Genomic DNA, 143,068 nt, shown 5'->3' with positions numbered 1-143,068 from the left:
TGGTGCCCACATCTTGTTTGGGAAGCAGAAGCTCCTGGTGAGCTCACGTCCCTGTGTGTCTCCCATGGGACTGTCCTCTAGATCCCCACCTGTCACAGAGCCACAGCTTCAGGACCCCATCCTCACATGCTCCGGGAGGGGAGGCAGAGGAGCTGAGGGCCCCCAGATGTCTGCCTCGTCCTTTCTCACTGTCGGGACACCCTTGGGATGTCTTTCTCAAGTCGCACAAATTAGTCACATGTAGAATTGTGGACAGGAGACCCTTAAAGGAGGCAACTGGTGACGTGACAAAAGTCTTTTCTGGGACAACAATCAAATCATGTATTTGTATTTTTTTAAGTTTATGAATGAATTGTACAACAATGTAAAAATAAAGTTCATCCTAATATGATGTGCACATCTGGCTTAACAATGTCTCAGCACCCAGTGTAGAGCGGTCTTTCCAGCACACACTACATGCAGCAAGGGCCTCTTGTTTTCTTAACAGTGAACTGAAAAAGACAGCACATGTTTAAGCCCAATGCTAGGTGCTGACCCAGTGCCCCATAGGAAGCTCTGTCCCCACAGGTAAGCATGGACCTTAGTTTTCCTTATAAAATATCATCACCCTTCCTGCCTGCAAAGTGAGTAAGTTTGTTAAGTATTTTATGCAACAGCAGAAAGTGAAGTGAGCAGTGAAGTGGAGGTGCTGAGCCCCAGACAAGCGGGAGGAGGAACCTCTCCCCCACATGGACACCGCCTGGGCCACTCCTGTCTACAGTCACACCGACGGGGCACAGAGCGTGTGCCTCCTCTTGGGAGCTGCCATTTGCCTCCCCATTTTTTTTAAGGGTTAGAACGAGCAGCCCGGCCCCCACCATAACGATGGGAGGAAGAGTTTTTGTTTTATCTGCATTCTATTTGTGCATAGTAACAGACTCTGCTGGTGTAAACCCATGGCTGTGATCATGTGGAGAAATCAAATAAATCCTTTGAAACTCTCAGATTCTTACTTTTTGTGAAAAGTCCATCGGCCAGACAGCTCCTGTGTGACTCTGAGCACTCACTGTCCTTGAGGACACTGAGGTGGGATTAAAGATAAAAGGACAAATCACAACTCAGGGACTGACAGAATAATTCAAAGATATTTATAATTTCTTTCAACTTTCAACACATTTGGTACTGTCCTTGCGTTAGAGGAGGTAGATGCCATGATGCCCTGGGATGGACTAGGAATGATTTAGGGAAGTGACGAAACCAACGTGTGCCGGTGGCTGAGTCTCGGGACGCTTAAAGAGGGTTCCTCTGTGCGGGTCAGGGCTGCCCATATGTCTGTGTCAGCTAATGTTACTACAAAAGCTACAAAGTTGAGTCTGATTCTCCTGGAAGAGTCCTGTGAAAATGTGGCTGGCTCGCACTCTGTCTCCTGTGCTGGCCGCCATGGGCTCCTGAGACACCACCTCAAAGTTTCACTACATGTTAGGAAATGGATAAAATTGGTAGGTATAATTTGCAGAAGATAAAAAGGGTTAATTTTAGTGACCAACTTAGCCGTGGCCTACCCTTGGTGCAGAAGTGAATTCCGGTGGAAAGATGTTCTCAGACTGACGCCGGAGGCTGAGCCACTGCTGGTTCCTCCAGACAAACCGGGAAGACTGCAGTTGCCGTCAGCACGTCCTGTTTGTGCTTGGCATGATTCCTGTCTCGGTAGCCGGTTGTCCATCCTTTTTACAGGCCATTCAGGGCCTCTTCGAGAGACTGAAGCTGGTTAAGGAAGTTCTCTGAAATACCTAGTGGGACCTCAGGGCTGCACTCAGGCGTCACAGGTCTGCTGGAGGCAGGGGAGCTACAAGCCAGTGCCTCAGTGCCGTGATGGGGCTTTGTGCTTGTCCCCCCTCCCTGACATCATGAGCTCTGTGGCGGAGAAACAGCTGGGCCTGATCCACCTCTGTGTGTCCAGTAACCAGCCCAGAGCTGGGCTTGTCGAAATACTTCCAAAAATGCAACGATGGTTGGAAGGGTCAAGGGGCAGATCACAACAAAACCAGTGGCTGGTCATAGAGGGTGTAGGTCATTATCCTGCTCATCTGAAGTTCATGGAAACCTGGCTGGTCAGCCTCTGCCCCCTGGGACACGAGGCATCGGGGAGCCACCAACAAAGTCACCTCAGAGCATGACTTGTGCTCACTGACAGTTCCTTCTCCTGGGAATCCACGCCAACGAATTCTGGGGACATGTTTAGTCCCCCCTTCACTGATGCCTCAGCCACTGACACCCGTCCAGCTTCCTTCTCAAAACAGTATTTCCTGGGTGGCTCTGACCCCACAAGCCCTTCCTCTTTCTGGAGACCCCTCCTTATCTTTTGTGTAGGCCGGTCCTCCCCTGAGGAGCTCATGTGCAGTGCTGAGAGGGTCAAGCCCAAGTCCTCTCCTTCCCCTCTCTCCTGAGGCAATGTCCTGTGAGCACCCAGCTCCAGCCTCCCTTATCTGGGCCCCTGACTTCCACACCCCTGCTCTGAGCACCATGTTCCCTTGGGTTTTTGTTTTCATGACCAAATTCTTTGTGTGTGTGTGTGTGTGAGAGAGAGAGAGAGAGAGAGATTCTGAGAGCAGCCTCTGCTGCATTCCCAGTTTTGGCAAATGGCATCACCAGTGAGTTGTTCAGACCAAAACCTGGGGTTGTTCAGGGCGCCGCCCCTCCCCCCCCCACAGGCATTAGATGAAGGTGCTTGTCAAGGCAGCCTCTGTGATGGTTAATGTTAGGGTCAACTTGACTGGACTAAGAGATGCCCAGGTAGCTGCTAAAACACGACTGCTGGTGTTTCTGGAAGAGATCAGCACTTACCAGTAGACTGTCCAAAGATCACCCTCACCAGTATGTGCGACACCCTCCAGTCTGCTGAGGCCCTGGGTGGAACAGGCGGGAGGAGGAGAATTCATCCTGCTAGACCTGCAAGGCAGAGCTTGGCCCTGGCACAGGAGAACTCCAGGCTGTTGTGCATTTGGGCTCTATGCCTAGACCACTAAACTTCAGGTACTCAGGCCTTTGGCCTAGGGTGAGTAACTCCATCAGCCTGACCCTGACCCTTCAGCCTTTGGACTTAGATTGAATCCCACCACTGGCCTGCCCAGGCCTCCAGCATGTAGCTGGTGTATCTGGAACTTCTCAGCCTCCGGGATGGCATGAACAAATTCCCCTGGTGTGTGTGTACCCTATTCATTATGTTTTCTGGTGAACCCTGAATAATACAGGTCTAGAACAAAAATAAAGCCTTCCTAAATACAGAAGGAGAAAAAAAAAAACAGAAGGGTGGAACAGACCATAGACCTCAGTGTAAGAGGTACCAAGTACATACAATACCTGCAGTAAATTTGCATCAAACTGTATTACAGAATGAACAACAAACATACCAGTTCTACATATAAACATAAATGTATTTAACTCCACTGTTAAAGCAGCTTAAGATTGGCTCATAGACCAGTCAGCTATTGCCTCACTAATTCTGTGCGGCTACCCCAACCTCGGGCATTAGACCACTACGTATTTCTCAGTCTTGCCTCTGCACGTGGATAGGGTTCAGCTGGTCTAGACCAGGATCAGTCTGGGGGGCCTTGGTCTGCTCCTCCCTCTCTCATTCTGCTGGTCTCATGTCCCTGTCACAGCAAAAGGCTGGACTCCAAGGAAGTGGGCCTGGCCCTGCCAGCACACTGCAGAACTTGACACGCCATGCGCACAACCCGCTGCCCAAACTGATGCACACTCAGCCCCAAGGAGGCAGTTGTGGTGAGGGTCTGGAACAGTGCTGTCTACCCTGGACCAGCCAGCTCGTGTCGACAGAAGGGCTAAGCATGGGGCGGTGCCTGTGGCTCAGTGAGTAGGGCGCCGGCCCCATATGCCAAAGGTGGCGGGTTCAAACCCAGCCCCGGCCAAACTGCAACAAAAAAATAGCTGGGCGTTGTGGCGGGCGCCTATAGTCCCAGCTACTCGGGAGGCTGAGGCAGGAGAATCGCGTAAGCCCAAGAGTTAGAGGTTGCTGTGAGCTGTGTGACGCCACAGCACTCTACCGAGGGTGATACAGTGAGACTCTGTCTCTACAAAAAAAAAAAGAAGGGCTAAGCAAAGATGTGGGAAGACAGCTACAGGCACACGAAACCCTGTGTGCCTCCTCTTGCGGGGAGGACGAGAGTTACAATCCTGATGTCTGACAAAGTGAAAATCGGCCTTAAAAACAAGGTGCAGGATGAGGAGACTTGAGAATGCTAGACGCCGTAATCGCCAGCGAGGACTTTATGAAGACCCTGTGTACCACATACAACAGCAGCAGTCACCAGAAAGCACAGGTCGCCCGGCCTGGTGGCTCGTGCCTGTAATCCTAGCACTCTGGGAGGCCTAACAGGAGGATGGCTTGACATCAGGAGTTCAAGACCAGCCTGAGCCAAAGCAAGACCCCCGATTCTACTAAACCAACATTCTGAACCGAACCATAGCAAACATCTAATGGCATATTTCATATAAACTAATATACCTAGAAAAACATTACTTGAGCATGGTGGCAGGTGCCTGTAGTCTCAGACACTCAGGAAGCTGAGGCAGGAGGATTGAGTGAGCCCAGGAGTTGGAGGTTGCAATGAGCTGTGGTAATGCCACTATACTCTAGCCTGGGAGACAGAGTAAGACTCTGTCATAAATAAATAAATAAATAAACAAAAAAATAATTAAAAAGGCAATGCAAGAAGAAATAACATATATATATTTTTTTTTTTTTTTGAGACAGAGCCTCAAGCTGTCGCCCTGGGTAGAGTGCTGTGGCATCACAGCTCACAGCAACCTCCAACTCCTGGGCTCAAGTGATTCTCCTGCCTTCGCCTCCCAAGTAGCTGGGACTACAGGTGCCCGCCACAACGTCCGGCTATTTTTTTTTTTTTTTATTGCAGCCATCATTGTTGTTTGGTGGGCCCAGGCTGGATTCGAACTCACCAGCTCAGGTGTATGTGGCTGGTGCCTTAGCCGCTTAAGCCACAGGTGCTGAGCCAGAAATAACATGTTTGTAACAGGTTAAACATTCCACTCTGACTTCGAGACAGGTTAAGAGGACCGAAATGAAATGATACAAAAGCCATGGTCTCTTATGGATGTGATACCAAACTTTGTACTCCAATAAAAGAGAACACACTTTTTCAAGCACACATGGAACATTTATGAATAAGGCACAAAGGAAACATTGATAAATTCCATAAGGCAGAGAAAAGCCCATACCATAAGATTAACAGTAATCTAAAAAATCAAAAGATCCTTTCCTACTGGGAATGTTATTAGCCCTCTATTAAATTACTCTTGGGCCAACATGCAAATTAACACTACAGAGTTTGTTTAAAAATGATAACACCTCTTATCAGAATCCATGATACAATTAGAGCAATGATGCAAGAAAAATTATATCAAAAATGAAAGCACAAAAAGAAACATCAACCTCAAAATTAGGAAGAGAACAAAGTAAAGGAGAAACAAGTCTATAAAGAAAAGCAAAAATCAGTACACAGAAAGAGTAAAGCTTATCAATCAAAAAGCTTATTTTGAAAAAGAAAATAGACAAACCTGCAGCTAACTACATCAAGAGGAAAGAACAAGCAGAAAATTTAAGAAATGAAAAAAGAAAAATTGTAAAAGCAATGCTACTTTGAACAACTTCATCAAAATAAATCTGAAAACCTAAATGAAACAAATAGTTACCCCAAACTGACCCCAGAAACAGAGAAATTCTAAACAAATTCCCATAAGACAAACAGATGTAGCCAGCATGAGCCATTGAGCCCATTTTCACAGGGGAATCTTCCGGCCTACACAAGCCAGATAATCTCAATGCTGCTTCAAAGGAAGGAAAACTTCCAAAGCTTTTTATGAAGTGTCTTAACCTGATTATAGCTGCATAAATACAAAACTACATATCACCAATCCAACATTCTGAACCGAATCATAGCAAACATCTGATGGCATATTTTGTATAAACTAATTTTGTAATGACTAAATAGCAGTTTATTTCAGCAATGCAAGAACGATTCAGTATTCGAAAACCCATTACTATAATCCATTTCAATTGGAATGAAAAAAATCGTATCTCCATAAATGCCAAAGGGGCTTCAACAAAATCCAGAACCCGTTTCTGAAACATAAGACAACGAATGGATTATTTTATTAATAATAAAGTATCAATGTGTACAACAGAGTCCAGAGGATAGTGTTTAATTCCATGGAGAAACAGCAAATGCATACCATATAAACAAGGAAAAGGCATGATTACCTCACTCTTCATTTCCCGTCTCACTTTGTGCTGACAGTTTGAGCCAAGGTAACCAGGTGTAGAGACAGCAGAACCGGAAAGGGAACTCAGAGGCAAACCCAGGCCCACCACGTGGGGTAGGGGTGGGAAGGGTGCATAACAGGAGGTGCATGGTGGGTAAGGTGTGCATTGCCCCAGTGGTGGGTGCACTGAAGGCCTTATCTTCAGTACAATGAAGCATATCAAGGTAACAAAATTGCCCATTGTCCCCTATGAATATATACAATTTAAAAAAAGAAGAATTAGGCCGGTGGGCACAGTGGCTCGTGCCTGTAATCCTAGCACTCTGGGAGGTGGTGGGTCACTTAAGCTCAGGAGTTCCAGACCAGCCTGAGCAAGAGCAAGACCCCCATCTCTAAAAATAGCCAAGCACTGTGGCAGGCGCCTGTAGTCTGAGCTACTTGGGGAGCTGAGGCAAGAGAATCACTCAAGCCCAAGAGTTTGAGGATGCTGTGAGTTATGATGCCACCACGGCACTCTACCCAAGGCGACAGAGGGAGACTCTGTCTCAAAAAAAAAAAAAAAATGGAAAGGAAAAGGTGAATTACTTCTATTTATAGATGATATAACAACATTTCTGCAAACGCCAAGAAATCAATGAAAAAGCTCTAAGAATGAGGATTGGATCTCAAACTAATATATAGGAATCAATACACACATATTTTAAAAGAACAAAAAATTGGAAGAAAAGACTACATTGATAGTATAAATTTTTTAAAGAAGATATCTGGGCTCCGCACCTGTAGCTCAGTGGCTAGGGCGCCGGCCACATACCCCTGGGTTGGCAGGTTTGAACCCTAGTTTGCTAAACAACAATGACAACTATAACAAAAAAATAGCTGGGCATTGTGGTGGGTGCCTGTAGTCCCAGCTACTTGGGAGGCTGAGGCAAGAAAATTGCTTAAGCCCAAGAGTTTGAGGTTGCTATGAGCTGTGACGCCACGGCACTCTACCAAGGGCAACATAGTAAGACCCTGTCTCAAAAAAAAAAAAAAAAATGAAGATATATGTGAAGAAAAGAGTGATGCACTTTAAAAACAAAAAAACACCTCAAGGGAAGCCTGATGATGTGGGTCTGTAGTCCCCGCTGCTCAGGAGTCAGGTGCACACAGCAGGCTCTCTGGAGACCAGGAGTTCAAGTCTGCAGAGCACTGGGCTGGCACTGATTAATGGCCACTGCACTCAGCCTGGGCAGCACAGCAAGACCCTGTCAACAACAAAACCAAACAAAACAGACTTTAAAAAAAAAGCACATTCTGTGTTTAATAGCATAACTTAACATAAAGAGGTCAATACTTCCTAGTTTAAGAAAACTTGTAGCTACTCAAGATTATTTTGAATTCATATTTTTAAAAAGCAAGAATAGGGTGGCGCCCATGACTCAAAGGGGTAGGGTGCCAGCCCCATATGCCGGAGGTGGCGGATTCAAACCCAGCCCTGGCCAAAAACTGAAAAAAAAATTAAAAATAAAAATAAAAAGCAAGAATATTCAGGAAAATCCCTGCTATTTTTGTTTTTAGGATTAGTGGTAGGTATATCTAGATATTTAAGCATACTCCAAAGCATCTATAATTAAATACATGGTATCGAATATGTCAATATCAGACCAGGTTAACAGAAGTGAAAAGTCTAGAGCCAATTACATGGAAATTTAATTAAGATGTATCACAAATCACCAGACAAAACACAGACCTTTAAACTACCAGTGTGTCAGTGAGCTTTTGCTGCAACCCCAAATGCCCCAAAACGTCCTGGCTTAGGACCCTAACAATGCAATGTTTCTTATCAGGCTGTGGGGGCGCCAGCCATTCCTCTGGTCCGGAGGCTCAGTCTCATTGGAGAAGAGATGGCTGCAGGCACAGAGCCGATAGTGTTAAAGTCAAATACAAAAGTTAACTGCACAAGTGCTAAGTTTACAACAGTGGAATTTAGTCTCACCAAATACTTCAACCACTTCAAGGAGCTGGTGTCTTAGCATTCATACCAGAGCCCGGGCTGATGGCAGGGGAGCCACTGAGGGCTGATGGCAGGGGAGCCACTGAGGGCTGATGGCAGGGGAGCCACTGATCGCCAGCCTCATGCAGGTGAGGAAAGTTTCCCAGCAGCACTCTGACCTGTGGGGCCCCAGAACCCTGTCCCATGGCAGGCAGGAGATTCCAGGAAGCAGGTCTACCCAGGAGCCCCTGCCGTCTGCAACCCTCTAGCTGAGGCCATGGCCCAGCATCTGGAGTGCTCTTAAGAAATGCCAGCATGGGCGGTGCCTGTGGCTCAGTAAGTAGGGCTCCGGCCCCATATACCGAGAGTGGCGGGTTCAAACCCGGCCCCAACCAAACTGCAACAACAACAACAAAAAAAATAGCCTGGTGTTGTGGCAGGCGCCTGTGGTCCCATCTACTTGGGAGGCTGAGGCAAGAGAATCGCCTAAGCCCAAGAGCTGGAGGTTGCTGTGAGCTGTAATGCCACAGCACTCTACCAAGGGCAGCAGAATGACACTCTCTCTCTATAAAAAAGAAAGAAATGCCGGCATGTGTGGGAGGCAGAAGCCTTTAACTGGGAGCTGGGCCCCCGTGGCAGGTGGGGTCCCCACAGTGGCCTGGCCCAGCCTCAGATGCAGAGAGGGCGTCCTCCAGCGCCAGAAGACTAAGGCAGAAGACCCAGCCCACAGGAGGCAGAGCTTGGGCCTGGTCAGGGTCTGAAGGGACCATGTAGTGTCACTGTGAGGAGTGTGAAGTTTGCTGCCAGAGAACTCGGGTTCCAACCCAGCTCATTCACAGGTCTGCTGAGAGATCCTGGGCAAGTCACTTAACTACTCTAAGCCTTAGTTTTCTCATCTGTACGATGGGCCTATACATGGAACCTGCCTTAGTGGCCAGGAGACTCCTTAAAGTGCCTAAACCAGCACCTGGCACCTCCACGAAGTCGTCCTTGCCATCCTCATTATGACCACAGAGCAGGGGTCTGGGCCACAGTGATAGTCTGAGGGTCCTGTCTTGGAACCTGAGCCCCCACTGACTCTGTGGATGGGAGGGACTCAGGAGAGGGGCCTGAGAGCCAGAAGGGGTGGGTGGGACAGGTAGTGCTGCCAGAGGACTGGAGAGTGCTGGTGGGGGCCAGGGAGGGGCGGCCGCCTCTCCTCCAGGTGATGCTCTCCGTGTGGGGGACCCAGTGATCAGAGGCCACAGCTCCAGCCCCTGAGGCAGGGACGTAACAGACCTGATCACAGTAACTGGGCGTTCCTGTTCACCAGATGCCAGAAGGAAGGAGAGAAGACCAACCGTACGTGGCAGGAAGCCACCGGGACAAGCAGCAGGACTGGTCCAGCCTGCAGGACTCAGACAGGGCTCCCGGGCACCCACAGGGAAGGGAGAAGCAGGGACAGAGCCGCTGGGGCAGGCGTTTCTTAGCCAGGAGACAGGGACAGCCAGTGACCAGGAAAGGATGCTCAGCCTCCCCAGTCTGCAGGGAGATGCGCTCAGGACCCCAGGAGAAATGGTGAACCCCCTGCCTGAGGACGAGGGAGACGTCCAGCAGCACCCGGGGCTGGGCGTGGAGGGTGAATGGGATCCGGAGGGACAAGTGAGAGGAGAGTCCCTGGAGCCGCCACTGGGAAACATGTCTTGTTTTCTTGTCAGGTTGACACCTGCAGGTCAGCTCTGAGTCCTGCATGAGGCGTGCACAGCAAGGTCTCAGAGCGGCACCAACATCAGGACAGACTGGAAATGAACCGCACGTCCAATGACCGAACACAAAACGAAACCGTGGAAGATTCCCGTGACTCACCCCACGCCAGCGAAAGTGAACTACAGTCACACGCTGGTGTGGATGGAGCTGAGGGACAGCTGAGTGAAACAGATCTCAGAGCTTGACATGCTGCAGCCGCTTCCCCAGAGCAGGGCTGATGCCACACACTCCTCTGTGTAGACACACACCACAAAGTGCGAGCAGGAGAGTGACACACTCAGGGTCCAGACAGCTGGACCTTGGGGAGGACAAGTGCAAACACACAGATGCCAACGCCTGGGAGTGTTCTGGTTCTGGAGCTAGGGTTAAGGTTAGGGTTAGGGCACAGTGCAGGTGTGGATGGAGGCGGCATATGGATCCCTATCACAGGTGGCACTGCTTTTGCTACAGGTCACAACAGGAACCCAGAGGGCTGTGGCTTGGCCAGACGGGAGACAGAGACTTAGAACTGGGGTGGGACATTTCCCCCTCCTAGCCTCAGTTTCTCCATTTTCTGTATGAGGGGGAGAACCGTACTGGGGTGGCAGTTGCTGGCAGAGATCTGCAGGTCACCACTGCAGACCTGGCGAATGCGCACAGCCCCTCCCTCGCAGAGCACCCAGAGAGCCTCGATTCCTGCTCACCCTCCACTGCAGGCCACCAGGGCTGGTAGATCAGACGTGGGACACCAAATGACACCTATCACTGGCCCAGAGTGTCTACCCAGTCTCAGCCTGGCCCCTGGGTGGGCAGGCTCCCATCAGCCCGTGCTGCTGAGCTTCCCTGCACCTAAAAACAGCTTGACCAGCACAGAGGCCAGGCAGGCGCCCATCATCCCCCTCTAGTCTGGGGCACCCGGACTACAGCCCATTGTGCCATTGTGACCTTATGAGCCTGCTGCCCCCAGGAAGGCCCCCTCGTGCCAGGCAGGCAGGACTGACTGTGTTCTGTCCACTCCCTTGGCAGCCAGGCCTCCTGCCTGTGCCGCTGTGACCCCCTAGCTGGGCCCTCTCCTCCTCTCATGGCCTAGCTGAGAAGAATCCTCCCTGCACCTGCCCAGCAAACGGCCCCTCCTCTAGATGTCCACGACATAGAGCGCTGGTTCTCACAGGCTGTGCAAACACCACCCACCTCTTTCGTATACAAAGTCACTGAAACAAGAACACTCAGATTCTCAGAAATAAAGATGGAGACATGTCTTGAGGTCTGCTCCGCTCTGTGCTCAGGCTGACCGAGCCGGCTATATCTGGAACATTCCCTGCACCACGGCAGCAAGAACAGAACAGTGGTTCCCACAGAGCTGGTGCCACAGTGTAAGCCTGTGTCTCTCTCACTTGTCACACCAAGACAACTGAGACAAATGTTAAGCCAGGGAACATGTTCACATGATCAAACACTTTCTGAAAGTAGGTGTGTATAGCAAAGTATTTTGAGAGAGAGATAAACCACATTCACCTTTTATAACCCGAGATCCTTATAGTGAGTTTATTATTGCTAGTCCCCAACTGAACTTAATTGATGAAGTAGCCTCTATTATGGGTTGTTTGTTTAGACAAAATATAGTATATACTGTATAGGATTTGGTACTATGGTTTTAGGCATCTACTAAAGGTCTTGGAACTTGACCTCCAAGTGTAAGGGCAACTAAACTATGTCAGGCTGAGCAGGGTGCAGGCCCCATTTTGCTGATGGTCAAGCAGAAGCCCAGAGAAGGGAAGCGTTTCCCTGTAGGCTGCACATGAGAGGCAGAACGGGACGAAAGCAGCCTACAGACGACACAGCTCATTTAGTATGGAGGCTCCCTGGGTGATGCCCAGTACCCAGAGTGATGCCAGTTCTGACACTGCAGACAGGAATGTCCCTGAGGATGTGGGAGACATTCAGCTGCAGGGTGGCCTCTCAGGCCATGGTGGGCAGGCCCCATGGATCCCGCTGGCCCTCCCCTGCTGCTGTCCTCCCCATGTCCTGCTCCCTCACCAGCTTCCTTTCCTATCCTCTACGCATAAGGAGCTGAAGACTACAGTCTATAGGGCAAGTTGTGTCTGTTGCTTGTTTTTCAGGACCCTAAGAAGGGTTTTTACACTTTTAAATGTCTGGAGAAAAATACTATTTGGGGCCAGGCACTGTAGCTCATGCCTGTAATACTAGCACTTTAGGAAGCCAAAGTGGGAGGTTTGCTCGGGTCCACGAATTGGAGATCAGCTTGGACAACATAGCAAGACAGCATCTCAAAAAAAAATTTTTTTTTACTTTTAATTTCAGTTTGCTTGTTCATTCTTCTTCGTTTGAAGTATTTTTGTTTGTTTTCTTTCTTTTTTTTTTTTTAATGTTCTTCCTTTGGCGATTCTCTTTCCCATTGCCTCCCCAGTAGCTGGGATTACAGACACCCACCACAACGTAGGGCTGTTTTTGATGTTAGTAGAGATGGGGTCTTACTCTGGCTCACTGCTGCTCATTCTGGTCTCTAACCTCCAAGCTCAGGCAATCCACCTGCCTCGGCCTCCCACAGCGCTGGGACTACAGGTGTGAGCCACCACGCCCAGCCTCAAAAAAAAAAATTTTTTTTTAAGTAAAAATTAGCCAAGCACAATGATGCATATCTGTAGTCCAAGCTACTCAAGGGGGTGAGGTGGGAGGCTAGCTTGAGCACAGAGTTTGAGAATGCAATGAGCTATCATGCCACTGCACTCCTGGGCAATGGAACAAGACCTTGTCTCTTTTAAGAAAAAAAAAAGACAAGTAACATAAATAAAAATCATACATAATCCAGTCCCCATTAAGTGTTACTGGAGCACATTGAGGCCCAGTCATTACTGTGTGCTCAGTGGCTCTTTCTGAACAATGACAGAGCTGAGTCGTTGTGACAAAGACCGTATGACCCATAAGGCCCCAAATATTTACTCTCTGGCTATTTCAAATAGTTTCCCAACCCCTCCTCTGGGAACCCCAAGCTGGCTCCTACCTCAGGGGCCTGGGACCTGCTCCCCTGACGGCCACATGGCCCTTTCCTCACTCCCTCCTGGCCTCTGTACAAACGTCACCTCTTCGCAGGGCACTTCTCTGCCCACCTCCCACACACCTCAAAGCACATCCTCCATCCCATCACCCACTTCACCCTCTTCATCTGGATTCCCCCAATATGAAGTGTCTTCCCAGTTGGTCTGTCTGCTCCCGCCACAGCCTCCGCTCCTGGGGGACAGGAACGCATCAGTCATGCTGACCTCAGACCAGCAGCCCGGAAGCATAACCGGGCCCCGGCCCACGCAGGCTGTTTGGTGAACCTCGGGTGACTGAGTGACTGATGACAGCCGGGCAAGGAGCAGGCCCTGAGCTGGGAGGACCCGCCACCCGCCTTCAGACCGGAAGCCCCTGCTCCTCGGTGTGGGCGAACCGGGCTGGAAGCAGGCGGGAAGAGGGACACAGAAGCCAGCAGGGGTGGAGGACGTGAGCAGGCAATTGGGGCAGGCACACAGAGGACACGGGGACCAGCCCTGACCCTGCTCTCTCAGGCAACACAGCAGCGCCCGCCAGGGACAGGGAGCGCCTGTCAGGTTTCCTTACAGGTCCCGGATCATGTGACTACAGCCTGGCCAATCAGCAGAGCCCATCTTCCCCGGCCACAGTGATTGGCTCAGGTCTGGGCACGTGACTTATCAGGGACCAACGCCAGGGTTGCAACCTTGGGGGAAGACAGGGTCTGTTTCTGTTAGGAGGCTGGGGCTGTCGGTGCCATCTTGTCACCTTGAAGGAAAGCCTGCTTGGCGACGTCTCCTACACGGAGAGAAGACATCAGACCCGGAATCTGGGTGAATGGCTCCTGGTGACGCCTGGTGCAGCCCTGAAGATCATCCCTGAATTCTCCGAAAAACTCCAACCACGTTCCTTAGTATTTGTAGTTAGCAAAGCTGGTGTTGTTAGTATTCCTAGTTGGGGCAACCAGGACGTCACCATGCCACAGACCTGTGGCTGTAGGGTCTGCAGCCATGTCTGCTGATGAGGAGTAGTGAGGACAAGCTCCTCAGGGCCGTCGGGCAGAGCAGCTTCACCCAGGTGAACTTGGTCCAGCGCATTCTCACTGCGGCCCAGGTCGGCAGAGCTCGTCCACTCGTAGCCGTAACCTGAAAGCTGAAGTGGTACAGGACGTGAGTCTCCCCAGCGTCCCTAAGCGCTTTCACGTGATGGACACCAGAGACTCGCTGTCCTGGAGCATGCCAGCTGCAGAGAGCTATTTTACTGTGTCCCTGCACGTGGGTCCACCAAGGAGTATAAGACCTGAGGCATGTTCCAGTGAATACTATCTGCCCTACACCACTGTCATCAAGAAAAATTGCCCACCAGGACCTGAGACCCTGTAACATCCCTCTGGAGACTAATTATAAAAATAACTGATTTGATCTTGAGCACCAGATTTACCGCAGGTCAGAACCTGGATAGCCCTCGTGCAACTGGGACTCACACTGCCCTAGAAAAGTTCTAGGACCAAAAATAGGATGGCCCTCTGGTGGACATGTGGCGACTGAAGTCATTCTATACAGTATGGTGACTGTGACCTTGCCATTTCTGACAAACCTCTGTGAAGCTGAGGAAATAGATTGTATGTGGCAGAAGACCCCGATCTTCATTTCTTCAGAACTAGAAAGCCGCAGGAACAAATTTTGGTGCCTTCCAATGCAGGGAGAGGCTTACCTATGTCTGTCTCATAGATAGACATCATGGGATTAAACACTGGCCAGGAGACACTAAGGTTATACCGAGAGCCACTGCCCCTGATCAGGAGAACCAAGAAAAGACATACTTCATGGAGTCCTTGGGATCCAAGGCAGATCCCATCAAAAAATCCTTTTGGAGACAAAAATTTGCTGACACCATAACCTGGTACCTGATCCTGGGCTATAGGATACCTAAGGAAGAAGGCTGTGTCATCAGAGTGAACCCCTGTCTTCTGCAGATCCCACTGAGAGCTACAATCCAACCTCATCACCCACCCTGGAAAAAAAACAAAACTCACACATTAAATATTACGTTGAGAATATTGGGAAAAGGCGCACAGTTCTTCATTTGTTCTCACTTAGGAGTGTCCCAACTGTCTGTCTGGTCTAAATATTCTGTATCAATAGAAATTGTGAGGTATAATAAAGCCATGAGATCAGGAGGTGAGAACAACTGAAAAGACCATTTATTACTCAGAGTTTGCTGGAGGAGGGCACTGCACCACAGGCAGAGCCACAGGGGGGCAGCAGGCTTGGTTAGGAGGCAGAGAGGAGGAGGGGAGTAGGGCAGGAGGCTGTCCTCTGCTTCTTGCAGGGAGATGAGGGGTGGTTTGGGCCGGTGCAAGTAGTTCTAAGGTTGTGAGGCATAGGGCTGTCCACAGTGGTGTGGGTTCTGTGGTGCAGTGATTAGCACAGGGACCAGAGACCCCACTGGGATAGCTTACAGGGGAAAGAGTTGGGGTGTGGACACTGGATTGATTAGCTTATATTTTAAAAGTGCAGCCGGAGAGGAGGACTCCTCCAGAAGGCACTGGGGTGAGAGGGAAGCAGGATCCCAGGACAAGGTGCCTCGGCAATATCAGCTTGTCCAGAACAAGCACTGTCCAACATACATGGAAGATATTAAGCCTTTATGTTTACAGAAGCTAGAAACATGGTCAGTGCAATGGCTCAGATGTCACCTCAGGTTTCCCTCCCTATGCCATCTGTGGTGAAAGCCTCCCTTCCCCACATCTCCTTAGCCATTACCCACTACACAGCCTTCATGGCATTCCAAGCCTGTCCCCCTCTTGGCTTCCATATCATCCAGAGTAAGAGTCCTCACAGTGGCCCCCAAGGCCTTCCAGATCTGGGCTCCCGACCTCCCATTTCCCCTCTCCACTGCCACCCCATTCCCTAGCCCCCTCCCTGCCCTTCTGGGTCCCTTAGCCCTACTGCATTCTTCGTAGCACCTGCCTCTGCCAAACACACTGCCTGATATTCACCATTAGTCTCCTACCCAAAGCGTCAGTTCCAAGGAGCAAAAGACTTTTTGGTTTTTATTTTATTTTTTATTTTTTTAATTCTTTATTAAATCATAACTGTGTACACATATTTATGGTGTACAATGTGCTGATTTGATATACAATATGGAATGCTTACATCTAACTGATTAACATAACCATCCCCTTGCTTACTTCATTGTGGTAAAAACATAGTCTATTCTTGATTGTATAGAAATGTATCATTGCAGTATCCTCATTCACTGTTTTGTCTCTGGCGTAGGACAGGGCCAAGCACATACCAGAGGTCAATAATGAATGAGCAACTCTTATCACCACCTGACGTTTGTGTTGTCCAGTTTTCACTCGCTCAGCCCTTGTTCAATGAAGCCTGTAAGGAGCTGGGCCTGATCCAGACAATGAAGTATCCCAGGAGGTGAAGCAGGCAGACAGCTCCATTCTGATGGGCTAACACCCTCGTTGGGGAGAAAAAGAAAAATGAAGAAAACAACATGTAGTCAGGTGGTAAGATGTACCACAAAGAAAGATAAAGTCAGGGAGATAATATGAGAAAATGCCTAAAGGCATTTGAAGTACAAGCAATGCAGAGGGCAGAGCTAAAACTGAGGACAGCAAGGGCAAAGGCCCTGGGGTCATGGCAACAAGTTTCCAAGCCTGAGTGTTTACTCTAGATTTTTAGCTTCATCTCAAGTATATATCTTGTTTTTATTTGTAACCCTTCGCCTGTCGTTTTACAGAGCTATTTCGTGAGAGATGACATTGACCTGAAGCAAAGTAGTATCGGGAGACATGGCCGATTCGGAACATAACCTGAAAGTAGAGAACACAGGACTTACTGGGAGATTAGATGTGGACTAGGGAAATAAAAGAAGTGCAAGCTGACTCCACCTGTTTAGTTTCAACAAGTGAAACGCAGACTCATTCTCTAAGATAAAGGCTGATGGGAAAGGAGGACTGGATGGGGACCAGGAACTCAGATTTGCATAGGATAATTTCAAATGCCTGTTAAATCTCTAAATGGAGCTTTTAAATACAAAGGTAGAGTTATATAGAATCTGGAGTTAAGGGATAAATCTGACCTGGAGAAAGAAACTTGAGTCACCAGGATATTGATGGTATTTAAAGCCAGGATATTACATTAGGTCATCCAGGGGATATTTGTTTGAGACAGAGTCTTATTCTGTCACTCAGGCTAGAGTGCCCTGCCATCATTAAGCTCACAGCAACGCTCACAGGGATGGAGCGATCTTCCTGCTTTAGCCTCCTGAGTAGCTGGGGCTATCAGTGCCTCCCACAACCAGCTAATTTTTCTATCTTTAGTGGAAGTGGGGGTGGTCTTGCTGTTGCTCAAGCTGGTCTTGAACTCCTAAGCTCAAGGGATCCTCCCACCTTGGACTCCCAGAATGCCAGATGAGCTATCATACCTGGCCAATCCAAGGCATATTTTTATTTTTATTTATTTATTTTTTTGAGACCATCTCACTTTGTCACCTTCAGTAGAGTGCCATGGCATCACAGCTCACAGCAACCTCACACTCTTGGGCTCAAGCCATTCTCTTGCCTCAGCCTCCTGAGTAGCTGGGACTACAAGTGCCCACCACAGTGCCTATTTTTTGAGATGGGTTTCACTCTTGCTCAGGCTGGTCTTGAACTCCTGAGCTCAAGCGAACCGCCCACCTCAGCCTCCCAGAGTGCTAGTATTACACGGCATCTGGCCTTCCAAGGGATATTTTTAGAGGAAAAGAGCTACCCACAGGCTGAGCCTTAGAAAACTCCATCTCCAACTGAGTGAGTTTGGTACATTAGCCAATGATTAGCAGCTGAAAACCCCAGAAGGAGCCAGCAATGGACACAGAGGAGGACCAGCCAGTGACATATTTAGAAAATAAGAGAGTGGTGAGAACCGCACTTCAGGATCCAGGGAAGAAATTGTGTCAGATGCCACCGATGGATCCAGTAGGATGAGGACTGAGAACAGATCACCAGATGTGACAGCACAGAGGTCACTGCTCACTCTAGTGACTGGTCAGGAACAAAAGCCTGAAGGGTAGAAAGGAGAGAACACTGGATGCAGAGGAGAAAGGAGAAAAATCACCCTGAGTGGGTGACAAGGCCCAGGGTCTAACCAGGGGGATGAAATTGCCATGAGCAGACAGTACATCCCCAGTAGCAGAATGCAGATAAAGTGGGCACAGTGAGAGGAAGGCGTAACTATGGTGGCAGAAGGTCTCCTCTGCTGATTTTCTCAGTGACATGGGAAGTCAAGCCGACAGCTAAGAGTGAGGGTGGGGGAGGTGGTGCCACAGGGGCAAAGACAGAAACAGACACGAAAGACCCTGTTCTTTTTTTTCCTGTAGAGACAGAGTCTCACTTTATCACCCTCAATAGAGTGCTGTAGTGTCACAGCTCACAGCAACCTCCAACTCCTGGGCTCAGGCGATTCTCTTGTCTCAGCCTCCCGAGGAGCTGGGACTACAGGTGCCCACCACAACGCCCAGCTATTTTTTTGTTGCAGTTTGGCTGGGGCCAGGTTTGAACCTGCCACCCTGGGTATATGGGGCCGGCGCCCTGCCCACTGAGCCACAGGTGCTGCCCAAAAGACCCCTGTTTTTTCTTCACCACGTCTGGGAGGCAGGAGGTCCCAGGCCACAGCACCACCCAGCCGTCCTTTAAAACCCAATTCTGGGCTCAGCACCTGTGGCTCAAGCAGCTAAGGTGCCGGCCACATACACCTGAGCTGGCGGGTTCAAATCCAGCCCAGGCCCGGCAAACAACAATGACGGCTGCAACCAAAAAATAGCCGGGCGTTGTGGCGGGTGCCTGTAGTCCCATCTACTTGGGAGGTGGAGGCAGGAGAATTGCTTGAGCCCAGAAGTTGGAGGTTGCTGTGAGCTGTGATGCCATAGCACTCTATCCAGGGTGACAACTTGAGGCTCTGTCTCAAAAAAAAAAAAGAACAACTCTGTACTTCCCAGCAGGGCAAACAGCTCTTAGTCTGGATCTCACCTTGTACATCTTGAGCACTGCTATGGAGGGATCAGCCTGACAACCTCAGAGGAATTAAAACACACTACCAGAGAAAGTCATTCAACAAAATAAGACAGGAAGGGAGGGCAGGAGGGAACCATAGAACAACCAGAAATCAAATATCAACCTTACCAATCAGTAACAACTTTGAATGTGAATGGACTAAACGGTCTAATTGAAAGATATAAAGAGGGGTGGTGTCTGTGGCTCAGTGGGTAGGGTGCCGGCCCCATATATGGAGGGTGGCCAGTTCAAACCCAGCCCCGGCCAGCTCATATACTCAGTGTTTAAAATGTCCTCACTGAATATTTCAGAATGTCCTTGCTGTGAAGTACATCAGAACAGCTCTTTCCCTTACATAGCTGAACAACAATTAAACTGACACCCTTCCTTGGCCATGCGTTAGTGTTAATGTGCCAAAATGCTGGCCTTCGTCTGCCAGGCTCATCATCTGAGCAGAAAACTACTTCCAAATCCCTCAGCGTGAAATGTGCAAAATCGGGAGCTAATGGAGGCAGTTGCTTAGACTCAGAGAAATGGAAGGGATGGAGCAGTCTCCTGGTGCGAGGGCTCCATGATCGACAAGTGCGTATATGGGACGTAGTCTACCCAAGGTTCCCACTTCCAGGAGCTAATCCACTATATACTAATAAAAAGGCACATGCAGAAGCTGTGCAGGCATCATCCGCAGTTCCGTTCCTGCTGAGAGGGAAGCCAGCTGATTCTTCTCTGTCTAGTGATCAAATATCTGTATGGAGGGCGGCACCTGTGGCTCAAAGGGGTAGGGCGCCGGCCCCATATGCTGGAGGTGGCGGGTTCAAACCCAACCCCTGCCAAAAAAAAAAAAAGAAAAACAACAAATATCTGTATGGAGAGAGGTGTTCCTCAAAGAATAGCTTTGCCTTCTCAAAGACACAATTACAACAAACGTAGTTTAATTGGCATTTACGTGTGGTTCTAGAATCAGACAACACCTCATTCTTTACAATGGAATTGATGCCCCCGTGACCAGAGCAGAGTTGCTTAGCTCAATAGGTAGACAAGAGCTCAGGACAGCAGACGGGAAAGCATTTCTGACCTTTCAAGATTACTTTTCTTGTGACAGTTCAATACAGCAGAGGAGACCATGTTATCATGCTGGCTGGAACTAGCCTGTTTGGAGAGCTGGCTGTTATCTCTCTCCCAGTTGGTCGGGAGGTCAGATGACTTAGTTCTGGCTGGTGGCACAGAGCCTCAGCATCTGTGACCTCCCTGTTGGTTTGCTGGGCTGGGTCTAGTGCAGTAGGTCAGCCTGAACCCACAGCCTCCTATAAATCCTACTGAGTGTCCTCATGTCCTGCTGTCCTCTATTACTTCCTTCCCTTTTGGTATACAAGTAATTCCCAAGTGGGGCACGTGAATTATTATGGAAACAAGGGAGTCACTGACATATTGAAGCCACAAAGGTAATGGGGAGTTCTGTGTTGAACTGTCTCTCCAAAATTTATGTAAGGAAGTCTTCCACCCTCTGGACCTCAAAGTGAGATGGTGTTTAGAAACAGGGTCATTACAGACATAATAGGTTAAGATGAGGTCATTCGGGAGTAGGGTGTGCCCCCAACCCATTATGAGAGGTTAAGATGAGGTCATTCGGGAGTAGGGTGTGCCCCCAACCCATTATGAGAGGTTAAGATGAGGTCATTCGGGAGTAGGGTGTGCCCCCAACCCATTATGAGAGGTTAAGATGAGGTCATTCGGGAGTAGGGTGTGCCCCCAACCCAATGTGATTGCTGTCCTTATAGGAAGAGCAAATTTGGACACAGCCGTGCACACAGGAAGAATGTCACGTGAGGATGAAGGTAGGAATTGGAGTGATGCATCTGTGAGCCAAGGACCACCCACACTCAGCAGCAAACCATCAGAAGGTAGTAGAGAGGCCTGGCCACACCCCCAGAGGGGCCCTGTCCTGCTGACATCCTGAACCCAGACCTCGTGTCTCCAGACCACACTGTTATGGCAGCCCTAGCAAACTAACCTGGCATGTTGTGGTTCTTGGCAGATAGTATTGTCAGAGATAAATAGGGCCTGGAACGGACCCCAGGATTGGGGCTGTGTCTTACAGCCCACACACCCAGTGCTCCTGCTATGGTTTGAAATCCACAGTCTCCTGATGAGGCGTCCCCACAGTTAGACAATGTGGGAGAGCCCCTTAGGTGTGATACCCCAGTCTGTGGCCTCAGTAGAGGAAAGACTGGGATGGAGGAACAAGGCCAAGGCTATGAGTCATGAAAACATGGTCCTAATTCTGCCACCTGTGAGCTGAGTGACTCTAGGCCAGCGCCCTCACTTCTGAGCCACTACTGCGCCATCTATGACCTGAGTTGAGGCCCCAGCCATGTCCTTCTCTGTCCAGCTGGGTCTCTGGGGGCAGGCGGGCCAGGGTCAGGGCCGTGGCACTGGGAGGGGACCCGGGTCAGGGATCCAGGGATGCCCCTCCTCCTCATACTCTCCCCACGATCCAGGCCCATTGAACACCCCCCAGCCATGTGGCCATCCCAAGACAGTATTTGTTTTTGTTTCAAGGCGACTGCCTGGTCCAGATGGAAACACAAGGTGAATCCTAACGTCCTTGGAGGTTTCCCTAATTTTATCAACACCAGATAATTCTTTCCAGGCTTCTCCCAGGGGAGGAAAACTGAAAACTCAAAACACCAGCCAGTTTGGTCAAAACTGGCCTTTCAAGGAAATCTTTTAAAGTTTTTTTCTTCCTCCTAAAGTAATGAGATGTGTGAGTGTTTCTCGCAGGGAGGTGTTTACCTGCAGTGCAGGGGAAGGAATAGTCTCTGGTGGGAGAGAATCTCCCTGAGAGGTGGGGACTCACCACTCCCAGTGCACAGAGGGGGAAACTGAGGCCTGGGATATTAAGGATCCCCTAGGAGGCAGCAGAGCACATGTCCTGGGTGTGGAGTTCCAGGGCCATCCCTTACCAGCAGTGTGACCACGGGCAGGTCATCGTCTGTACCAAGAGCAAAGCCAGGAAAGTGGCCTGTAAGACGGAGTCTGAGAAGGTGAGCTGAAGCAGTACAATGAACCTAGTCGTCGAGCTCACATGCTTCCCCACATCCTTTGCTATGACAATCTAGTTAAGGTTTCACTCTGACTGTGAGGATGTTTATCTCAGAAGACTCTGAGGAGGTCATCACACATAGACATAGGATTGTGATATCAGTAAAGGTTACTTTGACAATATGATGTTTTCTTTGACCATTTTCTTAGATATTTTGTTAAAGTGAAAATTGCCTTTTTGTTGTTGAAACATTTTGCATTGTTAAAATGGAGACTATTTTGGCTCAGCGCCCATAGCTCAGTGGGTAGGACGCCAGCCACATACACTGGTTTGAACACAGCCAGGCCCACCGAACAACAATGACAACTACAGCCAAAAAATAACTGGGTGTTGTGGTGGGCATCTGTAGGAGGCTGAGGCAAGAGAATCGCTTAAGCCCAAGAGTCTGAGGTTGCTGTGAGCTGTGACACCACGGCACTCTACCAAGGGTGACAAAGTATCAAAAATAAAAAAGAATAGAGACTATTTTGATGTTACTTCCTTTCTGATAAAGTTAACATTTTCTAGGTTTGTGTCTTGTGTCTCATTATAAACATTATTAGAATTATAACTGAGGCAGAATAGTTGGTGACTGCTCTCACTGTTCTCCAGGATCACTGGCCTCCTGATAATAAAGCTCGTTAGACCGAATCCCCGTCTCTATATGTGGCTGACAGTGACAGGAGGCTGGATCCTCTTCATCTGAAAATACGGGGGAAATCCCAGTTGAAGAGTTATCCTGTGAGGAAAGAAGAGAGTAATTGATATAAAGAATCTATCTGCTCTCTGTAAGCACCAGTCAGTAGGATCTTTGCTGTTCTCATTCCAAAAAGGTTTTGGAAAAACTCCAGGTGTGCTCTTCCTGTGCTCTCACGCCACATCAGCCATCAACACAGGCTTCTCGGACCAACTGTGGGGACATTTCCCCACACATTGAGCAGTAAACCACAAGCTGGGATCCTCTAATTCAATTCTGACATGATCCGACCAATGACAGTCTCAGATCCCCCAGGGTCGTTACCGAAAGTTCGGCGCTTGTCTTTGTGTGTTCTCTCAGGAAAACACAAGAGCAAGTGGTTTTTGAGAAGAAGGAAATGGAAATTTATTACTTTGCCAACAAAAGAGGAAAAATGACAGACTACTCATCTCAAAATACTGATTTCTCCTGGGCATAAGCCAAAACACAGCTTTTAAAATGGCCTCCGCCTCCCAACTTGTCATCAACTACAATTAATGTTCCCTCTCTGCCCACCTGGGAGGCCTTCCCTGAAGCTTGGACCTCTGTACCTGTGCCAGTCACCCAGGCACTGGCCTCCAGGTGCGTCCTCTGTAGCGTAAAAGAAGAAAAGACATTTCCCCACCCCTCTGACCACCACCAGAGACAGGGTACAGGTCTCAGTTTCCAGAAGAAGTTTTTAAAGGGACAGAAAACATGTCTTTTTTTTTTTTTTTTTGAGACAGAGTCTCACTCTGTCACCCTGGTGTTGAGTGCTGTGGCTCCCAGAATTAAGGAAAACATTTACTTACATCAACTGGTTTATCCCAAGGGATATTACCAAGGATCCAGAAAAGATCCACAAGGCAAGGTATGAAAGGAGGTATGCAGAACTTTGGTGCCCTCCCTGGGTGTCCTACCACTTTCCTTCTTGTTTATAAAAAATATCTAACAGCAAAATGGTATCATAATTTAGAGTACCCTCTGGGGGCCATTGTTCACCGGTGGAGAGTTGATACTGCGGCCAGGCCTGGGTGCAGAAGAAAACCAGACATTCTTTTTTCAGCATCTGGGGATCTACATGACCCAACATAGCCCAGCGGGGTGTTCCTGCAGCACAGGCCGAAATATCAGGTATCCGGGAGCCTGGTCCCACCTGATAACAGCTCTCTTGGCAAGAGAATGTTACTTGGGTGTTCTCAGAGAGAGAACATTACCCATCTGTGGGAAAGAACAAACGTCCAGTGTCTTAATCAATCCCACCCTGTAATCCTGGGCTGTCAAAGCATCTTCTGACTAACCCAAGAAGCCTTACAGCCAAACAAAAGGAAGAGTCCTTCCAATGCTTGGGGAAGAATCCCTGAGGAGAGTGGCCTCCTCAGCCCCGGAGCTTGTCTGCAATTAGCCACTCTTACCAGTGTGGCGCTTAGTGCCTGCTGGTTCTCCTGTGCTTGTTACTTGCCAGCAGCACAGCCCAAGAAATCGGGTATCAGGGAGCCTGGTCCCACCTGATGCCCCTTTCTATGCCTGCCCCAGAGTATTAAAGTGGGGATGGCCCCATCCTGGAGAAAACAGCTCTGTGGTGTTTGCACATTTAACCTTTTATTATTTCTACAAGCTTCTTCTAAATTCCCAGTAACAAAGGAAAATAGGCTTTTTATCATGAGCAGGTCTTAAATACTATGCTTTCCACTCTCCTTTATTCCCCCCAAACATTAGCAAGGTAACAATAATTAAACTGAGGGTTGAGAGACACTCTAAAATTTTTGCGTTATAACCAGCTACAACTAGGCTAAGTCTTAGAGAAACCCAAAATGTCTCTGAACTCTTCCATTTATGCCAATAGACTAGAAAAAAAAAAATCAAATAGCCGGGGTCATTTTTCCTGCCTTTCTTCATTTTCAAGAGACTGGACCGTAGCTGAGGGTTTAGGGCCAGTCTTGCCTTGAGGAGTTGCCCCCAGGCTTCCATTCATAGGTCCTGGTCACTCAGAGAAGCCATAAAGAGGAATTACTTTGCTCTTTGTTTGGAGCCAGCTTCTTGGCCTCTAACTGTTAACATAATTCAGCTTTTTCTCAAATATACAGAGAGCCAATTGAATTTAATTCTGCAATGAAAGGCAGCAAGACCTTCTGACACACCTACAGCATCCAAAGCACACTTATAACATCTGGAAAATACCAGAACGAGCCTGTACAAACTTAACTGGTATATAAAGCAATCCTTTACCAACGTTCAAACCAAGCATGTAAACTACAAGGAGAGAGAGAGAGAGAAAAGCAACAGAGGGTTTGTAGAGACTAGTAGACCATGGAAGACATGAGAGGCTAGCAAAAGAGCTGGGAGAGCACGTTTTTCAGAAGGCCCTCCAGTGCTCTGGGGTCAGAACGGAGTGAACACAGAACAGTTTCAAAAGTCTTCTAACATTCCCTTCTGCTCCTTTCTGGAGCCCAGGGGAATTAGCAAGTTCTTTCCCCAACAGCCTCTCGCCTGTGATCTGGAGGTCAGCAGTCACACTATGCACACTTAGCGGCCGATGGGCATCAAAATTATTAGTCTCCATTATTATAGCTATAGAGAAAATCAGGATAGAGGTGAGTGGTCCCATTGCTTACCACAAATCTTCAATCCCAGACGAGCCCCCAAATGTGATACTGGAATTTCACTCTTCAGTAGGCTCTTGGTCTCAGGGATTTGAAGAATGAACCCACGCACCACAGATCAGTGGGAAGATAGGATTTTTATTAGAAATTAGAAAAGAATACAGAAGAAGTAAAAAGCACCAGAGCTTCTGGAAGGGGGAAAGCACTGAACTGAGGAGTCTCTACATGGGCTCTTTATCTAGGGGTATTAGGTCTAGAGAATTACACGTGGCCAGGAGTTTGTAGGTGGAAAAACATCTCTTCAGAGTTAGTGAGCATATTAACAAATGAATGAATGTAGTTCCTCCTCCATGAGGGTGAGGTTATCAGGTCCTTTACAGTCTTTATCTCTGGGGAGGGATTAGGGTGTGTGCTCCCACTCAAGGTGGAACCACCCAAGAAACCATCTCAGGCTGCTTTGTTCATGATCTTATCAGAGCCCAGAGGGTGTGTTCCAAAAAAGGCAGTCTGCTTGTGCCTGGAAATGGGGGGTTGATCTCTGAGCTCACCTGGGCCTAGAGAATAGGTGGCTGCCTGTCTAGCCCTCAGTGATGGAATCCTGTATCAATACTGCCAGTCATCAAATGGGTGGACCCCCACATATTGGTCTCCCTGTATAGTGAATCACATTTCTGTCCTTGGGCCACCCCAAGCACATAAACAGTGAGTTGTAAATGGGGTTCTCTCAAATGATATCCCACGAAAATCCACCACAGCGTCATGGTCACAATGTGTGTATTTATGCAGGTGTTTCATAAGAGGCTGAACCAAACCTTTGGGTAGGAGAGAAGTCTATGAGAATTCCATTTCCATGTAGCTGTGCCATCCCAAGTGTCAGAGCCGCAATCTTCAATTTTACTTAGGATCTAAACCTAGGTGTGTTGAGCCATGAACTTTACTTTATAGATATATATTTGTCTGTCTTTCTTTCTTTCTTTCTTTCTTTCTTTCCTTCTTTCTTTCTTGTTTTAGAGACAGAGTCTCATTTTATCGCCCTCGGTAGGGTGCTGTACCGTCACGGCTCACAGCAACCTCCAACTCCTGGGTGTAAGTGATTCTCTTGCCTCAGCCTCCCAAGTAGCTGGGACTACAGGCGCCCGCCACAACGCTCGGTTATTTTTTGTTGCAGTTTGGCAGGGGCCGGGTTCAGACCCGGCATCCTCGGTATATGGGGCCAGCATCATATTTCTGATTAACATGAGGGTACAGATGATTAGGTTACAATGTTTGCATTTGTTAGGGAAGGTCCCTGTGTTAGTCATATCCTGCACCCAGGACGTGTGCCATCACCCTTACATTGTGTCCATTAGGTGGGAGCACAATGGTTCCCCTCTCTCCTCCTTCTCTCCCCTCTCTACTCCCTCTCCCAAACTTGAATTAAATTGGAAGCTTTTTTATTGCCTCTTCAATTTCAGTGCTTGATATTGATCTGTTCAAGAGATCTATTTCTTCCTGGTTAAGTCTAGGGAGATGGTGTGATTCCAGGTATTGGCCCATTTCCTCCACAGTGTAAAATTTCTGGGCATAGAGTTTTTTGTAGTACTCAGAGATAATCTCTTGTATCTCTGTGGGATCTGTTGTTATTTCTCTTTTGTTGTTTCTGATTGAGGTGACTACAGATCTTACTTTTCTGTTTCTAGTTAATGTGGCCAATGGTTTATTGATTTTGTTTATCTTTTTGAAGACCAACTTTTTGTTTCATCAATTTTCTGAATGATTCTTTTGTTTTCAATTTAATTTATTTCTGATTTACTGTTGGTTATTTCTTTCCTTCTACTAGGTTTGGGATAGGATTGGTCTTCCTTTTCCATTTCCTTGAGATGCATCTTTGAGTTGTCGATGTGTTCTAATTCTGTTTTTATGGATGAAGGCATCTAATGCAATTAATTTCCCCGTTAGGACTGCTTTTGCAGTGTCCCACAGGTTTTGGTAGCTTGTGTCTTCATTGTCATTATGTTCTAGGAATTTAATAATTTCTTGGGTTTTTTTTTTGCAATTTTTGGCTGGGGCTGGGTTTGAACTCGCCACCTCTGGCCTATGGGGCTGACACCCTACTCTTTTGAGCCACAGGCACCACCCCAGGAATTTAATAATTTCTTCCTTTACCTCCTCCTTGACCCAGCTGTAAATCAGCATAAGGTTGTTTAGTTTCCATGCCTCTGGGCGGGGATGAAAATTTTTGTTGGAGTTGAAACCTTTTTTGCCTTGTGGTTTGAAATGATACAAGGTATCATTTCAATTCTTTTAATTTTGTTGAGGTTTGATTTGCACCCTAGAATGTGGTCTATTTTGGGGTATGATCCATGTCAGATGGGTACTAAATTCCCCAGCTATTATTGGGTTGTAGAATCTGGGACATTTAAGTTGGGTGCATATACATTACATTTGAAATGTTCTTGTTGTATTGACCAATAGGAAATGACCATCTTTGTCTTTCTTAACTTTACTTAGTTCCACTTGTATCCGAAAATAAGATTGAGAACCCTTCTTTCTTCTGATTTCCATTTGCCTGAAATATTGTCTTCCAACCCTTCACCCTAAGTCTTATTTTGTTTTTTGTTTTTTGTTTTTTTCACTTTGTCACCCTTGGTAGAGTGCCATGGCATCACAGCTCACAGCAACCTCCAGCTCTTGGGCTTAGGTGATTCTCTTGCCTCAGCCTCCCAAGTAGCTGGGACCACAGGCGCCCACCACAACACCCGGCTATTTTTTTGTTGCAGTTTGGCCAGGGCCAGGTTTGAACCCGCCACCCTCGGTATATGGGGCCAGCGCCCTACCCACTGAGCCACAGGCCCTGCCCCTGTTTTGTCTTTCAAGGTTAGGTGTGTTTCCTCAAGACAGCATATACATGGCTTGTGCTTTTTTTAATCCAATAATCCAGTTTGTGCCTCTTTAATGGAGAATTCAAGCCATTTACTTTTATTGAAAGAATTGATAAGTATGGTGGAATTCTAGTCATCTTATTTTGTGAAGGTGCAATGCTTAGTTTTATCCCTTGTGCCATTGTGGAAGTTAGGTTTTTGTCTTTTAGTTTCTGAGTACCTACTTTGCTGGAGGTCCATCGTGATAGTCAGTGTAATGAAGAAGTCTGAGTGTTTTCTGCAGAGCTGGTCTTTTTGTAACAAATTTCCTCAGTGTTTTCATGTCAGTAAACGATTTGATTTCTTCCTCAAATTCAAAGCTTAGTTTAGCAGGATACAGAATCCTGGACTGAAAATTGTTTAGTTTAAGAAGGTTAAAAGTAGGTGACCACCTTCTTCTGGCTTGAAAAGTTTTAGCTGAAATGTCCACTGTCTCCCCGATGGATCTGTCCCTGTAAGTCAATTGGTGCTTACTCTTGGCTGGTTGCAGAATTTTCTCTTTAATTTTGACCTTTGCTAGGTTCATTAGAATGTGTCTAAGAGATGCTTTGTTTGTGTTGAGATGAACCAGAATTCCATATATGTCTAAAAGGAGTGTGTCAATATTTTTGGTGATGCTTAGGAAAAAATTTTCCTTTATGATATCCTCCAGTAGGGCTTCAGTTCCTCTGGATTATTCTTCTTCACCTTCAGTGATATCTATAATTTGTATGTTTGAATGCTTCATGAAGTCCCATAATTCTCTAAGCAATTGCTCTGCTTTGACTCCCTTCTTCTCTGCCTATTGAAATGCCTGAGTTAGCTCAAGAGCCTCATGCTGCAGCTCTGAGATTCTTTCTTCTCCATGGTCTAATCTGTTATTGACACTTTCTTTTTTTTTTTCAAAGGGTATATTCTATTTTTTACTCTTTTTTTATTTTTATTTATTTATTTTTTTTTTTTGTAGAGACAGAGTCTCACTTTATGGCCCTCTGTAGAGTGCCGTGGCCTCACACAGCTCACAGCAACCTCCAACTCCTGGGCTTAGGCGATTCTCCTGCCTCAGCCTCCCGAGCAGCTGGGACTACAGGCGCCCGCCACAACGCCCGGCTATTTTTTGGTTGCAGTTTGGTCAGGGCCGGGTCCGAACCCGCCACCCTTGGTATATGGGGCCGGCGCCCTACCGACTGAGCCACAGGTGCCGCCCGACACTTTCTACTACATCTTTAAGTTCCCTGAGTGAGTTCTTCATTTCCTGAAGCTCCAGTGTATCCTTCCTAATTTCTTCACATCTTTTATTCATTTCTTCAGTCAATTTTTGTTTTTCCTTTTGGTTGTTTTTCACTTTTCCTTAATTTCCTCATGATTTTTGCCATCCTTACTCTAACTTCCCTTTCTGTCATTTCCATCATTTCTTTATAGGTAGGATCCTCTACGGAAGCTACCTCATGATCCCTTGGGGATGGGGGTTTTGATCTGTTCTGGTTTTTCATGTTGCCAGAATTTTTTTTTTTTTTTGTGGCTTTTGGCCGTGGCTGGGTTTGAACCCGCCATCTCCAGCATATGGGACCGGTGCCCTACTCCTTGAGCCACAGGTGCCACCTGCCAGAATTTTTTGTTGGTTGCTCCTCATGAGGAACGAACTCCTGTTCACTTCCCTCCTCTAATTTTTCCTCTCACTTCCTCCTTCTTAAATTTCCTTGTCTTTGTGCTTAGGTGCTGGAGTGACTTTTTGGTATAGGGACAAAACAAAGAGAAGAATAAAGAGCAATAAGGAAGAAAAGAAAGAAAAAGAAAAAAGGGTGAAAGTAAAAAAATGAAAAAAGGAAAGAAAAGGACAGAACGAGAAAGACAGTCACAATAATGGTGTTTGGCAGGGCACATCAGAAGCTCCTTACCAGCCTGAGCAAAAGCAAGGCTCAGCCTCTGCCAAATATAGAAGAAAATCATCACAGTGGGGGGACTTAGCAATGCAGTCCTTCAGAATGCCAAAACTTGAAGGACACCCTAGTCAGAGGGCTCAAGGCCTCTTTAGGCCTCCTTGAGTCAGGCCAATGCTGTGGCACCCCAGCCCAGGCCTCAGAGCAAGTATCTGACTCATACACAAAATACAGAATGAAATAGGACAAAACAGAGCAGAAAAAATGAAGATACATAAAGAAAATAAAAATAAAATTATAAAATATAATAAATAAAAGAGGGATATCTTGGTTTTTATTTGAGATATTTATGAGGAAAAGATGAGAAAAGTCAAAAAATATCTTCAAAAAGAAAGAAAAGAGGAAATAGAGGCGAAAAAAGAGAAAAGGAGCAGAAAAATTGTAACAAAGATGAAAATTTTGATATTGAAGAAAGTAAAAGTAAAAAACAAAGACAATAAAACAAAAATTACCCAAAAAAGAAGGGAAAAAAATTAAACAAACAAATAAATACATTGCAAAATATTGCCTGGTCTCCAGGTGCTGCTCTGGGAAGACTGAACAAAAAAGAAAAAAATACGTATAATGCAATATATTGCCTGGACACCGGGTGGCAATCTGGAGTTAGAAAACACAGAACACAGCGCCTGATTCTGTGGTATAAGTTGGAGGGTGAGAGAAGCCTCTATTTAGTTGCTGTAGAGACATGGTCTTCCTGATTTATTTGCCCTCATTCAGGGTGTGGTTGCTTCACTAGCATTCAGTCCCCATAAGGTTGGGAGCATGAAGCTCTCACTAGACTTCTTGGGAGACATGCTCCTACCTTCCAAACAGTGCCCTTGACTACAAAGGGACTGGCCCTGGGATGCAGAAACCACCTAACTCACCCCACAGTGGCTGCCCAAGCTCAGCAGGCATGCCAGAGTCGGTCATGTGCTGGGACCATGAGGGCTGTTCCTCTCCAGGGACCCCCCCCACATTGGCAGTGCCCTGCTAGCTGCCTAGCCATCCCAGAGTTGCACCCTGCCCAGTGGTTCAATCCCAGCTTCCAGGCACCATTCAAACTCAGTCACTCACTCTGGTCCTCCTAAGGCAGCTCCAGGGAGCACCCATGTCCAAAAAATCTGCAGGACAGGGCTTCCCTGTCTCCAGCCCTCTCTGCAGGCATACAGGCACCCACCTTCAGTGCCAGTCTTCCACAGTTCCTGACCTCCTCCTAGGCTCTTGGAGGCCCCCACTGTCTGGCTGCGCCCCTGGAATGAAGTTTCTGGGGCGGACAATCCAGCCAGAGGCTGGAGTCCATTTTCCTTGATCTCCCCAAGAGCTGCCAGTGCAGAGCTGTCTCTAGTCTGCCTTCTTGGGCCATCACACATTGAGACCTGAACTTTAAAAAGAACTGCTCCGCTATGGCAATCTCCTGCATGCTTCACTAGGCCCTGGTATTCGTTCACCAAGAGCTTAGCAGTGTCCTCACAGGTGAGTTTCTGTCACTTTGGGAACAGCTGGTGGTGTTCTCATTACTTGCCTAGGTCTGCCCCCTGTGCCTGCTGCCTGCTGATGACTGCCTTACAGCTACCTGGCTTGCAGAGTGCTATGTACAGCTGGTGCCAGGGGCTGGGCCATGGCAGGAAAGTGGAGGGCTCTCCTACCAACTGCTTCTGCCCAGGCAGCTTGGCACCAATTGAATGCCCATTGTCAATTTCCATCTGGGGCTTTGGTAGAGACTGGGCCCTGGGCTCCTTCCATTCATAAAAGTTCACTAACTGGGTCCCTATTGTAAATTTGTATCCAGGACATCTATGGGGATATCCTGGATTTGAAGGAACTATTTGCTTTCCTGAGGGTTTTTTGTTACCTGGAGCCCTTTGCAATTTTGGGCAAGGTTCTTTCCAATATCCTTTTGTCCGAAAAACTTGCTGACTGTACCCCACTCTATGGAGTGGCTTTGCTGTTTGACTCAAAGGATCTTTAGCTGGCCTAGCTATCATAATGTGCATAATTTTTAGTTTACTTCTAAGACCATATTAACCAGGTCTGAAGGATTCATGCTAATTGCCTTGCCCTGGCTATGAGTGCCCTCTGAACAAATTGAACTCCCATTTGGGAAAGGAGAGACCAATCCCAACCCCTAGTCCGACCCTAATACTTGTGGAATTGGAGAATTTGTTTAGGCAGCACCATCCCCAGCCCTTCCCATGGTGCCAAGATGGTGACAGTGGTAGGTGTTCCTTCCCCTTGCTATGTGCCACTCGGTCACAGTCGACATGCGCTGGTCTTCCCTCCCACTGGGGCTGCTCCTGGCTGTGGCCCCTCCTAGCACCTTGCCCCAGTCAGCTGAAGGGTTCTGACAGTGGTGGGAGGATCTCATTTATCAAAAACACAAACACACATCATTTTGTCTACCATACACAATGAGTTTATCTCATGCAGAGTGCTTGAGACTCAGCATTTTGACTCTGTATCAGAAGGTCAACCATTTTAGCTCTGAATTTTCCTTGATATAATTTGTCCTTTAGTAAGAACTTATGCACAAGAATTGGCAATAGTAGAAAACCTGTAATGGCTTTGAATCTGGTAACAGATACTTGCAAGTAGAGGGAGCATAAACCAACTGGGGGTTGGGTGGCGCATGTGGCTCAGTGAGTAGGGCGCCAGCCCCATATACCGAGGGTGGCGGGTTCAAACCCAGCCCCGGCCGAACTGCCAGGCGTTGTGACGGCACCTGTAGTCCCAGCTGCTCATGAGGCTGAAGCTGGAGATTCACGGAAGCCCAAGAGCTGGAGGTTGCTATGAGTCCTGTGATGCCATGGCACTCTACCAAGGGTGTGGTAAAGTGAGACTCTGTCTCTACAAAAGAAAAAAAAAAAAAACAACTGGGAGTTATTTTTTGAAACTTACCTTTCTACAAATAAGACAGTTGAATTTCCTCTTTCACAAAAGCACAGAAAGGCCAATTTAGATTAATTTTGAGAGGAAGAGGCAATGGAGAAGACCCTTTAGAACAGGCGTCCTCAAACTTTTTAAACAGGGGGCCAATTCACTGTCCATCAGACGGTTGGAGGGCTGGACTATAGTTTAAAAAAAAACCCTACGAACAAATTCCTATGCACACTGCACATATCGTATTTTGAAGTAAAAAAAACAAAACGGGAACAAATACAATCACACTGCCTCATGTGGCCCGCGGGCCGCAGTTTGAGGACCCCTGCTTTAGAATGTACTCCCAAATCAAAATTGGGATCTAAAGAGCAAATTCTTGGGAATAAACCAAGGGCTATCAACCACTTTTCCTCACAGTCCGGGCAGGTATTATAACAATAATCTTTAGACATAGGTACAAAAACTCTCCAGACAGAAACTGGCAATCAAACACAAATAATATAGGGAAGTCCCATCAATCTAAAATGCCATAGCCAGACCTGGTGCAGTGGCTCACGACTGTAATCCTAACACTCTGGGAGGCTGAAGTGGGTGGACTGGCTGAGCTCAGGAGTTCAAGACCACCCCGAACAAAAGCGAGACCTCTGTCTCTACAAAAATAGCTCAGTATTGTGGTTCCACACTACCTGGGAGGCTGAGGCAAGAGAATCACTTGAGCTCAAGAGTTTGAGGTTACTGTGAGCTATGACACCATGGCACTCAACCCCAGGGCAACTGATTAAAAAGTAGGCAAAGATGTGAACAGAAACTTTCCAAATGAAGATACACTAATGGCCAACAAATTCATGAAAAATGCTCAATGTCTCCAATCATTGGGGAAATGTAAATTGAAACCACGATGAGATACCACCTACCTCCAATGAGAATGGCTCATGTTAAAAAGTCCCAAAACAACAGATGCTGGTGTGGATGTGGAGAGAAAGGAGTACACTGTGGTAGGACTGCAAACTGATGCAACCTCTATGGAAAATTGTATAAAGATACCTCAAAGAACTTAAAGAAGTCCTAGACCTACTATTCAATCCAGCAATCCTGCTGCTGGGTATATACCCGGAGGGAAAAAGGTCATTTTATAAAAAGGACACTGGAACTCCAATTCACAATTGGAAAGATGTGGAAACAACCCAAGGGCCTATCAATACATAAATGGATTAATAAAATGTGGCATAGGCATAATATGTAGTTCTACTCAGCCATGAAAAATAAAAATGGTGATCTAGTATCTTTTGTGACAACCTGGATGCAACTGGAAACCATTCTTCTAAGTAAAACATTGCAAGAATGTACATGTATTGAAACATGTACTCAACACCAAACTGGAACGAATCGATCAACACTTCAGTGCACATATGGAAGCAAATGAAAATCAAACTGGGTGAGGAGGAGGGAGGGGGTACATCTACACTTATTGGGTACAGTGCACACTATCTGTGTGAAGGGAACACTTATAACTTTGACTCAATCTGTATAAAAACAAAGCATGTAAACAAAACGTATGTACCCCCTAAGATTCTGAAATCTTAAAAAATAAATAAAAATTTAAAAATAATAAAAGATTTACCTAAATGATATCAACTGAAAGGCATTTGAGTTAGTCTACTTTTCTAATAAAATAATAGACCAGACGCAGCGGCTCATGCGTGTAATCCCAACACTCTGGGAGGCTGAAGCAGGTGGATTGCCTGAACTCACAGGTTGAGACCAGCCTGAGCAAGAGAGAGACCCGTCTCTGAAAGTAGCCCAGTGTTGTGGCTGGCGCCTGTAGTTCCAGCTACTTGGGAGGCTGAGGCAAGAGAATCTCCTGAGCCCAGGAGTCTGAGGCTGCTGTGAGCTATGATGCCATGGCACTCTACAAAGGGCAACAAAGCGAGACTCTGTCTTAAAAATAAATAAAAATATTGGCGGCACCTGTGGCTCAGTGAGTAGGGCGCCGGCCCCATATACCGTGGGTGGTGGTTCAAACCCGGCCCTGGCCACACTGCAACAAAAATAGCCAGGTGTTGTGGCAGGCACCTGTAGTCCCAGCTACTCAGGAGGCTGAGGCAAGAGAGTCGCCTAAGCCCAAGAGCTGGAGGTTGCTGTGAGCTGTGACACCATGGTACTCTACCGAGGGCAACAAAGTGAGACTCTGTCTCTAAAAAATAAATAAATAGGTGCTTACTTTTTCTCAAGGTCAATAGATTAGTGATCTTTCATATATTTTGGTAGTGAAACATCACATACACATTGATAGAATCAGATTACTGACCCACCCAGGAAGGATGAGGGGCATGTACCACCCAGGAAATAATGAATGTACCAATCCCGGCCTCCCTGATCCTTTAAATCCCCATCCGCCATAGCCCACGTGTGGAATTCTTTCCTGGTTGGGGATTTCACAGCACCTGCACCCAGGTGGAATAAAAGCTACATTGATCACACAGAATTGGGACTCCATTTTCCTTTCATTTCTTGCCTTGGAAGAATCTTTCATTTTTGGGTCCACAACCTATTATACACGACATTTATAAACATATTGAACACACATACAGAAGCATAATTTAAAGCTTTTTTTCCTTTTCACAGGGTAAAGCCTGTCCATTTATAGGTCTCTTCCCTGTCTCGCCCATCCGTCCGTCCACCTATGTGTATATATCTGTATATTTCTATGGAATAATTTAAAGCTTTTATAAAGAATTTCCATTTGTCAGCTTTTAAATTAGAAGAGATTGGGAAATTTCTTTTCCCCAGTTGAGACTATCAATCTTCTGATTATCTATTTCATTGCCCTAAGTAATTGTTAGCTAGGATGCATTAAGTCCTCCCCCAAACATCCCCAACTCTCATTAAAAGTGGGGATGGTGGTCTGTCTTTTGAAATTGCTTCTGGATGGACAGGGTCACAGCTGTCCTCAGTGGGATGAGTTGGTTGTTGGTAGGGCTGTGTGGGTTTGGAGTACCTTGCAAGAGGGTTTGGGAGTGGCAGAAATTGGGTGGCAATTGTGGCTGACATCTTTTTTATCCTGTCTTGAATAAATGAGGACAGGAATTGGCTGACATAAAGGGCAATGATTAATAACAGGAGGACTGCAGTGAGGGGGCCCAAGAGGGATAAGTATCCTCCCAGGCTGTCAAACCAGGATTCCTCATTCTGAGATCAAAGGTGGGTGGCTTGTTCCTGCAGCCAGGTGATGCTCTCTCAGACTAGACCAGACCAGACTTGGTGTAGAAACAGCCAGACCAGAACAAATGTGGTGGTCTGGAAACAGCATGACTCCTGTAAGAAAGTGCAAAGGCCCCCTTCCCTCTGCCGTGATCAGATCTAAGTCTCAGATGAGCAAGATAACTTTATCTTCTAGAGAACTGAGAAACCGTGGAATATATAAAGGGGGGCTGTATTTTATTTTTTATTTTAATTATGGAGATAGGAGAGAGAAATAAAGGTCTTTAAAATTTAGGAAGAGTAGAGCACGTGGCTTTGGTATTATTAGAATTAATGTGCTTACCTGTGTCAGAGAGTAAGTTACTTAAGGTCATCCTGGTGAGACAAAGTTGAGCCCACTTTCAAGTCAACATGTCTATCAAACTGAAAGCCATTTCCATGGGTCCGTGGGTGTGGAAATCACCGGTTCCAGAAGCCAAATGTCATCTCCTGTTCTAAGGAGATTATACTCTTCCTTCCAATGCCTTTCTCCTTTGCTGAGAGAACACAGTTCCAGAGTTTTAGTGAAAGATGCCTCTTGGGGCATTTTATTTTAGGGACCCAGAGTCTCTGGGGGGGGCAGGTCTCTATAATTGGGGTCTTCTTGCTTGGGGCTTTTGAGTAACTATCTCTGGACAGAGGAGAGACCGATGGGAGAGAAAGGGGTGACACTTAGACCCCAGGGCCACCCTTAGTCTGAATGTGCGCCCACTGTTGCTTATTAGCTTAATCTTTGTGTCTCTCACCTTCATTCTTTTATTTATTTTTTTTGAGACAGTCTCACTTTCTTGCCCTCAGTAGAGTGCCGTAACGTCACAGCTCACAGCAACCTCCAGCTCTCGGGCTTAGGCGATTCTCCTGCCTCAGCCTCCCATGTAGCTGGGACTACAGGCGCCCGCCACAACGCCTGGCTATTTTCTTGTTGTTGTTGCCGTCAGGCTGAGGCTGGGTTCGAACCTGCCATCCTTGGTATATGGGGCCGGCGCCCTACTCACTGAGCCGCAGGCGCCACCCCTTCACTTTCGGTTGTGAGGAGACAGGAACTGAGATATTCACATCGACCACCAGTATAATTCATTAGTCCTGGTTTAGAAAAAAAATTGGTCTGTGTTTTTGCAATCTCTGTAGTTTTATTCTAATTCTGTGGGTCCGATTGTTCCCTCTATTGCAAATTTAAATATGTGCCCCCCCTTTTTTTCTGAGAGAAGGAAATGTGTGCCTTGTGGAATTCCAAAACTCTGCCTAAGAGGTGTACAGGAGCCCAGAAATAAACAGAAAAGGATGAGTTCAGGGCAGGAGGAGGAGGATCGGGAGGCAAAAGCGAGGAAGCCTTGGCAAGGGCTGTACTGTGTCTTCCTTGTGAGCAGGTGCCTGTGAGTGCTCTCTTTCCAGGCCAGCTCTGCCACTTGGCTATCTTGAAATAAGCTTTAGGTTTACTGACTTGAGAGCAGACAGACAGAGACGACTCCAGTGACTTAATGTGATTGGTTGGCTCTTATATCAGTTTCACTGGGAATTCTGCCAGTTCCAAGGCATCTTTTGTGTTATTTGTGCTCTTTTCATAGTCTAATAGTGGGAGCAACGTGCTGTAGAATGTAGATATTGGGCTACGTTGTTGTTTGAGACATCAGGGAAATTCAAAGTTTTTGTTCCTATTGTTAATGCCGTGACTATATCAGTTCTCCTGATACTTTTGAGGAACGTCTTTAGTAGAACCACGACTAAGCTGAAATACCCCCATTTTTAGACTTTTTCTTCTTGTATGTAGCTGGATTGCTAAAGTCTGAAACTTAGGGTGAGTAGAATGGAAGAATTCAATATTAGTTAACTCAATCTTCATGACAAATCTATACTTTGCAATGATTTCATCATTTGACAGGTGGGTATATTTTGCAATGATTTCATCATTTGACAGGTGGGTATATTTTGCAATGATTTCATCATTTGACAGGTGGGTATATTTTGCAATGATTTCATCATTTGACAGGTGGGTATATTTTGCAATGATTTCATCATTTGACAGGTGGGTATATTTTGCAATGATTTCATCATTTGACAGGTGGGTATACTGAAATACTAGGGAGTGACTTGCTCAAGGAGCAGGGGTCGGGGAATAGAACAGACAAAATTAATGTGTCTTGTCTGAAATACATGGCTGGTAAGTACGACCGGTTGGACCGGCACACAACACCCACAGTGACACACTTAAGAAAGTGTGAGCAAGCACCCTGAGAACACTGCCCGTGCTGAGTGCCCACTCAGTGCCTGCTGTGACCCTACCTGCAGGCTAGCATCACCTTTGGTTTACAGATGAGCAGGCTGAGATCTGACACAGCTCCTGACCTAAGGTTATTAAGCCATTGAGCACATTTCAGGTCAGACAATATGGGAAATGAGAACAGAGAAGAGGAACAGAAGGGCAGGTGTCTGAGTCTTCATTTGCCTGAGCCATCTGGTCCACCTGCAGGAAGGCGCTATAGTGCGGGATGTAAGAACACTGAGGCTCAGCAGCCAGGCCCATGGGGTCCAGAGCCTGGCTTTGCCCCTGCTGGCAGTGTGACCTCAGTCTCATCACTTCTAAAATGAAAATAAGGTAACAACACTGAATTCACAGGCTTGCTTGGAGGATCGAGAGGCGGCATATTTAGGGGTAGAAAGCAGTGCCCAGCGTAAGAAGCACTCCTTAAACACAAGCTGCTGGGATCCTCCGCTTTGAGGGCACTAGCTCCCAGACCAGGACGGGCTCACTGATACAATGTAGTTCTTGGGGCTCAGTTAATCTGCCCGATGGACGTGCCTACTCCTAGGAAGGATGACTGTATTTACACTGTACTGTACATATGTTTCAGTGAAGCTGGGAAGACATTTAACAAGTTAACACTGGATATTGTAAAAAATAAACCCCCCAATACCAGTGGCTTAATACATATCTCCCGCTCCCATAACCATTCCGTGTGGGTATCCCTGTTTTACGTGGCTTTCCTGCAGACAGTTGGTGCTCACGACTAGGCTCCTTCCACCCAGCACTGCCAGCCCCTGGGGCCTAGAGTCCGATGCTTCCAGCTGATGGAAAAGGAAGCAGCAAAAAAGAACCCCCACCTCTTACAAACTGGACAGAAGTCACACATTACTGCCATTTACATTCCCTTTTTGAGACTGTCATCTGGAGGCTGAGCTATCTCACAATAACAACAGCATGCTGTGAATATAGGCACAGGGATTTGGGGGCTGTCAGCTGCCTTTGCCACAGCACTGCCAACAAGTCATAGGCAATGCAGTGGGGGGCTCACAGATGAGCACACTGCCCAGGGTCACCAGCTCATAGGTGCTGCACAATTGCCTTGTAGCCTTGGCCTTCTTCTTCCATTCTGCTCTCTCTTCTACTGATGCTACAGGCTGGGGTGTCACACCTAAGGGGCTCTCCCACCATGTCTAACTGCGGGGACGCCTCATCAGGAGACTGTGGATTCCAAACCATAGCAGGAGCACTGGGTGTGTGGGCTGTAAGACATAGCCCCAATCCTGGGGTCCCACCAGGCCCTATTTATCTCTGACAACACTACCTGCCAAGAACCACAACATGCTGGGTTACTTTGCTAGGGCTGCCATATCAAAGTAGGGTCTGGAGGCAAGAGGTCTGGGTTCAGGATGTCGGCAGGACAGGGGCCCTCTGAGGGTGTGGCCAGGCCTCTATCCTACCTTCCAGTGGTTTGCTGGCAAGTGTTGGTGATTCTTGGCTTGTAGATGTGTCACTCCAATCCCTGCCTCAGCTTAATAGTGAGGGATCTAGAAGTGGTTTTCTACATCAACCTTCTGGCACACTAACGGTATGGCTCGGTAAGAGTGTTAGTTTTTGGTCAGCTATAATGTGAAAAGGTTTATTGATGGGATCAAACAGGAAGGACATTTAGAAGTACGATGAGGAAGGTAATAGTACTTCACAACAACTTACTAAAAAGATTCATTCTGTAAAGTTTGCAGTCAAAAGGCCATAATCAAGGATCCAGAAGGCCTCATGAAGCTCCAAGGCCACAGGTTCCCCACCCTAACAGTGAATATAGGAACCTCTATGATTTAAGGAAACTGTTAAGACAATACACATATATCTCAAAGACTAATACTCAGGTATAAGATGGAATTCTCACAGTGCTACCATTTTTCACTTTTTTCTAATTTCTAAATGTAAGAGTAATAAAGGGTACACATGATTAGGTTACAACGTTTGCCTTTGTTAAGGTAAGCCCAAGCTGCAGTTGTCTACTTCACCTAGGAAGTGTGCCCCATATCCATGCTTTGTACCCTTTGGGTGGGAACTTACAAACTTTCTCCACTCTCCCCTTTTCTGTAATTTAATTGAGTTTTTCTCTCAGTGAGCATACAGTTATTAATTCATTAGTTTCAACTTAGTATTGCACACATGTGATGCTTGTTTTTCTGTTCCTGCAACACTTGGGTGAGTGTTCTCCAAATCCATCCACGTTGTTACTAAACAAAATCTCCCTCTTTTACGGCTGAATAGTATTCTGTACTAATACCACAGTTTATGAATCCATTCATGTGTTGAAGGACATTTGGGCAGTGTCCACATCTTTACAGTTGTGAATTGGGCTGTTTTAAACATTCACGGGCAAATGTTCTTATAGTAAAATGACTTTTTATTCTTTTGGGATTATTCTTAATGGGATTAATGGGATTGCAAAATCTAATGGAAGGTCTACTTTTAGTTATTTGAGGACTCTCCATACTTCTTTCCATAAAATCTGTACTAATTTGCAGTTCTATAAACAGTGTGGGTGCAGAAAGAAAAGAACACTCAGGTACTATTTTTCATTTTTATAGCATTACAGGAAGAACAATTTTTGATTGTGCTAGGTATTTTCATAAGGATTATTTTCACTTAAACATCGCAAAAGTCTGGTTTCTCTTCAGAGCAGATAAATCTTTCACCTTTTACAAAAGTTTTGTGCAATAAATGGCATTACACTCATTTTTAAAGAAACTGAATCTAGAAACTGATAAACAAGTGGAATGCCAGAACTCTTTTGCTATACTTTACTGGAGTAATTAGAAATTATGCCTTAAAATTTTGCTATTTTTTGGGCAAAATTTGTGCCAGTGGATTTTTCACTTGGTGACTTAGGGTGACCTGTGTTCACTAAACAGGATTTGACACATCACCAGATTACTTGACTGATCTGACTACATCTGTTCTGGCAAAAATGTACAGCAGGACAAACTTCAAACTGTTTTTGCATGCCATTTTCTTTCTTTCTTTAAGTTATCAAGGTAATTTACAAAGGCAGTTGTTTCCAAATGCCTTCTTCTGAAGCTGAATGCTAACATAGGCAAATATTGACCACGGCTGAGGAAACCAGGTAACAAACTTTTAACAGACAAAATAGATACCACAGACCATGAAAGATGCTTGCTGATATTTTGCAACGAAGAAAGTTTTTGAGCTCGGTTTTCTTGATGGTGTGTCAGCAATTCAATCTTTTATTGGGCTGTGCTTAACACGCTGAGATGAATAGGATTTTGTGCGGTTTCAAAGAGTTAAGACAACAGAGGCGGGAAGCCTTTTCCAACACTTTGGTCAATGCTAAGGTCAGCTTACATGCACAACAAGAGAATAAACAAAAGAGAGACATTCTTCCTGTAGGAGTTTAAGATCCTTGGAGAAATTCGATCTGCCACGTTCAGGGTGTGGCTGAGTTGTGCGATGCCCTGACAAGCGGGGCCTCCCACTTGGGCTCCTATTACCGGTCCTGTACCGTCCCACCCAATAGTTCACATCCCTTCTCTGTTCCCTCTGTAGATTCCCTTCTTCTGCCCTCCTTATAGCGTTATTGTTTCCCTAAAATTTTATCCAGACCTCTCTCTGGCAGAACGTATCTTTTCTTTTTCTCTTCAAAAAAAAAAAAAAAAAGGGTGTCCCAAAAGTCGCTACAAATAGGAAAAACTAAACTCATATTTTATATTTCTAATATTTATATGTCAATACATGGAGAAACAGTTTGTGATATTTTGTAATTAAAGGTACATTTGAAGGAGAAATCAATCTTTTTTTTTTTTTTTTGTAGAGACAGAGTCTCACTTTACTGCCCTCGGTAGAGTTGAAAGAGAAATAAATCTTATACTTCTTAGTGATCCTGAGACAGCAGCAGGGAGCTGCAGAAGAACACCTCCTCTAAAGATAAGAACTTTACACTAATCTAAAGTAACTTTGAAAAAAAGCTATGTAACAAATAACAGCATCCTGGTTTCTTAAGAAATATAATCATTAACTCCTTGTACCCCTTGTAACCGTAACTATGCAGCTGATACTGACCTGAAGAAAAAAGTGTAAGTGTTTGGAGAAAGCTGTTTCCTTGGAACTCAGCATTTCAGGCCTGAGGCACGTGAGCACCGGCAGGCAATTAAAAGTTCCTTCCTCTATACTGTTGGCGTAAGTGTCTGTTTTAATTCGCCCTTGTCCTGCGACACATTTAGCTACAACTTCCCATTTTCCCTACGTATGTATGGCGACCTTTCCTTTGCCTCTCACACGTATGTATGTCACATATACGAAGCAATACAATACGAATCTCAAGAACCCACCATCCGGTAAAAAAAAATGAAACAACTGCACTGTGAGTCTCCTGCAGAGACACGAACACCGCCAATGTCCCCACACTCCCTTACATTCTCGCCGCCAGAGGCATGTAGAGGAAGCTGGGCCATACTTTAGGTTTTTGCACACCTGCAAAGCGTCCCAGGGCTAGCATCCACTGAAATAAGCGCTTACGCATGAAAAACCGAACGCCCTCCGCCCCCAACACGCCCCCACCTATTCGCGTGACAACGGCAGCCGGAACTTAACACAGCTCGGGTACCCGGAGCCCCCGATCGCCTTTGGCTTGAGGATGTGCAAGCACCGAGAGGCTGGCGAAAAGCCGAGACTAGTGGCGTCATCAGCCGGCGCGGTCACGGGCACGTGGTTAAGCAGTCTGGGACGGGGTTAGCGGTCTTGGTCTCACCCTTCTGGCTGGCCGCGCGCTGCGCAAGCGCAGTGCGGACCGTGTGGCGTCGCAGGCCGCTGACGTCATTGAGACCGCCCAGACCGTGTGAGAGGCGCTGAGAGGCGCTAAGAGGCGGCTGTGGAGGTCCAACGGCTGGAGACGGCATGAGTGGCTGCGTGTTCTTCCTGCGCGCTGCGGCCGCGCGCGCTTGCCAGCCTCTGGTGGCTTTCCGCGCGAGTCGGCGGGCTTTGCGCACTAGCCCACCGATACGAGCTTTCGCCAAAGAGCTTTTCCTGGGCAACATCGAGACGGTAACGCGCCCCTGGGCGGACCCTTGCTGTCTGGCTCCTGTTTCTCGCCCTTTCCAGGCAAAGCTGGGGTCGAACTTTGTCAGAGTCCTCAAGCCTGCCAGAGAATGACACCCTAGGGGCTTGGCGTGTTAACACTCTGGGTGCTTGGATTCCACTGGACCCTTCCCACGGAAAGGATGGGACATTTCCAAGGCAGGGCCCTCTTGAGAAATATGGTGTTGCCAGTGTTCCAGCTAATTTTTGTCAGGGGAATTCGGGGAACCCTAGGCAAGGTGATCACTAAACAAGCATTCCCACCCAGCTGTTCTGGCCTCGAAATGTGAGTGGCTTGCTTTCTTACTCCTAAACACAGCTGAGACCGTGCCACTCTTCTTTCACCTTCCAGCGGCCCCAGGGCGGCCTTCCCCTGCCACTGAGGTTCCACAGAAATTTGGCTGTAAGGCGAATTCCGCAGTCACACGACCCAGCCGGTAGTAATTGTTTATTAAGAACCCACTTTCCTCTTAGAGTTGAAAGACTTGGGTTTGATCATGGCTCTCGGACTTTGCGATTCTTTCAGCCTTAAAGTGGTGCTTAGCGATGTCTTCCCTCAAAGATTGTGTTGTAGGGCCCTAGTGAGATACGTAGTGCATGGAGGTCAAAGTGTTACGAACTGGGCAGCGGAAGAGATAGTTAGCGCTGGCTTGAATACTTACTAGTCCTGTGACCTTGGGCTAAGTGGTTCACCTTAACCGTGCCTTAGTGGGCTCATCTACTAAATGGGAGCAAACAAGGTACTCGCCCCTCCTAGAGGTGCTGTGCTTTGAGCTTGGCAGAACGTTGGCTGATCCTGTATCAGAGAAGCAGTTATTCTGTAGCTCTCCTTAGAACATTCCTAAGGTTGTCAGGCTGATCCCTCCATAGCAGTGCTCCAGATGTACAAGGTGAGATCCAGACTAAGAGCTGTTTGCTCTGCTGGAAATTGCAGAGCTGGGTCTTTCAGGGATGGCTGGGTGGTGCAGTGGCCTGGGATCTCCTGCCTCCCAGTGTAGTGAAGAAAGAACAGGGGTCTTTCACGTCTGTTTCTGTGTTCGTCCCTGTGGTACCACCTCCCCCACCCTCACTCTTAGCTGTCGGCTTGACTTCCCATGTCACTGAGAAAATCAGCAGAGGAGACCTTCTGCCACCATAGTTACGCCTTCCTCTCACTGTGCCCACTTTATCTGCATTCTGCTACTGGGGATGTACTGTCTGCTCATGGCAATTTCATCCCCCTGGTTAGACCCTGGGCCTTGTCACCCACTCAGGGTGATTTTCTCCTTTCTCTTCTGCATCCAGTGTTCTCTCCTTTCTACCATTCAGGCTTTTGTTCCTGACCAGTCACTAGAGTGAGCAGTGACCTCTGTGCTGTCACATCTAGTGATCTGTTCTCAGTCCTTATCCTACTGGATCCATCAGTGGCATCTGACACAGTTTATGCCTCCTCCCTCTTTGATACATTTTCTTCTCCAGCTCCTTAAACACAATTCTTACCATTCTCTGAATTTTCTAAATGTATCACTGGCTGGTACTTCTTGGCCCTTAAGTGCTAAACAAGGGTTATTGTTTCTGACTAATCTAGTTGGAGTTACTAAGTTTAGTTGGAGCCTTAATTACTAAGGGTCAGTGTGTGGACATTTCTTTTCTTTCTTTTTTTTTTTTTGAGACAATCTCACTGTGTTGTCTTTGGTAGAGTGCTGTGGTGTCACAGCTCACAGCAACCTCCAACTCTTAGGCTTAAGTATTCTTTTGCCTCAGCCTCCCAAGTAGTGGGACTACAGGCACCTGCCACAGCACCTGGCTAATTTTGGGTTGTAGTTGTCATTGTTGTTTAGGAGGCCGGGGCCAGGTTCGAGCCCACCAGCCCTGATGTATGTGGCCGGTGCCCCAACCACTGAGCTATGGGCGCCAAGTCATATCTTTTCATCTACAACCATTCCCTAGATGACCTACTGTCCTGACTTCAAATGCTATCAAGATCCTGTTGACCCTGATTTCTTTCTCCAGCTTGGATTTCTCCCTGAAATCCAAGTTTTTTGTTTTGTTTTGTTTTTTAATCTACCTTTGTACTCAAAAACACCCACATGTCTGATGGGAATCTGATATTAGCAACATATAAATCTGAGTTCCTGGTCCCCACCCAATCCTGTTTTTCCCACCAGGCTTTCTTATCAAGGTAATGGTGACTGTTCCACTTGTTCAGACCAAGCACATGGAGTCACCTTTGACTCCTCCTGTTCCCCTAGTCCACATCTGCTCCCACAGCAAATCCTGTGTTCTCTGCCTTCAGGCTGTATTCACATGTGATTGCTTTTTGGCCTTTCTACCGTTAATACCTTAGGTCAGGCTAACGTCCTCTCCAATAGCATTACTGGGATTTGAGCAGGAACATGGCAGTGATGCTTAGGCTCTCAAAATAGGAAGAGACCCTTCAGATTATCTAGGCTGTTGATTGTTACTGCCCTCAGTTGGGCCAGAGCTCTTCTTGGAGTGCCTGTGGAACTTCTGTAGGGATGAGTGGGAAGTCGTGTGAGTGGGATGTGGGTAACTGTTGTCCCCAACAGCAGCCTTAGTCAGAGCTGCTTAGCTTTTATCTGTTTTGTACATTTGGTTTCTACACTAGAGTTATTTGAATAACAGGTTCTGCTGCTTTTGAAAATTTCAAAACTGTACATTGCAACTAAACTCCCCTTCCATGAGATATTTGATCATTGTTGAATTGTTTCCTTGATGTCCCTAGGTGTGTTTCTGTCTCTGTAGCATTTACCCTGTGATTGTACCTGTAGGCCAACTAGTTACCGGGCTGCCTCTCTTTCCTCATCTGGTCTGCCCACTGTTCAGAATCATCTTCTCTACCACAGCCCATTGCACAAGGCCCAGGTGACAGTAAGCCTCCATGTATGTAGATGGAGACTGAGCTTTGATCTGAGAGGCTGCAGAGTGGTGAGATTCATCAGGTTGTTTGGTAGACCACCTTCAGGGTGGTTCAGGATGAATAGAGGCAGAGATTTCTTCAAGTCAGCTGTCTCTTTTGGTTAGGGACCTTCCTGTAAGTTAGTGGTCCTGACCACAGAGAAGAGAAAGCAGTTGGGAGCATATTGCTGAAGTGGACAAGTCAGGTGCTGATGAAATGTGCAAGAGCTGGGGGAGACTGAAGACTGTCTGGACACACGTGGTGAGGTCCCATGAAGAGAGGCGGGGCTCCTGGGCCTGCAGCTTGTGACCCAGGACATCACTGCTCAGCAGCCTTGGGCCCACATCCACACCTCATGTTGTGCTGGCAGCTGAGGGGGCAGCTGGAGCCCAAAAGGCCTGAAGGGCTCAGAATATGGCAGCATAATTTCAGGGTCAGGGTGGGTATCCTGGATGGTCAGAAGCATTGGCCAGTCACTGGTTTGAAACAAAGATTGAAAATTGCATTGTTTTCGGGCAGCGCCTGTGGCTCAGTGGGTAAGGTGCTGGCCTCATATACTGAGGGTGGCACGTTCAAACCTGGCCCCAGCCAAACTGCAACAAAAAAATAGCCAGGCATTGTGGTGGGCACTTATAGTCCCAGCTACTTGGGAGGCTAAGGCAAGAGAATTGCCTAAGCCCAGGAGTTGGAGGTTGCTGTGAACTGTGTGACGCCACAGCACTCTACCGAGGGCGATAAAGTAAGACTCTGTCTCTAAAAAAAAAAAAAGAAAGAAAATTGCGTCATTTTCTAGGCAGTGAGGTAGGGACATGAGCAAAACCAGGATGCAAGACCTTTTTTGAGACTCCCAGCCACCTTCTGAGATAAATAGGATTGTTATAAGAAGAGAAACTGACGCCGAGAAAGCCTGTGTGAGTTGCCCAAATCACACTTTCAGGGATGTGGCTGAGCCCGGGTAGATCTGGTTCCACAGCCTAGACTCACTTCCTTGCACAGACAGGGAGCAGGTGTTACTGAGCGGGAGGGACAGGGTGGGGGTGCTCAGTGTCAGACCTGGTAAACACAGTGTGTTCTTGTCAGTGCAGTGTCTGTAATTGATGTAGAATTTTATATTTCAGTAAGGAGCCTCTACATCCCCTATTTTCCTCAATTCTCACAAGGACCTTGAGTACATACTACCTGCACATTATGAGTGAGAAAGTGGAAGCTTAGAGAGCCACTTCGATTTGTTGAAGGCCAATGATTAATAAACCTGACCTCAAGGACTGGATCCCAGGGCTTCTAAATGTTGGTGAAAGGCTCCTTATTTCATTGGACAGTCATCACCAGTGTTACTGAGAAGGAAAGCTGATCAAAATCAGGAGTCAGCCTGCTTGAGCCAGGGAGAAAGGTGGTATCCTATCTCTTAAGAACTGGGAGTGGAAAAAAAAAAAAAGAAGTGGGGGAGGGGGGGGTTACTTTCTGATTCCTTCAGTGGGTAATGTCCTGCTGCTGGCCAGTGTGGAAATAAGCACATGCTTTCCCCACTTCCCCGCTTTTAATTGATGTAACCATTTTGGTAAATATTTGTTGTTTTTTTAGAAAGAAGTTTTCCCATTTCCAGAAGTTAGGCAAGATGAACTTAATGAAATCAATCAGTTCATAGGACCTGTGGAAAAATTCTTCACTGAAGAAGGTATGTATGGTTTTCTTCATTATTGCTTATTTTCATTATAAAGGTAGATAGGTGAGTATTTACATTAGAAGTGGCATACGTAGGGAAGTTCTCTTGAGCATCATTAATAAAGGAGAAATAGTTTCCACTCTTAATATTTTGCTTTAAGGATCATCTCAAATGCTGTTTAATGAAAAGTCATCTAGTTGCGTCTTTCTCCATGTGCCTGTGGTAAAGGAACACTTTTTTTTTTTTTTTTTTGTAGAGACAGAGTCTCACTTTATTGCCCTCGGTAGAGTGCCGTGGTGTCACACGGCTCACAGCAACCTCCAGCTCTTGGGCTTACATGATTCTCTTGCCTCAGCCTCCCGAGTAGCTGGGACTACAGGCGCCCACCACAACGCCCAGCTATTTTTTTGTTGTTGTTGCAGTTTGGCCGGGGCTGGGTTTGAACCCGCCACCCTTGGCATATGGGGCTGGCGCCCTACTCACTGAGCCACGGCGCCACCCCGTAAAGGAACACTTGTGAGCATTTCCAAATGCTTCCAACACTTCTGGGAGATGCAGTGAGAAGTCGCCCAGCTAGTTTTTCTATTTTTAGTAGACACAAGGCCTTGCTCTTGCTCAGGCTGATTTCAAACTCCTATCCCCTTGCCTTGGCCCCCAGAGTGCTGGGGTTATAGTTGTGAGCCACCTCGCCTGGTCTCCTTACACCCCTTTTATCCCTTCCCTGTCTATGGGTAACTGCTCATTTTGTTTCTCTTACTATGGATTACTTCATATTTTCTGGAATTTTATTTAAATGCAATCATACATCACATTTTTGTCCGGCCTCTTTCTGCATAATTTGGAGTTTCATCCATATGTCAGTAGTTCCTTTTTATGCTGAGTAGTATCTCTTTGTGTAGATCAACCAAGATTTGTTTATCCATTCAACTATCTACTGTGACGTATGGCACGAGTCCAGATTTTAGCTATAGCAAAACACATTTCTGTCTGTATTCTTGTATGAGTCTGTGTGTAGGTATCTGCTTGCATTTCTCTTGAACGACACTAAGGCGTCTCAATCACATGGTAAGTGTATGATTAACTGTCTAAGAACCTCAACTCTTGGGCCCATGTGATCCTCGTGCCTCAGCCTCCTGAGTAGCTGGCACCACGGGCCCCTGCCATGACGCCCAGCTAGTTTTTTTCTATTTTTAGTAGAGACAGGATCTCATTCTTGCTCAGGGTGGTCTCAAATTTCTGAGCACAAGCAATCCACCCACCTCATTCTCGCAGAGTGCTAGGATTATAGGTGTGAGCCACCGTGCTTGCCCCAAAGTGGTTGCTTTTTGTTCCTACCACAGTGCATGGACGTTCTAGTTGCTCTACAGTCTCATCAGCACTTGGTATGGTTGGTCGTTTTTGTGTGTGTTTATTTGGGATTTATTGAGGGCACAAAGAATTAGGTTACATGGTTGGTATTTTTAATGTATCTGATTAATATCTCTTAGTGTCTCATTTTGGTTATAATTTGCATTTCTCTAATGACTAGGCATTTTTTCAAACGCTTATTTGCCACCTGAGAGCTTTTGTTTGGGTTTTATCTACCAATATGTGTCTTGGAAATTAACACAGAGGAATTTAAAATGTACTGTGTTTATTTATTTAATTTTTTTTTACAGTGCTCAATGAATTTTATTCTCTAGGTACAGCAAAGGAGTTACATAACCGTACAAATAGAAAGCTATGATTTTTCCTATAACTGCATCTTCAATCCTGCTTCTCAGGCCTGGAGTGCTTTCTTTCTTTTTTTTTTTTTTATTATTAAATCATAGCTGTGTACATTAATGTGATCATGGGGCACCACACACTGGTTTCATAGACCGTTTGACACATTTTCATCACACTGGTTAACATAGACTGTGTTCATTTATGACTACATTTACACCTTTATTTCTTTCCAATATTTTACCCATTTTTAAAAAATTAGTTTGTCTTCTAATTGAGTTGTAAGATACATGTTTTGTAAAAATTTTCTCCCACTTTGTGGCTCGCCCTTTCCTTTTCTTAGGTGCCTCTTAGAGAGGAGAAGTCTGTAATGTGAAGTACGTTCTTTTCTCTTGTGCTTTGTGCATTTTGTATTAGATATGGGAAATCTTCCAAATCTAAGGCCATGATTTTTGTCTGTATTTTCTTTTAAAAGGCTTATAGTTTTAACTCTTTAACATTTGGACTGATGATCCATTCCAAGTTAATTTGGTATATGATGTGGGATAAAGTTTGAACATGATTGTTTTTGCGTATGACTATCTAGTTGTTATGGTTATCCAGAATAGGAAAATTATTATTTCCTTATTAAAAGTGCCTTTGTCAAAAATCAGTTGACCATTTATGTGTGGGGTTCTGTTTCCGAATTCTGTGTTCTGTTCCATTGATCTGTTCATCTATTTACATATAAATAGTACAGTGTCTTACTTACCGAGATTTGTGACAGGCTTGGGACCAGGTGTAGTCAGTCCTTCACCTTTAGGCTCTTTGCATTTGCTTATCCACTTCAGAACCAGCCTCTCAATGTCTGCAAAAAGGCATGCAGTTGTCTTTTTTTGAACTATGAATTTATTTTTAGAGCAGTTTTTAAAATAAAAAATTATTTATGGCTACTGATCTAATTACTGTCTCTAGGGATCTCCATTCTTTCCCGGGAAGGATTCCCTTTCATTCTTCATGAGGTGGGGCTTCCTTGGGGATGAATATTCTCCGAGAATTTCCCCTGGGGAGATTTCTGTGTTGACAGTGTTTTCCCTGAAGGCTTTTAGTGCTGCTGCTCCTCTCTCTGGCTTCATGAGAAGAATGACATGTCTCCGGCCCCGCTCATCTTCTTCCTTTGTACATGGTGTTTCTTTCTTCTTTGCCTATTTTTAAGTGGTTTTAGAGGAACGGGTTATCGTATGTGTTGATGTTAGTTTTTGCACATCTCTTTTGTTTGGAATTTTTTGAGCTTCTTGGTTATGTGTATTTATACTGTTAATCAAATCAAAGGATGAACAGTTGCATATCTATACAATAGAATATTGAACAATAAAAAGTAATGAAGTATTTATATGTGCAACAAACAGCGTAGATGAATCTCAAAATCATTAATCTGAATGAAGGAAGCCAGAGAATAGAAATACCTGCTTTGTGAATTCACTTATTTAAACTTGAAAATGCCAACTAATCTGCAGATGAAAAACGGATTTGTGGTTGCCTGAAGATGGAGGTGGATGGGACGATTGATCTCAAAGGGGCTCAGAGACTTGTGGTGGCAAAGAAAGTATTTTCATTTTGACTGTGCTGATGTCTTCAGGGGTGAGCGCAGGCCAGAACTCAACAAATTTTATAATGTAAATATATGCAGGTATTCTGTGCCAAAAATATATGTCAGTAAAGTTGTAAAAGCATAAGAAGTGAGGGATTTGGATTGCATTTTGGGGAATCCATGGTTCTCTTTAGTGACTCAGCTATACAGAAATTCCTAAGTATAGGCTCTGCGCCTGTAGCTCACGGGGTAGGGTGCTGGCAACATACGCCGAGGCTGGCCCGGGCCTACTGAACAACAATGACATGTTGGCTAGAGCGGTTCTCAAGCTGTGGGTTGCAACCTGAACAACCCTTTCACAGGGGTTGCCTGTTATCAGATATTTACATTATCTTTCCTTTCCTTTCTTTCTTTTTTTTTTTTAAGATAAGAGTCTCGCTCTTGCCACCTTGGTTACAGTGCCATGGTCTCAGAAATCACAGCAACCTCAATCTCTTGGACTTAAGCAAATCCTCTTACTTCAGTCTCCCCAGTAGCTGGGCCTACAGGCACCTGCCACAATGCCAGGCTAGTTTTTCTATTCTTAGTAGAGACAGTGTCTTGCTTGCTCAGGGTGGTCTTGAACTGCTGAGCTCAAGTGATCCGCCTGCTGTGGCCTCCCAGAGTGCTTGGATTACAAGTGAGAGCCACTACACCTGGCCTTTGGTACAGTTCTGAGAGTTGTGTATTAATTTTCTCATTTCCTAGAAGATACTGGCAAAAAAAAAAAAGAAAAAAGAGAAGTTTAGTTCACCCGTTGGAAAACTTAGATCTCGTCAGTTTATAATTTGTTGCTGTTGTGCACAGCGGAAGCACCTGTGTGATGAGCACCCAGAGGCAGGGCGCTGTCTACATCAGAAGCAGGAGTTCTGGCTGGGCAAGGTGGCTTGTTCCTGTAATCCCAGCACTCTGGGAGACTGAGGGGGAAAGATCGCTGAGGCCAGGAGTTCAGGACTAGCCTAGCAAGAATGAGACCCCATCTTTACTAAAAACAGAAAAATGATCCTGGTGTCATGGTGGGGACCTGTAGTCCCAGCTATTTGGGAGACTGAGGCAAAAGGATCGCTTGAACTCGGGAGTTTGAGGTTGGAGTGAGCTATGATCATAGCACTGCATTCTAGGCCAGGTGACAGAGCAAGACCTTGTCCAAAAAAAATTTTTTTTCTAAGTTTTTGACTGTGGGATTGTATATTACATAAAAACTGTTCTGTTTAATTTTATTTGTATAAAACTAGTTTACATTTGTTTAATCAAGATATTTCCTCTTGGCAGTGGACTCTCGAAAAATTGACCAGGAGGGAAAAATTCCAGACGAAACTTTAGAGAAATTGAAGAGCTTGGGGCTTTTTGGGCTTCAGGTCCCAGAAGAATATGGTAAGTCAAGGAAGTAGCCACCCAGCTGGTTCAGCTCTTTAAAAAGAGTTCTATATTTGTCCATAAAAGGGTTCTGTTCAGAGAGGTCGGTCTTTAAATCTTGCTGTGAAACTGCTGAAATAGATGATAGCATCTGTCAAGGGCTCAGTGGCGGGTGGTGTATATGGACTGAAGGACTGCAGGGAGGAAGAGCCGTGCAGCCCTGCGCTTCATCCTAGCTCAGAGGACTGAGGCCGGGTTGGGGTCAGGCTGGCTATGGGCTACAAGGCACACTGACTTGGCAGATTTGACCAGTGGAAACCCTCAGGCAGGGTTCTTTGTCCTTTGTCCGGTCCTCATAATTCTTGGAGCATCTTAGTGATGTTTTTTACCTCAAGTGAAAGGCCTTAACTTTCTCTCAGGATCTCAGTATCATTCTGCCTTGGTAGAGTTGGCCAGGTACCTAACTTTGCTTCCCTTTTCCTGTTCTCGAGTTGGTCATCTGAATTCTGGAGAGATTAAAGGGAGAGGGGATAGAAAATGTTTTAAAGGGATAGATCACACACACACACACACACACACATGCCATTTATTTTTACTGTCAGGCCCTTTTGACATGGATCTGTGGGCTCTGCAGCCTTTTCCCTGCAGGTCTTTACTGGGGCTGCCTCAGTCTGATCAGCTAGGGTCTTGAGGTTCAGGGGAGAGAGCAGTCAGTACTGCTTTAAGGGACAAGCATATTTCATGGTTGCAATCTGACCTTGGACATGTTCCCAGCTATGCTGTGAGTTAGGCTTTGCATGGCAAGCTGCAGCAGCCAGGAGCTTTTCTTCTGTTTCCCTGCCTGGTTTGTCTTCAGGGACTAGAGTTGGGCCCACCTTCCCAGGCAGCACAGGGTGGAGGGTCCTGGACCTCTGTAAAGTAGTTCCTACCTATACCCATCTTGGAGCTGGTCCCGTCTGAGATAAACAGTGAAAATTAAGGACAAATTAGTGTGATGCCTAATTTTCCTCTGTTCTGAGGCATATTTTAATCAGGTCAAATCTTTGTATATGTGTTTCTTGCAGTGTTTTGAGCTATTAAATGATGTATCTTTCTTGTCACACTATTCGACCCCCCCACCACACTTCTAAGTACAGTCACTTAACAGCAGATTTGTTCTCAGAAATGTGTTGTTAGGTGAATTCTTCCTTATGCAGACATCATAGAGTGTGCTTACACACACGGGGGCGGGGGGGAGGATAGCCTGCTATATGGTTGCTCTTAGAGCCCAGACCTGTACGCCGTGTTACTGTACTGAATACTGTGGACAGTCGTAACACAATGGTAAGTATTTGCATATCTAAACACAGAAAAGGTAGAGTAAAAGTATGGTGTAAAGAATTAAAAAATGGTACACTGTGTAGACACTTCCCATGAAGGGGCTTGCTGGAGTGGAAGTTACTCCAGGTGAGTCAGTAAGGGACGGGGAATGAGTGTGAAGGCCTCAGACACCACTGTGCACTGCTGCAGGCTGCACTGACCTTATTTAAGTTTTTTTTTTTTTTTTTGATAATCAATTTTAGCTTACTCTATTTTACTTCATAAACTTTTTCAATTTCTGATCTTTTTTTTTTTTTTTTTTTGAGACAGAGCCTCAAGCTGTCACCTGGGTAGAGTGCCATGGCATCTTAGCTCACAGAAACCTCCAACTCCTGGGCTTAAGCGATTCTCTTGCCTCAGCCTCCCAAGTAGCTGGGACTACAGGCCAATTTCTGATCTTTTTAATAAGATCTTATGATAACACTGCTTAGAACAAACACATTGTGCAACTGTACAAAGTTTTCTACTTAAAATATGTATTTTTTTACTTCTTAAAGTTTGTTTAAAACTAAGACACAAACCCACACAGTGTCCTAGGCCTACCCCGGGTCAGGATCGCTGTCTTGTTCCTCCACATCTTGTGCCACTGGAAGGTCCCCAGGTAACACACCCTCAGCTGCCATGTCCTATGATGACAATGCCTTCTGCAAGACCTCTGGAAGGACCTGCCTGAGAGGTTGTTTTATAGTTAACTTTTATTTTTTTTAAACAGAGCCTTGCTCTGTTGCCCCAGCTAGAAGTATAATGGCATCATCATAGCTCACTGCGTCCTCAAACTCCTGGGTTCAAGGGATGTCTCCTGAGGAGGCACCGCACCCCCACACCCAACTCATTTTTTCTGTTTATAGTAGAGAGGGGGGTCTCACTCTTGCTCAGGCTGGTCTCAAATTTTTGAGCTCAAGGGATCCTCCCACCTTGGTGTTCTAGTGTGCTAGGATTACAGGCATGAGCCACTGTACCTGACCCAGTTAACTTTTTTAATAGGTAGAAGAGTAGTCTCTAAAACAGCAATGAAAAGTATAGTATAGCAAATAGACAAACCAGTAACATGAGTGCATTGTGTACTATATGTAACTGCGTGTGCTAGACTTTTATACAGTAGGCAGTCAGTAGGTGCATACCATCATCACCACAGACAGGTGAGTAATGCGTTGTGCTACAGTGTTAGCGTGGATACTGTGATTTTGTAGCTCCTTTATAATTTATGGGACACTATTCTATATGCAGTCTGTTACGCTTTGCTTGACTGTGTGTAAAACAAATGACCTTGTCTTTGTGGAAACCCCGTTAATGCTGCTGCTGGCCTTGATGGTGGAGAGTGGTGGTTTAGACTTCTGCAGGGGACTCATACATCCTGTGTTTCTTAACAAAAATAGCCTCCATGTGAGGTGCTGGAGAGACCGAGTTCTCAGACATCTGAGACTTGTTGGTGTTGTAGGTCACAAGTGGCAGAGGCCTTGTCTGCCGTAACATGCAGGCCACAGTGAATATTAGAGTAGAAAGTAGGTGAGGCAGAGCTGGAGAGCAGTGGTTGGTCCGTTTGTCATCAGCTTAAACGAGTAAGTGCTTGGAGAACACAGACATAAAAGGAAAAAGCCACCAGACCTGGCCAGGGTGGTAATAAATGTCTGTGTCTCCTTCTTGATCGATGAGAAGTATTTAATCTTCACCAGAGTAATTCCTGTATGCAGCTGGGATGCGTCTTTCTTACCTCTGCTTGTCTCACCTGAGGCAGGTGTGATCTGCGTGTGTAGGGGTGAAACTGTACAGCTGTCCATCCTGTGTTCAGCGCTGTGTCCCACTATCTGCTCTGAAACTCTGAAAATGCTCTTTCATGAAATGATAATGGTCATTGTATGGAGTTTTGTCTTTTGCTGTTGTTTTTTTTTTTTTTTTTTTTTTGAGGGTGGGGGGTTTGGTTGTTTTTTGAGACATCATCTCTCTCTAGGGCAGAGTTAACCCTGCCCTGGCTGGAGTGCAGTGGTGTCATCATAGCTCACAGCAACCTCAAATTTTTGGGCTCAAATGATCTGCTTGCTTCAGCCTCCCAAGTAGCTGGGACTGTAAGTGCACACTAGCACGCCCAGCTGATTTTTCTGTTTTTAGTAAAGATGGGGTCTTACTCTTGCTCAGGCTGGTCTCGAGCTCCTGAGCTCAAGGGATCCTCTTGCTTCAGCCTCCCAGAGTGCTAGGACTACAGGTGTGAGTCACCACCCCTGGCATATTACTATTATTTTTTTTAATTCTTTTTTTTTGGGAAATTAAGGCAACAGCAACCCTATGTTCATGCCCAAAAGTTTTGGGAAGATTTCCCCAGCCTTGTGAGTTCTAGCGCCTGATTGGAAACCGCTGTGCTGGAGAACTGAGGCCTTTCTTTTTTCTCATGTTTTTTTTTTTTTTTTTGGCTGGGGCTGGGTTTGAACCCACCACCTCCGCATATGGGACCGGCACCCTACTCTTTGAGCCACAGGTGCCGCCCGAACTGAGGCCTTTCTGCTGACTGAGCCCAAGTTTCCTAACTTGGGCTCTCTGCCCATCGCCTGGGGCCTGCTGATGTTAGCTCCTCCCTCCCTCTCTTCTCTCTCCCACCTCAGGCTCCATCTGCCTTCTGTCCCTGTGTATTTGCCATCTCTGTCATGATTTTAGTCATCCTTTTCTGGGGAGCAAGTATTGGATTTCTTTTTCCAGTCAAAACTCGATTCCTGGGCAGCACCTGTGGCTCAGTGGGTAGGGTGCCAGCCCCATATACCAAGGGTGGTGGGTTCAAACCCGGCCCCTGCTGAATTGCAACAAAAAAATAGCCAGGAGTTGTGGCGGATGCCTGTAGTCCCAGCTGCTCGGGAGGCTGAGGCAAGAGAATCGCCTAAGCCCAAGAGCTGGAAGTTGCTGTGAGCCGTGTGACGTCATGGCACTCTACCAAGGGCGGTAAAGTGAGACTCTGTCTCTACAAAAAAAAAAACAACAACTCAATTCCTTCAAATATGAAGGGAGTAAGAGCAGAGTGTTTTGATTGGTACACAAAAGAAGTGGGGTACAGGTCAGGGTGGGGTGGGATTATTGCAGGGCCCTGGCCTCCCCTGAAGCACCAACACTGAGCCCGGGACCACAAGGACAGCCAGGACTGCTGTGCACCTGCGGGGACACCCTTCCCTGAGTCTGTCTGTGAGTGGTGCCCTCTACAGGTGGGCTCTGCACCGCACCCGCCTGCAGGGCCCTGCTGTGCTGTTGGTCAGCTTCATGAGAACCTTAGGCTTCAGGTCTGGAAGTTGAAGAATAGGTGCAAAATTCCTAAGTTCAGTGCATTTTGGGGTTTTTAAAAATTCTTTTGTATTTTTGATCCCTAGAGATGGATTCCCAATCAGGACTATTTGGCCCCTCAGAGGAGTTTTTGGCAACGTTTGGAGATGTTTCTGTTGTCAAAACTTTGGACATGAAGGGTGTTTGCTGCTGTTATTTTATGAGTAAAGGGCAGGGATGCTGCAGGGCACAGAACAGACCCCACAGCAGAGAGCAATCCATCCCAAAATGCTATGGTGCCGAGGCAGAGAAACCCTGTCCTGGAGTCCTTCAGCTGTTGGCATTTGTACAGATCTGCCTCTGTGATAGAGGATGCACACAGAATACTAAGACATTATGGACCTTCATAGCTGCCCGCCTCCTTCCCATGACCAAACACGCACCACATGTACTCTATGAAAGTTCCTTATGTTTTCCCATTTGTTAACACCTTCAGCTATTTCTTTTCTCAGAGTTTCATAATTCTCTTTATAGAGATCTTTCACATCCTCTGTTAGGTAAATTCCCAAATATTTCATCTTCTTTGGCACAACCCGAAAGGGAATAGAGTCCTTGACAGTTTTTTCAGCTTGACTATTATTGGTATATATAAAAGCTACTGATTTGTGAGTATTGATTTTGTATCCTGAGATGCCTGTATTCCTTGATCACTTCTAAGAGTTTTATGGTTGAGTCCCTGGGATTTTTCCAGGTATAAAATCATATCATCTGCGAAGAGTGAAAGTTTGATCTCTTCTGACCCTATTTGTATACCCTTGATCGCCTTCTCTTGCCTGTTTGCAATGGCTAAAACTTCCATTACAATGTTAAAAAGTAGTGGAGACAATGGGCAACCTTCCCTGGTTCCTGATCTGAGTGGAAATGTTTTCAATTTTACTCCATTCAATATGATATTGGTTGTGGGTTTGTGTAGATGGCCTCTGTCAGTTTAAGAAAAGTACCTTCTGGGCGGTGCCTGTGGCTCAAAGGGGTAGGGTGCCGGCCCCATATGCTGGAGGTGGAGGGTTCAAAACCAGCCCCAGCCAAAAAGTGCACTATACCTATTAAGTGTTCTGATCATGAAAGGATGCAGGATATTGTTAAAAGCTTTTTCTGCATCTATTGAGAGAATCATATGGTCTTTGTTTTTTAATTTGTTTATGTGATGTATTATATTTATAGATTTATGTATATTGAACCAACCTTGAGACCCTGGGATAAAACCCACTTGGTCATGGTGTATAATGCGTTTGATGTGTTGTTGGATTCTGTTTGCTAGGATCTTATTGAATATTTTTGCATCTATGTTCATTAAAGATAATGGTCTATAGTTTTCCTGGTTTGGGGATCAGGGTGATATTTGCTTCATAGAATGTATTGGGAAGTATTCTTTCTTTTTCAATGTTTTGGAAAAAGTTAAGTAATATAGGTACTAGTTCCTCTTTAAAGGTTTGGTAGAATTCTGATCTGATCAAACTAAAAAGCTTCTGCATAGCCAAGAAAGCAATAAGTAAAGCAAGCAGACAGCCCTCAAAATGGGAGAGGATATTTGCAAGTTATGCTTCTGACAAAGGTTTGATAACCAGAATCCACAGAGAACTCAAACTTATTAATAAAAAAAGAACACGTAATCCCATTTCATTGTGGGCAAGGGACTTGAACAGAAGCTTCTCCGAAGATGATAGGTGCATGGCCTACAGACAGATGAAAAAATGCTCATCATCTTTAAGCATCAGAGAAATGCAAATCAAAACTACTTTGAGATATCATCTAACTCCTGTAAGAGTGGCCCATGTAACAAAATCCCAAAACTACAGATGTTGGCATGGATGTGGAGAAAAGGGAACACTTCTACACTGCTGGTGGGAGTGCAAGCTAATACGTCCCTTTTGGAAAGAAGTATGGAGAATACTCAGGCATCTAAAAGTAGATCTGCTGTTTGATCCTGCAATTCCTCTACTAGGTGTATATCCAAAAGACCAAAAATCACTTTATAACAAAGATATTTGCACCAGATTGTTCATTGCAGCTCCATTCATAATAGCCAAGTCATGGAAGAAGCCCAAGTGCCCATCGACCCATGAATGGATTAATAAATTGTGGTATACATATACCATGGAATACTATGCAGCCTTAAAAAAAGATGGAGACTTTACCTCGTTTATGTTTACATGGATGGACCTGGAACATATCCTACTTAGTAAATTATCTAAAGAATGGAAGAAAAAATATCCAGTGTACTCAGTAATATTATGAAACCAATTTATAGTCACTCACACTTTCATATGAAGAATAGATCACAATTATCGTCTAGGATGAAGGAGGGATGAGAGGGGATGGAAGGGGAGAGGGGAGGTCAGTTTGAGGGAGGGTGAGTGGTGGATCACACCTGTGGTGCATAATGCAAGGGTACATGTCGGATCTATTAGTATAGAGTATAAATGTCTTTTTTATTATTAAATCATAGCTGTGTACGTTAATGCAATCATGGGGTACAGTGTGCTGATTTTATATAAGTATAAATGTCTTAATAAGTAAACGAGATGAGGTATGTATTAACCAGTGTGATGTAAGAGTTCCTAATTCTGTATGAAATCAGCACATTGTACCCCATAAATGCATTAATGTATACCTGATCTATGTGTTTATGATTTAATAAAAAAAAAAAAGTTCCTTCTGCTGACCAGCTCTGTGTGTTGACCAGTTGTTGCAGTCCCTTGGGCAGTCAGCGTATAGAGGTTCTGCTCTCTATATCTAGGAATGCTTGTGTGTCTAGAAAAAGTCTGAAAGGATATACCCAGAAATACTTTTTCTAAGTGGTAAGATGTGGGCAGAAAGAGTAGGTTTTCTTTATGCCTTCTGTATTAGATTTTTTTTATGGTGATTTGGCATTACTTTATTATCAGGGGAAAGCCAGGGCAGCCATTTGCCTTAATGGGCGGAATCTGGGGTGGGACTGAGATTCATGCACATGTGTCTCTCCTAGGTGGCCTGGGCCTCTCCAACACCATGTACGCGCGGCTAGGGGAGATCATTGGCCTGGATGGGTCCATCGCTGTGACCTTGGCAGCACACCAGACTATCGGTCTCAAGGTCAAGTGTCTGGTATTTCTGTTTGATCTTCTGGAGTCATGTAGTGGCTTGGCGGCTGAAGGCCTGCTCACTTTTAGGAGAAGTGAGTCAGGCCTGGTGGCTAATAAGCAGTCTTACCCTGTGTTCCTGTACTTCTGCCATACCTCGGGCACACAGTCCTGTGGCCCCCGTACACAGTGGCCCTTCAATCACACTGTCCCTTCCTTTTGAATCCTCCTCCTGTTCCCATATCACCTTTGACCCATCTTCAAAGCCCAGATCAGATGCAACTGCCTTCACCTTGGGCTGGAAGTGGGCATCTCCTCCTGAGTTCTGTCACTCGGGCCTGAGTGTGCCTCCTGTGCTGTTTGTGCACGTGCCGTCTCCCTCCCGTGGGGCTTGGAGCATGTTAGGGTGGGTCTGGGGTCACACAGGTCTTAGTAGCAGCCTCGTTGCTCAGGTTAGTGCTGCTTGATGTGGTCCTTAGAGAGCTGAACTCTCACCACGTTCAGCTCCCTGCCCCAGGGAGTACATGCATTCATGTAGATTCATAGGGAAAGGAGGGGCCTTATCCATACCGCACTGGCTGGGAGGAGGTGGGACAGCCCTGACACCAACTGTGCACCTTTGTCACATTGGGTGTGCTGCTGACACTCTTGTATTTTCACATCTCATCTCCTAGGCCACCCTGCTGGTGGGTGGGGTGGGAGTGTCTTCAGTTTTTGGATGATGAGCTGGAGGCTCAGAGAAGGGATGTTCATTGCCTATGGCCCCCGGGGTGAGAGATAGAAGAACTGTGGTACAAACCCTGGGCTCTGACTGCGCAGCTCTGCAGGTCCCACAGGTGCCTGGTACGGGTGCTCTCGGGCTCTTCAGCCGCCTGGCTCCTAGACTCTGCCTGTGGCCACCTGCTTGAGGCTCATACAGTCTTCTCGAATGAAGGAAATATTTTCTTCAGAAGGGGAATGAGCACTCCCCTCACTCTTCTCTGCTGAAAATAGTCTCTGTCTGTTTTCTGTAGGGAATCATCTTGGCTGGCACTGAAGAGCAGAAAGCCAAATACTTACCCAAACTGGCATCTGGGGAGCACATTGCAGCCTTCTGCCTCACGGAGCCAGCCAGGTCTGTCACCTCCATGAAGTGTCACCCACCAGCATCCTTGGCGTTTTGCAAGGTTCACTGGGACAAGGGGCTGTTGTTTTTGTTGAGTAACATGACTTTTATTTCTTCCCAAAAATCTTCTAAAGAATCAACTCAGCAATTGTTCTTTTATCTTGATCTTTTTTCTCTGTCCCAGTGAGAACCCAGAGGAGATAAAGTGCCTGACACCACCGTTAATAAATTTTTGTGGTCTGCAATGTACATAATGTGCAGTGATGCATTCAGGCTCCAAAGTGCCTTTCAGAGCATGTAGGGCAGGTGTACAGATTAGGAAGTGAAGTTCAGTGAGATTGTGTGATCAGCCTGAGGTCACAAAGCCGGGATGGAGCAGGGCTGGGGTAAGACTCAGGACTTCTGATGGCAAGTCCCTCTTAGACCACACCACATCCTGCTTTCCCTTGCTTAGGACCTGGGAACAGTCATCCCTCCTGAGGAGACTGAACTCATCTGCAGAGCCCTGCAAATGAGTCCATTTAGAGCACACTTTTCCGTTCAGACCTAAGCCTGAGTTGTTTTCACTGCCACCTTTTTACCTGATAGATCGAAGTAGAGTTTGGCCAATCCAGCCTGTCTCCTGTTTTTATAAATAAAATTTTATTGGAACATGCCCATCTTTTTGCAGATAATCTTTGACTGCTTTTATGTCCTAGGGGCAGCATTGAGGAGGTGAGAAAGACAACCTCTGTAGCTTGAAAAGCTGAATATATTTATTATCTGACTCTTCTCTGAAAAGCATTCTTATTTTTCCCAGTATTGTTGCATCTTTTTGTCTTCTGCAGTGGGAGTGATGCAGCTTCCGTCCGGAGCAGGGCCACATTAAGTGAAGACAAGAAGCACTATGTCCTTAACGGCTCCAAGGTAGGGCCCGTCCTCATGGCCTTGTCGGGTCTTAGTCACAACCTTTACATCACTGTGTGACCACTTCCCATGCCAGGAATTGGCAAGGGCACATGTGATCTCTCGACTTGTCGAGTGGTGCTATTCTCCTTTTTCCGAAGAAGAAACTGAGGCTCAAACATGTTAGGAGATTTGTCCCAGGTCCTGTGTCTCTTCAGTGGCAGAGCAGGTTGGACCAAGGCATTCTGGCTCTGGAGTCTGCATGCTTCTGTAGCACCAGCTACCTGCTCAAGCTGCTTTCATGTATTTGTTTTTTAATTTTTTGTTACAACATTTCAAACATACTTCCATGCCTGGCACCCAGCTTCAGCAGTTGCTGACATTTCTGTGTCTCTTCTGGAAGCACCACCATCTCTGAATCTCATCAGTGGCAATTTTTGCACATGTCTCTAAAAGATAGGACTATTTTAAAAGAAAAACGAAGCCATTATACCATTATCACATTTAAAAAAAATTGATAGGCCAGGCGTAGTGGTTCACAGCTATAATCCTAGCACTTAGGAAGCAGAGGCAGGAGGATCGCTTAAGGCCAAGAGTTCAACACCAGTCTGGGTAGTACAGTAAGACCCTGCCTCTACAAAAAGTAAGAAAAATTAGCCAGGCACGGTGGTGTGTGCCTCCAGTCCTACCTACTTGGAAGACTGAGACAGGGGGATTGCGTGGGTCCAGGAGTTGGAGACTACAGTAAACCGCAATTATACCATTGCACATCAGCCTAAGTGAAAGAATGAGGCACTGTCTCTAAAAAAATAAAATAATTTAAAAATTGGTAATACTTCCTTACTATCTGTCCAACATTCACAGTTTGCCTGATTGCTTCATACTTCTTTTCAACAGTTTTTGCTTGAATCAAGATCCTTGTAAGTTCCCACTGTACAGTTTGTTAAGCAGTCTCTTTTTTCTCCCTCTATCTACTTCTCTCCATTCCCTCTCCTTCCCTCCTTCCTTGCCTCCTTCTTATTTTGAGACAGTCTCCCTGGATGGAGTGCCATGGCATCATCACAGCTCACAGCAACTCAAACTCTTGGGCTTGAACAATTCTCTTATCTCAGCCTTGCAAGTAGCTGGGACTTAAGGCACCTGCCACAACGCCTGGCTAATTTTTCTGATTTTAGTGCAGGTGGGGTCCAACTCCCAAATTCAAGGAATTGACCCTTCCTTGACCTCCCAGAATGCTAGGATTACAGGTGTTTCTTTTTTAATTAATGAATAAATGTGTATATTTTTCTTACATGTACATGATGTTTTGATAAATGTGTCCCTTGTGAAATGCTAGAATGCCTACTTTGGTGGTAGAGCCTGAGTTGTTGTGGACCACTGGCTGTTCTCCCCCGTTCCCTCCCTGGCCATGTGTGTCTCTTGGGAAGACTGGGCTGGGCCCTGTTCTCTGTTCACACAGGCTTGACTTATGCAGAACCGAGGATTTTGCATGTCTGCTCGAAGTCTGACCAGCAGCTCAAGCTTAATGGGCAAAGCTGGAGCTGAGAAGAGTAACAAAGGAATTTGTTTTCTCCAAAGTCCTTCTTTCTTTCCTCAGGTCTGGATCACCAACGGAGGGCTGGCCAATATTTTTACTGTGTTTGCAAAGACTGAAGTTGCTGATTCTGATGGCTCAGTAAAAGACAGAATCACAGCATTCATAGTAGAAAGAGACTTTGGTGGAGTCATTAATGGGAAAGCTGAAGATAAATTAGGCATTCGGGGTTCCAACAGTAAGTAGCTTCTATGCACATGTGTGTGACAGTGAAAGAGAATGACCTTCTGTTCTGTCCAGTTATCAAGATGAAACGTAATTTAGGTCAGGCACAGTCACTCACACCTGTAATCTTAGTACTTGTGGAGGTGAAGAGCAGGTACTACTTGAGAACAGCCTGGACAACATAGCGAGACGCTGCCTGTACAAAAAATGGGAACAATTGGCTGGGCATGGTAGCATGTGGCTGTAGTCCTATCAAGAGGCTATGGCAGGAGGATTGCCAGAGCCTGGGAGTTTGAGGCTGCAGTGAGTTGTGATGATACTACTGCCTTGTAGCCTGGGCAACAGAGTGAAAACCTTGTCTTAAAAAATAACAATAATAAAATTCAAAATTAGCTTTTTTGCAAGTTCAAATTAAGAATACCACAAAAGATTCTTCTGTGGCGATTCTCTCCTTGACACTTACTGATTAGTTAAACAGACATAGTACACCTCTTGGTGCCTCCAGCCCTGGTGGTTTCAGGGTGAGGAAGGCTGTTAGAGCGCTCAGCCTCGTAGGAGAGGCGGTGGACACAGGAGTGGGGAGGTGGGTGTTTTAGGTAAACATACCATGTTAGGAAACCCCCGGAGCCCCTGGCTTTCCTGCCTTAGAACCTCTTTCCTGTCACTCTTCCTCCCACCTGTGCAGGCCCGTCTGTCGTCCCTGGTCAGCACAGGGTTCACTTGAGGCTCTGGTGTCCTGTGAGTTGTCCTTGGTCTGGCTGGTACTGCCACTGAGTTCTCCCAATGCCGTGGCTCTTGGGTCTTCTAGTTTCTGTGTGTCCCCTCACCTTTGGGGACCCTGCATTCTAGATGGTCATATTTGCTACACTGGCTGCTTGGGCTAGAAGGTCAGAGGCCTCTGGGTTCTACCCTGAGCCCCACCATTTAGAAGCTGTGTGGCTTTGAACAAGCTAGTTTACCTTTCTGCACTGTGGCTTCCTCAGCTAAAGGAAAAGAGTGATAACAGAAGCCCCTTGTGGAGGTGATGGGAGAACGGAGTGTTAAGAGTGTATGGAATGGTCTGTGTGTGTCGAAGCACAGCAGTGCCAGCGGCGCTCAGAGTGCTCCCCATGTGCCTGCAGAGGAAGGAGGGCACCCAGAGGCCTCGAGGTAATAAAGAGCCCGTTCAGCCGTGTCCCTGGGGGGGGAGGGAGCTGGCCTGCCTTTGAGCATACGGTAGAAGCCTGGTCCACTCGTCAGTCTGAGAGGGTGGCACCCAGTGGCGTGGTGCAGTGGCCTACGAGAGAGGATTGAATGGCAGAAGAAGAGGGAGGCAGGGTCTTGCCCACACCCACAGCCTGTGGGGGAACGAGCCTTTGTGAGGGGGGCTGTAGCCCACGTACTGCTAGCCTTGAATACAGCCCAACAGTCAGAGATGGCAAGGTCATCACCCTTCACAACCAAGCTGTTTGTCACAGTTGAAGGAAAGGTCAGAAGACCCAGGGTGCCCAGGCCAAGTTGGCTCCCCTCAAGCCATGACCACCAGTTCACTGGTGTAAATTGCCGGGAGCTATGCATGTTTGTGTAACAACATGCAAAAACATGTTGCTAGAGAAAATACGGCACAGACCTTCCCCAGCTTCTGCCCCCCTGCCACACCTCCTCCTCCCTGGCAGTCCTCACTCTAAGGCCCGCTGGCTATCCCTTGCTGCAGTAACCCTGTCTGACAGTACCTGGCTTATAGTTATCTCATACTCCGGGGGTGCCTGGGCAGCCTGCTGCAAGCTCTGGGTTGGCTTCAGGTGAGCCCATGTGTTTTCTTTACTATCCTGGAGCATGTTTCTGTAGCAGCTCACAAGTGCTCAAGAGCCAAACCGGACCCTTAAAGCACATTTAAGGCCTCTGGGCCTCAGCATGTGTTGGGCCAGTTGCATTCCATTGGCCACAGCAAGTCACATGGCCGCACCCAGCATCAGCAGGCGGGGAAAGCCAAGTGCATCCTGCCCACCCTGGGAGGGAATAGGGGTAACTTAAAGGGGGCAGCTGTGTTAAGAGTGAAGAATTGGGACCAGTAGCCCCAATACACACTGAGGCCTTAGGAAATGCTATTTCCTTTGTTCTCTCTGCCTTTTTATAGGACTGACTCTTTCTCATCCTTTAATCTTCTGTTAAATGTCACAGAAATGCCCAACATAGCCCTTACTATAAGAATGTTATTGTACACCCCCTCCGGCCTCCGTTTCTGTCACTGTGGCCTGTTTTTCTGACTGCAGTGAGCTCCACAGAGATGAGAGCTCGTTTCTGTACCCCCCTCCCAAATGCTGGACGAATGAGTCAGGAAGTGAATTGCGTGCCTGCAGGTCTGTTGCAGAGTGGTTTGGGTTTGTCAGATAAGGCCTTATGTTCACATTGCAGCCTGTGAAGTCCATTTTGAAAACACCAAGGTGCCAGCAGAAAATGTTCTTGGAGAAGTCGGAGGTGGGTTTAAGGTGAGTTGCAGCTGCAGCCCCTGGTGAGTAGAGTCTCACCATCTGCCTTGCTGGCCCCCAGCCTTTGTCCCACCTGTGCTTGGAGCAGACCATCCTGTCCTTGGCAGGTGACTTTGCATGGCTCTCCATTGGGAAATCAGCAAAATGGAGAGTGGGAAATTGGCTTACTCTTAGAGGAGGGAGTACGTGAGAAGCACTGGGAGTCCTCTTTTGTCACCCCACCCCCACCAGCAGGTGAGAGAAACCAGACTGGCCAGCTCTGGTGAAGCTCTGGGTCTGTACAACCCAGGGTCTTGAGCCTCTGTTCTAATTTTTTTTTTCTTTTTGGACTCAGATTTATTTTTTATTCAGAAATAATTTATATAACATAGAATTTACCATTGTAAAATGTAGACTTCATAGTTTCACCATGTTGTACAGCCATCACCTCTAATTCCAGAACACTTCCATCACCCCACAAAGAAACGCCGTGCCTCCCCGTGTGCCCTTACCCAGTTCCTCAGCACTCGCTATTTTGCTTTGTGTCTGTGTGGATTTGCACTTTGAAACATTCTGTGTGAATGGAGTCATACACACGGGGAGGCCTTCTGTGGCAGGAGTCTTGGGCATGGTGAAGTTTTGGTCCTCATCCATGCAGCGTGGCCGAGTGACACTCCTGTGTGTGGAGATCGCACATTGTGCTCCTCCCTTCACAGACGTGAATGGTAGACGTGTTGGTCTTTACCACTTCGGGGCTATTACCCGTAATGAACGTTTATCTTCAGGTTTCTGTGTGGAAAATATGTCTTCAGTTCTTTTGGGTTTATACCTAAAAGTGCAATTGGTAGGTCACATGGCGATTGTACATTTCAGGTTTGGAGGAACTGCTGTTTTCCATGTAGCTGTGCTATTCTATATTCCTACCAGCAGTGGAGAAAGGCTCCGTTTTTTCCCCACTTCCTCACCAAAAATAGACTTGTTATTGTGTATTTTTAAATTACAGCTATTCTAGTGGGTGAAGTGGCATTTCTGTAGGTCTAATTTACATTGCCATAATGATGTTCAGCATATTTCTGTGTGCTTTTTGGCAATTTGCACATTTTCTTTGGAGAAAGATTTTTCAAATCCTCTGCCCATTTTTAAGTTGGGAAAATTGTCTTTTTGTTGTTGCCCTGCCCTAATTTACTGAGTGACCTGAGTAAGAATCTTAATCTTGGGGAGCTCACACACCTTGGCTATAAATGAAGCAGATGGATCAAAGTAATCGCTCCCTCCCCTCCTGGGCTGTCATGGGAATCAGACAAGATGCCATTAGCCAAAGCTCTGGCCTGTGAGCCTCTCAGTGAATGGAGAACAGAGGGCTGGAGAGGTGGGAGGACTAACGGGGCAGGCTGTGTGCGGGCACAGGCTCGTCCAGTATCTGTGTACCCAGGTGCCTGCATACTAGAGGGTGTTGACAGACAAAGAGGAAATAATGGAATCCTGACCCATCCCTAAGAAAGCTGATACTATTTACATTTTTGGTGCTTCTCTTTCTAGCTCTTTGAAAATAATATACATTGCTTAAATATTGTGTGTTGTATTTTACAGCATATATTTTCACTTCTCGGTAAATCATGATAATCTTTTGTGTAGGAATTATGTATTAGTGACGTTTGGTGCTGCATATACCGCTTTGTAGCACGTTAAGTGTTATCACGTTAACACTTTGTTCGCTCCTTCCTGCTCAGAACCACATTGGGTGTCCTCGGACACATTCTTGCAAACTTGTCTAATTACTTCCTGAGTTTAAACACCACTGGTCAGAGGACGTGACCATTTTTAAGTTCTTGATCTATGTTGCCAAGCTGCTTGCTGGAAAGCTGGTGTGGTGCCTACCCCCTCCAGCAGCGGGTGAGAAGGGCCCCTTCTCAAGTCTTTTAAAATTTTTGCCCTTGTGGTAAGTGAAAAATGGTCACTGTTTTAATATGCAAAGGAAAATAGATTTTTGAAGGCTTCTTTTTTATTAGTGAGATTGCTTGCCAGTTAATCTAAATACTAAAATTATGATGCACTCCAGTGATTGTAGAGTGCATAAAATGGTAAAAGGCCATGTGAAAATAGAGCAGGCTGCTGTGAGATAAAATGAGGTCATTTTGCCTCTGGGTGGTCAGAAGAGTTTATCCATAGTCAGACCTTTTAAGACATATGCAGCTAGCAGGGGCTGTTGGAAGAATGGATTGAATATTGCTTTGGGGAAAATTGAGATCTAGAATGTACTTGTGGAAATTATAGAAGGGGTGGTGCCCGTAGCTCAGTTGGCAGGGCGCTGGCCACATACACCGAGGGTGGCAGGTTCGAACCCGGCCCTGGCCAAATAGCCAGGCGTTGTGGCAGGTGCCTGTGGTCCCAGCTACTTGGGAGGCTGAGGCAAGAGAATCACTTAAGCCCAAGAGTTAGAGGTTGCTGTGAGCTGTGATGCCACAGCACTCTACCGAGGGCAAGATAATGAGACTGTCTCAAAAAAAAAAAAAAAAAAAAAAGAAAATTATAGAAAGGAACTGTTTTGAGGTAGATGTGTGATAGGCGTTTGGGTGCTTGAGGAGGCTGGGGAAGGCCTGCACGGTTAAGCAGAAAGATACCTAAGCACTTGTGTCCCTCTTCAAATAGGGCTAAGCCTTTTATCCTCGGGAGTAAGTCCTGGGATCAAACCCTATTTTCCCTTTTTTAAAAAATCATTTAAATGAGGTTAACAAACTATGAAAGGGCTATAAATGGAATTTTATTCATAAAACTATAGGCTAGCTTTTGAAAGAGAGTGGGAATAGAGGTGGGAGAATTTAGTTCCCTGGTTAAAAGAGGCTGGTATCATCCCAAGCCCTGAGACACAGGAAACCTGGTTGGGGAGGTGAGGGGGATGGGGCCTCACCTGCTCAGACCCAAGGTCATAAAATGGTAAAAAGGCCTAGGGAACCCTTTCTAGGGGAGGGTTTGCATCTCACATTATCCTGTGACTTAACCAAGTCCCTTCCCCAGCCAGTGCTGGAGGCTAGGTTGGTGCCCAGGGACCTTGTCCCCGAGTGAGAATCAATCCATCTTTCCTAGCCCCTGAGGGCCTAGCGATTCCACCCACCCCACAAGGAGGTGTTGAGAGATTTTCCCATTCAAGTTGTTTAATAAGTTATCATAAATTCTATTACATGTTTTATTAATTCAAGTTACCCATAACCAAGCATTCAGCAAAAAGCAGGAATACCATTGAATTTGAGCTTTTAGGAAAAGTATCATGTTCACAACCTTCCTTTCTGTCCCCAGGCCCTGTCTTTGGGGATTCCCAGTTGTGCACTTAGGGCTTAGTGGTCAGAAACTGACCTTTAGGAGGCTGAAGCTGGTGTCCGGAGTGCCTACCCTTTCCTGGCTGCCCCACCTGGGTGTCTTGGGGAAGCCTTGGATGCTCGGTGTTCCCACTCCCCACACTATATGTCCTGGACTCACACACTCCCCTTCTGTGCCTTTTGCACCATTGACCACCTGCCATGGACCTATGTCTGTGCCCCTTTTGGTCTGTCAGCATGTGACACCAGGGCTGTGTGCTCATCTGTCATCTGCGGTGCTGACTCTCAAGTTTAGTAGGAAGACAGAGTGGGAGGGGGGAGGAGCTGACAGAGTTTTAAGGTTGTTAATATAGAAATTTGGCTGAGTTCCTTGGGTCATCTCAGCATGAGGGGAGAGGACAAGAGCTTTGACATCAGGCAGCCACTGGCTTTGGGACCTTTGGAGCTTCACTTCTCTACTCTGAACCTCAGGCTCTTCATCTGTGAAGTGAGGGTCCTGACCCTGCAGGATTGTTAGGAAGGTATAGATAGCTTCCAGTCTTAGTTTCTACTACCTTCTCCTGAGGACAGGAGATCTGGCATGTTTCTGTGGAATAGTATTGTTTGATGGCTTTCTCGAGTATGTGGGGTGTAAGGGAAGGTGACTCCAGGGATTCTGGTGAGAGCTGCCGCAGTGCCCGAATCTCCATGTTTGGAAGTGTCAGGACTGTGCTGTCTCTCAGCACAAAGGAGGGCAGGATGATTAGCTCAGCCTGGATGTTGGCACAGTTTTCCAGGATTTGCTTATTGTTTTCAGGAAAGCTTTGTTTTCAAAGAGCAGCCAGGCGCCATTGTCCTCTGCTCGCCTGCATCCCTCGTGCTTTGCTGCTCTCCTACAGGTGGCCATGAACATCCTCAACAGTGCGCGGTTCAGCATGGGCAGTGTCGTGGCCGGGATGCTCAAGAAACTGATTGGTAGGTAAGTCGGGGACAGGGCCCTTTGCGGCCACCTTGCCCCTGACTCCCCCACCTTAGCCCAGGGGGGCTCTGCCCTTCCCCAGGCCACCTGGACAGAGGTCACACTCAAGCCTAGCATCTGGGCTTTCATTTAGACCAAAGAATCTACCCAACCTGCCCCAGCGGTCAGTCTTCATCTTTCCAGGGGCCTGTTTTACCTACACACAGAGGGTAAGGGCAGGGGGAATAGATGTTCTGCCAGAGGTAGGAGGAGCTGCATAGAGAACCCCACAGCGCAAGCCAGGTACTGCGTGGACATCAGCTCTGACTCTCAGTGTCCCCATCCTGTAGGTGACTTGGTGCAGTGGGTGGGATCTCTTGGCTTCTGGATCCAGATCTCTTGGCTTCTGGATCTTTCCCATATTCCCTCATCAGGACACACAAAGCCTAAACTTCCCTTTGGTGGTGAACACAGAACAGCCCTGTAACTGTCTCGGCTGTGGGGAAGGGTCTGCAGCGAAATGGCGGTCGGGATGGACACTTCTGGGTCCTCTGGCGGGGCCTCTCAGAGTTCAGAGCAAAGAGCTCACATGAAGGCTTTGCTCTGTTCCTCACTCCGTTGTGTAGATGATACTGGTTTGCCCAGCCATGCATGCGGACTGAAAACTAAGTATGTCCGTTCAGGCTCAGGGCTCTTCTCACTCTGCTTCCCTGTCTGGAAAACTCAGTGCAAGAGGGTCAGGGGGGCTTTTATGGCCAGCCTGCCCCCCAAAGGATGAGATGCATATGGGGTCCTATCTGCCATCTTGGCCCATCACACCTGTGAAGGCATTTGGAGAACATGGGCTACAGGTTAGGGTGCTGGTGCCCAGGTGGGAGGCCACCATGTCACTCGGGCCCAGAGAGCTCAGCCTGTATTCACAACTGTATATCCTAAAGCCTCAGGCCTGAGTTTCCATGCCAGGTGCCCTACCTGCTTTGGTCAGGAACACTCATGCCCAGTGTGGCCTGCCCACCTCTGTCCGGTGCTCTGTGGGCTGGGCTTCATGAGTCCATCTGATTCGTCTTTGCAGTGACTGTAAGGTGGGCAGTGTTGCTCAGGGAGCTGAAGCCTTTGGTGCGAGGCCACCAGCTGGCATGGACAAGTTCCGGGTTCAAATCTGCGCCTGACTGAGCTCCATGTGCAGCCTGGGGTGGGGTGCTGGCTTACTGGGGGTTGCACTTAGGGAGACATGTCACTCATGGTTCCAGCCTGAGTGCCTTAGGAAATCATTTTGAACAACTAGAAATATTCTGATTCTTTCTAACAACTACTCTCCTTCAGAATTGACTGCTGAATATGCCTGTACGAGGAAACAGTTCAACAAGAGTCTCAGTGAATTTGGGTTAATTCAGGTACTGAAGGCCACAGTTGCCATATTTGTTGATTTTACTGTGTGGAGATAAAAAGTGTGTTCTTTTGGTTTCTCCATACTGGTGACCCAGGTAGTGATTTGGGAAGACTAGATAACTAGGCTTTATTTACCGCAGGTCCCTTTTATTAATGCCTGGGTTCATCCTTTCTGGACAGTGAAGGTTACCCTTTCTGACTTGAGGACCTTCTCTACTGGTTGGAAGATTAGGTCTTACTTAGCATATGCAAAATGCTTTTTGATTGTGTTTTTTTTTTTTTTTCCTGCACACTCCAGGAGAAATTTGCACTGATGGCTCAGAAAGCTTATGTAATGGAAAGCATGGCCTACCTCACTGCAGGGATGCTGGACCAACCGGGGTTTCCTGACTGCTCGATTGAGGCAGCCATGGTGAAGGTAACCCTGGTGTAAGCAGAGAGCTGGTGTTGGGGGCCTCAGCAAAGCTCTTTCCCCACAGTTTTTAGACCTACAGGATGCCTACCATCTCTCTCCCCTTGCTAGTTTAGAAGGCACTTTGTCATCAATCCAATATTGATGAACCAGCTCCGCATGTGCAGTGCTCCAGGGATAGGCAGGCCCCTGGTGTAGTTTGTGCCAGGTTTTCACTTGAAACTTCCAGTTGATCAGTATATTAAAGCAATTGGAGAAAATAGACCATTATGATAACTTCATATTAGTATAAAATTGCAGCTGGCTTTCATGAGAAGGACTATCTTTATTTCTGAGTTTATGGCCTTCCTACTTTCTGGTATCAAAACTTCTTTTTCATAGTGGAGGTAGATACTGGAGTTTTCTGTTAACTTTTCTTATATTTGGGGTGTGGCGGTATCCTTTCATAGCCATAATAAAAAAGATGTCTGCCCCACTTTGGGTAATCCTACTTTGGTTCCCCATAAATTGTTTTTAAACTGGTCTCTGGAACTGAACTCTTGAGAGAAATGGTGAGCAGTTTGCAGCCTGGTGTCAGCAGGAAACGTGCCTACAAGGTTGAGGACATGGTGGTTTTAATGCATCCTCTAGGCGTGGCCCTGTGCTGCGTGGTTTCCCTGCGTCTTCCCATCTCATCTGCTTGGCATGCCTCAACAAGAACAGCAGATACTAGATGGTGCCTGTGAGCCGACCCCTCTCCAGATGCTAAGCCTAAATATGACAGTACCTCTGTCCTCGAGGTGCTCACAGTCACTTGGGGCAGGCCATCAGGTCATCTGTTCAAGTGTGGAGAGGGAGTTCAGGGTGGGTCGGGCTTCCTGGAGAAGGTGTGATCTTAGGCGGGTTTTGAGGTGAGCCAGGTGGGAAGTGGTAGAAAAGCTCAGAGGCACAAGAGGTCATGGTGGGCTGGGGACCACAGCTCACCAGTGTGGTTGAGGAAGACACAGGACTTCCCTTGGTAGCCTGGTGAGGTCCTCCCTTTGGTGGGGGTCCAGAGGGACGCCCCTGCGCTGACTGCCCTGGGCCGTGGCAGGTGTTCAGCTCCGAGGCGGCTTGGCAGTGCGTGAGTGAGGCGCTGCAGATCCTCGGAGGCTCAGGCTACATGAAAGACTACCCATATGAGCGCATGCTGCGTGACACTCGCATCCTCCTCATCTTTGAGGTGAGTGGCCCTGTGGATCCCCCTTCCCAGGTCCCCTTCCTGTCCCTGACCCATTGCCCCAGGGCTGGTTGTGTGTTCTGTCACCAGATCCTCTTAATAACCCTGGACAGACTCCTTTTGCAGAGGGAGAAGTTGAGGCAAAGCAGCTTGCTCAGGGTCCCACTCCTGAGGACCCTTTCCATTGAGACCTGGTGACAAACTGTGGGTTTTCTTTGCCATATTCTGGCTGGGTATGAGGTACAAACAGGTCTTACAGGGGACCAGGGTCCAGCTCCAGCCCTTCCTTGCACGCAGGTCTTGGTGGGGGACCAGCATCCCACCGCAGCTCCAGTCCTTCCTTGCACACAGGTCTTGAGAGGGACTAGCATCCAACCCCAGCACCAGGCCTTCCTTGCATGCAGGTCTTGGGAGGGACCAGTGTCCAGCCCCAGTGCCAGCTCTGCCTTGCATGCAGGTCTTTGGGGGGACCAGCGTCCAGCCCCAGTGCCAGCTCTGCCTTGGATGCGTATCCTCTAGGTCTTGGTTCCTTCTCAGTGAATTGAGGCAGCTCAGCAGGGCCGTCTCTGAGGGTCTCCTAGCTGGACGTCTGTCACTCTCGCTATCTTCCATGAAGCCACAAGCCCTAAGAGTTAGTTCATTTAGTGCATGCCCAAGAGGAAGAGGTCTGGGGCCACAGAGACCCACTGGGCACACTGTATTCTGATCTGCAGCGTGGCTGAGTGGGGAGGAGGATGAGAAACAAGGAGGTAGGCATCTGGCAGGAGGGGCCTGGAGCCTCGTGGAGCACATGGCCTTTAGGGGCATGAAAGATGCTGACCAGGGAGAAGCAAGGGCAGAGGTGCTGACGAACAGGGAAATGGAGCGTGCCAGGCCCAGATGGGGGAGCCCTGCTAGCATGAGGTGAGGAGAGAGAGAGGAAGGGAGGCTTTCAGGAAGCAGTGGTCAGTCCTGCTAGGTGAGTAGAGGCAGGGAGTGGGCTGTGTGCAGAGGGAGGATGGGAGGCAGGCTTCAGCCAGAAAAGTCACTAGATGCCAGAGGACCTTGGTTAACTAGTAGAGGAATTTTGGAAGCCATAAAAAGCTTTCGATCAGGAAATGATTTGGTTGCATTTGTGTCCTGGGAAAATCCCCCTGGGACTACATGGAGGATGGAAGCCAGGGGTAAGACCAGAGGCCAGGTACACGGCTACAAGGACAGGCTCCACTTGGGATGCAGGCCCTGAGCTGAGGAGAGGCGAGGCTGAGAGCTGCTCCCAGTAGGAGGGTTTCCTCTACTGTGGTTTTGGGGTCTTGGCTCCTGGGCCATCTCAGGGGAAAGCTCTTTTCCCTTGGACAGATGGGGTGAGGGCCAGCCTGAGGGCTCTGGACACATCAGCCCTGCTACGGCCCCAGGACTGTTTCTCCAAAGGCCCCTCCCCCACCTGGGAGGGCCAGGCTCTGGCTGGGCAGTGTGGTCAGCAGGGGTTCAGGAGGCCCAAGGCCAGGGCCACAGAGTCTTCATTGTAGGACAGGCACTCCACTCCTCTGGAGACACTCAGGGCTGGAGTGGTTCTCCTCAGAGGCTTCCACTCCACAGTGGGTGTCTCGCTGTTCATGGTGCCAGTCTGGCTGTAGGGGACAGTCCTCAGTTCCCAGTGCTGGCTACGTGGCCTGGGCCCTTCCACCTTTCTGATGCAATGCCACTGTGCACAGTGGGTACCGGCCCCGCATGCCATTGGCCAGGATCACTGGGTAGAGTAGTGCACATGTGGACGGTGTCACAGGGGACTTCCAGTGGCTGCTGCCCAGCAGTTTGCAGCTCCCTGAGGAATCTGGCCTCAGCCTGGAGCCAGCAGACATCTGCCTGGCACTAGCTGTGCCATGGGCATCAGTGCCCTTACTTCACACCTTGGTTTCCATTTAAAAGAGGAGCTGGAGACTTCGTCATGGATTGCTGGTGGGTCCTTGCAGGAGGCCACAGCCATCTGGTTGGCTCCCCTACTCGTCACTGACCCCCGATCACAGCCCTGTGCATGGCACCTGTGGCTGCCTAATACTGGGTGGCCTTTGACCTCTACACTGCTGGCCATAGGGAACCAACGAGATTCTCCGGATGTACATCGCCCTGACAGGTCTACAGCACGCTGGCCGCATCCTGACCGCAAGAATCAAGTAGGTGCATTCCCACTGTCTGCTCCTTGGGTCCCAGATGCTGCAGAGGCTGGTCTGAGCAGCAAGAGGAAGGAACTGCCTTGTTCTGAGCTTGGGTGGGGAGCATGGTGCAGCTGCATGGTGCTCACTTGCAGGTTGGCCATCATATGCAGGGCCTGGGAAACCAGGCTTAATAGCTGGCCTCTCCCTTGGGTGATGTGGACCGGCTGCCCAGGGAAGCCTTTGCTGCCCTATCCTTAGGGCTGCCAATCTTTCTGCCCCAACTTGAAATCTGTCTCCTCCACCCCTGGGAGCTGTTGTCCCCAACACTGGGGACAGCTGGTTTTTAAGAATCTGAGGAATGAGAGACATGTTTCAAATAGGAGCCAGGCTCCAAGGCCGACATTAGACCAGTTCTGACTTCTCTGCCTCTTCCTTTTCTGCACCCTCTACCCCATCCTAGGGTAGTCAGGTATCTCTGCTGGGGCCCGGTACAGGTTGCTAGTAGCATTCTGCAGATGCTTTAATATGACTCTGCCTTTTGTGGAGGGGGCGCACATACGGCTCCCTGAGGAGGTGGCTGCTCTCTGACAGGCTGGGGGTCCTCTAACGGCCAGGAGCCCTGCACATCCAGGCCAAGGGAGGGGCAGGGAGGCAGAGTGCAGGGAGGCCGTGTTGCTGGACAGTGGAACCAGCAGCAGGGCCTCTGGTCATAGTACCGTGGACTTTCTGCAGTGAGCTTAAACAGGGCCGTGTGGTCACAGTCATGGAGACCATCAGCAGGAGGCTTCGGGACTCCTTTGGCCGCACGGTAGACCTGGGGCTGACAGGTGAACTTGGACTTGTACACCCCAGTCTTGCGGTGAGTGGACACAGCTGGCGTACCCCTCTACTTGGGTGCCCTCCTGCCAGATATCCCCATCTCAGAGGGGCTCTCACTGGGGGTCAGGGCTCCTACCAGCTAGCTCAAGGCACCCCAGAGCCCTGGGCTGTGTGCTGTCCCTGGGGGCAGGGTAGGGTGCTGTAGGGAAGAGGTGCTGAGCTGGGTCCCCTATCTGGCTCAATAGGACAGTGCCAACAAGCTGGAGGAGAATGTGTATTACTTTGGCCGGACTGTTGAGACACTGCTGCTGCGCTTTGGCAAGGTAACCAACGGGGCCCTGCCAGGCCTGGGCACAGCAGGCCCTCTGACTTGGTCAACATCCATGGGACTACTTTTTGCCAAGTCCACCTTTGGGACCTGGCCTAGAATAGAAATCTTGATCCCAGCACAGTGGCTCACGCCTATAATCCTAGCACTCTGGGAGGCCAAGGTAGGTGGATTGCTTGAGTTTAGAAGTTCAAGACCAGCTTGAGCAAGAGTGAGAGCCATCGCTAAAAAAATAGCCAGGCGTTGTGGCTGGCACCTGTAGTCCCAGCTACTTGGGAGGCTGAGGCAAAAGTTTACTTCTGCCCAAGAATTTGTGAGCTATGACGCCATGGCACTCTACCAAGGGTGACAAACTGAGACTCTATCTCAAACAAAAAAAAGAAAGCAAGAAAGAAATCTTGACCCTGCAGAGAGATGAGGTGAGGAGTCTGGGCTGGCTGTGTTTGCCCATCCTGGGCACCACTTAATTTCTCACATGGGTACGCCTCTCCCTGGGTGAGTTTTCTGTGATGTTTCCCTGTGCACCTTCCAGGGGAAGAAAGGCTCCCTGGAACTGGGAAGGGTGGCCTTTCCTGGGGCCTAGATCTAGGGGTGTGCGCAATGGGGCTCCTGCTGCCAAAAGTGACAGTAAGCACAAAAGCCTTGGCCTCTGGGCTCAGCCGGGTTTCTGGGACCGAGTCTTGCCCAAACCTAGAGAGACCAAAGAGATGGAAAGCGTTGGCCCCATTTTCCCATGGAACACAGGGAGAGTCAGAGACAGATAAAGATGCAGCCCAGGGCAGGGGCCGTGGGGGTGTGGTCCATCCCAGGTAGCACATCACTCCAAGTCCCTCTGTTCCTAGACCGTTGTGGAGGAGCAGCTGGTGATGAAGCGGGTGGCCAATATACTCATCAACCTGTATGGCATGACAGCTGTGCTGTCACGGGCCAGCCGCTCTATCCGCATTGGGCTTCAAAACCATGACCATGAGGTGAGCTCTGCCCCGCACAAGTGGCCTCTGTCCCACTGCACTTTAATAAAGATGATTGTTGGGGATGCGGGCAATCAGTTGGTGAGGGCCTGTCTGGTCGTTCAAAAAGAGTAAAGCTGGAAGAGTTGAGTCGAGGCCGAGGAACCCATTGGTGGTCACTGAGAGGGTGAGTCATGGGGGTACACATAGGTGCTGCTGGGGAGACTGATGGTCTGTGCTGCTAGGAGACAGGGCCACTCCTTTTGTCTTCCTGCCTGAGAGAAGAAGGTTGAATGACAGTACTTGAACCCTAGAGTCTTGAATGTGTGGGGTCTGCCCCGCCCCCGCCCCCACCGAGAGGTAAGTCCTCCACATTCCTCGCCCTCTTAGAGGGAGGAAATGCTGTCATGTGCACCTCCTGTGTGCTGGGCTGTTACCTGCTCTGTCCTGAAATAGCCCCCTAATACCATGGTTGTATGTCTGCCCTTCAGAGGAGACAGGCTTAGGGATGCGAGTAACCTGCCCTTGGGGACCAAGGTAGTTTGGGTCAGAACTAGAATTAGAATTCAAGACTATGTGACTTCTGAGCCAGGCCTTTCGACCCATGTCACTCTGCCTAATTTGGCTGACAGGCTGGGTTTCTGGAAGCCCAGAGCTCAGATTCCAGGGTTCTTAAGCATTTATCCTTTCTGACCTTGGTTCTGGCAGGTTCTGTTGGCTAACTACTTCTGCACAGAAGCTTATTTCCAGAATCTCTTCAGTCTGTGTCAACTGGACAAGTGTAAGTAGGGTGTCTTTGGGGAGGGAAGAGAGGGCCCAACTACTGGTTTCTTTGATGGTGAGCTGCTTCTGGACCTGTCAGGTTCCCAGAGCCTGCTGGGGGACTTCACAGACTTCTGTTCTGAGTAAGGGCTTGTGCTTAACCAAAGCAGTGCCCGTAAGGCGGGAGTGCCTCATTTACTGAGGTGGTTTTAGATCGAGCAAACAAGGTGTCTGCCCAGCACGCCTGGCTGTGTTCTCAAAGCTGCACTGGGAAGGGTCACCGAGGGAAAGAGACATGGCGTCTGATTCAAGAGACAACACCTCACCTGCCTCTCCACCCCTGCACGCCAGCCAGAAGAGCTGGCCACGCCTCGTCTCCGGCCTTGGCCCTAGAGAATTTAGGGGCTTTGCATGTGCTTTCTAGTTTGAGTGGCAGGCACTTCCCCTTCCTAGCTTCTTGACATCTGGGAATGCCCAGCTCAGAGTCTACTTCTGACGTTACAGTCCTGTTGTCCTGAAGGTGATAGTGGAGAGGCTGCCAGCATTGTGGCACTAACCAAGGCGAAGTGGCATATGAATTTTTGCAGGTCCTGGCTCTGGGGGTGGCTGAGGCTCTGACAGGACAGCTCTGTATTCTGGAGGGTGATGATGGTTTCTCCTCCAATGTGCGAGAATTGCAAACGGGCCATTTACTGAGCAAGCGCCAACTCTACCCCCATGAGATCTGGGGGTTTTAGAAATTAACAGGACGAGCTTTTGTTACTGAAGAAATTATCCCTTTTTCCTACAGCCCAGAATCTCTGGTGCTTTGAAGGAGGGGATCACCTTTAGGGCTGCTTCACAGTGGGGGGCTGACTTTGCTGAAAATGCCACAGTGCAGAAAGATTGATCACCCTCTTCCTGTCTTTTGCCCTCCAGATGCTCCAGAAAACGTAGATGAGCAGATTAAGAAAGTGTCCCGGCAGGTTCTTGAGAAGCGAACCTATGTCTGTGCCCACCCTCTGGACAGGACATCCTGAGGCAGGGCAGCGTTGTTGCCTGTACCCAGGCCACGAGCTACACTGGACAACTCTCCCTCTTCTTTTGGAAAGTGGATCATTCGAGTTTATCACAAAAGGAGCCATTTGTTCCCAGTCTACACCAGAAAGGCCTCCTCCTGGCTTGAGGAGCCTCTCCCAAGTTTCGGTCTTCAGGCACTGCTGTCCAGCAGGATCCTGGCTTCTGGACTGAGGGGGGGGGGGATGGAATGGAGGGTATTTTGACAGTTTGGAAGACATGGGGCTAGTGCTACTGCCTCCTTGGTGCAGGGGTGATGGGTACCTTTCCAGCATGAATAGCCACACATTCTCTGAGAAACAGCTTGAAAACTGTGTACATGTCATTCTTTTAAACTAGAAACAGACGGGCTTAAAACATGTAGCAAGAACATTTAACAGAGAAGAATATAAATTGTCACAATTTGTCTGTTCACTTCTAGCCTTTGCTGTACTAGTCACACCATTACTCAGAGCCAGCCTTTAATGGATGACAGCATGACCCTGAAAACTACACTTTGGTGATAGCTTTGGGTTTCCTTTTGTCCTCACCCTGTGAGAAGAGAGCCCCGAACACTAAAGAGCCTGGTGCACAGTCCAGGCCACAGTGCCCTAGGGTTCTGAGCCCTCAACCATTGGTCCTTCTCAGGACACGGGAGCTGAGGCCTGGTTTACAATAGCATATGCTTATTCCCACCCAGGGCTTTTTTGTTTCTTTGCATGGATTGGCCTCCATTCTTCGTTTTTTGAGATAGGTTCTTTGCTCTGTCATCTAGGCTGGAATGCAGTGGTGTGATCACAGCTCACTGAAGCCTCGAACTCCTGGGTCAAGGAGTCCTCCTGCTTTAGCCTCCCAAGTAGCTGGGACTACAGGTGTGCACTACCATGCCCAGCTAATTTTCCTTATTTATTTTAGAGATGGGGGGGTCTGGCTATGTTGCCCAAGCTAGTCTTGAACTCTTGGCCTCAAACAATCCTCCCACCTTGGCTTCTACTCTTGAACAGAAGAGGACAAAGTATCTTCAGGTTATGCAGACAGGCCTTCATGTTTCTCCTTTCTGCTGTTGCTTACAGGGTAGACCAGGAGTCCCAGTGTGCTCATTCTGGCAGGCTTCCAGCTTTGGTCTGATCTCTGGGAGGTTTAGGTATCCAAAAAGTCTGTTGTAGACGTTGCCTTAAGGGGGATGGAGGCAGCCAGGCTCTCTTTTTGCTCCAAGTATATGTCCTCTAGTGGTATTGGAAATAGGCAAAGAGGAGGCTGGGAACATTGAGGGCTGACCTGGCTTAGTGGGGTTGGCTTGAGGATTCTGCCAGGGTTTTGGTAACTAATCTTAAAAAGAGGGAAAGTTTACAAATACTTTGACTTCAGAAGTAACTTTTTAGTGAAACCTAATGTTTTGTTCTTGTTGTTAGTAACTAATGACAGCAAGGTGGCATTCTGCACAAAATGGAAAGTATATCCCTTCTCTGGGCAGGAGGCTGTTTTGGAGTTTGTTTGCACAGAGGAAGGAGCAGTGAGGCCCACCCTTCTGGTATCCCCCTGGAAAGGAGCTTCTTTCTAGGCTGGCAGCATGTAAGGCCCCTGTTGGCTGCAAGTTCTCCATTCACCCAGCTGGGCTTAAAAGGTCCAGCCAGTAGCTCAAGTCTCCCCAGCTCACCTGCAGTTTCTAGTGTTCTTTAATATGTCAGGGAGGGGCAGTTCCAGGCTGTGATTCTTATTTGAGTTCACCAATTCCCAGGGAATTATGTCTGGAAAGGCCAAATGGAGCCTACAGGCAGCATTCTTGCCAAGGAGGCAGGCCATGTGCTCCTGGGCCAGAGAGCTCTCAGCTGGAGCCTCCCCTGAGAGCCACAAGAGTAACTGCAGACGTGGGACGTGCCAACAGATAGCAGGACCTTCAGGCAAGCCCCAGGCCTAGTGGTACTGGGAGAAAGAGAGCAAAGTCCAGGCAGGTGGAGAAAGTGACATTTCAGCAAACTTGTTAGCACTTCCTTCTGTTCCATGGAGAGCTACTCAGGTGTCAGGAAGGAAAGAAACTCACCATGTTTACCTGATCTAGCTTTCTGGAAAACTTGTTGCTAGATAAATTAATCTCTCTTTCTTCCTGAACAAAGGTTCTGGCTTTGTAACCACCAAATTTGGGTTCTGAATTAACCAGATCTTGAGGTCAGTCCTCATAAATGGGGGATGAAGAGGAAGGAAGACTCAGAAAGATTGGTGCAGCAAGACCCACGCTTCCTGTCTCCCCCTCCCCCACAGAGGGAGAACCCGTGGCATCTTGGAGCTGGAGGGTTCCAGTGATGCCCAGAGCCTCTGCCCCCAGCCATGGGCCAGGCCTCCAGAGCTCAGTCATGGGAAATAGTGCTGAACCTTAGGAAGCCTTTAGACTTACCTTTCAAATACCTGTTTCATAGCTAAAATGTGAACTCGGGCCCACAGCAGAAAGGGGATTTGCCCAGGGACACAAGTATCATACACGGGACTAGAACCCTGGTCTGTATTCCAGCCCAGTTTATTTGATCTATTGTAGCAGACTCAGGCATGATTTCCTAGCATGGACAGTTTGGCTGGGTATCTAAAACAACGCAGATACTGCTGAAGAGGCAGAGAGGTAAAGAGGTGCTGTCTGCATCGGCTTCAGGGGTGCAGCGGGCAAAGGGCTTGTCTGTTACCTGTCACAGGCTTCAGTGGTGCTGGAGGGGGCAGTTCAAAGAAAGGTGGTGGCTTCTTGTACAGATCAAAGTCCAAGTGGCGCTGGCCCCAGCTCCACCTTTCTCGATCTAGCACAGGCTTCAGCTTGTTGTTAAACAGTGCCTTTTCCTGCCACTCCTACATCAGGAGCAGATAAGTTAGAAGGGGAGAGGTCCCTGTGGACACCCTACCAGTGTCCCCACTCCTTGTGTACCTCAGTCTGGTCTCGGATGAGTGGCAGCATGTGGTACTGGTAGTTGCTGTCAGCGCTGCTCTTAAGACCTGTCAGTTGGAATCCTCCAGCTGTGAGCCAGGCCTGGCGGGATTTCATCTGAGCTTTCTTTTCCTCTTCCTTCAAGTCCAGGGGCTCCACCATGGCTGAGAGGTAATTCTGAGAATATGTGAATCTCTTTCTTGGTTCCTAGAAACGAATGAACAAACATCTGATGGGAGGGGCGGCGGCAGTCTGGGATTTCCAAGAAGGGATCTGAAACAGCTGGGGGCACAATGATAGTTCCTGAACATGTCCCGGAAATGGTGCCTTCAAAAGAACTGAGCTGTGCACTAGCCCTGTCAGGGGCTCCTTACTGTCCCTTCTGACAGGGGAAGCAGTTTGTGTATGGGCCACCTACACCAAGGCTTCTCCTGGGTGACAGCTGCCTTCCATAAGCAGCAACAGTAGAATGTCGAGTGGAGGTTAGGACCTGCAGTTGTTTCCATTCGTGTGTGTCTGAGCGTGCGCTGAGGATCTCACTCGTAGGTATAGAGGATTCACATTTTGTGTGGGATAGAACACTTCTCCCAGCAACTTGAGCCCTTGTCTCCTCCCAGCTGATTAGCTTTTGCCTATACACCTGAGATCCCCTGCTGACCTCCGGGCAGGTATAGCCAGAGAGGAAAAAGTTCACTGGATCAGTCAACTGCCATTATACTGTCTGGTTTTCTACTCACCTTGGCCATCTCTCGATACAGCTCCTTCTTGGCAAGCTCTGTGGAATTCAGGGCCTGAGTACTATAGTTGTAGACAGCCTTGTTGGCAGGGGCTGAAATTTTAATCACCTTTGTCAAGGACTTTGAAGGCTGCTTGCTGACCTGGTAGGCTTCCATGATATTTTTCTAAAGAAAGAGACAGCAATCATTACCCATACCAATCATCACCCCCAGCTTCTAAGCTCATCTGCAGTGAAATCTTCTCTGGACATAGCTGTAATACAGGTATTGATGGATTCTTGAATACTGATGCTGGTTTTTTGTCATAAAACCATGAGGAAAGTGCCATATTGTCCAACCTCTTACTATCCAAAATGGAATTCAGAGAACCAGAAACTTAAGACATTGTAACTGGAACACAAATCACCTACCATTTTTTCATCCAGCTTGAAATAGAATTTATGGCTCACATGTTCATAAGTGGGAGACACTTAATGGTATGAACAGGAAATATTAAGAACTAAAGCAGGGCGGTGCCCGTAGCTCAGTGGGTAGGGTGCTGACCACGTAACACCGAGGCAGGCAGGTTCCAATCTCGCCCAGCAACAATGACAACTGCAACAAAAAATTTGCTGGGCGTTGGGGCGGTGCCTGTGGTTCAAAGGAGTAGGGTGCTGGCCCCATATGCCAGAGGTGGCAGATTCAAACCCATCCCTAGCCAAAACTGCAAAAAGAAAGAAAAAAAAAAAAGCCGGGTTGTGATGGGCACCTGTAGTCCCAGCTACTTGGGAGACTGAGGCAAGAGAATCACTTAATCCCAAAAGTTTGAGGTTGCTGTAAGCTGTGAAGCCATAGCACTCTACCAAGGGTGAAAAAGTAAGACTCTCAAAAAAAATTAAAAATTAAAGCAGCAAGGACTGTCATCTGTGTCCATGGTTACCTGTTAGTGATAAGAAAAACATGGGAGCATGGCCCTTTTTCTCCCTAACAGGCTCAGTATGGAAATGGGGACTGTTCCCAGTCAGTCCCACAGCATGCTGAAGTGAGCAGTAAGATGGTCTGTTGGCTTCCTTTGTGAATGAAATTAGCAATGTAAAAGGAGATAAAACAGAAGGCTGTAAGGAGAGGTGGCTGGCATGCCCAAAAAGGGGATAGACAGGAGGAGCTGCCACTCTGCATTGTCAGGCATTGTGCATTACAGCTTGCCTGCCATTTGCATATTAACTTTTAGCAAAATACCATCTTTTGCTTTAAAAACAACCAATTTGTAGCTCAAGATGATAATCATAACCCCAGTGACTTGACTGTAGAGTCTTTAAGGGATTTCTGGACAAGAGTGCAAAGTAATCGGGGGAGGGCCTACAGGTGAGAGGAGGTGTCTGGGCAACAAGACACCATGACTTAGAGCAAGGGCGGGTCTGGGGTCACTGAGTGAGGAGGGACAAAGGTCAGGCCCTTGGGAACCTTCAAGAAGACTACATTACATTAGGGTTGCCCCATACAGTTAGGATCCTGTCATGGTCCACATGAAACTTCAATCAGAATATTTCCTAATTTTTCCAGTTTCTCTAGTTGTCTGTAGTGGAAGGTTGATCTGAATTGTTCAGTCTGCCATTGCTTGGAGCAGAAGTCCTCTGCTCCTCCCAAATGCTAGGATTGGTGGATTACAACCTGGGAGACAAATTCTTCCCTCCATGCTACTTCTTTCTTACAGTTTGAAGTTAAAATTCTGACCAAAGTTACTTGGTGGAGGGAAAGCAAACAGTGGTCCATAGTTGGTCTGGGTGCCTGAGATTTTCTCCAAAGGGCTGACACCACAGAAGAATTTGAGTTCACAGCTAACGTAACTAGATGCCTGAGACATACACTCTGTAGAAAAGGAAAGATCACAGACTAAGCAACCGAAGCCAAATTATTGGAAGAGATGGGCTAAGAATTTAAGATAAATACAATAATCATTCTTATAAGATAATTGCTATTTATATAAGAAACAGTAAAACTAAGAAAGTATTGAGCATAAAAATAGTTTAAAGAACACGAGTAAATGAGATGCATAAGTGATAATGCTGTGGAACGAATTAATGAACTGAAAAAATCAGCTCTAGATGATGCTCCCAGGAAGCAGCCCTGGATAAAAACAGCCTGAGTGAAGGGGGTGGACAGAAGTAGCAACATCCAGAAAGAAGTGAGCATAGGGAAATGCAAAGACCAAATGAATGCCAGAACAAACAGGAAAAATTCCAAGCCTGGGTACATTACTACTAGAGGGATTTAAAACAACAAAGATAACGTCTTAAAACTTCCAGGGATAAAGAACAACCTGTAAAGAGAAAGGTCTCACTACGGGGTCCTAACCCGTACCAGCATCAAGATGAGCTTAACCCAGAATTTCGTATTCAGGCAAACTCTCCTTTTAATTGTGAGAGCATACACTTAGGTTTACAAGTCCTTATGTTTTATACAAAACCTTCCTTTAAAAATGGAGGAAAACACAGGAGAACTCAGACCAAGTCAGCAAGTAATGGCGCCCAGTATGTAAAATACCAGAAACAATAGGTTCATAACAGCATTGAAATGAAAATCTGGGAACCATGAAAAGGATGGTGGCATATGGGTAAGAGAAAAGAGGGCTATGATTTTGCTATTTATCTTCTAAAGGAAGCGTAAATTATGCATATAACAATTCAGTGAGAAAATATTTAAAATTAATATGGTCTTCAGTATAAACACCTTTGAAATGACAATAGAACGAGTTACTTTTAAATCAGAAGAAACCTTGATGTATCCAAAGAACACAGGAAGAGAGAGTTTAAAAGTAAATTAGATGACACAAAATAATCACAGTAAATGTGTTAAGGTTGCCAGTGAAAGAATCTCAAATTGGGTTTTTTGAAGCTAATAATACACTGTCCACAAAACCTCTTTAGACAAGAAGACATGGATGTGAAATTAAAGGAAGGGAGCACATACACTAGGCAGAAAGGCACCAGGAAGAAAAAGCAGCATGGGTGGTATTCTTAATATCTGATGAAACAATTCTAGCTAAAAATCTATCAAAAGGGGGCAAAAAGGATAATATATATTGAGACCCAAGAACAACAAGAAGATACAATTGGCTCAGCGCCTGTGGCTCAAGCGGCTAAGGTGCCAGCTGAGCTGGCGGGTTCGAATCCAGCCCGGGCCCGCCAAACAACAATGACGGCTGCATCCAAGAAATAGCCGGGCGTTGTGGCAGGCGCCTGTAGTCTCAGCTACTTGGGAGGTGGAGGCAGAAGACTCGCTTGAGCCCAGGAGTTGGAGCTTGCTGTGAGCTGTGATGCCACAGCACTCTACCCAGGGTGACAGCTTTAGGCTCTGTCTCAGGAAAAAAAGAAAAACAAGCAGATACAATTATTGTGGGATATATGCACCAAGCAATATAGTCTCAAAATACATTAAACCACAACTTAGAAGCTTGCAGGCAAAAACAGATGGCTGACATTATTGGAGAGCAATCAAGGCAGCAGGATTTGAGAGGCCAAGAATCTGGAGAGAAGGGAAATACACTGTTTTTCTCCCCACAGTTTTCTCCTGGTGGTTTACTGACTACTAATACATGGATAATAACTCAAAGAGTAAAAGCAGCTAAGAAGTTCAAAGCTAAGCAGATACTTTAGAAAGTAATCACAGTACACAAAATTGGATTTCAAAGTGTGCCAAAGATGAAGGGCCCTGGTTCACTTAGGCTGTCAGTTCAGAATTTGGAAGGTCTGTGCTTTAGGAATAAGAGCAAGCCAGAGACAAGCCCTAACTTGGTGAGGGGGCTTCTCTGTCCTCTATTTGCCTCCTGAATCCTCTCTGGAGTAAGATACCAAGAACCTCTACCATTCTCCATGTACAGTGTTCACTGTTTAATAAAAATAAAAAATGTGAGGAAACAGGACCCAATGATGAAAACCAAGAGAGAAGGTAGACCCCAGGTAATCTAGGTAGTGGGATTATCAAACAAAAACATTATTGCTTAATCAAGAAAATTAAAAGGTGGAGAATTTCTTTTTTTTTTTTGAGATAGAGTCTCAAGCTGTCACCCTTGGTAGAGTGCTGTGGCATCACAGCTCACAGCAACCTCCAACTCTTGGGCCTAAGCAATTCTTTACCTCAGCCTCCCAAGTAGCTGGGACTACAGGTGCCCACCACAATGCCTGGCTATTTTTTGGTTGTAGTTGTCATCGTTTGGCAGGCCCAGTTTGGATTCAAACCCGCCACCTCTGGTGTATGTGGCTGGTGCCTTAGCCGCTTGAGCTACAGGCGCTGAGCCAAAAGATGGAGAATTTCACTAGACACCTGGAAACTAGAAAAAGTGAGTGGAAATCTTAGAATTGAAAAGTCATTAAAATTACAGTTGACTGAGTGAGTTTAATTGCAGCTTGGACACACGGAGAATACGACTAATGAATCACATGACAAATTGGTTGAAAATATCCAGATGTGAAGTACAGGAAGAAGAAAAGCCTGGAAAGTAAGTATGAGTTATGTAAGTAATGCAAAATACAGATTGTGGTGAAATTAACATCACAGAATCCCAGGAGGAGAGGAGGATAAGATAAATCTGAGGAGAAATGCTATCCTAGAACTTTTAAAACTTACCAAAAAAATAAGCCACAGAATCAACAAGTTCTACAAACCCACAGCAGGGTAAATAGAAACATACAACTTAGGAACATCCTGGTAAAACTGCTGAAAATCAAAGAAAAGGAAAAATATTAGAGAAAGCCACATTATCTTCAAAAAAGCAAGACAGACTGACAGCCAACCAACAAAAACAATGATTAAGTCAGTGACAATAGAGTGACATCTTCAAAGGGTTAGAAAACAACTGCCAGGGGAGAATTCTAAACCTAGGAAAATATCCAAAAACTAATGAGAGAAAGAAATGAGTCAGTACCCATGAAACATTCTTCATTAAAGTACAACACAAACATTTAGAAGGTAAGTCACAGACTGGGAAAGGATACACAATGTATCTCACAACTCATTTGAATGACAGTTTAATGCTAATAAAGAGTAAACAAAACTAAAACAGTTTATTTTAAATGGAGAAAAGATACAAATTTGAACAGGCACTTCACAAAAGGAGATCTCCAAATGGCCAATATTGTGTGAAAAGGTGCTCAAGGTTACTAGGGAAAGGCACATTCATGCCAGAATTTAATGCTAGTACACTTCGTCAGAGCAGTTAACATTATAAAGATTGACAAATCCAAGTGTTTGCAAGGTTACCTTTGTTGTTGGAGTGTAAAATGGTACAGCCACTGTAGAAATGGGGCAGAGCCAGCCATGCCTGCCCTGTGACAGGTGTAGTCTAGGGGTACGCCCAGAAGGGCGAGTCATAGGTCCCACACAGAGGAATGTACAACAATGTTGATGGTAGAGTTATTCTTAATACCACCACCCCCCAAAACACCTGGAAGCAATTCAAGTATAACATTCAAGCATAAATCAATAGAATAAACTAATGGAATATATATAATGGAGGACTGCTCACCAATATGTATGCAATAACATGTATAAATCTTTCTAAGACACTAGGACAGGCACTAACACCAGAGGTAAATCTTTTAAACGACATGTGGAATAAAAGCAGCCAGACCCATTAGTACACACTGTGTTGTTCCATCATATGTGTTTCAAGAACAAGCAAACTATTACGTGATGATAGGATTCAGCGTAATGGTTAACTGGAAAGGGTGTGATACTTTTGGGGGTGATGAAATGTACATCCTGATTTGAACAGTGGTTTCACAGGTATATCCATAGATAAAAATGAACAAAGCTGGCTCAGCGCCTGTGCTCAAGGCGCTAAGGCACCAGCCACATACACCAGAGCTGGCAGGTTTGAATCTAGCCCAGGCCTGCCAAACAACAATGACAACTACAACCAAAAAATAGCCAGGCATTGTGGCGGGTGCCTGTGGTCCCAGCTACTTGGGAGGCTGAGGCAAGAGAATCGCTTAAGCCCAGGAGTTGGAGGTTGCTGTGAGCTGTGATGCCACATCACTCTAAACAGGGGTGACAGCTCGAGGCTTGTCTCAAAAAAAAAAGAACAAAGCTGTACAAAGATTTGTGCATTTTCCCTTTTTTTATTTTTATTTTTTGAGACAGTCTCACTGCGTCACCCTCAGTAGAGTGCTGTAGCATCACAGCTCACAGCAACTCAAACCCTTGGGCTTAAGCGATTCTCTTGCCTCAGCCTCCCCAAGTAGCCTCCCCATGAACAGGCGTCCGCCACAATGCCCAGCTATTTTTTTGTTATAGTTGTCATTGTTGTTTAGCAGGCCCGGGCTGGGTATGAACCCTCCAGCCCCAGGTGTATGTGGCTGGTGCCCTCATCACTGAGCTCCAGGCACTGAGCCCATTTTACCATATTTAATGTTTACATCTAAAGTATATTACCAGAGACCTTAAAAAGAGTGGCCTACTGTAGTTGTGAAAGGGTCAAATCAACACAAAGAAACACTCCTACATGCCCCATGATCATACTAATGTACACAGCTATGGTTTAATAAAAAAAAAAAAAAAGAAAAAAAAAACCACTCCTACATTTGTGTATGTTGAAAGCACAGCTTTAATATATAAAGCAAAAACACATGTAAGAAGAGGAAGAAACCTATAATTTAGAGACTTTTATAGACTTGCAGTAACTAAGAAACAGACTGCAAAAGTAAAAGGATACACAGCTGGGCACAGTGGCTCACACTTACAATCCCAGCCCTCTGGGAGGCCGAGATGGGTGGATCACTGGAGCTCAGGAGTTTGAGACCAGCCCGAGCAAGATCAAGACCCCATCGCTACTAAAAAGAGAAAAACTAGCCAGGTGTTGTGGTGCCCATAGTCCCAGCTACTCGGGAGGCTGAGGCGGGAGAATCACTTGAGCCCAGGAGTTTGAGGTTGCTGTGAGCTGTGACGCCACATGTGCTTATGTGTATTTATTAAAAACATTAACAAAACTGGGTGGTGCCTGTGGCTCAGTGAGTAAGGCGCCGGCCCTATATACGGAGGGTGGCGGGTTCAAACCCAGCCCCGGCTGAACTGCAACCAAAAAATAGCCGGGCATTGTGGCGGGCACCTGTAATCCCAGCTGCTTGGGAGGCTGAGGCAGGAGAATCGCGGAAGCCCAAGAGCTAGAAGTTGCTGTGAGTCCTGTGTACATCATGGCACTCTACTGAAGGCGGTACAGTGAGACTCTGTCTCTACAAAAAAAACATTAACAAAACTAATTCATGAAGATAGTTGAAACAGGAAATCATGAGAATGGAAAATAATGTGACTGGTGCAACTTAAAACTATAAAATTCTTAATGGTCACAGGAAGCTCAAACCAGCAAACTGAAAGATAGAACACGATGTGATGGAAAAGATGAAGAAGTGCAAATTAAGAGGAAGAAAACATGGAAGCAGACTCTGTAAGTTCAGTGAGTATCCATGAAAGACTCATTCCAGAATGGGGCGGGAGAGGCAGAAAGGGAGAAAGAAAAAAACAGTTAAAAAAGCCCCCCTCGGACACCTAGAAATGAACGCCAATAATTAAGAGAAAGTTCTAAAAGGTCTGTAGGGAAACACAGTTTAGCTAAAAGAGAAAAGAATCATATGAATATCAGACTTACCTGCAACTCTTAACTCTATAGAAAGCAGTGGAGTTGAGGATGGGGGGATGAGATTCTAATCTCTAATCCTAGGAACCATTTAGTTGCTATTCACGTGCAGGGACAGAAAGACTTGGACCTGCAAGCACCCTGAACATTTATTACCTGCAGGAGCTTTCTGAAAGAAAAATTAGGATAATTTTCTTTCAAAGGATAAAGTAAAAATGAGCTCAAGAAGCAGTAGTAAATACAGAAATGAGTAGAATTTGTAGTTGGGTAGGAGAAAAGGGATGGGAAGGCACTCAGACCTCTCAAAACGCAAGTGTCTCGAGAGCAGCCACTGGAAACTGACCAAAGGCGCACAGCAAACTGAGAAGTGCTTACTCATAAAAACGTGCTCAATCTCGGGGAAGAATAGTAGGAGCCTGTCATTCCTGCCAGCCTGGCGCATGCAGAGCAGTGGTTCAGGGCAAGTCATGAACAGCACAGCCGCACTGCTCAGGGAGTACAGGGTCACTTGATGGCGAATGGAGCTTGAAAAATTCCCATGGACGTTATGCGTAACAGTAATTTCAGCTGCAAGGAAGGCCAGCTGCTGAGTGAGCCTGAGGTTTCAGTACTAGATGGCAAGTAGCAGACCAGCAGATTAACGAGAAATTGAGCAGGGACATACAGGGTACGAGACAGCCATGGAGGGACTTTACAAGCTCTGCACGCACAGCTCTTGCTGGCTGAGAGGCATTTCACAACAACCTCAGAGGTGTGAGACGGTGCAGCAGGAAGTACAACCTGGAGAAGGCTGAATGCGCTCCTGCCTACACACAGACCCGCTAGTGAACACAGGTCTGAGCACATCTCACCAATTACTGTCCAGTCACTAAAGGATGCAGGCACAGGGGTGACCCCCAGGAAGCCAGGCTTAAAAACAGAAACAATTTTTAAAAGCCCCACAGGCTGGGGCTCAGTGGCCACACACTACAGAGACACAGATCCCACAGACTTAGTCCTGGTAGATTATTAAATAGCACTCCCTGAGGGAAAAAGTCAATATCCAAACTTGCTGCTATCTAGTATTTTTAACTTATTTTTTCCCAACTTTAATGAGGCAAAATTGACCCAAAAAAGTATATATTTAAGGTATACCCTGTTGGCTCAGTGTCTGTGGCTCAGCAGCTAGGGCGCCAGACATATACAACAGAGCTGGCGGGTTTGAACCCAGCCCAGGCCTGCCAAACAACGACAGCTACAACCAAAAAACAGCCAGGCGTGGCGGGGGCCTGTAGTCCTAGCTACTTGGGAGGCTGAGGTAAGAGAATCACTTAAGCCCAAGAGTTTGAGGTTGCTGTGAACTGTGATGCCACAGCGCTCTATCCAGGGCACACAGTGAGACTCTGTATCAAAAAAAAAAAAAAAAAAAAAAGTATACAATATGATTTGATCTATGCAAACCCTGTGAAATAATTGCCACAATCAAGTTAATTAACATCCATTACCTGACATAGTTACCACTCATGTTGCAAATGCCAAGATCCCCCTTTTTTTGGAAACAGCTCACTTTCTCATCCTGGGTAGAGTGCAGCGGTGTCACAGCTCACAACCACCTCAAACTCTTGGGTGCAAGCGATTCTCTTGCCTCAGCCTCCCAAGTAGCTGGGACTACAGGTGCCCACCACTACACCTGGCTATTTTTAGAGATGGGGTCTCGCTTTTGCTCAGGCTGGTCTCAAACTCCTGAGCTCAAGCAATCTACCTGTCTTGGCCTCCCGGAGTGCTGGGATTACGGGTGTGAGCCACATGCCCAGCTTCTGCTTTTTTTTTTTTTTTTAATGGCTGAATATTCAAGAGAGAGAATGTGAATGAAAATATCGTGCTTGCTTTATCCACTCACCCTGGCTGTTCTGAATAACAGCCTTAGAAGTGCAGATACTGTTTGACATACTGATTTCATTTCTTTAGGGTACATACCCAGAAGTGGAATTGCTGGATCATATGGTAGTTTAATTTTTAATTTTCTGAGGACTCTCCACAGTTTTCCCTGATAGCTGTACTGATTTGCATTGCCACCAACATGTGCAAGGGTTCACTTGTGCACTCAAGAATTAATACCAACCCTTCACAAATTTTCAGAAAATTTTAGAAGAGAAGGGAGTATTTCCCATCTGATTCTGTAGGTCCAGGATTGCCCTGATATCACAGTCACAAGAAACTTACAAGGTATTAGCAAGCCAAATCCAACAACATGTAAAAAGGATTATACAGGGCGGCACCTGTGGCTCAGTCGGTAGGGCGCCGGCCCCATTTACCGAGGGTGGCGGGTTCAAACCCAGCCCTGGCCGAACTGCAACCAAAAAATAGCTGGGCGTTGTGGCGGGCGCCTGTAGTCCCAGCTACTCGGGAGGCTGAGGCAAGAGAATCGCTTAAACCCAGGAGTTGGAGGTTGCTGTGAGCTGTGTGAGGCCACAGCACTCTACCAAGGGCCCTAAAGTGAGACTCTGTCTCTACAAAAAAAAAAAAAAAAAAGATTATACAGAAAGAAGTGGGATTTACCCTAGGAATGTGAGGTTAGTTTAACATCCAAACATGAAGTAATGTAATATACCATATTAATAATGAACAAAGACCACATAATCACAGCACATGCAAAAAAAAGCATTTAATGAAAATCTAACTTCTTCCCAATGATAAAAATTCTCAACAAACTAAAATTACAAGGGAACTTCCTCAACCTGATAAAGGGCATTTCTCAAAAACCAAGGTAAAAGACTGAATACATTCTCCCCGAGGTCAGAAACAAGGCGCGCACGTCTGCTGTCACCCTTCTTACTCAACATTGTTCTCTATACTGGAGGTTCTTTATACTGCCATGCAAAGGAAGGAAGAGGGAGAAAAGGAAGTGTTGTGGACTGGTGGTATCTCCCCCCGCCCTTCATATATTAAAGCCCTAACCCCTGTATAGGTGGTGTTGAGTAAGGGAGTAACTAAGGTTAAATAAGGTCATAAGGGTGGGGCCCTAATCTGATGGGATCAATGTCCTTGGAAGAAGAGACCCTGGAAGCGGAAAAAGCTGCTCACCACACATACCCAACAGAGACGTGAGTACACAGCAAGGTGGTAACCGCCTACAAGCCAAGAGAAAAAGCCTCCGAATGAAACCTACCTTGCCAGAATCTTGATCTTGGACTTTTCCAAGCCCCCAAAACAATGAGAAAATAATTTTCCATAAGCCAGCCAGCCTGTGATACTTTGTGATGGCAGCTGAAGCAGAAGGAAGGAAAGGCAGGAAGGGAAATGGAAATGAAGAAGCAAAATTATATTTATCCATAGATGACACGATCTAATTTTTTTTTTTTTTTTTGTAGAGACAGAGTCTCACTTTATGGCCCTCGGTAGAGTGCCGTGGCCTCACACAGCTCACAGCAACCTCCAACTCCTGGGCTTAAGCGATTCTCTTGCCTCGGCCTCCCGAGTAGCTGGGACTACAGGCGCCCGCCACAACGCCCGGCTATTTTTTGGTTGCAGTTCAGCCGGGGCCGGGTTTGAACCCGCCACCCTCAGTATATGGGGCTGGCACCCTACCCACTGAGCCAAAGGTGCCACCTGACATGATCTAATTTTTAAAGGTTGTAGGATACAAGATCAATATATAAAACCCAATTTGTTTGTATATTCAGGCAGAAACAATATAATAGGCTTGGCACCTGTGGCTCAAGCGGCTAAGGCGCCAGCTACATACACCTGAGCTGGCGGGTTCAAATCCAGCCCGGGCCCACCAAACAACGACGACTACAACCAAAAAATAGCCGGGCGTTGTGGTGGGTGCCTGTAGTCCTAGCTACTTGGGAGGCGGAGGCAGGAGAATCTAACTCCTGAGCCCAGGAGTTGGATTGAGCTGTGAGCTGTGATGCCATAGCACTCTACCCAGGGTGACAGTTTGAGGCTCTGTCTCAAAAAAAAGTAATAAAAAAAAAAAACCCACAATACAATAAATAAAGTAATTCAATATAGAATAGCATTAATCTCAAATTGCTGAAGAAAATTAAAGCCCCAAATAACAGCAAAGACATTTCATATTCACAATTGGCAGTCCCAAGTTAAGATGGCAGTTCTTCCCAAACTGATATGTAGATTCAATAGAATCTCTGTGAAATTTCTCATAGGAATTTTATAGAAATTGGCAAACCGGTCCTGAAATTTACGTGGAAAAACAAAGGACCTGGAATTGTCAAAATAATTTTGAAAAAGAACGAAGTTGAAGGGTATGTACAATCCAAATAACTGTAACTATAAAAGGATAGTTATGGAGACAGTGTGTGCTGATGTAAGGATAAGGCGTATAAGTTAAAGAACATAATTTAGAACCCAGAAATACACTTTGAGATTTATGATTCATATTTTCGACAAAGGTGCCAAGTCTATTCAATGGGGGAACTGCTAGTCTTTTCAAAAAATGCTGCTGGGCCACATGAATATCCATAAGCAGAAATATTAATTTAAACCCGTCTACACACAAGCAAAATAGTCAAAACGGTTCTCAGCTCTAAATACAAAAGCTAACCCATCTAGGAGAAAGCATATGAGAAACTCTTGTGACCTTATGTTAGGCAGTGTCCTTAACTATCACACCAGAAGCATGATAGGTTTTTAAAAACCTGATAAATTAGAATTTATCAAAACTGAAAATTCAAAAGTTTTTTCTTACACCATTAAGAAAATAAAAGGGCATGCCACAGATACAGAAAAAATATTTGTAAATCATATTTCTGATTACTTATATCCAGAATATATATATAACTCAATAACAAAACAATTTACAAATGAAAAAAGATACAAATAGATTGTACCAAAGAAGATATATATGAATTGCTTAAAGCACACTAAAAAATATCTGACATTGTCAGTCATTATATTAATAAAAACTATAAGGAGGTACCATTACATACTAGAATAATGACCAAAAAGTCCGATGATAACAAGTTTTGTATGGATGGAAGAAACTAGAACCCTCATGTGTGGATGTAAAATTGTGCAACTACATCATAAAAACTACGTTTCTTAAAATAGCATTTCTTTTTTTTTTAAGACAGAGTCTCACTATGTTGCCCTGGGTAGAGTGCTATGGTGTCCCAGCTCACAGCAACCTCAAACTCTTGGGCTTAAGCGATTCTCTTGCCTCAGCCTCCCAAGTAGCTGGGACTACAGGCACCCTCCACAACACCCGGCTATTTTTTGTTGCAGTTGTCATCGTTGCTTAGCTGGCCTGGGCTGGGTTCAAACCCACCAGCCTTTGTGCATGTGGCCAGCACTGTAACCACTGTACTACAGGCACTGAGCCTTAAAATATCATTTAAGTCGTAAATATAAACTTACCTATGTGACCCAGTAATTCCACTCCTAGGTTTCTACCCAGGACATGTGAAAATTTATTTACACTTAATGATTTGTATGTAAAATGTTCATAGAAGCAATAAATAGCCCCAAACCAGAAATAATAGAAGTTCTACTAAGTGAATTAATAACTAAAATGTGGTACATTCATTCAGTGGAATACTATTCGGCAATAAAAAGGAGCAAACTGCTAGTACATTCAGGAACATGGATATATCTCAGGCACATTATGCTCAATAAAAGAAGCCAGACACAAAAGTTTACATAATTATATGATTCCACTTAGCTGAATTATCCAGGCCAGGTAGAGTGGCTCACGCCTATAATTCTGGAAGGCCAAGGCAGGAGGATCACTGGAGCTAAGGAGTTTGAGACCAGCCTAAGTAAGAGCCCATCTCTACTAAAAATGGAAAAATTAGCAGGGCTTGTGGCAGGTGCCTGTATTTCCAGCTCCTCAGGAGGCTAAGGTGGGAGGATCGCTTAAGCCCAGGAGATTGAGTTTGCAGGGAGTTGTGATGACACCACTGCATTCTAGTCTGGGTGACAGCAAGACCCTGTCTCAAGAAAAGAAAAAAAAGAATAAAGAAACATCCAGGAAGGCTAATCTACAGGAACAGAAAACGGATCAGTGGTGATCTGAGGCTGGGAATGGGAGCAGGGATTGACTGTAAATGAACATGAGAATACTTTGTGTGTGCATCAAAATGCTCTAAAATAGGCCAGGCGTGGTGGCTCACGCCTGTAATCCTAGCACTCTGGGAGGTGGAGGGGGTGGATTGCTCTGAGATCAGGAGTTCGAGACCAGCCTGAGGCAGAGTGAGCCCCCTGCCCCGCTGGCGCCCCCTTTTCCCCATCTCTATTAAAAAAAAAAAAAAAGCTAGGCGTTGTGGTGGGCACCTGTAGTCCCAGCTACTTGGGAGGCTGAGGCAAGGGAATTGCTTGAGCCCAAGCGTTGGAGGTTGCTGTGAGCTATGATGCCATGGCACTCTACTGAGGGCCACAAAGTGAGACTGCCTCAATAAAAAAATTAATTAATTAAATTTTTAAATGCTCTAAAATGATTGTGATGATGGTGTTACAGTTCCATAAATTTACTAAAAATTACTGATTTAGGCTCAGCACCTGTGGCTCAAGCAGCTAAGGCAGCAGCCACATATACCAGAGGTGGCGGGTTCGAATCTAGCCTGGGCCTGCCGAACAATGATGGCTACAACCAAAAAACAGCCGGGCATTGTGGCAGGCACCTATAATCCCAGCTACTTGGGAGGAGGAGGCAGGAGAATTGCTTGAGCCCAGGAGCTGGAGGTTGGTGTGAGCTGTGATGCCATGGCACTGTACTCAAAGAGACAGCTTGAGGCTCTGTCTCAAAAAAAAACTGATTTATATGCGCTTACAATGGGTGGATTTTATGATATGTAAGTTATATCTCAATAAATATATAAAAAGAAAAATTATGATTGGGTTTCAATTTTTTTATAGTATAAATAGGGAATTTAAAGCCATTTTAAAGAAGCAATTCCTAAGATAATAGAAACAATTTTTTTAAAGCTGGAATAATATTTCCAAGTGATTTTTAACAAATTATAGGCTACTGAGTAAACTGCATAAATTACTATTGAGTAAATTGCATTGCCATATTATAGAATTCTCTACAACCATATTTTTGTAAAATCTTTAAGAATGCTTGTTAAATGGATTAGTAAAATATTAACTCATAAATGAATATATATATTCCTGTACGTATGTGCATTGAGAAAGTAGGATGAGGAATAAAGTAAGGCTAAGATCTCAACATCGCTTAACTTTGTAATAGACTCTAACAACCAGGCAAATAACAACCAGAACATACAGCACATGCAACACCTTGAAGAATATGGCCAAGGAAAGTTCATAGCTGTAACTACATGTATTATTATTATTATTATTATTATTATTTGAGACAGAGCCTCAAGCTCTTGTCCTGGGTAGAGTGCTGTGGCATCACAGCTCACAGCAAACTCCAGCTCCTGGACTTAAGTGATTCTCTTGCCTCAGCCTCCCAAGTAGCTGGGATGACAGGCACCCACCACAATGCCCGGCTATTTTTTTATTGTAGTTGTCAATGTTGTTTGACAGGCCTGGGCTGGATTCAAATTTGCCAGCTCTGGTGTATGTGGCTGGAGCCTTAGCCGCTCCAATGAGTTGGCGCTGAGCCAACTACATGTATTATTAAATAAGAAAGAATAAAAATTAATGAAATACTCAACTCAAGCAGCTAGAAAAAAGAACAGGGTAAGTTCTAAAGTATCATCTAGGAGACTTTTTATGTTTAAACTAGAGATTGAGGTGGAGGTGTAGTAGGGGTCTTCGCACAGACAGACCAGGGGCAGACAATTCCAAGTCATACCTCAGATGTTTGTGTTTTTAAGACTTTGTGGTTGGCATGGGGTAAGGGAGGTTCTCTTTGCCCATTCAGGCCATGTAGCATCAGCCTTCTATCCCCTCACCAGCTTCCCAGTCTCCTGTTCGCTCCCTCTCTCATGCAGATGAGTTTACTTGCTACATCACTTAGACATCTTAGGACAGCCACGCCCTCAGCGCCTAAGCAACGTATTACACACACACACACACGCACACACCAGTTTTTTCTCTATGATGAACTCTGGGGGCCATAGTAAAGGAAATACACCTAAACACATTCCTTTTTACCTTTCAAGAAGGGTGAGATAAGCCAGGGCCGGAAGGGAATGGCCTGGCTCAGCCCCACAGCCCGCACTTTGTGCCCATCCAGCCCGGCATCCCCAGCCAAAAGCAGATGCCCTGCTCTGGAATAAGTCCTGTCTCTTGGCAGTGGCTGGTCGGCCAGGGTGGGGACCCGCGTGGAGGGGGAGAGGGTGCCCACCTGCACGAGGCTGCCCGAGGCTTTGCTCTTCAGCATCATGGTGCTCCGCCAGCGCAGGTACTTCTTCTGATGGGCCTGGATCTCTGAAGAGAGGGTGGAATTCCGACGTGGGAAGTCTTCGAGATTGGGGGCCGGCTCCGTTGGTAGGGCCAACAGGTTTTCATCTGTGAATGCTTCTTGTGAAAGGGGCATCCCGAACTCTTGGCTCAAGTCTTTTATCATGGCAGAGGAAGGCAACAGGTCTCTTACGATCACCTCCCTGAGGTTGGTACTGTTGTGGCAGATTTCATAGATCCTGGAATGAAGAACCCCCACCCCAATGAGTCTCCCCTACCTTGCAGGACAGCAGCATCATCCCTATTTTACAGTAGGAAATGAAAGCTCTGAGGCTGATTAGCCGGTCCCAGGTCACAGAGCTTGTAATTAAAGAGCATAAATTCTAGTCTGATAAGCCTGAACTCACAGCAAATGTCTCCTTCCCTCCCTTCCTCCCGGCTTCTAGAAGTTAAAGACTACCCACGTCCTGCTCTGATGACTTTTCTGCTACTGTGGCCTTATTCATACCTCTAATCAGCCTACTCCCGCCAGGAAGTAACCCCAACAAGCTGCTGTTAGGGGCGTGGGCCTCAGTGCTCACAGGGCCCAGGAGGGCAATATGCAGAAAGCCTCATTTCTCAGCAAAGCTCAAAGATTATCCTCCCACCTCTGCCAGCACTGACGGCTCCTCCCAGGGCCCTCTGCCAGGCCGTGGCACGCAGGGACATCTGTGGGCAGACGCTGTTTGCTGCACTGTCTTACCTGCCTCTGATGTATGGTGTTAGGCGGGGGCCTGAAGAGGGTGGACTGTCTCTCACTAGCTGAGGGACCCTGGCGTGCCACCCCGCCGTTCTAAACTGCTACCTTGCCTCTCAGGTAGGAATGAGACAGCCACCTGGGAGGCAGTAATCACTTCGTAGCAGTTTTCTTGCGGTCCCCTAGCAGAACTCCCTGCCAGGCCGCCCTGAGACTACCCGCTTGATGCCTGCCCATCCCGGGGGGCAGGGCTGGGGCTGCGGGTGGGGGATGGAAGGCCTTCTCGGCCTTGAGGTTTTCCTCCACTTCTCTCTCCGCAGCCTCCCTGTCCTTTATTAATACACCAACACGCAGCGTCCGGGGCCTCTGGGCCAGCCTGGCTGTGGGCTTCCCGCAGGTGCACCCACGTCCCGCCTCACGCCGCCGGCCGGCGCAGCGTTTCCCGTATCCCGCCCTGGGGAAAGAACCAGCCTCTGTGCTCCCGGCCTGCTGTGCTGGTGAACACACCAGGACTCTCCGTGTGTTCCTGCCTCCATCTGCCCTGAGGGGAACTGGATCCGCGCCCTGGACCTCCTGGAGGCGTCCTGGTGAGGCCCGGGGAGGGTGGTGAGAGCTTCACGGGCGCCCCAGCACCCCGCCAAGCGACGGGACGGGCGCCGGGCAGGGTCCAGCGGTAGGGAAGCCCCCGACCTGCACCTGCCGGGACGGGTGTGCGGGCGCGAGTCAGGGCGGCAGCAGAGAGGGAGCGCGGTGTTGGCTGGTGGGTCTGGCGGTTTCCGTCCTCCATCCTCCCCAACCCTCACTCGGAAAATGGGTTCTAACCGACTGCTCCTTCCTCGGGCTGTTCTGGGGGATTCCACAGAGCAGCAGCCCCGGCGGAGTCGCAGGGCGCGCGTCTGAGGAAAGGACAGAGCCCGGAACCAGTGGCGTCGGTGGCGGCTGGACTCGTGGGGGAGGCGCCCCGCACTGCGCCCCCGCTCGGCTTGGCGGGACCCCCCGGCCGCCCGCCCGCGCACCTGGCCAGCGCCTGGAAGGCCCTCCGGGGCACCGACTTGCGCACGTAGAGCGCCGCCTGCCGCACCAGCTGCGAGACGGGCTGGAAGAGGTGCACGTGCTGCAGGACCGTCTCCAGGTCGGCGTAGAGGCGGTGGCGGAACAGCAGCCCCGAGTTGTACAGCACCTTGTACTTGCCCTGCTCTGCCTTGGGGATCCTGCGAGAGAAGGACGCAGAGATGGAGAGCCTCAGCGCTGCTTCGCGGGCGCGCCCGGCAGAGCTCGATTGGTTCATGTACCGGGTCTGCGTAACCGGTGCCAGCTGGGAAGGCGCCGGGGGCCTCGACCGGACGTGGGCAGCCAACGCGAGCCGGCTCGCACCCCGCCGCCCCTGCGCGCCCCTCGCCCTCGCCCTGCGCGCCCCTCGCCAACCCGGCAGCGTCTGAACCGCCGGCCCCGGCCCTGCTCTGCGCGGGCACCGCCCTCCCGGCCCTCGTCGGACCTGGCGACGTCCCCAGCACCTTCGTATCCCGTCCAGGAGTGTTGTGTGGCCATCGGCAGGTTGCCTTTTGCGAGTTAACTGCTCAGCTCTTTTGCCCACACTTCCACTGGGATGTTTTTATTGAATTCTTATAGATTCTAATAGTTCTTATAGGGATCTATCTACTTAAGATAGAAACTCTGCCAGTTCCACACACTGCAATTTTTTTTTTGTTTGCGACTTCTCTTTTCACAATGTTTACGGTGTTGTAAACGTTGGCTCTACAAATGGGGTCATGCTTGTCATCCCCAACTAAAAGAGCGCGCAGAGGCCACGGGGGAAAGCACTCAGTCCACGTAACGATCCTCCGAGCCCTCAGTCCCCTGCCCGTCTGGGGGCTGCCACTGCCTGCCGTGACCTGGGCTGTCTCACCCAAGCGCCATCAAACAACCTCCAGCAACTCCGAGGCCGCTTTTACCCAACTTCACCCGCCAGACACACCCTGCCAGCTCCTAACACACTGTCTTTCAAAACCATATCTAACATTTCTTTTTATAAAACCTCCGAACTTCTCTTTCTTCTTTGGATATACTGAAGACCACCAACAGGTCTGTGTATATCCAACTTGCAATTCTTGCTTCCTAACTAAATGTCCTAACAGAGGTTGTCTCCATATTTTATGTGACTTTAACAGTGTCATTTGATGAACAAAAGTTATAAATTTAATGTAGCCAAATGTATCATTCTTTTCCTTTATTCTTTGTACTTCTGTCCTGTCCAAGAAATCTTTCTCTACGGAGATGATGAATATGTTCTTTTTTCACTTAAAAGCTTTCTAATTTTGGTAGGTTGAAATAGATTTTCCGGTGAAATCTGAGTAAGACCAGATCATTGTAGTCTAGTTAATTGTACCATGTCCATCAATGAAGCACTATAGTCATGAAAGATGTCACCATGGGGGCTGGGTAACAGGTACATGGAACCTCTCTATACCATTTTTGCAACTTATTGTGAACTTAGAATTATTCCATGGCTTTAGTCTAGAGTTGATTCTACCTAGAGTTGATTTTCCTCATTTGTGTGAGGCAGCAAATTAGAGACAGAGCAGAACTTCTTCAAACTGGTAAAGGACATCTATTAAAACCCTACACTTAACATCATGTGTAGAGTGTGGTAGCTAAAGACTTAATGCCTTCCACCAAAGATTAGAAAACAAGGACATCTGCTGTCACCATTTTTATATAAAATAGTATTGCAAATCCTGGCCATCTTAGCAAGGAAACAAAAGCATAAAGACTGGAAAGGAAGAAATTTAATTATCCCTATTTGCAGGTCACCTTATGGTCCATGTAGAAGATCCCCAGGATGCTGGGTGTGGTGGCTCACGCCTATAATTGTAGCACTCTGGGAGGCAGAGATGGAAGGATGACTCGAGGTCAGGAGTTCAAGACCAGCCTAATCAAAATGAGACCCCCCCCACCCCAACTCTACCAAAAATAGGAAAAATTAGCCTGGTGTGGTGGCAGGTGCCTGTAGTCCCAGATACTTGGGAGGCTGAGGCAGGACGATCGCTTGAACCCAAGAGTTTGAGGTGGCTGTGAGCTAGGCTGAAACCATTGCACTCTAGCCCAGGCAACAGACTTTGCCTCAAAAAGAAAAAAAAAATCCCAAGGAATCTATCAAACCAAAACAAACAAAAAGTCTTCAAACCAATAAATCAAACAAGGCTACAGGCTCCATGATCAACATACAAAAACTCAATTGTATTTCTGGCTACTGCGGTTGTTGCCAGGGGTTAAGACAAGTAGGTATATAGCGTGAGAGAGATCTTTGTGGAAATATCTTGATTCTGCAGTATCCTTATTGCAGTGATGGTTACATACATGTACATGTGATAAGCTGGCAGAGACAATACACATTGTACCAATGTCAATTTCCTGGGGGTTTTGTTGTTGTTGTTGTTGTTGTTGTTTTTGAGACAGTCTTACTCTGTCACCCTCAGTAGAGTGCTGTGACATCATAGCTCACAGCAACTCCTGGGTTCAAGTGATCCTCCTGCCTCGGTCTCCCAAGTATCTAGGCACCTGCCACAACGCCTGGCTATTTTTTTAGAGACAGGTCTCATTCTCACTCAGGTTGATCTCCAACTCCTGAGCTCGAGCAACCCACCTGCCCTGGCCTCCCAGAGTGCTAGGATTAGAGGCATGAGTCCCTGCACTGGGCCTCAATTTCCTGGTTTAGATATTGTACTACAGCTATGTAAAATAGAACCATGGGGGAAATGGCTGAGGGGTACATAGCACTTCTCTTTTTTCTTTTCTTTCTTTTTTTTTTTTGCAGTTTTGGCTGGGGCCAGGCTCCAACCCGCCACTCCCGGTATATGGGGCCGGCGCCCTACTCCTTGAGCCACAGGTGGCACCCTACTTCTCATATTTTTTAAACTTCCTGTGAATCTATAAGTATGTTAAACTAAAAAGTTAAAAACATACATAGGTTTTTAAATCCAGCTGGAATTGATTTTTATGAATGGTTAGAGGTAGGAATTCATTTTCCTATTTTCTATGGGAAAACAATTATCCTAACAGCATTTAATGAAAAGCTTGCCCTTCCTCCACTGATTTTTTACTGTTGCTGTTCACTAAAGGTATTTTAAAATTGTGATGAATTCACATGCCATACAATTTATTCATTTAAAATATAATTTAATGGTTTTTAGTTGATTTAATGCGACTGTGACCACCATCCTCAATTTTAGAACTTTTTTTTATTGTTAAATCATAGCTGTGTACGTTAGTGCAATCACCTGTACCCATTCTAAGATGCACCATAGATGCGGCCCACCCATTACCCTCCCTCCACCAAAACCTCCCCCCTCCCTCCCCCTTCCTTGGCCCTTTCCTCATAGTCTTGTGCTATAGTTGGGTCATAGTCTTCATGTGAAAGCTATAATTTAGCTTCATGGTAGGGCTGAGTACATTAGATACTTTTTCTTCCATTCCTGAGATACTTTGCTAAGAAGAATATGTTCTAGCTCCATCCATGTAAACATGAAAGAGGTAAAGTCTCCATCTTTCTGTAAGGCTGCATAATATTCCATGGTATACATGTACCACAATTTGCTAGTCCATTCGTGGGTCGATGGGCACTTGGGCTTCTTCCATGACTTCGCAATTGTGAATTGGGCTGCAATAAACATTCTGGTACAGATGTCTTTGTTATATTGTGACTTTTGGTCTTCTGGGTATAAACCTTTTACTAGGAATTATAGGATCGAATGGCAGGTCTATTTTTAGGTCTCTAAGTGTTCTCCAAACATCCTTCCAGAAGGAACGTATCAGTGGGCATTCCCACCAGCAGTGTAGAAGCATGCCCTTTCCTCCACATCCACACCAACATTTCTGGTTTTGGGATTTTGTTATGTGGGCTACTCTACTGGGGTTAGGTGATATCTCAGAGTAGTTTTGATTTGCATTTCTCTGATGATTAAGGATGATGAGCTTTTTTTCATGTGTTTGTAGATCTTGCGTCAGTCTTCTTTAGAGAAGTTTCTCTTCAAGTCCCTTGCCCACCCTGAGATGGGGTCACGTGTTCTTTTCTTGTTAATACGTTTGAGTTCTCTGTGGATTCTGGTTATTAGACCTTTATCGGAGGTATAAACTGCAAATATTTTCTCCCATTCTGAGGGCTGTCTGCTTGCTTTACTCACTACGTTCTTGGCTGTGCAGAAGCTTTTTAGTTTGATCAGGTCCCAGTAGTGTATTTTTGATACTGCTTCAATTGCCTGGGGAGTCCTCCTCATAAAGTATTCACCCAGGCCGATTCCTTCAAGAGTTTTCCCTGCACTTTCTTCAAGTATTTTTATAGTTTCATGTCTTAAGTTTAAATCTTTTATCCAGTGAGAGTCTATCTTAGTTAATGGTGAAAGGTGTGGGTCCAGTTTCAATCTTCTACAGGTTGCCAGCCAGTTTACCCAGCACCATTTGTTAAATAGGGAATCTTTTCCCCACTGAATGTTTTTAATTGGCTTGTCAAAGATCAAATAACAGTAAGTAGCTGGATCCATCTCTTGGTTCTCTATTCTGTTCCAGACATCTACTTCTCTGCTTTTGTGCCAGTACCATGCTGTTTTGATCACTATGGATTTATAGTACAGTCTCAGGTCTGGTAGCATGATTCCTCCTGCTTTGTTTTTATTGCTCAGTAATGTTTTGGCTATTCGAGGTTTTTTCTGATTCGATATAAAACGAATTATTTTTTCAAGATCTTTAAAGTATGACAATGGAGCTTTAATAGGAATTGCATTAAAATTAGATATCACTTTGGGCAGTATGGACATTTTAACAATGTTGATTCTTCCCAGCCATGAGCATGGTATGTTTTTCCATCTGTTAACATCTTCGGCTATTTCTTTTCTTAGAGTTTCATAGCCCTCTTTGCACAGATCTTTCACGTCCTTTGTTAGGTACACTCCCAAATATTTCATCTTCTTTGGCACTACAGTGAAAGGAATAGAGTCCTTGACTGTTTATTCGGCTTGGTTATTGTTGGTATATATAAAGGCTATAGATTTATGGGTGTTGATTTTGTAGCCTGAGACATTACTGTATTCCTTGATCACTTCTAAAAGTTTTGTAGTAGAATCCCTAGTATTTTCCAGATATACGATCATATCATCTGCGAAGAGTGAAAGTTTGATCTCTTCTGACCCTATGTGAATACCCTTGATTGCCTTTTCTTCCCTAATTCCAATGGCTAAAACTTCCATTACAATGTTAAAGAGCAATGGAGACAATGGGCAACCTTGTCTGGTTCCTGATCCGAGTGGAAATGATTTCAGTTTAACTCCAATCAATACGATATTGGCTGTGGTTTTCTGTAGATGGCCTCTATTAGTTTAAGAAATGTCCCTTCTATACCAATTTTCTGAAGTGCTCTGATCATGAAGGGATGCTGGATATTATCAAAAGCTTTTTCTGCATCAATTGAAAGAATCATATGGTCTTAATTTTTTAATTTGTTTATGTGTTGAATTACATTTATAGATTTACATATATTGAACCAGTCTTGAGACCCTGGGATAAATCCAACTTGGTCATGGTGTATAATTTTTTTGATGTGTTGTTGGATTCTGTTTGTTAGGATCTTATTGAGTATTTTAGCATCTATATTCATTAGTGATATTGGTCTATAATTTTCTTTTCTTGTTGGGTCTTTCCCTGGTTTGGGGATCAAGGTGATGTTTGCTTCGTAGAATGTGCTGGGTAATATTCCTTCTTTTTCTATATTTTGGAAGAGGTTTAGTAGTATAGGTACTAGTTTTTCTTTAAAGGTTTAGTGGAATTCTGACGTAAAGCCATCTGGTCCTGGGCTTTTCTTTTTAGGGAGATTTTGTATAGTTGATGCTATTTCAGAACTTGATATAGGCCTGTTCAACATTTCCACTTCGTTCTGGCTAAGTCTTGGTAGGTGGCGTGCTTCCAGATATTGGTCGATTTCTTTCAGATTTTCATATTTGTGAGAGTAGAGTTTCTTGTAGTATTCGTTAAGGATTTTTTGAATTTCTGAGGGGTCTGTTGTTATTTCATCATTACCATTTCTGATTGATGAAATTAGAGATTTTACTCTTTTTTTGCTGGTTAGGTTGGCCAAAGGTTTATCTATTTTATTGATCTTTTCAAAAAACCAGCTTTTGGATTTATTGATCTGTTGTATAATTCTTTTGTTTTCAATTTCATTTAATTCTGCTCTGATTTTGGTTATTTCTTTTCTTCTGCTGCATTTGGGGTTGAAGTGTTCTTCTTTCTCCAGTTGCTTGAGATGTTCCATTAAGTTACTGACTTCCTCTCTTTCCATTTTCTTGAGGAAGTCTTGCAGTGCTATAAATTTCCCTCTGAGGACTGCCTTTGCAGTATCCCAGAGGTTCTCCTAATTCGTGTCTTGATTGTTGTTTCGTTCCTAAAATATGGTGATTTCCTTCTTAATCTTGTCTATAACCCATGTATCCTTCAGCATAAGGTTGTTTAGCTTCCATGTTTTTGTATGGGTATGCAGGTTCCTGTTGTTACTTAGTTCAACTTTTATTCCATGATGGTCCGATAAGATGCAAGGAATAATTTCTATTTTTTTAAATTTGCTGAGGTTAGATTTGTGGCCTAGGATGTGGTCGATTTTGGAGTATGTTCCACGGGCTGATGAGAAGAATGTGTATTCAGTTTTTTGGGGATGAAATGTTCTGTAGATGTCTGTTAAGACCAGATGTTGAATGGTTGAGTTTAAAATCTAAAATTTCTTTGCTTAGCTTCTTTTTGGAGAATCTATCCAGGACTGCTAAAGGGGTGTTAAAATCTCCAACTACTATGGAAGTGGAGGAAATCGAGTTGCTCATGTCTGTTAGAGTTTCTCTTATAAATTGAGGTGCGTTGTGGTTGGGTGCATAAATATTAATAATTGAGATCTCATCATATTGAGTATTACCTTTAACAAATATGAAGTGTCCATCCTTATCTTTAATTATTTTGGTTGGTTTAAAGCCTATTGCGTCTGTGAACAGGATTGCAATGCCTGCTTTTTTCTGCTTTCCATTTGCGTGGAATATAGATGACCATCCCTTCACCTTGAGTCTATATATGTCTTTTAATGTAAGATGCGATTCTTGGATGCAGCAGATATCTGGCTTGAGTTTTTGTATCCAGTCCACCAACCTATGCCTCTTTAGAGGACAATTTAAACCATTCACATTAATTGAGAGTATTGATAAGCCTTTCGAGAGACCAGTGGACATTTTTAATCCTTTTGCAACTGTGGAAGTTGGAATTTGATCAAAAATTTTTTGGGTGGGTTTACTTTTGTGGTGGAGAATTACGCTGGTCTTTATGGAGGATAGGTCTAAGAATGTCCTGGAGAGCTAGTTTAGTTGTGGCAAATTTCTTCAACATGTGAATGTCATTGAAGTATTTAATTTCTCCGTCATAAATGAAGCTCAGTTTAGCTGGGTACAGGATCCTGGGTTGAAAGTTATTTTGTTTTAGGAGATTAAAAGTTGATGACCATCCTCTTCTAGCTTGAAAGGTTTCAGCAGAGAGATCTGCAGTTATTCTGATATTCTTCCCCTTGTAGGTAATGGTTTTCTTTCGTCTTGCAGCTTTCAGAATTCTCCTTCATATTAACTTTAGTGAAATTGATTATGATGTGTCTGGGGGATGTCTTATTTGGGTTGAGTCGTGCTGGAGTTCTGAAACTGTCTGCTATCTGAATTTCGGAATCTCTTGGCATGTCTGGAAAGTTCTCCTTCATAATCTCAGAGTCAGAAGAGACTCTGTGCCTTGTGAAGCCACTTCGTCACTTTCGGGGATCCCTATTGGTTTTCTTCAAATTATGGAGAGCTCTCTGAGAGAGTGGTCTGTTTTTGCCCTCCATTTCTCTTCTTCCTTGAGGGTTTGGGAGCGTTCGAAAGCTTTGTCTTCAATGTCAGAAATCCTTTCTTCTGCTTGCTCCATTCTGTTACTGAGGGATTCTACTGTGTTTCTCAGATCTATGAGGGATGCAACTTCTTGTCTCAATGTGTCGAAATCTTTGGTCATTTGGTCTTTGAATCCCTTGAATTCTTGAGATAACTTTTGGAATTCTAATTCGATCTTATTTGCTATCCAGATCCTGAATTCAATTTCTGACATCTCAGCTATTTGTTTGTGCATGGGATCTTGTACTGTTTCTGCCCCCATTGATCCTTGGGGGAGTTGATCTACTCTGATTATTCATATTGCCAGAGCTTTTCTGTTGATTTCGCCTCATGATTGTTTTTCACCGTTGCCTCTGGCTATCCTCAGAGTTGGGGAAGTGTCTCTCCAAGACTAGACCCAGGGGGATCACTCTATTGTTGCTGCATCTTTGTAGGGAGTGACCCTGTGTAGTTCCTCTGGGGCTGCTCTAGCTAGGGAGTTCTGGTTGTGGAAGCAGCTCCGGTTTGTGACACACCCGGATCCAGCAACAGGGCTGGGGGTGGTGCGCACAGTTCTGGGAGTGCCAGGCGCCCAGTGACTTTGGCACAGAGAGCCCAAGGCTCCAGCAGTCTCTGGCCAGGAGAAGAGCTCTGCACAGAGGCACGGAGGGCTCCAAAGGGCACGCAGCTACCAGAGTCCCTGTCCATATGAACAGGCTAGTGTGGAAGCTGGGAGGACACCGGAGGGAGGATACAGCGTTGCGTGGCTCCCGCAGTTCCTGGTCAGGGAATGTGGAGGCCCGGTGGGTGCAGGTCACCGATTGGGGGTTGCTGCACAGCTCTTATGGAGGTCTGGGCGGCACCAAGCCCAGGAGTTTGAGGTTGCTATGAGCTGCGACGTCACGGCACTCTACCCAGGGCAACAGCCCAAGGCTCCAGTGTGCCAAAACCGTCTCACTCTGCCCCTAAGGATTAAGGTTGTAAGGCAGCTCAGTCCCCACCTTTAGGCTGCTCAGTTAGTAGGTTACTTTGACCTGCCCAATCCTTGCTCTGAGACCCTAAGGGCAGAGCTTGCTGAGGCAGTTCTTTCACAATGGCTTCCTGCGCCCAGCTCAGTGGCTCAGTCTGGGGCCCCAGACAGTGCCCCAAAGTTCTCCACACTCCTGGTCAAGCTCTCCCCAAGGCAGTTCAACTGAGTGCCAAGTCCAAGAACACCGAAACAGTTCACAGGTAAGGCCTTTCCAGTTTGCAGTCTCCCTGCTGCTTGTACTTACAGTTGCCGGCATGATTAGGTCAATCAAACACACGCAACCACTTGCCAGTTTTCCACTGTTTTTGTCCTCCTCTTGGGGTCCAGAAGTCCCTTGCTGGCTCCCTGTATCCTCAAAGGGATGATTATAGGCAGATCCCACTGGCCAGAGATGCCTGAAGTCTTTACTCCCCAGACTCACTGTTCCCAGTTGCAGGGAAGCTGTTACTGGGCCGCCATTTTTTTTTTTTTTTTTTTTTTGTAGAGACGAGAGTCTCACCTTATCGCCCTCGGTAGAGTGCCGTGGCGTCACACAGCTCACAGCAACCTCCAAATCCTTGGGCTTAGGCGATTCTCTTGCCTCAGCCTCCCGAGTAGCTGGGACTACAGGCGCCCGCCACAACGCCCGGCTATTTTTTTGTTGCAGTTTGGCCGGGGCTGTGTTTGAACCCGCCACCCTCAGCATATGGGGCCGGCGCCCCACCCACTGAGCCACAGGCGCCGCCCATGGGCCGCCATCTTTAATCTGATCCAATTTTAGAACATTTTATCATCTCAAAAACCCTATACACCTCAGTTTTCACCCTCCACGCCCAACCCCTATACACCTTAGCTGTCACCCCTCCACTCCCAACCCCTGTACACCTCAGCTGTCACCCCCCACTCCCAACCCCTGTACACCTTAGCTGTTACCCTCTACTCCCAACCCCTATACACCTTAGCTGTCACCCCTCCACTCCCAACCCCGACTCTCTGTACACCTTAGCTGTCACCCCCCACTCCCAATCCCTGACTTATCATCCTGTGTTTCTACTGATCTACTTTTCTGTGTCCCTATTTTGCCTGTTTGGGAATTATTTAGTATGAGGTTTTTCATGGCTGGCCTCTTCATCTTTTTAAGGGCATTCATGATGTAGCATGTACCAGTATTTCATTCCTTTTCATGTCCAAATAATATTCCAATATCTATGCCATATTTTGTTCATCCATTCATCACTTAATACTTGGGTTGTTTCCACCTTTTGGTGATCACAAGTAATGCTGTTATAAACGTTTACGTACAAGTTTACTGTGGCTATTTTTATTAGGCATAGACCTAGGAATGGTATTTCTGGATCATATGGGAAACCTATGTTTGATCATTTGAGGAACCACGACATTTTCCCAAAGTGGCTGCATCTACGTTCTTCCCAGCCTCGAAGGATGGTTCTGATTTCTCCACATCCTTGCCAATGCTTGTTATTATCTGACTTTTTGCTTCTTCCTATCCTATTGGGTAAGAAGTGGTATCCTATTGTGTAAAATTCACCCTTTTATAGTATATAATTCAGTGTTTTTTAGTATATTCATATTTTGCAATGTTGAGTGAAGACCTACATGTAAGTCTGGTTCTGGATTACACCTTGTAGTCCATAGGTCTGCCTGCCTGTCCTTAAACCCGTTCTACACTATCTTACCCACTCAAGCTTTACCACGAGTGTTGACATCTAGTACAGAAAGTTTTCCCATCTTGTTAAAGACCTCCGAATGCTGACATAAATTTTAAAATGAGCTTTTAAACTCCCATACTTTTAAAACAGAGATTACGATGAATCTATAGTTCCAATTTTGGGATAACTGACCCTTTACAAGTGAGTCTAAATACCACGAAGATGGTATTTCTCTCCACTTCTTTAGGTTTTCTTTGATGTTTCTCAACATCCTATAATAGTCACGATGGAGGTCTTTCACATCTTTTTGTCAGATTTATTCCTTTGAATTTCATCCTTTTATACTTTAAGTACCAATTTTTAAAATTAGTTTTTATATTATCATGGCATTCAGAAATTTAATGGATTTTATACTAATTTTTATATCCATAAACCTCATTCAGCTATCTTACCTGAACATATTTTGGAATGTATTTTTTAATTCCTTATACATTTTTAAATTCATTGGCAGAGTTTGAAATATTTATATCAATGTCTGTAACATCTATATTTATATTTCATTGATTTTCACCTTTTTTCCATTTCCAATGTGAGCATTTAAGGCTATAAATTTTCATGTAAGTAAAGCCTTAATATTATCCCCACAAATTTAGATATATTATTTTTGAGTTCAAAAATGTCTCATTTCCATTACAATTTCTTTTTGACCCACAAGTTATTTGTAATTATGTTTATTAAATTCCAAACATATGGAATTTTTTTCTGGTTAACAATTTTTTATTTCTAGCCTAGTTAAACTGGATTCAGTGAACATGCTTCATATTATTTTTGCCACTAGAAAAACTTGTACTATAATTCATATAGCTCAATTAACCAGATTTCAAAGTTTGAAGACACAGCCCCACTTCTCACACCAACTGAAGTTCAGAAAGTTCCCAAGGCAACTCTCACATTTGACATTACACTAAAAGGGCTCAAGGAACTCACTGCAAGCTGTTACACTCAGGTACAGTTTACTACAGGAAAAGAATACAGATTAAGGGCAGTGCCTGTGGCTCAAAGGAATAGGGCGCCGGCCCCATTTGCTGGAGGTGGCGGGTTCAAACCCAGCCCCAGCCAGAAACTGCAAAAAAAAAAAAAAGAATACAGGTTAAAATCAGCCACGGGAAGAAATACACAGGGCTGAGGCTAGGATGGTTCCAAACACAGAGCTTCCATCCTCCGTCTCTCATAAGGGTGTGCTGCCCTTATGAATTGAGGAGTGACCACATGTAAGAGTATTGCCAACCAGGGACGCTCACCTTGGCCATGCTGTTCAGAGATTTCACTGGGCTCCATTAAAGAGGCATGGGTGGTTGGGTGACTGCCTACATGGTTGAGCCCAGTCTCCAAATCAAGTGGTTTTGCATGACCCAAAGCTCCCACCCTAAATCACACTGTCGGTCTTTCTGGCACTGCCAGCCTCCATCCTGCCACTATCACGAATGGATAAGACACTCTTAGTAGGTGTGACACAGATCACCTCCCTGAAGTCAAGGGAAAACCCCAGAGCTCTCTAGGGCAAAGCCGAATTCTTCACTACTTATTATAAAATTCAACATTTTAAAGAGCACAATTGAGCCGTGTTCAGTATATTCACAATGTGATGTAACTATAAACACTATTTAAATCTAGAACATTTTCATCACCCCTAACAGAAACTCTGTGCCCATTAGCAATGACTCCCCACTGCCCTCCTGCCCCTCCCCTGAGTGGTTGACCTTGGCAGCCACTGATCTACCTCTATCTCTATAGATTGGCCCGACCTGGACATTTCATATAAATCAAATCATACAAAACGCGGCCTTCTGTAACTGGCTTCCTTTACTTGACGTGATATTCTCCAGGCCCAGCTGTGTGTATCAGTGCTTCATTTTTTTTTTCATGGGTGAACAATATTCCATTGTATGGATATACCACAATTTGCTGATCACCTGAGAGACATTTGAGTTGTTTCTACTTTTTGATGGTTATACATAACACTGCTAATGTACACAAATGGCTAATTTCCATTAAAACTTCTTTTTGGCCCACAAGTTATTTGTAATTATGTTGTGTGTAGGTTTTTGTGTGGACATGTGTGTCCATCAGCACATCAAGCCAAGCCCCTAAGAAAGCTGCAATCCCTCCTGGGTGGGTAGACTCAACCTCTGGACCCCCAGCTGCCAGCATGTATGTCCTGGGGCATCTGAAATCTAAGGACAGATGGGGACCCTCCAGACTCAAGGAAGGAGACCCTATGTGCCCGAACCAGAAGACTTGCAAATTATGAAAAGCAAAAAGAATTATCATGTCACCAAAATTAAAGAATGGATGGATCGGGAAGGGCTACTTGCTTCAGGCCAGAACTGGATACTCCACTGCTTCTACAACATCTCTACTAAGTGGCCACCCAGGTCCTGCAGAACTTCAGGGAAGGGCAACGTCTATAGCCTGGGCAGTCCCTTCACCTTCAAAAGAATCTTCCCTGTGCTGAAATCTAACACAGAACATTCTGCCCCCAGTTAGCTGAGTTGGTCCTTGGCTCAGAGGTCTGAAGGTACCACCCTATCGTCTATGCACCCTCTAAATTCTTCACTTCAACTAAAGGCAGTCAATTCTTCCCATTCTCAGGCCCAGTTATTAAGCCCTGGTAAAGACCTCATAGTAAACCTGGGAAGGAGGAACTGACATCTCCCTTTCCCAGACAAGGATCCTGACCCTTGGCCTGGAGCCATCCCACCCACTCGGCATTCCCCACACCATCACTTTCACTTGAAATTCAAACAAATCACCCACCGGCTTTGGTGGCTCTCCCACAGCTGCCTCAGGCCCTGCTCGGCCAAGCCTTCCAGGACAAAGAGGTGGATCTTGCCGTCCAGCAGGTGGAAGCCCGTGAGCACGTCCAGGTGCTGTTGCTCCTGGATCTTCACCCGCATCTTGAAGGCTGACAGGATCTGCTGGATGTCCCTGATGGGGTAGGTGTCCAAGTCGAAGGCCTTGGCATTGATCCTGGTGATGTCCTGCAGCAGGCTGTGCAGGAGGAAGAGCTTTCTGAAGTGGAACACGAAGATGATGCGACCAAACTGGGTGCCCCTTGGGTCCAGATCAGGGGGACCGGCCCTCAGTGGCACCGTGATGTCCACTCGCAGCTTGAGCAAGGTGTTGGCTTCAAGGTAGTGGCCTATGGGCATTGGGCGATGGTGGAGGCTATCTTTGGGGACCGCAAGCCCCATAGCCTTCCTAGTCCTGTTTTCCCAGCTGTCCTGTGTGGGCTTGAGCTCACAGCCATGGACAGGGACAACCAGGTTCAAGTATTTGTGACCAAGAAGGAGGTCAGCAAAACTGACCCGGGAAATCCCATAAGGGTCCCATGTCTTGTTCTGGGCCTCAAAGGGGTTGGTCTCAGTTTCTTGGGAAGAGATGAGGCTCTGGAGGTTGAGGTATGGATCCAGACGGTCCTCCCCAAACAGCATGGGCTTCCGAGAATACTCCTCTGCCTTGCGGTCCCTGTCATGAACTTCCACCACCATGGGGGGACCCTCCAGGTACTCCCTCAGGTCGCTGGGGTTCATTGCCCCAAGGAAGATGACATTGATGTCCTGGAAGTTAATGTGGGTTCCATGGGGCTTGCCCTCAGTCTTGTGAACAGGAGTCTTATAGAACTGGTACTTGCAGTAAACAGGGACGCACAGCCTCTAGGAGAGAGCAAGGCCGCAGCAAGTCAGCCAGCTGCAGCGGCTGTCACCCTGCCTCTGGGAAAGGGAGGTGCCCAGCATGGAGAGCCCAAACCCCAGGGCCACACTCACCAACTGCAACCCTTGGAGCCCAACTTTACTCAACCACGCAACATCCACTAGTCGGCCTACAGTGCAAGGTCATCCCCAGCACTTCATGACATCGTGCACCAGAGAGCACCGAGCTGGTGGCTGGCACAAAACAGGGCTCAGTAAGCATCGGTCACTGTCTCTCCCGCCACCCCCAAATGGTCACCGCCACAAGGACAGGTCATGTATCCTTTTTTGGATCTGTATTTCAAGGCTGGGCACAGAAAAGGTGGAGAAGTAATTTTTAGAAAAGGGATTCCTACTTCCCAGACATACAGTTGGAGGGCTGCCACGAGAAGATGCCTCCAGGAGGTCTGGGCGGAGGGGGAACAGAGAGAGAAAGGAACAGTCAGGATGTGCTAAGGGAGAAGACAGGGAAATTTGCATGTTTCAACTGTGGTGCTAAATTTTATAAACACAAGCTGAGCTGACGCAGGTCTGTCAGAATTCACCCTCCCAGTGAACCGCTTATTTTACACTGAAGCTGTAATATATATGTGTATACATATATATATTATATATATAAAATATTATATATATAACATATCATATATATATATAGTTGTTGTTGTTGTTTTTGTTGTTGTTGCAGCTTGGCCAGGGCCAGGTTTGAACCTGCCACGGGGCCGGCGCCCTAACCACTGAGCCAAAGGCACCGCCCTGTAAATACATTTTAAAGCTGAGAATTTATTTTAAAATAATTCTGGACTGGCAATAAAATAATCCTGGACTCCGAGGTACCTGGAAGAAGCTACAAAATGTCTCTGGGGATATTCACTTTCAAAGAATTCCCACCAAGAAAGTTCCACTGAATGTGAGATCACAGTCAAAATCACAAAACACCTAAGCAAAATGCCACTACATACTCTTAAAATCAGATGCTACCAGGTATAAGAAATGAGAACGATCAGATAGATCAAATAAGTATATCTGATAGGTTTAAGGAAATTGTATCATCAAGATTAAATATACTACATTTCTATTTACTAGCAATGAATAGTTTAAAATTACAGTTTTTTTTAAATTTTTTGTTGTTGTTGTTGGGGATTCATTGCGGGTACAAGACACCAGGTTATACTGATTGCATTTGTTAGGTAAAGTCCCTCTAAAATGACAGTTTTAAAACCGCCATTTACTGTAGTGTAAAAAGCACAAAATAGGAAGACATTAAATGAAAGCTGACCTCTGTACAATGCTGCAGAGAAAAACTACAGATCTAAATAGAGACACCATTTTTATGGTCAGGAAAATGCACAATTGATCTAAACTTACCAGGTAAAATAATACTTCTTTTAAAGGAAGACATAGGAGTCATAAACTTGAGGGAAACAAAGATTTGATAGGGCAAAGCCCATGAGAATAGAAAAGCTGATAAACTGGACTTCATCAAAGACACTTTAGAAAACTAAAGTCAAGCCCCAGACTGGCAGAACTTACTTCCTCTCTTTCTATATTCTAAGTATATGTTCTGAACATCCGTGTCCCCCAAATTCATATGCTGAAACCTAGTCCTCAATATGCTGGCATTAGAAGGGGGGTTCTGGTAGGAGCTCAGTCCTGAGGACCACCTCATGAGTGTGATGAGTGCTCTTCTAAAGCTGGAGACCCCAGAGAACCAGCTCACCCTCTGCCGTGTGAGGACACAACCAGAAGGTGCCCCCGTGAAGAGCGGGTCCTCGCCAGACCCTGAGTCCGCGGGCGCCTTGGTCTGAGGCGTCCCAGCCTCCAGGACTGTGAGCAATAAACGTCTGTCGCTTATAAGCCGTTCATTTTATGGTATTTTGGTTAAAGCAGCAAGAATGAACCAAAATAATAGCTAACGAAAGACCCATATCCAGAATATTTTTAAAAACCTACAAATTTATAATAATAAAAAAATAGTAAGAGAGCTTGCAAATGTGGTCACATGGAGTAAACACAACCCACTCTGTCTCTCTCGTGCAGCTAAAAACCTGGACAGCATGAAGGCAAAAGTGGAAACCTAAGAAACACATGTATATGTAAAAAAATAATAAATAAATAAATAAATAAAACCTAGACGGCACTCATGGGCTCAAAAAGTAACAGGTAGTGAGCCGACTGGAGCAGCAGACCAAACTTGAAGTAATCTACACAGCAACAAATTTCCTGGGTTCTGTGCTCCTCCCTGCGTCCCCAAGGAAGCCCGGATGGACAGACGGAGCCCCAAGAGAAGCCTTCTCTTTCTGGTCTGAGGCGTGTAAGACAGGCCTGCCCTAAGGAAAGTTTAGGTTTGAAAGCTGCAGTCTGGTAACAGCAGCAGCAGCAGGTAGGCAAACACCTAGAAATCTCCCAGGGGAATTCTCTCCTCCCGTGTGATCCACAGAGCGGGAGGCAAAGCCCCACGGTTGTTCCCTCTCGGCAACTTCCTACCCCCCCGTCCTCAGGGGCAGACCCAGTTACAGCCCAGCAGGAACACTAAAGCTATACCTTTCTAGCCAGGAGACCAGCAAGGGAGACCCTCTCATGAGCTGCGGAATGTGGGAGAGATTATGGAAAAAAAGATCTTTCTTTAAAAAGGTCTACAAACGACAATACCAGCTCATTTCATTTGTGCCCCTCAGCCTCGTGTAAGGAAAGAAGCTTTCTGGGTCTGGTGTTTCCTATTTTAGCAGACTGTTCATGATTGATTCCATTGGTTTCATAGAAATAGGCTTATTCTGATTATCTATTTTTTCCTGGGTGAAGAAATTGGTCCATTTCCTGGCTTATCAAATTTGTAGGCACAGAGTTGTTCATAATATTCCCTTATTATTCCTTAAATGTGCATGGGATCAGTGGTGCTGACTTCTCCTTGCTGATGTTAGTAATTTGTGTCTTCCTTCTTTTATTTCCTAGTCCAGCTAGAACTTTGTTGATTTTATTGAATTTTCTTTTCTTTTCTTTTTTTTTTGAGACAGAGTCTCACTATGTCGTCCTCAGTAGAGTGCTGTAGCATCACAGCTCACAGCAACCTCAAAGTCTTGGGCTTAAGCGATTCTCTTGCCTCAGCCTCCCATGTAGCTGGGATTACAGGCGCCCACCCTAATGCCTGGCTGTTTTTTGGTTGTAGTTGTTGTTTTTTTTTGAGACAGAGTCTCACTATGTTGCCCTCAGTAGAGTGCTGTAGTGTCACAGCTCATAGCAATCTCAAACTCTCGGGCTTAAGCAAGTCTCTTGCCTCAGCCTCCCTAGTAACTGGGACTATAGGCACCTGCCACAATGCCTGGCTATTTTTTAGTTACAGTTGTCATTGTTTTTCGGCAGGCCCGGGCCGGGCTTGAACCCGCCACCTTTGGTGTATGTGGTTGGTGCCCTTACTCACTGAGCTACGGGTGCTGAGCCTGTAGTTGTCATTTTTGTTTAGCAGGCCTGGGCCAGTTTGAACCCACCAGCCCCAGTGTATGTGGCTGGCACCTTACCCACTGAGCTTCAGGTGCCAAGTCAATTTTATTGAACTTTCAAAGAACCATTCTGTTTTTCAATTTCATTGATATCTGCTCTAATTTTTATTTCTTTTCTCCTGCTTGCTTTGGATTTAATTTGCTTTTCTTTTTCTGGTTTCCTAAGGTGAAAGCTTATATTGATTTTTTTTCTTTTTTTTGAGACAGAGTCTCCCTTTGTCACCCTCAGGAGAGCGCCGTGACGTCGTAGCCCAGAGCAACCTCAAACTTTTGGGATCAAGTGATTCTCTTGACTCAGCCTCCCCAGTAGCTGGGACTACAGGTGCCCACCACAACACCTGGCTATTTTATATGATTTCATTTTTCTCCTCTTTTAGCATAATAATTATATTTCTTTTTAAATGTTTTTAAATAATCACCCTTGCATTTGCAAAATACATTTACAACTAATCCAAGTCCACGTTCAAATAACACTATACTGCTTTGAGGGTAGTCCAAGTACCTTATAATAACAAAATAATTCAAATTCCTCCTTCCCATCCCTTGTACCACTTATATATGCTACAATCATCAAATATATTATTATTATTATATTAGAATGAATTGATTGTTATTTGCTAGATTAACATTGAGAAAAATAGTTATAGAAAAACAGTTCCCTTTCCTTCTCTAATGCCCTTTCTTTAGGTGCCTCCTGTGTAGGTCTGACCTACAACATTTTTCTTGCCTCTAAAGAACTTTTAACATTTTTTGCAAAGCAAGAGTACTGGCAACAAATTGCTTAAGTTTCATTTCTCTAAGAAAGTCTTTATTTCTCTTTTACTTTTGAAAAATAATTTCACAAGATTCAGAATTCTAGGTTTGGGTTTCTTTCTTTCTTTTAGACAGCCATGGAAGCTGGAAATGTTTTTGTTTTTCCTCTCAATACTTCAAGTATTTAGGGGCAGCGCCTACAGTTCAAAGGAGTAGGGCACTGGCCCCATATACTGGAGGCGGCGAGTTCAAACCCAGCCCCAGCCAAAAACTGCAAAAAAAAAAAAGAAAACTTCAAGTATTTCACTCCATTCTCACATGGTTTCTTCTCATCTGAGAAGTCAGATGTAATTCTTTTTTTTTAATTTCAAAATATTAAGGGGTTACAAATGTTTTGGGTTATGTGGATCACTTTTTTTTTTTTTGAGACAGAGCCTCAAGCTGTCAGCTCACAGCAACCTCCAACTCCTGGGCTCAAGCGATTCTCCTGCCTCCGCCTCCCAAGTAGCTGGGACTACAGGCACCCGCCACAATGCCCGGCTATTTTTTGGTTGCAGCCGTCATTGTTGTTTGGCGGGCCCAGGCTGGATTTGAACCTGCCAGCTCAGGTGTATGTGGCTGGCGCCTTAGCCGCTTGAGCCACAGGCGCCAAGCCTCACAGGGTTTAAAGTTTTAAGAATCTTTAAACCCACCTATAACCTGTAAACTCCCCTTTGAGATGTCTCACCTTTTCGGGCCAAATCAACGTATGCCTTCCATGTATTGACTTACGACTTTTTTACTGTCTCCTGAAATATATAAAACTAAACTGTAACCCTACCACAGCGCATCCACTTGCTTAAGGCTCCTTGTGTGTGGTTCTGGGTCATGGTCCTCAAATTTGACTCAAAATAAACCTCTTTAAATTACTTTACAGAGTATGCCTTCGTTTTTCATTGACATTTTAAGTACTAGTGTCTGGGCTCTCCCTCAGATCAATTAAATCTGTTAAAGCATTTGACAACATTCGATACTTTTCCATGATAAAAAATATTCAATGATGGTAGGACGAGAAAGTAACTTCCTTAACATGATAAAGACTATATATGAAAAAAACATAGCAAGCATCACACTCAACAAAGAAAGCTTTTCTTCTAAGATCAGATATAAGGATGCCCACTTTGGCCAGTTATGTTCAACGTGGTATTGGAAGTTCAGATCACAGGCAGGAAAAAGAAATTAAAGGCATCCAAATAGGAAAGGAAGAAGTAAAATGATCTCTACTAGCAGATGAATGACATAATCTCATATGTAGAAAACCCTTTCTCTCCTCTCTCTCTCTCTCTCTCTCTCTCTCTTTCTCTCTTAGTTGGAACTAATAAAGAAATCCAGCAAAGCTACAAGATACAAAGCACACTAAAAATCAGTTATAGCATATTTCTATATATAACCAAGAAATGATCCAAAAAGAAAATTAAGAAAACATTTCATTTACAAAAGCATGAAAAAGAATAAAATATTTAGAAATAAATCCAACAAAGAGGTAAAAGACATATACCCTGGAAACTACAAAACACTGCTGGGAGACAATAAAGACGATCCACACAAAAGAAAGACGGCCGTGTTCATGGGTTAGAAGACTGGATATTGTTAGGATGCCGATGCTACCAAAGCAACCCGCAGATTCCGTGCAACCATCATCGAATCCCCAAGTTTTTTTTGTTTTTGTTTTTTCTTTCAGAAATAGAAAACACATCCTAAAGCTCACAGGGAAAACTGAAGGGTCCCCAAATATCCAAAACTTGAGAAAGAAGAACAACCTGGAGGACTCACAACTCCCAATTTCAGAACTTCTCACAAAGCTACAATAATTAAAACGACATGGTACTGACATAAGAACAGACAGACCAACCAGTGGAATGTAGTTGGAGCCCCTCAAAAAACCCTCAGAACTGACTTTCAGCAGGAGTGACAAGACTGTTCAATGGAGAAAGGACAAAAGGACAATCTTTTTGAAAAATGGTGCTGGGGGCCTCTTTGCCCACTTGCCCTGGCAGTGGAGGCCCACTCACTGTCTATCGCGAATGTATCCTGCTTTGTAAACTTTCTTACTCTGTAAGCCTATCTTTCTCTTCCTCACTAAACTTTGTTCCATGCTTGCCTTAAAAAAAAGAAAATGCCAGGAAAACTGTATATCCACAAGGAAAAGAATAAAGTTGATCCCTATTTCACATTATATACAAAAATTAATTCAAAATGAATTAAGGCCTAAAGTTAAAAGCTAAAACTATAAAACTTGTAGAAGAAAACATAGGAAGAAATTTTCGAGACATTGTATGTGGCAATGGTGTCATAACATCAGAAGCATGGGCATCAAAAGGAAAAAAGCACAGATAAAGAGAACTTCATCAAAATTAAAAAATCTTGTGCATCAAAAGACATCAGAAAGAGAGTAAAAAGACACACAGAATGGGAGAAAATATTTACAACACATATATTTGGTAATCGTTTAACATCCAGAATATATAAAGAACTCCTACAACCCAACAACAAAGAAACAAACAGCCTAATTCAAAAGTAGGGCCAGGCGCTAGTATTCTGGGAGGATGAGGTGGGAGCTCAAGAGTTCGAGACTAGCCTAAGCAAAGCAATACCCAAATTCTACTAAAAATAGAAAAAAATTAGCTGGGCACTGTGGTGCGACCAGCCTGAGCAATAGTGAGACCCCATAGCACAAAGTGGGTGACTTACAACAACAGAAATTTATATCTCACAGTTATGAAGGCTAGAAGTCAGAAGCAGGCTGTTGGAAGGACCATACTCTCTCTAAAGGTGCTAGGGAAGAATCCACCCTTGCTTCTTCCCGCATCTGGTAGCCCCAAAAGTTCCTCTGATTGTGGCAACGTTACTCATACGGCATTCTCCCTATGTCACTTTACATCAGCTTTCCTCTGTACCTGTCTGTCTCTGTGTCCAGATTTCCCATTTTCATAAGGACACCTGTCATATTGGATTAGGATCAACCCTACTGACCTCATTTTAACTTGACTACCTCTGTAAAGACCTTCTTTCTGAATAAGTCACATTCTGAGGTACAAGGAGTTAGGAGTATGGGAGAGATCTTTGTGGTGATGGATTATTTCTACATCGTGAGGGCTATGATAGTTACATAATCTACACATGGGATACTTATAAAATGGCCTAGAACTATACAAACATGTTGGATCAATATCAGTTCTTGATTTTGAAATTGTGCTATGGTTATGAAACACATAACAACTGAAGAAAGTGGGTGAAGGATACACGGGACCTCTCTGTACTATCCTTGCAACTCCTTGTAAATCTATGTTTCAAAATAAAAGCATAATATACATACATGTATATGGATATACTCACATTAAAACATATAAATATGCATTTTCAGAAGACAAAAAGAAGATTCTACAAACTTTGAGAGACATAAAAAACATGCCACATACAAAGGTTCCAGAAAGAACCTAGGGCAGTGCCTGTGGCTCAAGGGGCAGGGCGCCGGCCCCATATGCTGGAGGTGGTGGGTTCAAACCCAGCCCCAGCCAAAACCTGCAACAACAACAAAAAAAAAAAAAAGAAAGAAAGAAAGAAAGGAAAAGAAAAAAAGAAAAAAACTAAAAGATAATGGAACAATGCCTTCAAAAGTTTGAAAGAAAATATTTTTAACCTAGAATTCTATACCCAGCCAAACTATCAATCAAGAATAAAGATATTTTCAAACATATGAGATCTCAAAGACAAATTAGCCAGATGAGGTGGCATGTGCCTGTAGTCCCAGCTGCTTAGGAGGCTGAGGTGGGAAGATCGTTTGGTCCCCAGGAGTTTGAGGTTGTAGTAACTGTGATTAAGCCACTGCACTCCAGCCTGGGTGACAAAGCAAGACTAGATAGACAGATAGATAGACAAATTCATTAAACAAAATATTTCAAAAACAAATCTTCCATTGACCTTTTCTCAAGTAGCTACTGGAGGATATGCTCCATCAAAATAAGAGAGCAAAAGAAGAGGAAAACAGAGAGTCCAGGAGACAGGGATCCAACCAAGAGAGGGAAGAGGGACTCCCAGGATGAACAGCAGTGCTGATCCTGTCTGGGTCACGATGAGTAAGCACCCTGCTGGGCGCTGGTGCTGTAACAGGGAAGCCCAGGAGCTCCTAAAAAGGGGCCTTGCATTTGAAGAGTACCTGTGCTTGAACTTCCAGCAACCTAATCTCTTTCACGTCTCTCTATGGGATCCTAAATTGCAAAATGCAGATGGTAATCACATTTCTTACATGGAGCCATTGGGTGGTCTAGAGACGGCACATGATGGGCATATGGGTGGGAAGAGGAGAAACTCTGAACTTGGTTCACCCAGCGCATTCTTACCTGGAGCTCCTGAATGGGCACAGGCTGGGACGGAAGGCAGGAGGCACAGTTGATCCTTATTATCAGGGGGTTTAAGTCCCGCCTCTGCTCCTCAGTCATGATAGGGACATCTGTCTTTAAAGTCAAAAGGCAATCTAAAATGTTGGCAGACTTCTCACTGCCACGACTCACAACAAGTTGCTCACCTGGGAGGAAACACGGCATTAGACCTTCATTTGTCACAGCCCCAAGAAGAGCACAGAGGGATCACGCTGTCAGAGAGCAGCCCATGATAAAACCACAGCTGAAACTGGGACATTGAAAAAAAAAGGGGAGAGAAAGAGAATTGAGGAACTCCCATAGGCCGCGCAACATGTGCCAGTCCATCAAACAGGAGTCCTAAAAGAACTGAATTTTACAATTTAATCTTGATGACCATCTTTTAAGAATACAAGCATTTTCTGAATCACCTAGGGTACAACAAGACAATCTGATTCAATTGGTCTGTGGTGTGGCCATATGCAGCAATGTGAATGTAAACCAATAAAATTAAATAAAATTTAAAAAAAATTCCTTCTCCACTGTAACTACATCACAAATGTTTGGTAGCCCTGTGTGGCTGTGGGCTCCTGCACAGGACAACAGAGGTCCTCACCATCACTGCAGGAAGTGCTAGGGACAGGGATGCTCCAGGCAACTCTTTTAGAACAGAACACTGTCAAGGACAGATAACGCCAGTGTGCACACTTGGTGCCTAGTGGAGTTGCTTTAACTGCAGTGGTCTGATGAGAAAAGCACGGCTGGCACATCTGAGTCAAATACAAGCGTGCACACCTTTCATTGGGATGGTTTTGCAATGGGGCAGCAAGAGAAAAGGGTGGGTGAACTGAGCCACTGAAAGGCGTGCAGGTAACTGTGAGAATGCCTTTCCGATAAAGAGGGTTAACTGGGGTAGTTAAAAAAAAAAAAAAAGTTAAGTTTTGGAGGTGAGATTGACCTGGGTTTGAATCTCAGATCTGACTCTTCATCATGTGATGGAGTCTCTGGGGCACTCAACTTTCTCATCTGCAACATAGAAATAGAGACCCCCTTTCTAAGGGTGAAGAGGATTAAGAGAGATTATTTACGTGAAGGTCCCAGGGACCCTGCCTAGCACCTAGTACAAGTTGGAGGCCAGGTGTGCACAGAGGCCATGTGTGTCTCTCTGGGGAACAGCCCTCACAGCTTCTCAGGATTCTCTGCAATATAGATGGTTCATGAAAGCTACAAGTAATTATGATCTGTGTTCCTTGTGATTTATGTTCTGTAACTTTGTAAGCCTTTTCATAAAAAAGATTGCCCAAGGTAGAAGAAATCCCCTGTATTAAAAAAAAGTGCTCAAATCATCAGAGTCAGGGAGATGTCCACTCTGACCCCAGGGCAGCGTCCTCAGCCTCCACCCTGGAGACGTTTGGGGGCACATCATTCTTCACTGAGGACACCCTCTTGCACATTGTGGGATGCTCAGCAGCACCACTAGATGCCAGTAGCACCATACTTTCAGTAGTGATGCCCAAAAGTGCCTCCACACACTGCCAAGCGTCCCCAGGGGGACATAACTTCTGTGAGTTGAGAACCCCTGTTCCAGAGTAAGTGAAACCACAAGAGGAAATGTCTGTGCTCCTACAACAGCCAGTCCTGACATGCATTAATGTCATTTAATCCTTTGAACAATCTTGCGTGGTTACTGTCATGTCCACGTTACAGATGGGGAGGTTGAGGCCCAGAGATGTTATATAATCAGCTGAAGCCTCTTGGCTAGGAAGTTGTAGAGTCAGTATCCAAACCCGTTCTGCTTGGCTAAGTGGGGTGAGGCCCCTTTGCTATGCAATGCTGTCTCCTTTCTTTGGTTTCTTTTTTCCTTCTTTCTTCGTCCTTCCTTCCTTTCTTTTTTCTTTTTTTTTTTTTTTTGAGACAGGGTCTTACTCTGTCACCCTGGCAGTGGCATCATCATAGCTCATGGCAAGCTCAAACTCCTATTCCCAAGCCATCCTCCTGCCTCACCCTCCTGAGCAGCTGGGACTATGGATGTATCACCAGTCTTGGCTAATTTTTGTGTTATTTGCAGGGATGGGGTCTCACTCTTACTCAGGCTGGTCTTGAACTCCCAACCTCAGGTAATCCTCCTGCCTTAGCCCCTAAGAGTGCTAGGATTACAGGCATGAGCCACCACACTCAGCCTATCTCCTTTTAAAATAAGAGTTCATTCCTGGGCGGCGCCTGTGGCTCAAAGGAGTAGGGCAACGGCCTCATATGCCCGAGGTGGTGGGTTCAAACCCAGCCCCGGGCAAAAACTACAAAAAAAAAAAAGTGTGAAAAGGAGTTCAGGAGTTCCAGACCAGCCTGAGTAAGAGAGAAAGATCCCGATAGAAAAACTGTGGGCAGCGCCTGAGGCTCAGTGTGTAGAGCGCTGGCCCCATATACCGAGGGTGGTGGGTTCGAACCTGGCCCCAGCCAAGCTGCAACAAAAAATAGCTGGGCGTTGTGGCGGGCACCTGTAGTCCCAGCTACTCGGGAGGCTGAGGCAAGAGAATCACCTAAGCCCAGGAGTTGGAGGTTGCTGTGAGCTGTGACGTCACGATACTCTACCTAGGGCGATAAAGTGAGACTCTGTCTCTCAAAAAAAAAAATAATAATAAATAATAATAAAATATAAATAAATAAATAAAAGAGTTCACTCCCAAACACAGAATCTTACTAGAGTTACTAGATAACCAATATTTACTACTAATGTAAAATCTATGACCCAGTTTGAAGTTGAATATGATTATAACCATAAATAATTACGCTGTTTTAGGGATAATCTTATGCTATTATTTTATGGCAAAACAGATATAATTGGCCTCCTGACCCAAGGCCATTCTGTTTATGACCATAAACTATGTCACCAATATAAGGGAGTAGGTTTATCTTTCTATGTCCCTTGAAGACCCAATCGAATGTCCCATAGAAGCAGCTGGCACCTCCACACCAGCCGCCTTGCTGAGCCCTCTTGCATACAAGGTCTCATGCTAAGCGGCTTATGCACATTATCTCCCGTGATTCTTAACACAGCACTCAAAGGTAGGAATGGTCACCCTCATTTTACAGATGAGGACATTGAAACACAGGAAACAGGTAGCCTTCCAGTAAGTGGTTCTATTCAAAGTCTGTTTGTCACCAAAGCCCTTGCATGTTAACTGCCACATTGCACAGCCATGCCAGTCTCTACTGAGCGGGGAAGCCTGGACACGTCCTGCCTTCACCCTGCTAGAAACAGCCATGCCAGGCAGGCAAAGACAATCTGAGCTTTTCCTTCCTCTCACAGAATAATTAGAAAACAGGTCCAAAGTGGGGTGGGTCACAAGGAGCTCTCCCACTGGAAGGTCACGGATTCCTCCTTGAGATTCAAGGATGAAGGAAGCATCTACCAAATCCTGCTACTCAAAGCCATAGCTATACTGGGGGCCTGATCCTCCTGGACGTCACAGGATAAGAACCTCTGAAAGTTTACTCACTGGCACAATTACTTCTCAAGAAAAGATTCTGATGCTAAACTAAAGCAATCAGAAAGGGCCTAACTTTGAGTGAAGGCTGAATTTTCAAAAATTCATTTACAAGTGCAAACCCAGACTGAGCAAGACTGAGACCCCCATGTCTACAAAAAATAGAGAAATTAGCCAGATGGCACACACCTGTAGTTCCAGCTACTCGGGTGGCTGAGTCAGGAGGATCACTTGAGCCCAAGAGTGCAAACTAAAATGTTAACAGTATTTCCTCAAAATGTATAGACATCAAGCCAAAAGCTTGTGAAGATGATGACTATGGAAGTAGACAGGAAGCTCATACTGAAGGAGCTTTGTCCTCCAACCTACGCCCCATCTCAGAAAAACCCAATGCCTACACCTCTGAAGAACAACCAGGAGAGGGCGCTCATTCCACCTGATGATCAAAAGAAGGAACCTGCTTTAAAAAGAAAAAAAACAATCGTTCATAGTATCCTTTTTTAAAAACAAAGTCACATAATTTTACCAAAATATATTGAGCTTTCTGCCATCAAAACACATATATAATAAATATCTATTATTTACCGAAATGTAGAAAACCTAATTTATAAATTATGATCAATCTTTTACAGCAAAAGAATCAAATCCCTGTTCTGCCACTAACCTGTGTGGCCTTAGGTGAGTTATTTAACCTCTCCTAGTTAACAGTGAAAGACTCCACCAATTTAGCAGCACAGGGTCACTGAGAGGATCAACGTTTTTCCTGAGAAGTGTAACCCAAGTGAGGTGCCTGGCATCTACAGAGGCTCCGTGAAAATTGGTTCCTTTTCCTTCTTCCCTTTTTGAGATATTTTTGTAAAAATATGCAGGGAAAATGTTAATTAAAAGCATCATCTTATTTAGCAAACAAAATTATGACATTTAATATTCTCATGGATTTCCCTGGACTCTAGAATCAAATAGACCTGAGTTCAAATCCAGACTTCACACTTCCTAGCCTTGTGATCTTAGGCAATGTAATTAACCTCTCTGGGCCTCCACTTCCCCTCTCGGCAGAGGAGAGATTAATGGCAGAACCCTCCCTTTCCTGAGGTGGCTGTGAGGATGACATGAGGTGGCCACAGCGATGCTCAGCCATTGTGAGCGTCCCATTTATGAACATTCTAGCCACACGTGGCCAGACGCGCAGAAGGCGTTGGGTGCAGGTTAAGCTACCAGCCAGGAGTGGAATCAGCGACAGCTGGAGGAAGAAGGTGCACTGCTTCCAGTGGCCTGACAGTCTGGGGTCGCCTTCCTCTTCTGCTCGATGTTTCCTACTTCTCTTGTGGGTTTTCTTTTTTCCCTCTGAATCTCTCCTTTTAACTGTGAAATCAAGAAAGGGGAATAGTGTTAAGAGGAGAGTTGCTATATGTGAATGCATATAGGCTGTGGAGATTCAGGAAGGTTCCAGAACCTCCTACAAGGTACAGGCTGTTCCTTATGCTACTGCCTCTTCTCAGCAACCAGAAGAGGAAACTAAATACAGACAGACCTGTTTTGGAGTATAGGCAGGAGTAGGGGAGGAGGAGGAGGGCATTCTCACCCCCCACGGCTGCTACTTGAGAACATGGACAGAGAGGACTAGATCCCTGTCCACAAACACAAAGACACTACAACATGCTCAAGCTTCTCCTCCAAGCCAGCTCTGAACCTCAGTGCAGGGTTGAGGTCTGGGCTTTGGAATTGAAACACCAAAGTTCCAGAACCAGCTCTACCCCTTCTAAAGAATGACCTGGTGAAAATCGGGCATGGTGGTGCACACCTGTAGTTCCAGTTACTCAAGAGGCTAAGGAGGGAGGACTGAGTAAGCCCAGAATTCAATGCCAGCCTGGGCAACATGGTGAGACTCTATATTTTTTAAAAAAAGAAAAAGAAGAAAACCATTCTGACCCTCAGTTACCCCATCTCTGCATCTCTTGAGTGGAGGCAACAGCATCTGCTTTCGGGGTGTTGAAAAGGGGAAATGACCAAAGCTACATAACACACACAAATCTATGGTCACTCAGACCTCAGGCCCTGTACAAAATGAATTCCACACCAAAGGTAGAAAGAAAAAACTTCAAAAGCATCAGAACAATACTAAGTTGCCCCCCTAGTCTCGACTACACGTGTGTAGCCACCACGCTGGCTGAGGATTTCTTAAACATTACCAAAAGTACAAACTAGAAAGGAAAAGTTAAATAACTGATGTATAAATAAGACACCACAAATCAAGTCATAGGACATAGTACAGACCCTCATCTGTGAGAGTTACAATACACATAACTGACAAGGCATTCCTGATTACCCAGGAAATGGAGAAATAAAGCCTGTGGATCAATAAGACAAACTTTTAAAATCAGCAGAAAACCAAACAAATATGAAGAGGCAGGTCATACAGGGTGTGTCATGCTGCATAGTCTCAGGTTATAAAATTAACATTCAAAATCAGTAGCATTCCTATACACCAACCAAGACCAAGCTGAAAACCAAATCAAACCCCCAATCCCATTTATAATAACTGCCATAAAAAATAAAATAAATACCTAGAAATAAATTTAAGCAAGGAGGTGAAAGACCTCTACAAGAAGCACTAAAATTACTGATGAAAGAAATCATAGATGACACAAACAAATGGAAAAATATCCCATGCTCAAGGGTTGCAAGAATCAGTATTGTTTAAATGACATAGCGCCCAAAGCAATCCACAGATTCAATGCAATTCCTATCAAAATACCAACATAATGTTTCACAGAATTAGAAAAATACAATTCTAAGCCAAATGCAGTGACTCCTGCCTATAATCCCAGCACTATGGGAGGCTGAAGCAGGAGGATTTCTTGAGCCCAAGAGTTAGGAAACAAAGAAGAGGAAGAAGAAAGAAGGAAGAAGGGAGGAGAAAAGGGAGGAGGAGGAGAGAAGGAAGAAAAAGAAAGAAAAAAAAAATTCTAAAATTCACATGGAACTCAAAAAAGAACCTAAATAGCCAACATAATCCTCAAAAAAAAAAAAACTGGAGGCATCACTTTACCTGATTTCAAATTATATCACGCCACAATACTATATTAACCAAAACAGCATTGTGCTTGTATAAAAGTAGACATACAAATCAATGGACTAGAACAGAGAATCCAAAAATAAAACCATGCACCTAAGATCAACTGATCTTCAACAAAGCGGACAAAAACGACTGGGTGTGGTGGCTTATACCTGTAATCCTAGTACTCTGGGAGGCTGAGATGGGAGCATGCATTGAGCTCAAGTTCAAGACCAGCTTGAGCAAGAGGGAAACGCTGTCTCTACAAAAAATAGAAAAATTAGCTGGGTGTCATGGCAGGCACCCATAGTCCCAGCTACTCAGGAGGCTGAAGCAGGAAGATGGCTTGAACCCAGGAGACTGATGTTGCTGTAAGATAGGCTAATGACACAGCACTCCAGCCCAGGACAAAAGAGTGAGACTCTGTTTCAAAAGAAAGAAAAGAAGAAAAGAGAAGAGAAGACCCAAAACACAAGACAAAAAAAAACACATTAGGGAAAAAACATAATATTCAATAAATGGTTCTGAGAAAATTAGGTAGCCAGGTGCAAAGAATGAGATTAGATTCCTCTTTCTTACTATATACAAAAATTAACCATTGAAGTCTCAAGAAAATGAGGTGAAAGCTATGTTAGATCAGTTTGATCTAACCACGTCAGATCATAAAAAAAAAAAAATCAGCACACTGTGCCCCACATGTACATGAATGTATTCATGATCTATGTGTATTTGACTTTTAATAAAAAATAAATAAATAAAGTCTTAAATGTAAAAGCTGAAACAATAGAAATCCTAGAAGAAAACCTAGGAAAAATCTCTTCTGGACATTGGCCTATAGGGAAAGAATTTATGACTAAGACTCCAAAAGCAAATCCAATAAAAACAAAATTAAACAAATGGGACTTAACTAAAAGGCTTCTGCACCACAAAGAAATGATCAAAAGAGTAAATAAACACCCTACAGAATGGGAGAAAATATTTGCAAACAGTGTGTCTTTCAAAGGACTAATGTTGAATCTACAAGGACTCAAACAGCAAGAAAAAAAAAAAGTAAAAAGTGGGCAAATGACAGAAACAGGGGTTTTCAAAAGAAGACACACAAAAGATACATAAATGACAAAAAGTACAATGAGAAAAAAAGCTCAACGTCAGTAACCATCAAGGGAATGCAAACTAAAGCCACAGTGAGATGCCACTTTATTCCAATTAGAATGGCCGTTATTAAAAAGTCAAAAACAATAGATGTCGGTGTGAGTGTTGTAAAAAGGGAACACTTATACCCTGTTGCTGGGAATGTAGATTAGCACAACCACTATGGAGATCAGTGTGGAAAGTCCTAATCCCACTACTGGGTATCTACCCAGAGGAAAAGAAATCATTATATCAAAAAGATACCTGCATCCATATGTTTACCGCAGCACAGCTCACAATCGCAAAGAGACAGCACCAACCTAAGTGTCCATCAGGTGATGAATGGATAAGGAAAATGTGATGTGTGTGTGTGCGTGTGTGTGTATACACACTTATACGTGTATGTATAGTATTCCATGGTATGTCCGTGTGTGTGTGTGTCATGGTAGTCCATGGTATGTCTGTGTGTACCTACAGAGTACTATTCAGACATAAGAAAGAATGAAATATGTCTTTTGCAGCAACCTGGATGGAACTGGAGGCCATTATCCTAAGTGAAATATCTCAGGAACAGAAAAATAAATGTCATATGTTCACGTTTATAAGTGGGAGCTGAACTATGGCCACACAAGGGCATACAGAGTAGTTTAACAGACATTAGTGACTTAGAAGCAGAAGGGTGGGGAGGGGGAAGGAATGAAAATTACCTATGAGTACAAAGAACGTAGATCCTGGGGAAGGAGATCTGTGTGCTGTTGGTGGGACATGGACCCAGCAACAGCACAGGCTCCACCACAATACAGTATATACATGTAACACAATTCAACTTGTTTTCCCTAAATCTATTAAAAATAATAATTATTATTGGCTTGGTGCTGATGGCACAGTGGTTATGGTGCCAGCCACATACACCAAGGTTGCCTGGTTCAAACCCAGCCAGGGCCAGCTAAAACAATGACAACTGTAACAAAAAATAGCCAGGCATTGTGGCGGGCGCCTGTAGTCCCAGCGACTTGGGAGGATGAGGTAAAAGAATCGCTTAAGCCCAAGAGTTGGAGGTTGCTGTGATCTGTGACACCATGGCACTCTACCAAGGGGGACATAGTGAGACTCTGTCTCAAAAATAATAATGATCATAATTACATATTAATATACACATATATAATAATATATACATATAATAATTATTATTATTATATATGTGTATATTCCATAGTTCTTCCGAGTCAAGTTATGGCATAAAATTCCAAAATCCCATCCTAACTTACCTTGAGACTTTTGTCTCTCTAACATGTTTGTTAAGCTGCTAAATGATGTTCTCTCAATGAATTCCTTGATCTCCAGCATGGTTGCTCCTGCCAAAGAAATAGTTGGTGTTCTTGAAACACTCCATCTAGAAATTTCACAAAGAGAAAAATTAATGAAGGGGTAAAAAATAAGGGACCAGATCTAAAGAGGATCTATTACTGGCCTAAATGAGAACAGAGATTGCTTTCCTCTAACCCAATGTTTGCCAAATTTCAATGTGTATATGAATTACCTGGGATTCTTGTCAAATAAAATGTAGATTATGGCTTAGTAAACCTGAGGCAGGACTGAAATTCTACATTTCTACCAAGCTCCCCCATAATGTAGACACAGTTGGCAGGTCACAAATATGTACCTTGTACCTCCTCAAAAATATAACGGGAAATATGGTATTTTATAAAAGCAACAAAGGAAACATCTAGAGATTTAATCATAGGTATCATCTATAACATCTATAGGAATAAAAAGTAACTGCTTTCAAGCTGTAATGAAGAGTCTGAAGTAAGGAAAAGGCTATTACCATGATCATACATGAGATAACTTGACCATGTAAAATAGTCAATTTTTCCCAAATTAATCCATAAATTCAATAAAAAGCAATTTTTAAAAATCAAGATTGTTTAATTATACATTATCTTGGTTCTTCCTGTTCCATTCCACCAGCTGAGCTTTCATTCTCTTCCTGGTCCCCACAGTGTTCAAGGTCTCCTTCCCCAGACCCTTTGGCCCCCAGAGACCCTTAGGACAGCTGCACTCACAGCAGGAGAGGCTGCAGACTCAGAAGTCTGAAGGCGAGGGTTGAAATCTTGGCTTAACTAGGAATTTTGGTTTTAAGACTTTGTGAAAGTCCCTTAACTACTTAATCACCTTGTGTATAATGGAGATAGTAATACCACTTCACGAAGTTATCATTCTGAGGATTAAATGGGATAAAACAACGCCTATAGAAAGCCTGGTGTACGGTATGTGCTCACAAACCCAGGCTTTCCTTTCCCTGTTCTCAGATTGCACGAGCTCCGGTTTAACTGGATTTACCAATGACTCGAGGTAGGACCAGTACACGAGGGGCTCCCCTTCCACCACCCCCAAAATAACATGATTCACTCCTTACCGAACTGTGGAAAGATCATCTGTTTTCAGAGACTTTTCATATTCCTCACTGCTCTTGTAAAAAGTTTCAATCTCTGTCTGGTGAGAACCTGGTAAAATAAGCAACGTCACCTGCCTGCTTTGCTCCATGCTACTTCGCTAGGACATGGTAAGCATTCAGTAAAAAAGTTCTTTGTTAATAAATGAGTGAATTAATGAACAAATATATGGACTGATTTTGATTTGAACAAACAGAGGCAAAAGGAGGCTTCCAGTTCCTTATACATGTATAATACTCTAAAGAAAAAAAGAAGAAAGTCTCTTATCTGTTAAAGCATTTGCTTCAGTACTGTTTACTTTAGAGAATAATGAAAACACTCCCAAGATCCCAAGGTCCCAACCGTAGGGAATGCTTAAGCAAATGATAGTCCCACCAGCGGACTATGTAGTCACCATGAATGAAATTTGTGGAAAATTTTTAAGGAAATGGGGAAGTGCCTGTGTTAACATATTAATATTCTCAGCATACAGATGTATCCAGGATTAACTCATCTAGGTTAAAAAAAAAAAATCTAGAACAAAACCAAATAAATCTGCCATAATAACCATTAAATGTTACATGGATTGTTCCTGGTAATGGAATTACAAACTATCTTCCCTGCTGGTTTTATACTTTTCTATAAACTACATGTATAACTTCTACAGTCAGAAAAATTTTTGTAAGTCACCAAGCAAACAAAAATTTGGTTAAAAAAAAAGAATCGGCAACAAAAATTACAGCAAGAGCAGGGCTGCCTCTGTAGGGTAAACCACACCAGTAGCAGTTGCTGGACATGGGACAGACAGCAGTGCACTTGGGCGACCCAGAGGACCAGTCAACCACTTTCCCTGCCTGTCCACGAAAGTCAGCTCCACTCACTTCGCGAGGGCTTCGAGTGTTTCTCTGCTTTTTCCTGTTTTCCTGGCGGATGCTCCTGTTGCAACTCCTCTGTAACAACACTGGCATTTTCAGATAATCTTCTCTGATTTACAACCAGATGTCTCACCTCCTCTAAAACGCAGAAGAAGAAAAGATCATTGACTCAACCATACACATACCTTGGAAAAGCTGTAGGTTCGGTCAGACCACTGCGATAAAGCAAATATCACAATAAATAGGTCATGCAAATTTCTGGCTTTCCCAGTGCACATCAAAATTATGTTTACACTACACTGTAGTCTATTAAGTGTGAAATAGGATACCTAAACAATGTGCATAGCCATCAAAACACTTCTTTAGTAAAAAATGCTAACATTTGAGCCTTTAGTGAATCATAATCATTTTTTTTTAATTTTTTAATTTTTTTTTTTTGAGACAGAGTCTCACCCTGTGGAGTGCTGAGACTATGGGCACCAACCACAACACCCAGCTAGTTTTTCTATTTTTAGTAGAGACTGGGTCTCGCTCTTGCTCAGGCTGGTCTCAAACTCCTGAGCTCCAGCGATCCACCTGTCTTGGGCTCCCAAAATGCTAGGATTACAGGCGTGAGCCACTGCGGCCGGCCAAGTCATAATCGTTTTGCAGCCTCAATGCTCATGGCTGCTGACTTATCAGGACAATGGTTGAGGAAGGCTAGGATGGCTATGGCAATTTCTTAAAATCAGAGAACAATAAAGTTTCCCATATCAATTTACTTCCTTTCAAGGAAGATTTCTCTACACCATGCAATGCTGTGTGATAGTGTTTCACCCACAGTAGAATGGTTTTCTAAATTGGAGTCAATCATCTCAAACTCTGCCATTGTTGTGTCAGGTAAGTTTATGTAATATTCTAACTCCTTAGTTGTCATTTCAACAATATAAATTCAAACTCTTGGGCTCAAGCCATTCTCCTGCTTCAGCCTCCCTAGTAGCTGGGACTACAAGTACCTGCCCGAACACCCTGCTAATTTTTCTATTTTTTTATTTTATTTTATTGAGACAGAGTCTCACTATGTTGCCCTCAGTAGAGTTCCATGGCAATCACAGCTCACAGCAACCTCCAACTCTTGGGCTTAAGCGATTCTCTTGCCTCAGCCTCCCGAGTAGTTGGGACTATAGGCATCTGCCACAACACCCGGCTATTTTTTGGTTGCAGTTGTCATTGTTGTTTAGCAAGTCCAGACTGGGCTCAAACCCTCCAGCCTTGGGGCTGTGAGTTGGCCAGCACCCTACTCACTGAATTACCAGCGCCGAGCCAATATTTCTATTTTTAGTAGAGACAAGGTCTCAAACTCTTGAGCCCCAGTGATCCTCCCACTGTTGTCTCCCAGAGTACACGATTACAGGGGTGAGCCACCATACCCGGCAAGGGTTGTGAATTGACTCTTTTGATTCTTAGTATCATCTAATTCTCTTTTGAAGTGAACACGCAACACTTGTTCAGAGATAGGCTGGTAGTAGGATGTCAGAGCGTCCTGGGGACAAAAGGGCCCAAGGGGGCAGAGGCCCAGCCCCCAGGACAGCACTTCCTCACACCCCAGCACAGCCCAAAGGGACGACACACCACTGTCAGGGAAATCAGCCTCTGTGCAAAGATTAGAGGAAGACCAGACAGGGATGTTGTCTTCTGCTCTGTTACTAGTAAGAAGCCACAGTCTCCAGAAACATTTCCAATAAAGCCACAATCCCTAACTTACCAAAAGATCCTATGTCCTCCAGGAAGCCTGTCGTCTTTAGTCGATAATACCTGGCTTTTTTTGAAACCTTATCCTTGGTGTCCCAGAGCCTCAAGGTTATTTTGTGGAAATTTATTTTCTTTAATAATTCCTTTGTCACATTGATGGTAAAACTGTGCGTCCACGACACCCACATTTTGTCACCTTCGGGCCACGGCTTCACAGTCTGTATAAAACAACACTCAATGACTTTACCTGTGGAAAGATGGGGCAGGCAGCAGCGTGCACAGAAGAACCCTGCCCGCCAGCCACCCATCAGCAGTGGGCCGGGGCTGCACTCCGCCGCCTGACAGATGGACCTGGCCGGCTCCCGGCTCCACACTCACAGCAGGAAACGGTGCATTGTGTGGGGCCCTGTCAGTCCTCCGGGTTCCTTGGCAAAAATAAAATCAAAGCAATTACCTGCAAAGAGTGACTTCTTGATTTCCTCCAGGCAATGACACAGAGCCAAGTCACAGGCAGGGGTGAGCATGTATGTGCACACAGGGGCACATGTGCATGCACAGACACATGCACACATAGATTAATACTGTCAAGAGCTGAGAAAACTGTGAAACCTCCTGGAAATGGATATTGAATCATGTAATTGGTGCATAGTCTCAGTCAGGAAGTGGGGCCCAAGAGTCTGCATTTCCAACAAGTCTGGAGTGAAACCGATGAGCTGCAAAACGTACTTTTTGCAGGGAGTTAAGGTCACATGCCAAGATACACACACACACCCCACGGAGTGTAAGGTCACATGCCAGGACACACACACACACACGCCCCACAGAGTGTAAGGTCACATACCAGGACACACACTCACATACACACCCGCCCCACCAAGTGTAAGATCACATACCAGGACACACACACACCCACCCCACGGAGTGTAAGGTCACATACCAGGACACACACTCACACACGCCCCACGGAGTGTAAGGTCACATACCAGGACACACACTCACACGCTGCATGGAGTATAAGGTCACATGCCAGGACACACACACACGCCCCCACACACCTTGACTCCTGAGTCCAGGAATACTTTGGTCACTGTTGGAAACACCACCATGTCCACTACTTTGGGCTCTCCATCATCTGGCAGAAGGTAATATTCAATGTGGTAAAATTGACGAAACTTTAAAATAGAGTTGTCTGGTTTAGGGTATTTCTTATATTTTTCAATGAAATTTATATATTTCGCTTTATGACCTAGAAGACAGAGATTTAATGAGTCTTGTTTTAACCTCATGTGAAAAGCAGACCCCTCCCCACATTCCCTGGAGCTAAGAAAGAGCTTGTTGCTGTGGGAACCTGTGCACCCCACATTGCTTGCTGGGCTTGGGGTTGAAAACACAGGTCCAGTGCTGCTACTCAGCAGAGCAGCAGGACCCAGACTGGACACCAGCAAGCAAACTCAAGGGAACGCCTCTGACAGTGAGTGTGCCCTTAAATGTTTCACCCTAACCACCTTGCTTGTCTCTCAGCCCTATGGAGCAAGGTAAAAAAAAAAAAATCACAAATAATATGTCTGGGTAATAACCAGGTCCTTGAAGTACAACAGCAACGGCAGGAACAAACTCTGTGCAGGGATGGGGTGGCATAACTTCCCAGGGGGATCTTAGCAATCTTGTAAGGAGCAAAGCTGGCAAACGTTCCAGGCAGAAGGACCACCCTCGCAAACCCCCCAGGGTAAGGTGAATGGGTGACAGGGCACAAAAGGCGAGGCTTGGGCCGGAGCCCAGAGACCCTCCACAGCCTGCCCTGGAACTTAAACTGAACCCTCTAGGGCTTTTTACACTGTAGTAAGAAGCTTGAGCATCCATAAGTATATCATCTAAATTTCATTCTATAAAAATATGAGTATCTTCAAATCTGTAGTATTTAAAGTTCAAGTTTTTAACCCTCAGGAGGCTGCTGCTGCTGCTGCTGCATTAATCTTGTGCTACCCTCATAGTTAACAATTGTGCAGAGTTTGGAATAAAGCTTCTCCGCCAGTCCTTGGTAGCATTAGAACTTTTAGCGAAGCTTTTAACCTCCCAGGAAGCTCACAGATCTTCACTGTGTTATGATTCCATCCAAGGTAGGCCAGCAAGTAGACAGACACTCTCATTTCTGCTGATAGAAGGGCGGGCTGTTTAACCCATTTGAAGAGCAATTTGACAATATCTACCAAAAAACTATAAATGCATACCTTCAGCCCAGACAATCTACTTCTTGGGATTCTGGCTATAGCAGCCCCATATGTACGTACAAAAATGTACCCACAAGGATGTCTACTGCAGAATTGTTTTTGTTTTTGAGACACAGTCTCACTCTGTCACCCTGGGTAGAGTGCTGTGGCATCCTATCTCACAGCAACCTCAAACTCTTGGGCTCAAGCCATCCTCCTGCCTCTGCCTCCCAACTAGCTGGGACTACAGGTGCCCACCACAACACCCAGCTAGTTTTTCTGTATTTAGTAGAGACAGGGTCCTGCTCAGGCTGGGCTCAATCTCCTGAGTTCAGGCAATCAACCTACCTCGGCTTCCCGGAGAGCTAGGATTACAGGTGTGAGCCCCCATGCCCAACTTCTATTGCAGAATTGTAACAGAAAAGAAAAACTAGAAACAACTCAAATATCCACTGATAAGTGGTAGGATAAATTAGAATATCTACAGTGGAATATTGTAGAGGTATTTAAAACAAAACAACAAAATAGAAACAAGTGTGGGCTCACATCCTCTAAGATATCTAAACCATATCAACTGTGTAAAAAGCAAGTTATACAAGTGTAAGGTCTCACCTCTCTTAAATATGTAATTTATATAAATCTTTACATAGTAAACCATAAGTACTCATGTATTGAAGAAAAAAAACTCAATGAAACTAGAATTTTATTTTATATTTTAGCCTTGCTTTGGCTAATAAAACACTAGTAGAGGGGGAGGCACTGAAAGATTTAAAGAGTGTTGCGGGTCTGGGCTCGCCCACTGCTGTGTATCTGCTTGTCCGTGTCCGAGGGTGTGCCGGCTAGTCCACTTGTCTGGGGGGTGATGGACAGGAGGAAGCAGAGCCAGCCTATACCAACAACCTGCACACCTGAGAGTGGGGAACTCCTGTTTGCAGGCACTGAGCTTGGGGGCTTGCTGCACAGTATTTTTGTGTCAATAGCTTAATGATACACTTTGACATTCATATTTTTGATTCAATAGATCTGAGAAAATTTGTTTGAAACAAGGTATTAGATGATGGACAACAGGCCTGTGAGGTCCAATGCCTTGCTTAATCTCTCTATGGTTTCTTCATCTGTGAAAAGCAGACAGAACATCACGGACTTCTTAGGGTTCTTGAGAGAATTAAGTCTGTGAAGCCCATGCAACCACAGTTAGGGCCCCTAAAACTGCCTGCTCCTGACTGGGAGGCGGAGGCTGGTGGAAGGAGGATGTGGGGTATACATGCCCTAAACTCCTGGGGGAAAGCCATCAGCGGATCTCCTTTTTGCAGAGGACGTCATAACTCTGTTCTAGCACTTACCCATGTTCATAGGAAAGGCCAGTGAGATGATGAATTTGCAGGGAACCACATGGGGCTCGTCGGAATTGAAGGTGCTGGAAGGCTCTTCTGAAAACTCACTGCTGCCCTGACCGTCAGAGGTGGACTCCTGGGCCCTGGCCGTGGCCTTCAGGTACTCCTCCACATCACACTCACTCAGGGACTGGTAAAAGCTGTTGACGGAGGAGATGAGCCCTGTGCTCAATTGGTCCTCATCCTCCCATTGCCAGGCGTGCAAGGACATGTGGCCGAGCAAACCACCCGCGGGCACTCCTGGCTGGAGAGAAGAAAGGCTGTTCACCACCTTATCAGCGCCCAGGTAAGACCTGACTCCCTTCTCTCCTGTTCCTGCTTGAATGGCCAAAACCTCCATCACTGCCTGGCACACAGTAGGTACTCAGCCAATGTAAAGAATGAACAATGGGGCGGCGCCTGTGGCTCAAAGGAGTAGGGCGCCGGCCCCATATACGGGAGGTGGCGGGTTCAAACCCGGCCCCGGCCAAAAACTGCAAAAAAAAAAGAAGGAACCACAGAGAAGGGGGGCCAGCAGTAATCATGAAAAGGAGTGACCCCACTTCTCCGGCCGGATTCATTGGCGTTTCTGGAATGCCTGCTCCAGGTGCACAGAATTCCCAGGAAACTATAAGGGCAGCGAGAGAGGGCAGGCCGAGAATCCCTTGTGCCAAAGCACAGTGTGCGTTTGCTGTCTGGGGAAAGGCCAACCAGGCCACGGACGGCACGTGCAAAGAGCCTGGCGAGGTCCAGGAGGGCGAGACCTTCCCCATGCCCCGAGTGGGCACTGGTAACTGGACTCAAGGTCCATGGAGGAGGAACCCTGGGTGAACGCGAAGGAGGGAGACCCCGCTGGAGGCAAGCAGAAAGGGACGGCCGAGATGGGGCGCAGGGGGCGGCGCGCCCCTCAAGGCGACCTGCGAGCGGATGCGCTGGACGCAGCAGGCGCTCAGACCGCGGCGTGGGCTCCCGCAGCCGATCCACAAACCGTCAGCGAGGAGACTGCAGGAGCAGGTAAGTCCGCAAGTGCGGAGAGCCCAGCAGGACACACAGCGTCTCTGGGTTTGACGGTTGCTAGGAGACGGAAACTGCGACGGGGGCGGGGCTTCCCGGGGCGCTTCCGGAGACGAGTCTCCTCGGGGGCGGGGCTTCCCGGGGCGCTTCCGGAGACGAGACTCCTCGGGGGCGGGGCTTCCCGGGGCGCTTCCGGAGACAAGGCTCCTCAGGGGCGCCGCTTCCCTTCTAAGCCAAGGCGCGCAGGCAAGGTGTGTAAAATAAGCATAGAACACACAGAATCGGAAAACGGCTGCTTTCATTCATTCAATCTTTAAGGAGCTTCTCCTCCTAACAGTGCCCAACCCTCACCTGTAATGAGGTGGACAAGGATTACTGGCTCCTGCGTCAAAGGCAAAGGAAGCAATGCTCTGCAACTCAGGCCTTCTCTTCACCTCTCTCTGGAGCTTGCTGCTTCCGTCGCTGATATCCTTAAAATAGCATGACAATCCTGTTTAGCGATCATGAGCCCCAACTCAGAGATGAGAAGACAGCCTTAGAGAGGTGAAGCCATCAGCCTGAGGCCACATAGCAAGTGCGGAGCAGCACCTGATTGACATCCAGACAGCCTGACTCCAAAGCCTGGGCTCCTGTGCAAAACTCACCCAAGCAGGGAGTCCTGGCTGCTGTACCTGATAAAGAAGACCATTGTGCACCACGGAGGCCACCAAGAAGACTACCACACACCATGGAGACTGGGGATTGGGATGGGGTAGGCTTCATGGAGGAAGTGGCAAAAGCCAAATGTGGGGGGTTGCCAGGCAGTGAAAGCAAGACAAGGCATTCCATGCAGAGGGAGCAGCATACACAATGGCTCAGAGAGGTGACAGAGCATGGCAAGTCCAGAGAAGGGTGGTGCGGCTGGAGCAATGGGTGGGGACAGGGTGTGTAGCTCCAAAGGCCAGGAGGGAGCCATGGTAGGCTTCCTATTGAGGGACAGCAGCCCCATTCAGCAGTTTGTTCGAGAGAATAGGAACACATCTGTTGAGAAAACGTTAGCTCTAAGTTGAGATGGACTTACTTTGACCCAAAAGACCAAAACTGTGGCAGAGCTGAAGCTGAAACCGAGGTCCCAAGCCTCCCAGTACATACCTCCCTAGACCACTCCTGGGGGATGGGGGCAGCCTCTTCACGAATACTGCACACTGACCAGGGCCCTCTAATACTCCTCAAGTTAAATCAGCCTAAGAAAACATCTTCGAAAACAGCTGAAGGAGGAAGACACCGAATGGCAGTGAGCCCCTGGGGGCAGAGTGCTCGAACTCTCACCATGGAGAGCCATGACCACTTTGCCCAC

At 45.9% G+C, this 143,068-nt stretch overlaps 3 protein-coding genes across 8 annotated transcripts in view; 2 read left to right on the top strand and 1 right to left on the bottom strand.

The window, feature by feature from the left end:
* IQSEC1 (IQ motif and Sec7 domain ArfGEF 1) overlaps window positions 1-397 on the top strand; it is a 402,419-nt gene extending 402,022 nt beyond the window's left edge. Inside the window, exon 14 of the mRNA XM_053598868.1 lies at window positions 1-397. This exon is cut by the window's left edge and continues 1,128 nt beyond it. The gene's annotated coding sequence lies outside the window, so the exon portion shown is untranslated.
* A 43,096-nt stretch (window positions 398-43,493) lies between these two features.
* Window positions 43,494-80,858, top strand: ACAD9 (acyl-CoA dehydrogenase family member 9). Its single transcript, XM_053598880.1, has 18 exons — window positions 43,494-43,685; window positions 48,199-48,292; window positions 52,866-52,967; window positions 60,571-60,677; window positions 61,678-61,778; window positions 62,597-62,675; window positions 64,252-64,426; window positions 66,808-66,881; window positions 71,053-71,128; window positions 72,435-72,505; window positions 72,799-72,918; window positions 73,985-74,113; window positions 76,184-76,263; window positions 76,978-77,104; window positions 77,310-77,387; window positions 78,235-78,363; window positions 79,051-79,123; window positions 80,023-80,858. Exons 1-18 carry the CDS (start codon window positions 43,539-43,541, stop codon window positions 80,121-80,123), a joined length of 1,863 nt encoding a protein of 620 aa, XP_053454855.1. The 5' UTR covers window positions 43,494-43,538; the 3' UTR covers window positions 80,124-80,858.
* On the bottom strand, window positions 78,370-141,795 carry CFAP92 (cilia and flagella associated protein 92 (putative)). Of its 6 annotated transcripts, none has more exons than XM_053598874.1 (16): window positions 141,636-141,795; window positions 140,689-140,983; window positions 138,194-138,384; window positions 137,152-137,356; window positions 135,414-135,545; window positions 134,517-134,604; window positions 133,366-133,490; window positions 129,127-129,273; window positions 124,409-124,593; window positions 114,848-115,746; window positions 101,456-101,650; window positions 99,648-99,942; window positions 83,782-83,946; window positions 83,045-83,251; window positions 82,812-82,968; window positions 78,370-78,617 (listed from the first exon to the last, which is right to left on the bottom strand). In XM_053598874.1, the coding sequence occupies exons 2-16, from the start codon at window positions 140,948-140,950 to the stop codon at window positions 78,535-78,537; spliced, it is 3,336 nt and encodes a 1,111-aa protein (XP_053454849.1). In that variant the 5' UTR covers window positions 140,951-140,983; window positions 141,636-141,795; the 3' UTR covers window positions 78,370-78,534. The 6 variants fall into 6 exon arrangements, with proteins under 6 accessions (XP_053454849.1, XP_053454851.1, XP_053454850.1 ...); XM_053598876.1 differs by having other exon boundaries at window positions 138,194-138,270; XM_053598875.1 differs by having other exon boundaries at window positions 140,689-140,979.
* Between the last annotated feature and the right edge of the window lie 1,273 nt (window positions 141,796-143,068).

Source organism: Nycticebus coucang, chromosome 8 (genome assembly GCF_027406575.1).
Source record: "Nycticebus coucang isolate mNycCou1 chromosome 8, mNycCou1.pri, whole genome shotgun sequence".
Taxonomy (NCBI): Eukaryota; Metazoa; Chordata; class Mammalia; order Primates; family Lorisidae; genus Nycticebus; species Nycticebus coucang.
This window is presented reverse-complemented; position numbering and strand designations above follow the sequence as displayed.

What these genes read in the sequence shown, in the direction of transcription:
- ACAD9 (XM_053598880.1), top strand. Translation starts at nt 43,539, where the DNA reads ATGAGTGGCTGCGTGTTCTTCCTGCGCGCTGCGGCCGCGCGCGCTTGC. An exon ending in TTGAGGCAGCCATGGTGAAG is followed by an intron (nt 72,919 to 73,984) that starts GTAACCCTGGTG and finishes GGGCCGTGGCAG; the next exon opens with GTGTTCAGCTCCGAGGCGGC. An exon ending in TCTGTGTCAACTGGACAAGT is followed by an intron (nt 79,124 to 80,022) that starts GTAAGTAGGGTG and finishes TTTGCCCTCCAG; the next exon opens with ATGCTCCAGAAAACGTAGAT.
- CFAP92 (XM_053598874.1), bottom strand. Translation starts at nt 140,950, where the DNA reads ATGTCCTTGCACGCCTGGCAATGGGAGGATGAGGACCAATTGAGCACA. An exon ending in GGCCTTTCCTATGAACATGG is followed by an intron (nt 138,385 to 140,688) that starts GTAAGTGCTAGA and finishes TCTGTCTTCTAG; the next exon opens with GTCATAAAGCGAAATATATA. An exon ending in TCATCCGAGACCAGACTGAG is followed by an intron (nt 82,969 to 83,044) that starts GTACACAAGGAG and finishes CTCCTGATGTAG; the next exon opens with GAGTGGCAGGAAAAGGCACT.